This window comes from Aricia agestis, chromosome 16 (genome assembly GCF_905147365.1).
Source record: "Aricia agestis chromosome 16, ilAriAges1.1, whole genome shotgun sequence".
Taxonomy (NCBI): domain Eukaryota; kingdom Metazoa; phylum Arthropoda; class Insecta; order Lepidoptera; family Lycaenidae; genus Aricia; species Aricia agestis.
The window spans coordinates 12,003,312-12,105,491 of NC_056421.1; the positions used below are offsets into that span (position 1 = coordinate 12,003,312).

Below are 102,180 nucleotides of genomic sequence, written 5' to 3' on the forward strand. Positions count from 1 at the left end.
CACTTGGTTCGCAAATTTACAGAGGGTATAGGTTTGATCCCAGATGGAGGCACTTTCAGATCTCAAATACAAAATACGTATGCTCGTACGGTGAAGGAAAACATCGTCAGAAAACATCAACCAACCCCACACATGGTTGGTCCCAGACTTACTGACCTGTTCATTCCTCTGGACTAGGCCGGCTGTGTTGCGAGATTCCCGTATGTGCTTGTGCAAACAGTATTTAATGAGTGGTTACTTAGCGCTCAGAAGATACTGTATTTAAATAATCCACAACGAATGCAAAGGCCTGATTTTTTTCTTCTAAACTTATTTATATTTTGTAGGCCTATAATACTCGTACTGCTGAATAAAGATTTTTTTGCACCAAATAACTTTTTCTTATTTGAGATTCGATGCGTTTGTCTAATGCTAAGTACTCACATACGATTTTGCTCGATAGTTTTACTCCAAATCGAGTAATAATTAATGTGTGGACCGCAAAACTGACAGCTCGAAGGCTCGCATCGAGCCGTCTTGATGGAATTAAATATATCGATTTAGAATAAAAGTATCGAGCAATGCTGAATGTGTGGACGAAGGCCCAAGTCGCGGGTTTTGCTCGACGTTATGGCTCGATTGAGCAAAACCGTATGTGAGTACTTAGCATTATACACATGTCCTCTTTTTCTAATATGATAGACAAAGAAGGGTGCTTTTGCCTTGGCAAAAAACATCGTATCGTAACTTAAGTATTTTAATCTTTAGCTATTTAAAATATGAACAATACCCACTTCTATTAAATAGACAACAAGTCTGAGAAGTTTGCCATCTAATTTTGAGTGTAAAAAGTTTATGTATATGAAACTTGTTAGACGGATTTGTCCGAAGTTAATTCTGGCGCGAATTTTATGTTCCATTTAACACCCTCAAGTTTTATTATAATCTGCACTCGTAAACTGTGGATTAGACCAGTAATTCCCAAAGTTGTCTAAGTGGACCCCCAGGCTCCAGGCGTGACTCGACGGGGTTGGGCCCGACAAGGGGGTCCACATTTGTAAATGGGGGTCCGTGAAAATTAATTTGGTTTGCAGTGAAGAACTAAAATGTTGGCTTGATTTCTCTTATCAGAAAGCATAGGCAGGTAATATAATTTGTTAAGAAGCAAAGCGACTGTTACTTAAAATAATAGCAAGTTTCATTGATTAGTATTGTACCTACCTAAATTTTAAAATTAGTGGTCTAAGAAACAAAGGAGTTTGGGAACCTCTGGTTTAGACGCTGTGGGTGAAGGCATTATCATATCATATATTATATATCTTAAGTTTTGATACAAAGAAAAGGTCAGAATAATCTTTAATAGCCTCAACCGGAAAACATAGATGAATCACATCATAATATTTAGGACCTTTATAAGTTAGGATATTATGTTGAATCACCAAGATTCAGAAGTAGCCTAACAAAGAGCTATAGATAATAATAATAATAATACAATATCTATAGACGCTTCACCCCACGTCAGTCTGGCCCCGTGCTAAGTACCTGAAGGACTTGTGTTACGGGTACCAGACAACGGAAATATATTTAATTCTTTTATACGATACATATATTTAAGATTTTTATTATATGATACACATATTTAATACACGTCCATAACCCAGGAACTTTGAAAAACTTTTTGTTCTGTCGGCGGGATTCGAATTCGCGACCCCCGGCTTGAGCTACCAACAGCCCACCAACTGAGCCACAGAGGTCGACAACAGATCACCGGCAATCGTAGTTATCGTTTATATTGGTCCATCATGAGCCAACTGGAGGATCATTTCAGTTTTTTGTTTTTTATACTCAAAAAGCACGTATTCAATTTGGTACCGTATTCACTAGAAACAAGGTTGATTTTTAAGCCTCTATTTATATTAATGTAAATAGCACCAAACTGAATATCTTTACTATTATTACGGAGGCCTCTGAAGGCAATAAATTATAATCGATACATTTGATAGCGACACCTCAAGCGATAACTGAAACATCCGACATTCTGCCCTTTGTATCGCGTTTCCTATATACGTGTATATATTTACATAGTGGGATTTCGTAACTTTGTACATATTATTTTATGTATTCTACGCTATATAAACTACGGCATATTATTATTTTTACATAAAACAATTTGATGATAGTAAAGGCTTAAAAAAACGATTGCCTGTAAAGTCGGTTTACTGACGATAGTTGAACGTGACAACGTGCCTCTTTGTCGCTCGTTCAGCGCTCTCGCTTGCACTTAAAGCCTTAAATGGAACGCCTCAGAGCGAGGTGACGCCGCATAAGTTATGTTTTTTCGTGCGGGCAGCCGGATCGTATATAAGCACCGTAGCACACGCGTAGGCTAGTCGTAGGCGCGTAGATGCACCGTAGCACACACATAGAATAGTCGTAGGCGCGTAGATGCACCGTAGCACAAACGTAGACTAGTCGTAGGCGCGTAGATGCAGCGTAGCACACACGTAGACTAGTCATAAGCGCGTAAATGCACCGTAGCACACGCGTAGGCTAGTCGTAGGCGCGTAGATGCACCGTAGCACACACGTAGACTAGTCGTAGGCGCGTAGATGCACCGTAGCACACGCGTAGGCTAGTCGTAGGCGCGTAGATGCACCGTAGCACACACGTAGACTAGTTGTAGGCGCGTAGATGCACCGTAGCACACACGTAGACTAGTCGTAGGCGCGTAGATGCACCGTAGCACAAACGTAGACTAGTCGTAGGCGCGTAGATGCACCGTAGCACACACGTAGACTAGTCGTAGGCGCGTAGATGCACCGTAGCACACACGTAGACTAGTCGTAGGTGCGTAGATGCACCGTAGCACACACGTAGACTAGTCGTAGGCGCGTAGATGCACCGTAGCACACACGTAGACTGGTCGTAGGTGCGTAGATGCACCGACGTAGCACACGTGTAGGCTAGTCTGAAGGGGGTGACAGACGTGCGAGTAAGTACGCGGACTTATGACTCGACGATCTTAATCGCCTGTGTGTCAGCAAAGAGCCGCGAGACGCGGGCCGCGAGCCGGTAGCCGCGAGCCTGGGGGCATGGCAATCCAGTGTGAGCGATTCTCGTGTGTCACCGACGCGAGCCGAGTAAGTTCGCGAACTTAAAACCCGCGTTATTTAAGTTCGTACGTCTATCAGGCACTTAAGGCGCCTAGCTGCACCGTAGCATAGACGTAGACAATTCGTAGGCGCGTAGATGAGCCGTAGCACACAATAATATTATTATGTAGGCTATAGCTTGATCGCTGTAAAGTCAATCCTCGTAGCATACTCGTAGCATACTAAATGTATGCTACGAGTATGCTACGAAGGTCGACTTTACAGCGGTCAAGCTTTTGTCGTAGGCACGTAGACGAGCCGTAGCACACACGTAGGCTAGTCGTAGGTGCGTAGATGTGCCGTAGCACACACTTAGGGTAGTTGTAGGCCGATCCCGCGGCCCGCCCAAGGCGCATAGTGGAGTACCGCCGAGTTTTGAGTGGGTAGGGGCTGCATCCACCACTATCTTCGGACGCAGTAGAGACCCACATACTTGCGGATAGGACCCCCATCTCCCGCAAGATGCTTAAAAGCATTTTCTCGGCGCAAAAAAAAAATCAACCCGCTGACTGATAACACATTCGACTCCTCATACTTTTTATCTATGCTCCATAGAGCAAAGTTACTGCGTCATAATCTCACTAAAATCGCTAATTTCAACTAGAAACTGCAGTGGCGTGAGTGTGAAGGCGTGTTAGCAGCGCATTAGCCTTACCGCCGTACAGCACGCCATACGCTGCAACACGGTATAACACGCTACAACACGCGGGGGGCACTGGAAGAGGTATGAGATATGGAAGGACGAAAGGTCGTTGCCATTTTAATGTCATAATTTATATATTTTTATGACTTACTAAATGGTTAACGTCGCGTTGTTTTGCCAAATACGTCTTATATTATCAAATCTTATATCTTTAAACGAGCAATTATTGTATTACATCTTAATATGTCTAATCATTTTCTTTAAATACTGTTTTATTAAACGAATAGGCGTAGCTGAAGCCACTTTTAAACTGTCGATCCATTGAGGTCTGCAGGTCGTTGGTCGTCGTTAGGGGCCGTCCATTAATCATGTGATCTTTTTTTAGCATTTTAACCCCCCTTCCTCTTGGTAATACGTAGTGAGGTGGAAAAACCAGACACGATAGCTTATCTATTGTTATCGCAGCCGCATGTGGCCGCTTGAGTGTTGAAGCACTACCTTCCCTCCCCTCCCTAACATCAAGTACCTATATTAATGACAGCCCCTTAAACAAGTATTATGATTGTCAACAAAACTACATTGACAATGTTACTTTAGAGGCCAGCTAGAGTTAGCTGTATATGCATTATTATATTTAATAATATATTTATATGTAAATAGACTATATTATTATCTTTATCTGTGTATATATAAAACTCAAAGGTGACTGACTGATATGGTGATCTATCAACGCACAGCCCAAACCACTGGACGGATCGGGCTGAAATTTGGCATGCAGGTAGATGTTATGACGTGGGCATCCGCTAAGAAAGGATTTTGATAAATTCCAACCCCAAGGGGTTCAAACAGGGAATGAAAGTTTGTATATAATAATACTTCTTTACGCGAGCGAAGCCGCGGGCAAAAGATCGTATATATATAAAACTCAAAGGTGACTAACTGATATGGTGATCTATCAACGCACAGCCCAAACCACTAGACCGATCGGGTTGAAATTTGGCATGCAGTTAGATATTATGACGTAGGCATCCGCTAAGAAAGGATTTTGATCTTTTCTATCTCCAAGGGGTTAAAATACGGGAGGAGAGTTTGTATATAATAATACTTCTTAACGCGAGCGAAGCCGCCGGCAAAAGCTCGTTTAATAATATATTTAAATGTAAATAGACTATATTATCCACTATGCAAATTATAGCTCTTCCGTGATACACAATCCATGTTAGGACACAGTAGCTACCGCATGCAGGTACCATACGGATCTTAGACCACGTTATTGTGATTGGAATTGCTATTTTAATGAAAGGTTTTTTGCTAAATCGTGCCATTGATATAACATAATATTATAATGCTAAATTCTAGATGAAATATAATATCGCAAAGAACACTCAAAACATGACCAAGATACTAAAAATATTTCGCACTATTGAGTAAAATGACGTGATATATACATTTTTGGGAGACACAAAAAAGTATAAAACGTCCTTCGAGTTTTGAGTTTTAAGCAGCTATTGCATAGCGTTTATTTCAGCTTTGAGTGTGGCGACCGAATCAAGAAATTCCGTAACGAAAAAAATCTAACAACTCCCACTCCGGTATTCCAGACCTACCGACTTTCAAGAAGAGAGCGTATTCCCTCTTAAAAGGCCGGCAACGCACCTGCACCCCACGGAAGTTGATTCCCATCAGGTGACTCGTTTGCTCATATGCCCCCTTATTTCATAAAAAAAAACGGTACCGGTTACGTGTGAAGTGGTGAAGACAGGATTTACATGAAAATTTAGGCTACATCTAGTATCAAACGTCGAGGGCTGACCGAAATCGGTGTCGGAAATTGGCCCTATTTGTTAACTGATTGTGCGCTACTAGGGACGCGGGAGCCCGCGATTGATGACGTCATCAGTGACGATCACCGATTGTGGACGCGAAAGTTACACAGTTTTGTAGAAACGTATGGTCCTATAGAACTATACTTTTTTTCATGGGGAAAAACGCATCCCCGGCGATTGGTGATATCGGCCGGGGTATGTGGGACTCCTGTAGTCTACCCACTAAAGCCCGTTGGTGCTCCTTGAGGCAAAGGGTACGATAGAACCTACTGCAACTCTACCAGAATAAATCCATACTTACTTAATATTTTAAGTGCAATAGTGTGTCGTAATATACATAACTAGATGACGCCCACAAATCCGTTGCGCCAAAATTTGTTTATCGCGTGGGAACCGTACACTTTTCCGGGATTAAAAGTATCCTATGTCCTTTCCCAGGACTCAAAGAATCTCCATGTCAAATTTCATCAAAATCAGTTCAGCGGTTCGGGCGTAAAGAGGTAACAGACAGACAGACACAAATTCGCATTTATAATATTAGTATGGATGACCGACGCAAGATAAAATCACTACTTGATTTAAAAAGACGGGCATAGAAAAGACATTAAAGTTGTAGTTAAAGTTAATTATAAGGGACATTAGTATTGCCGTTTATGTCCTAGTAATTATGAGTCCGAGGGGAAATGAGTGTTTCATTGCCTAGACGTTTAGTCATTTAGTGCTTGATACGTGATCTAGATTCTAGTCGTTTAGACTAAATACAGACGTGGCTTTGTATTTAGAAAATAGTCTTAATGCATCTGTTTTTCTACGTCTACTATTATAGTCTACGTTAGTAATACGATAAAGAGTATCAGACTTTTTAATTATTAGGGGGCAAACGAGCAAACGGGTCATCTGATGGAAAGCAACTACCGTCGCCCATGGACACACGCAACATCAGAAGAGCTACAGGTGCGTTGCCGGCCTTTTAAGAGGGAATACGCTCTCTTGAAGGTTTGCAGGTCTTATAGGTCCGGAAATACTGCTGGTGACAGTTCGTTCCAGAGTTTTACAGTACGCGCAGAAAGCTACGCGAAAAACGCACGATCGAAGACTGCCACTCATCAAGGTGTTGGGCATGGTATATTTTTCGTGTGGATCGATGGCGAAAAGTTGCAGGTGGTATGATTCCGAACAATTCCTCAGAGCACTCCCCGTGATACAACCAATAGAGGATACAGTTTTTTTAATGAAGTACGGGGGCAAACGAGCAAACGGGTCACCTGATGGAAAGCAACTTCCGTCACCCATAGACACTCACAGCATCAAAAAAGCGGTAGGTGCGTTGCCGGCATTTTAAGAGGGAATAGAGTAACCAATGAGACATTTTCAAATCTCAAGTACGTAATAGCTCCTTTTTTGGTTGCTCTCAGACGTATTGACTTGTTCATTCCTCTGGACTACGATGACAATTTTGCAAGAATGCTATAATATGCGCTTGGGCTACCCTACGAACATTTAAAATCTTGTCCCAGGCACTACAGTATTTCAAGAGTGGTTACTTTGCAACTTCAGGCAAACTCCTAAGTCCTAACTAAGTTAAAATTAAGTAATCTTTAAAGTTCTAAAATAGGGCTATTATGACGTAGTGTCTGTATAATAAAAAATAGGATCGCTTTAAAAATATATTTTAGTTCAGCCTACTTTTAGGTAAACCTTAAGATGGCATTCTGATCTTTGCCGCAAGCCGCCACGACCAAAATATTCAAACGAAATGCCTCTTTATGACCTTGACTTTAATTTTTGGAACGAAGTTCCATATCGCGCGCTCGGCGTAAAGGGGGCTAGACAGAACGATATTTGACCTCGACACTTTTTTATTAGTACCTGCATTGTAGGGACAGAGGGCGTTGATAGTATTCTTGTGCGTCAACTAAATGGCGTTTTTTGAGAATAAACAGCGACGCGTTGTTAGTATTCCTGTAGCGCTAGCACGGCGACCAGCGGAAATGCGAAAGTATGGACAAACTGAGGAAATAAACCTAAGGTGCCGTTCCGATCTTTTTTCGTTCCGAAGAATTCAATTAAAATGCCAGTTTATGACACACTATAGTTTATGTCATAATGTAGGATATTATTTGAATTTTTAGAACTATAGTCTGTCATAAAGTGGCTTTTTAATTTAATTATTCGGAATTAAAAAAGATCGGAACGGCACCTTAAGTTTATCTCCACAGTTTGTGTCTATAGTCTGTCATAAAGTGGCATTTAAATTGAATTTTTCGGAACAAAAAAAAATCGGAACGGCACTTTAGGTTTATTTCCACAGTTTGTCCATACTTTCGTATTTCCGCTGGTCGCCGTGCTAGCGCTACTGGGCGTCAATAGACGGTGTTTTTTTTTATATTTTTTGAATGTATAATTTTATAATAAATATATATAGGTTTTTTGAACAGAAGAAATAACTTCGTTCCATTCGGGTGTCCCTTGACACCTCTCAAGTTTTTTATCAACACTGGTCTAGCGAACCATGCCGTCGCTGCTTTATTAGCTGCTTAGAGCAAAATGAAACCTATAGCCTAGTTCATAAAGCGGCTTTTTATTTGACTTTTTGTCGGTTGCGATCGCTTGCGGTAAACATCGAAAAGCACCTTTAGATTTTGTCTAAACCTAATTCAAGCAAATCACAATATTACATAATTTTTTACGACCGTACTTTGTTGCCGATTTATTAGGACCATTAAAATATTTTTTATGCGCCGCTCAACTAGCATTTTAGTGTTTATGAACATGGAATACAGCATGAAATACGATCAATAAAATTTTGTAAATGCTTTACAGGGTGCTGTACGTTTTTTGCCTTTGAAATTTGAAGTTTATGATGCGTCTAGTGATGTGATCGGTACGGTTTTGGGTTGAAATATCGTATGTGACATAATATTGTATATGAACCCAATAGAGGATCAAAGAGCGACTTTAACACCTCCATCATGGGTATCGCAGACACAATAGATTTTCAATTGTAACATGTCCTCAACTACAATTAAAAAAAAAAACGTTTTTTTTTTTTTTTTTAATTGTAAGGTTGTGAAGACCATGCTTCATTGACCATGTGATATTTTATAACCTCTCTTCGAAGTTCGACACGTCATATGACAGAATATAATTCTTATGACTAATTATTATTGTTTTAGAATTCAGACCGTAATATTATCTTTTTTTATATTCTTATTGTTAATTTTGCATGCCCACAGAGGCCTATGTGTTGAACTTGATATAAAATATTTTAAGACCTATTATTGTAACACACATATGCAAAAATAAATGAATTTGAATTTGAATTTGAATTTGAACTGATTTTAGAGCATATTTTTAAAAAATTGGTAACTTTTTCGTACAGTAAAAATGATGAAGTTTTAGACATTTTCAATTTCTAAGCTAACTTTGGAGCCACCTATGTCGTTGTAGTTTAGTATTTTAATGTTTTCTAGGCGAAAACCTTTTAATTGGCGCTTTCACCGCAGAGATGTGGATGGTTGACAAAAAAAACTACTAAGTATTGATTCACTCATATGAGGTAAAAATAATGTTTAATTTTAATTCATCTGGGTTGTCATCAGATTAACTGTTGAGTTATTTTATTCGCTTACTTCTTATGATCATTATTATTATATCGTAATCATATCAGCTTGTAACGGTAAAATTTTGTTCATATAATTTTGGAGCAATCTATATCAAAATATAAAGGTATTCACGACTGTGGATGTTTTCAAAATTACACCCCTAAGTGTCCAAACACACTAGGTCGAAAATACGCGGCCGAATGATTACGCCAGCAATGCGCTACGCATACAATATAACGTGACGTAATTTCGACATGCTGTGTCATCAGCAATTTAAAATATATTGCGGGCGTTATAACGCCGCCGGCCGCTTATTTTCGGTCTAGTGTGATTAGACACTCAGGGGTGAGTTTGAAAACATTAAATAAATGGTAAACCAGGGACAAAATAATTGCTCCCCTGCAGGCGTAGCATCGTCACCATAGAAACGGTTTCTTTCTACGGAAAAATAGACAAAATGACAGTTAGATAAGACAAAGTGACAGTAAGACAATGGAAATCCGCCATTTTGTCGATAAAATCTGTCAGTATGTCGATTCTTTTCCATGTCTACTGTTGTTATGCTAGCCCTGCAGGAGTCTTAAGACACGCGGGCTAAGCCGACGTGATAAAACCAGTTTCAAATAAAAAATAAAAAATTATTTCTCTGCAGACCACAGAAAACTACACATTCCCCTTCTGACGCTACCGACGTTATCCGTGGTAACATTTTCATTATTTTAATGTAAACTCCGCAACTAAGGACGTGAGTACTGTAATGCCGCATTGTCACGAACTCAAATCTTGTCCTAATTATAAATTAAGGGGCCCAAATGAGCAGCCTAAACTTTAATGTAAGGACTTGTTGGCCTTGTACACTTGTGGGCTTTTAGGAGTATATTATGTAATTAAGGGCCCTTAATCTTGGGTCATGCGGGATAGCATTGATTTACACTATGATTGCGAATTTATTAAAATGGTATTTACAAATTTTCCATTCAAGCAAAGCAGCAAAACGTGAAAATCGGCCTAGCTTGAGTTGTATTTGGGCACGACGGCCCTACCATTTACTGATATCGAGCAAAAAATAGCGCAGAGAAAAGAGCGTTACAAAGAACGTAGAAACTTTCAAATCTTCCTCTTTTTGACAAGTATATGGACAACAAACAAGCTACTATAACTAATGATGACAATGTATACTTGTTATCGAAACATAGTTACCGAAATACAAGTCCAAACATCCATTAGAAGTAAAACAAATCATTTACCGTGTAACTCGTCCAAGTTTAAAACCACTCCGAGATTCCAATCTCCATTAAGTCGGAGGTATACCTGAGGTATACAGGTAGGTAAGGTAGCGGCTACACTCAAACTTGAGCAGCGCTCACATAACAAAGCTCCCTAATGAGATCTTGACTCGTTAGCTTCGTCTTATAAGGCTTCGACTGCACGATGCGATTGAAGCGTTTAATTTCGCACTCTGAGTAAAAGTTCAGTCTGTAAATTTGTAATACCACTTTAAATAATATACATCACGTATTATTAATGTCAAAATACAAAAGCATAACAGCTTAAGTTTAAAATAGTTTTATAAATAATATTTTAATATTTGTGTGTGATACAATTTACCTAGTACGGCTATATACTTGCAGTAAAACAATTTAACATCCGCCTGCAAAATAAACGTCACCAAAAATATAACATAACAATAATACGTACGTATTTTTCCTAACTTCGTTCTTGCAAAATACAATATCGTTTAAATTTTAAGCGATAAAGTGTTTTTTATTTTATTTTACTATGCGTCCTGTCTGTCCTCTAGATTTCATCACATTCAATGCAAACAAAGAAATCTCTACCTACTATTATCAATCAAGGTTCTTTTCAACGTTAAGCTTAAGTTAAAGCCGGCTTAATCTTTATGGTGTATGGCCTTCATAAAATAAAGGATTAAAAAAAAATCTGTAAGTAAGTAATAAGTATGCAAAATTTTCAAAAGCCGCACCGTGCGAACAGCGCTTACACAATCCGCAGCAAGGTTAACAATGAAACTTCACCAATTCTGATGTGAAGTGCTAACATAGCTTTTTAAACTAGCAATTTGTTGAGTTCGCTCGCTTGTACAGTTAATGATTGTTAATTGTTTCATTTTATACGTTAAATATAAGCTTTTGAGCGGAAATAATTAGCCTCTGTTGTATAACATTTCAAAATTAAAAGCAGTTAATTTTTCGTGATTTCGTTTTCGCATTGTTGACGTGGTAAATATATTTTGTACAATGTTAAAAAACATATTTGTATAATATAACTGTTTAGACTTTTAGACGGATATATTTAGATAATATCACTATAATTATTATAATTAAATATTGCTGCCTGCAGCTGTGGTAAGCATATGTGGTACATCCCCTTCTTACTTAACTATTTTCCTTCCTTATATATATTTATTATTAATAGTTTGATCACTAATTATTTATTTGTCAACGTCCTCAATGTATAAAAATAGGTTTTCACCAAAATAAATGCACTATTTGACTGAGTAAAATGGACTTTTTTAAAGGAAATAAGCGCAAGTTGAGCTCTGTCGCTCAGATGTTTAAAATTAATTAAAAATAAATAAGCTGGTAAAGAGATGTCACCGTTATAGAAGGATAGAAAGATGTCAAAAGTAAGGATAGGCTACATTTTCTTACTTAGACCTATATAATTTGTTGTGCGTTGCTTAAAGCTTAAGACAAGCTTTGATGTCATGTACTTAAGTCATAGAATAGGACGCATAAAAACGTTCGCTCCTGGTTTTGCATAAACATTACATATTCTGCTGCCTTAAGCGCCAGTGTGACATCCTGCAATAATTTGCAAAATACTCAAATTGCAAAGCATTATAAATTTTTAGCGCACACAAAATAAAGTCCAGGTATAGTTATTTCTAATTAGTTAAATTTTACGGAGAAGTGAGCTCCACTTTTGGTACGCTGAAATCGATTACCAATTTTGGCCCCAATGGGGCATTCGTACTGTAGACAATTACACAAATATCATCTGCCTTTAGCAATTCATAAGTATATACTCTGTCGGTTATTTTCAACTCGTTCGACGCTACGTCCAGTCTTTTACCGGAATATATAATTTGTTATTTTTAATGGTCCTGCTTTATGGATTAATTTTCCATTTGAGCCAGATTTTCGTTTACGGATAAGTTTAAAGAAATACCGTGTACATTTTAATTCGAATTCTGATTTTAAAACATGTGCGTGCAGGTAAATTATTTTATGGCTCATCTAGTTTGCAAACATTGTTTGGTAATGACTCATTGTCTAATTACTCCATTACTTGGAATTTGGGATCTGTTTTGTCATTTAGCGCTAGCGAATGCTTCGAAAACGCTAAAACACAAATAAGCATATAGATTGCAATTCAAATTTTCCCTTCGTACTTTTACTCTCTGTAGATAAGGCATATTTAAAAAAAAAACGACATCTATAATAGTTACTTGTAATTGCATCAGATGCTACAAAAAATCAACTTCATCTGCTGACCAAAAAAAAAGTGCCTGTAGCTCTAAAAGGCGCAAAAATCGCAGTTAAGTGTCTATGACAAAAATGTACGACAAGAGTCCCTCTATAAGCTGTGCTATGATTTATGTTGAATACGTTTAAATCTTGGAAGAAAATGACAAAATTATGATTTTGTCTATACAAAAAATTGTTCATATTTTTTTTCTCTGTAGATAGGCATATTTGAAAAAAACAACTTCTATAAAAGTTGCTTGTAATTGCATCAGATGCTACAAATAAATCAGCTTCATCCGCTGACCAAAAAATAAATAAAGTGCCTGTAACTCTAAAAGGCGCAAAAATCGCAGTTGAGTATCTATGACAAAAATGTACGACAAGAGTCCCTCTATAACCTGTGCTATGTGTGATTTATTTTGAATACGTTTGAATCTTGGAATAAAATGACGAAATTATGATTTCGTCCATACAAAAAATAATTAATTATTTTTTATCTCTGTAGATACGGTATGTTTGAAAAAGACGACATCTATAAAAGTGACTTGTAATTGCATCAGCTGTCTACAAAAAAAAAATCAGCCTGATCCGTTGACCTTCGTTCCGAAAATTCTTAATGTCCCATTTATTTTACTTTGGGACCAGTGTGCGCCGGGATTTTATCTGTGGCCCGCGTGATGATAGACCATTTTGAAATTAACACCTACCGGCAAAATAATGTAAAGTCGTCGTGAAAGACGTGAAATCCACTTTTAAATCGTTAATTTTGAAGAACGTTATTTTTTAACCCTAAAAAAATTTTGTTGCGGCCCGTGACACCAAGACCAAGACATGTTTGTGGCCCGTATGAAAAACAGGTCGGGGACCACGACTCTAGCTGATATTGAATCAATCCAGTCATTATCAACCTTTTGATAAACTTGAAAAACTTCAAAGGCATTATAGGCGTGTGCGAGCAAAAAATTGGCCAATTAGAGGAGCGAAATTCCTCGAAACAGAATGGATGAGAGAAAGAGATTTTTTTCTTGACGATCAAGACCGGATAATTAAAAGCATCCCTCTCATCGACAGTCACAGAATCCCACTTCTATCGAAGTCTATTGTACAATATTCCGAATTATTCTACCTCGAAACCTCTAAAAATAAACCTTAAGACTTCACCTTAACGATCGTGCCAGCGACGCCCGAAGCGAATATTTATATTTTCCAAATAAAATCTCAAGTTCCACAAATTCTTTGCGTAATTAAAAGTATTCTTTTGGTTTTTGTTCGGGATTTACGTAGAAATTGTTGCATAAATTTATTTTTATCTATGGATTTTTAACGCCTATGCTGAATTTTCGTTGACGTGGCAGTTTCTCTAGAAGGGAAATTAATGATTTTAATGACAATTGACAACCAAAGCCGGCCGTATACAATATACATACGTCGTATACGTTTTCCGTTTTCGATTCTTTAATTTGTAATTACGATTTGGAATTCCGTGAGACTAGCTCAAACGTTCATTTTTTAATACGCAAACACAACAGCTTGGACTTAAAACGTACGGAATTCGTTCCGTTCGGAAAAAAGCGAACGTGTTAGTGCCTAAACTCTAAACACACCATGCCGAAGGTACACGGCCGAAGATCCGTGGCCGATATAACGTTCCGTCGCATTCGGCTGATATGACACACGATAAGAGCCGATATTACGCGGCAGAAATTCTGTTCCGTAACTTTGTCCGAGTATTCAGTGTCTCAAACGCCGCCGAATTGACGCCGAAAAAAAAACATTGCCACTGAATCGCTGCCGAACTTACGCTCGACCGAAGTTCGGCTGTACGCTATAACGCGACGTAATTTCGGTATGGTGTGTCACCGGTCATTTAAAATGCAGGCGTAATCTTGCCGAACTTCGCCATGGTGTGTTTAGACACGTCTTAATGTATTTTCTACTGATTCGATTCGGATTTCCGAATACGGAAAACTAATTCGGGAATCGACTACGGAAAATGTGTGTATACGGCCAGCCTTCAAAGGAAAAATATAAGTGAAACCTATATAGGAATGGTAATATCCCACGACAAGTGATTGGCGGCTGATGTTATCAGCCACACTGATATTACCATAATATTATATAGGTATTAGGTACTTAAAACATGCCTGGGAGATCAGAGAATACTGTTCCGATTCCAAATAAAATGTCAATTGAGGACTGAGGGTTGATTCAGACGTAGATGCTTTTCTAATTTTATATGGATTTGACAGATTCGCAAGACGTCTCACGCAGTTGAAATCTGTCAAATCGATACAAATTTATGCCGCGCTGCGCCTCGCCTCGTCGCGTTGCGGTCTGAACTGACCCTTAGGCTATAGTTTTCATTTTGCTATACGCCACTACAAAGCACCGGCGGCAAGGATCGTATATGTCATAAAGTTGGATTTTATTTAATTTTTTCGTCAGTCGCGGTTGCTTGCCGCGTCGAAGCAGGATCGAAAAGTCACCTTAACGCACGGTTGTTTCAATATTTGACTAAAAAGCGTTTTCTCCCTAAAAAAATCTAGACATTATTTCTTCCTCATAACAGCCATTTAATTTAATTAGAGATCGCCCAATGGATAATCGACCTTAGTTTCAACGACATTAAGACTAATACTCTATATTTTGTAATTTTTTTTAATTCTTGTCTCTGGGACTCAGCTGATCTCAGACTGGCCGTGTAAGCAGTGTCTAGATGCGCTTCAATAAAAAAAAACTATAATCCATTTTCAATTTGTCACCTTGTTGTCTTCTTATGTCAATGTTGTCAACAGACTTCAACCATAAATAAAAGAGTATAAATCGTATGTATAGGCTTGTCACTCCAAAATCTGTCATTTTTCCTAGTGTGTGTGTTGTAGTGTGTGTAATGTTTTATTTTTTAAAAAAATGTATGATAAAAACATAATTTCAAAATAATATAAGCTCGATGTACTCCTTCACCATATAAACTATAACTGTGCAAAGTTTCATTCACCTACGTTTCCCCATTTTTCGTCAAAAGGGATACAAAGTTTTTGGCTCACGTATTAATATACAGGGTGTAACAAAAACAAGTGATAATACTTTAGGGTGTGTACATGTTCCTTGTAGAGAGTTCACTGTGAAAGTAGCAGCTCTGAAAGACGAACATTTTTTTTCACTTTTGTATGTGGAAACTCGTGACGCTCGGGCCCTTGCCCATACAAAAGTGAAAAAAAATGTTCGTCTTTTAGAGCTGCTACTTTCACAGTGAACTCTCTACAAGGAACATGTACACACCCTTAAGTATTATCACTAGTTTTTGTTACACACTGTATAGATTAAGCGTTCGAAACCGTGTTCCTAACTAAAATCATGACGAGAACGGTCAACGCGCGATGATATTTAAAATTTAAGTGTACAAAGTTGCAACGGACGGATCGGGCGAGCGGCAGGCGAAATCTCCTTATTCTAGTAAGCAGCTTAGGGGTAAGTCTTTGACAATCGAGTGCGAGATTGGGGACTGAATTTAAATTTTATCAGATGCCGTACGAAGCTCTTTGAGAACTTAGGTTTTAAAATGGCGTAATGGACGCCAAGTTATGTTATGAAGAAGGTTGATATTTCGAAAAACTTAAGCCTCAGCCTTGCCTGAATTACAATGGCAAAAAAACAAAAACGGGATGTGACATGTTACAGCTCTACAAATCTTTGTTGATGCAAAACCTAACTAACGCCATCTAGGAAATGTAAGTTAAGGGTCAATTCAAACCGCAACGCGACGCGTACGGCGTAAATTCGTTTTTTAATTTGTATGGATTTGTCATATTTGCAAGACGTCTCACGCAATTGAAATCTGTCAATTTAGTACAAAAGAAATGCATCTACGCGTCGCGTTGCGGTCTAAATTGACCCTAAGAGACAGCTATTTTCCACCCAAACATATATTAATATATAAAAAATATACTAAGTCGATTGAATTTGAAATGTTTTTAGTTTCTTAACAAGTTACCAATATTAACAAAATACCATGCCAAATTCGTTTATAGCGCAACATTTTTCCGGGATTAAAAGTATTTTTTTATCCTTTCCCCGGACCCAAAGTATTAGCATTGTTTCAGCGTTTGGGTCGTGAAGAGGTAACAGACTGTAAAACTGCCTTTCGTATTTATAATATTAGTATAGATTAAGGAACATCCAATTCGGTCGTCCGGATAGGTTAGCGGTAACAGCACAAGTAGCATAATATTAAAAAGCTTACTTTATAGCTTGCATAAAAATGGCTCCTGTTATAAGTATTTGCATATTGGCGCGATACTGGGAAGGGAATTACGCTGCGAAATGAAAAATTTTTACTGCACACGAAATATTTTTCATTTTTTTCGTAATTTCATTTCGCGGATATTAGTGTATGAGGAAAATATGATTTTCGGCTTGGATGATTAATAGGGCGCTTTAAACAATATAGTCTAAATTTTGTCAGCATTTTCGGAAGATATGCAACCGTACATTTTAGAAAAATTAAAACTCTCCTTTGTCCTTTCGCGACAAACAAATAAACTGAAATATAGGCATACGTATAGTAGAGAATATCAGTATTAATATTGTATTGAGTTTTATTTGATTTTAATATTTTTTAAACCTACAGTGTCTTAGATACACTAACGATAAATACACACCACTATGTACTTATCCTAACCAAATCACCTAACCTAACCAAATCACGGAAATAATTCCACAGCATCCGATTTCCGACATCGAATCGATGAATTACATTCCACTACTACTTAGAGCTTACAGAATCGGATTATTTACTTGTTATAATCCCAGTTTCGGTGACGGTAGCCGGTTTCATTGAAACGAGGCCTTTGTTATTTAATGGCCCGTATCTGGGACCTCTTGTTCCCCCTTCAAAGAGAAGGGAAAATTGTTGACATTGTTTTATTTGTTACATTGGTATTCATTTTTATACGTGGGAGAGCCATGCTTCGGCACGAATGGGCCGGCTCGACCGGATAAATACCACGTTTTCACAGAAAACCGGCGTGAAACAGCGCTTGCGCTGTGTTTCGCCGAGTGAGTGAGTTTACCGGAGGCCCAATCCCCTAACCCCTACCCTATTCCCTTCGCTACCCTCAACTATTCCCTTCCCTTCCCTACCCTCCCCTATTACCCTATTCCCTCTTAAAAGGTCGGCAACGCACTTGCAGCTCTTCTGATGCTGCGAGTGTCCATGGGCGACGGAAGTTGTTTTCCATCAGGTGACCCGTTTGCTCGTTTGCCCCCTTATTTCATAAAAAAAATAAAAATATATTTACTTTTATTTTAAAACTATTCTTTATCTTACAATTTTTAATAATTTGTGAATTTTTTTGTTTCTACATTATATATTTTATTTCGTTTAACAATTCCAAGTTGCTCTACTTTTGTGTCTATGTAACATTTTTCATCATAATATTATATTTTTAACAGTTTTGTACTTGTCTATATTTCTTTTTAGGGTTCCGTAGCCAAATGGCAAAAAACGGAACCCTTATAGATTCGTCATGTCTGTCTGTCTGTCTGTCTGTCCGTCCATATGTCACTGCCACTTTCCTCCGAAACTATAAGAGCTATACTATTGAAAATTGGTAAGTAGTCTGTAAGCCGCAATAAGATTTTGATAAGTACAAAAATGGAAAAAATATTAAAAATTTTAGGAGTCCCCATAGGTACAACTGCAACAAAAAAAAATTTTTTTTCATCTGATCTATACGTGTGGGGTATCTATGGATAGGTCTTCAAAAATCATATTGAGGCTTCTCATGTCATTTCTAACTTGAATAGTTTGCGAGAGAGACTGTTCCAAAGTGCTGTCAATGTGTGTCCCCGCCCCCCCCCCTCTAACTTCTAAAGTAGGGGCATGATAAGTCTAAAAATAATATATGATGTACATTTTTTTTTATGAAATAAGGGGGAAAACGAGCAAACGGGGGAAAACGAGCAAACGGTTGCTTTCCATCAGGTGATGGAAAGCAACTTCCGTCGCCCATGGACACTCGCAGCATCAGAAGAGCTGCAGGTGCGTTGCCGGCCTTTTAAGAGGGAATAGGGTAATAGGGGAGGGTAGGGGAGGGAAGGGAAGGGAGTAGGGGAGGGTAGGGAAGGGAATAAGGTTGGGGATTGGGCCTCCGGTAAACTCACTCACTCGGCGAAACACAGCGCAAGCGCTGCTTCATGCCCGTTTTCTGTGAGAACGTGGTATTTCTCCGGTCGAGCCGGCCCATTCGTGCCGAAGTATGGATCTCCCACGTATGAAAGCGTATAAATCATATTATGATTTAAATCTTAAATGAATATTTTCGAAGATATTACAGATTTAAAAATTGCAGGACGTAGCTTTTGCGGCAATAGGTACCGACCAATGCGGGCCACGGGTAGTAATGAATATAAATTAATTATTTGTCAAAACTACTGAATCGATTTATAATACCTTATAGACTAACATACATACAATTATACTAAAAACTAACACTAACACTAAAACACTAAACACGTATTGTCTGCGACGTGGGGCGCGACGTGACGTTATAGTTAGGAAGTCGTCCTCGGAACCTCCTGTAGACGACTCCAATCGGCCAGAACTCCTCCTTCTCGAAGGAGGAGCACCCAGAGACATGTCTCTGGGTCCGGCTGTAAGGATTTAACGACAACTATTGCTTAATTCATGTTGAATATGAGGTCAGCGGAAGTCTATTTGAAAATAAAATGACTATTCCTCATAACTCGGGGTTAGTCAGTTACTTTATAGAATACTTACATAATATGTAATACTTATACCTAGGCCCAACACACACTAGCAACTTTATTCAAGATGTTCAAGGAATGAGTTTAAAAAACTTTAAACCGAATACGTAACAAAATATTGACAACAAGAGCCTACGGTATACGCTGCAACATTATTAGGTTAAGGGTTGCACTAGAGGCGTGGTTAAAGTTAAAGTTATGGTCAAAGTTATGGTTATAGTTAAGGCTAACTTTAACTTTAACCTTAATTTTTACCACAGAATTTGACAGATGACAGCTGGTCCGACAAGGCTTGAAATGAACGTGGGCGGGGGCGCTGCTGATAAAGAAGAACTGTCAAAAATGGCGTTCTTGTATGATGACAGCGTTAGTTCCTTTTTTCGCCACGTGCATCTAAAGCCTTGTCGAGCTCAAGGTAATGGTTAAATATGGCGTCCATTTTTTACTTTAACCAAAGATTTGACATTTTGCATTATAGTTATAGTTAAAGTTATAGTTAAAGATAATTGGTGCAACCCAACCTTACCTTATAATATGTTAAATTTTTCAGTAGTTTAGCCATTACGAGGCCACATACATACATAGACTGCTAAAATCATTATTTCATAATTTTTTCGGGTTCGTAATCGATGAGCAATATACAGTTGACATATTATTATGCTAAAGCGCCTACAAAAATTTATCAGGCAAATGTACCAAAACAAGAGTTTGACTTTTGCACGAAAAATCCTACCAGCAATGATTTCGTTGACATTTCTAATGATTGAGATTAGGTATTGGATTAACACAATAATTCTGCATAAGGCGTCTGAAATAAATATAATTTACAAAATTTTCCCGCAACGTCGTTGCGCCAAAAACCGTACATTTTTTTGGGATAAAATTAACCTATGTCCTTTTTTCCCAAATTTCAGCAAAATGTGAAGACGTAACTGACAGACATATACACTTTCGCATTCAATATAATATTATAAGTATGGATGCTAGAGCCAATGGTAAATTAATGTAATAAAATATTCCCGTTTATGTTTTAACGTACTATATCACTACTATCCATAAATTGAATAGAATTATTTTAATATTGTCAGTAATAATTTAAATACGTTACTCGGAATCGACCATTATATTGAAATACATTGAATATTGAAATAAAATTAAGTAATAAAACCTGATGAAAATTTTTAATGAAATAATCGGCTTATTGACGTTAAAATTTTAATGTAATTATGGATTTGACATTCGCTTCTCACTCGGTTTTCGGTTAAAATTATTTATAAAGACTGCGCACAAGTTTAAAATCTCGTGTTGGAAGGCTTACCAAGTAGTTAGTTACTGGTGTGTCTGCTCGCTTTTTACCCAACCATGATTCGTCTATTTTCGTAACACCTTAACCTGGCGGTAGCGGTCATTAACCCCCTGTCATAAAACCCGTCATAATATTATTATAAATTAAATTAGCTGACCCGGTAATCGTTGTTTTGCCATATAAATTATTTTTAATAATGCGAACAACCCTTACTACTTAGGGGTATGAAAAATAGATATTGGCCGATTCTCAGACCTACTCAATATGCTCACAAAATTTCATGAGAATCGGTTAAGCCGTTTCGGAGGAGTACGGGAACGAACATTGTGACACGAGAATTTTTTATACATATAAGATGTGTGTGTACAAGCTGTGATTGACATTAAAGTGACCTTTTTATACATGGGGAACCACCAGTGGTTGTCACATTGAAGTGACCTAGATGTTTCTAGTCTAAGGGAGATATCGTATTTTCCATATGTACACGCTTAGAATTCATTATGCAATACATATACAGGGTGCAATTAAACCTTCCTGGCAATTTTTTCCAGGGCTTAGGTATCATTAGGAGAGTCCATTTAACCAAAAAAAATTGGGTGTTATATTTTTTTTAAATAAGAATATAGAGGCCTAGTTACTGAGCTTAAGCCTCTGAGCCAAATCCACTTCATCACATCTGCTTATAACCTTCAAGTTGATCGCAGATAACAAGGGAAAAAAAATGTTATTACATATTTTATCCCATTTAAAATCGTTGCTCACCCCACCAAAGTGACCTAAAAATAAAAATTGCGCCTTCCCCTTTCATTTTTTCCAGCAACCTTTCAGATTTACACGTTATATTATGTAAGTATTACATCTAAATATCTGATTTACATATTTTATTTCTATCTTAAAACCTTTACAATATTATAATACTGGCTGGCACTAAGCTAATGCTATATTCAAAAATTCTGTCTGTAAAGCATTTTAGTTTGACTAAGGAGATTAAACAAATCTTATTCTTGTTACTTTACAGTAATTATGAGTTAACACTATTAAGTCAATCAAAATCTAATCTTATTAGTGTCTTAGTTTAGTTAACAATGTCTAATATTTTCAAGAAAATGCGAACACGAATATAATGGAAAAGATTAAATTTATTTTTTTTCTATGTAGGCTGGATTGGTACTGGAATTAATGTAAACGGAACTGGAATGCACTTGAATTTTGTGATTCCAGATTTGAATAATGTAAACAGGCCATTCTTGACACTTCAATTTGGAATCGTGTCTCGCATTATTTGTTCATATACTTCCTCTCCTACGCTGCGCCGGCGGCCTAATGTACCTACGAATTCTCGATCATGTCACGTGTCCCGTCACCCATCTTAAAAAGTGCGTCCGCGCGAACGAGTGTAGTGACCACTACACCTCGAGATCACAAGCAAGCTATCGTGTCAAATGTCGTGTCAGAGTGACATGTGGAAGATATTTCGTGAGTCGTGACATATGACAGCTGTTTGACACGATAAACCTGACGGCCACATAGCGCCATACAACCATCATTCGGGCGGGCGCATATAATTCGAGCCTAAAAGAACAACGAAGAACTCTTCACTTAAAAAGTGACACAAAATATTCCGCCTACAGTGTGCTCTACCGCTAAAATCTCTTTGTGGCCTCAACAATGTTACGGGCTGTGAATCTTAAGAAGCAAACAACAGGCGGGCCGCGGACTGATGAAATTTCACAAAGGCACATGCCTCCCGTTTACAAAAGAGTTCCGCGATGTTTGCCTCATACTTCATTTAAAAGGAATTATTTGTGTCGATAGACTTCTTAGTTTTTTTTTTCTTTATTGGAACAAAAAACAGTTACATGCTATAATCTTAAAGTAAGTACAATTACATAAATAATAAAGTTCATCATTGTGTCATAGTGCTGTAAATTGTAAATGCTGAAAAAGAATATTATACGGTGAACATGACTAGTGATTGGACAGTACTAGTTATTGGACATAATAGTTGTTGGCTGCTTCAAAAATTACATGTTTTTCTATAAAAACAGGCAGTTTTTAAAGCAACCTTTATAAATTTTGAGTTCTGTCCAATCACTAGTTTTTTTACCCTATATAAGTAGCTAAAAGTGTAAACCCTAAGAACCTGATTATCTAACCTAAGTGTATTTACCACTTTTCGAGCAATTAAACCTACGAATAATAACATTTATTATTCGTAGAAATAAACGAATTCAATTGAAGTGTCAAATATCTATAAGTTATAACATAAAAAAATACATGTGGCACTCGGGGACTGCCGCGGTAAAGCTATTGCAATTAGCAGCTAGTCTGCACGCATACGTCTAATCGCACGCTCACAATCACCGCGCCGAAGTCTGTCGTACCTGAACTACGTTCGACGAGTGTTAGGTTTATCTTCGTTACGGATTTTCTTGATTCAGTCGTCGCGCTCGAAGCTATGTAATATAATAGTTAAAAAATGAATTCCTGTGTGTAGACGCTAATCTCGAGAACGACAGGACCTATTTAGGCTATTTTGCTAATAATTTTTTAGGGTTCCGTATTTTTATTGTGTTTGCCAATATCGGAGGATCCTTGTTACAGGGAGGAAAATTTCAAAAATTACGTGGAAAATTAGAAAATTTAAGAATTCCGATCCATTCGATTCTATTCTAGTTCCATTCCATGACCCATGACCATTGAAAACTTTTAGTTCCGTCGGCGGGATTCGAATCTTGGCCTACCACGCTCTCAACCTCTGAACCATAAACGTAGTCGTCGTCAAGGATTTATTTTGTGAAAGGAATAATTTAGTCTCTTGATTATGCCTACCTCGACGAATAAGTAACAAATACGGAATATTTTATTTTGCGTCGTTTAAGTCTGCCCGGCCAAAATTGGACACATTTCTTTGAATAAGTAACAAAAGGGCTGGTTTTACATATTGTACAATGTACACTGCGAACACGTGGAAAATCATCATCATCTAATTAATGACATCCCAATCTAATCCAAAATAGCAAATCCCATCTAATCCAAAGCACCACCTCCGTGGTTCAGTGGTTTAGAACGTAGCGCTTAACTCGAAAGTCGTGGGTTCTATTCTCACGTTGGAAACATTTTGTTTCCAAGTTTGGTTAAGACAATCGTCGGATCCATTCGTCGGATGGGCATGTAAAAAGTCGGTTCTGCTCCTGATCTCTCGCCAGTCGTGGCGGTCGTCCATCCCACTGGGTTATGACTTATGAGAGTGAAAGGAATAGAGAGTGCTCTTGTATACTGCGCAGTGCGCACACACTTGGGCACTATAAAATTACTCCTACGTACCTGGCTTGGTTTCACCGTCACCAAAACAGGTGTGGGAGTTATTATTATTATTAAAGTACTACCAGGGAAGTTGATTCGTAGGCGGGTGGGGGACCTACTTAATTTGGTCACTTTATATCGAACCCAGTCAGATCACGACCAATATAAAATTGACATAGCCCGGCCAAATCACGTGGGTGCGGTCCCGTTCCAATCCAGCTACAGAAGTAATTATAATGCCCATGTGTGTGCTCAGTACACATAAGCTCGAGTGTTTTTGTGTACTGGATTACAAGAGCAAAGGAAGAGGTACCTATAGCCCAGTGGGATAGATGACCGACACGAATGGCGAGAGATCAGGCGCAGGACCGACTTTTTACAAGCCCATCCGACGCATGGATTATTATCTTACTTGTCAGACAATCAGGCTGATCAGCGGGGCTAAAATGGTCACATATAGCAATTCCTCTCAATCAATTCAGGAAATGAATTGTCAAACTGACAAATGTCAAATCAGTACAAAAATACAGAAATGAATTGCAAGCAGAGTTGCATTTTGCGATTTCAGAAAAAATAATCATATTATGATTCATATCATCATTCTTCAAAGCGACCATTTTAGCCCTGCAGCCTGTATAGTCCTAAGCTTACTGGAAACAGTAAGCTTAGGACTAATAGAATAATAGTCCTAATGCTTATTGGAAACAACATCTTTCCAACGCGAGAACCACCGAGTCACGAGCCACGCTGTAAACTACTGGACCGCGAAGGCATATTTTTTTTTTTTATCGATAAAGTTTTAAAGCAGATTTTCTTCTAATCCTTTTGAAACTTTTCTAACTATTTATTCAATTTATTGTTTAACATAAACCGATTTGTTTCACATGACTTAGGATAATTTATGATCATTAGGAAACGGGCATAATGGTGAAGAAATTTTTTATTAGGGTTTCATTTTCTACCGATATTGGTCTAGCGACCCATGCCGCTGCTTTGTAGTGGCGTACAGCAAAATAAAACCTATAGAGTATGTCATAAAGTTGCATTTTACTTGAATTTTTGTCGATCGCGATCGCTTGCGGCAAGGATTAGAAAGCCACATTAAGTTGGATATTATAGTACCAACATAACATTGGCGGATATGTTGTGATCTCGCGGTGTAGCGGCCAAACCGCTCGTTCGCGCGGACGCATATAAATCGAGCCTAAGGGTCAAATCAGACCGCAACTTGACGCGTAGATGCATCTCTAGGGCAGCTGTGTTCAAACCAAACTGACTGTCAGCCGCCGAAAGTGAGCGAACGTTACGCAGTTTATTGTTTTTCCATTAATATTCGCTTTTTCGTTTACACCTTACCGACAATACGTTATTACGCTAGACGTAGGCGCGGACATTCGGCGGCCGATTAATATAGCACGTCACTACACTCCGTGGACGCTGATGGCTACGTAGCTACGTCAGCTATAGCGTATAGTCAGCATACTGTGAACGAAAAATACCGTTTATTTTCATGTTTACACTGGGGCTCACAGTGAGCCTGCTCACATTCTGCGGCTTTCAGTCAGATTTGCAAATTGACAGATTTGCGAATCTGTCAAATCCATACAAATTTAGAAATGCATCTACGCGTCGCATCGCGGTCTGATTTAACCATATCACAAACACAACAGGTGCATCGCACCGTTGTAAAAGGTCTCTTACATCCCTAACTCCAACCTGAATAGTTTTCGTGTTTAATCTTATCCAAACTTAGTAATTAACAGTGTCGGTCGCGTCTGCTAACTTGTTAAGCTGAAAATTTAATGTTCTAATCTAACTATTAATATAAAACATAAACTTTTGTGACTTGTTAATTTCGACAAATAGTGAAAGAGGTTCTGATATTTGTTGCCGGCGACACGAATGGAGCGATCTGGAGCATTTATTGGGGCAACATGGGGCAATTTTAATAAATTGCGGCGATACGAATTGACGAATATCCGATGGGCTCGTGTATGACAGTATTGCCTAGTAACTAGTTGCTGATTGTTGCTGCTTGTTGCCGAAAATTGCTTGCTGTAGTCGTGACGTCAAAGTTGACGAGAGTGGAGCAATTTTAGTTGCCCGTATAAGCGTCCCTTTAGAAATTGTAAAGTAACGGAGTATTGCAATAATTTTCTTCCCTAACCTAAACAAAGCAGGAGATGGCACAAAATTGCAATGACAGAAACTCAAAGAACTAAAGATAACTTCTTTAAGTTAATCAGACCTAAGCCCTACGGTAACTTCTCAAGTCTTTTTTTTATGAAATAAGGGGGCAAACGAGCAAACGGGTCACCTGATGGAAAGCAACTTCCGTCGCCCATGGACACTCGCAGCATCAGAAGAGCTGCAAGTGCGTTGCCGGTCTTTTAAGAGGGAAAAGGGTAATAGGGGAGGGTAGGGAAGGGAAGGGAATAGGGGAGGGTAGGGAGAGGAATAGGGTAGGGGATTGGGCCTCCGGTAAACTCACTCACTCGGCGAAACACAGGCTTTCTGTGAGAACGTGGTATTTCTCCGGTCGAGCCGGCCCATTCGTGCCGAAGCATGGCTCTCCCACGTATTTGGCGGGATGGCTCAAGACCGGGACAAACTCATATATAAGAGGTCCAAGCCCAATTTAGGTCTGAGGGCCACCGTGGTAACTAAGCATGGTTTTTAAAAATTGTGTAAATATTCGTTTGTAAAAATTGTGGCTGCCGACAGGCGGGCTTAGCGAAGTAGTTAGTGTAATCCACAGACATATATCAAGATGGATACCGCATGTCGCTCCATTTGTATGATAATGCCACTTTTTCCCTACCTACAGCTGTACCTGGTACCGATGATAAAAAAACGTGTCCATTAATCAAGGCCAACTTTTCTATTTGAATTTCTACAGCTCAATACGGCACTTTTAGGCATTTAGGCATTTTTTAAATTCTGATTCACATCCGATTCCGATAGCAGACTAAAGAAAAGACTTTCGAAAGACGAGCATTGCTCGTCGTTTGGGAACGCGATATGGCACGCGAAGTACATATACATGCGGTACCTATCTTGCTCTATGTCTGTGGTTTAATCCGTCAGAGGGATTTGACGGCAGGCTGATAGCTACGTAAAAATATATTTTAAAATACCTCGATTCTGCTGTTTACATTGATATAGCTTTGATCCAGTCCCGATCGACAATCGATATCGATTAACAAATTTTTGAACTTTTGATCAATTCACAGTAGTTTTTGATCAACTTTAGATAGGTTTGTCGACGGCAGCCGACTACAGTCTCGAAAAATGTACGGCTACTATGTATGGAACGGCTATGCATGGAAAAATGTAAGCTACCACGGGATAAACAAGTGTAGGCTCAACATAGCAACATTTGGGCTCTATTTATGATGTGCGTCCGCACGAACGAGCGATTTGGCCGCTACAACGCGAGGTGACAATCAATAGTGTGTAACGAATTATTTAAATAGCGGCACGGTCGCACTGTCATTTACTTACAATTATGATCAGTCTATCCGCCAAACCGCGCGTTCCGGCGGACGCATGTAAATGGAACCTTTGTTCAATGTAAATACATTGCTCCCAAAGTGATAATGCGCATAGACATTTTCGTAATTTTTCGGCAACGGTCGTATTTCCCGAGCGTCGGAAGACGTCGCGTCGCGGGTTTTAAACTTAACTTTAAGAAAAACAGCGCTTTGCAGCGACGTAGAAGCGCTTGACGTTGATTGGACGTTACCATGGTAACGCCGCGATGGCTTCCCGGTGAGTAAGCGACAGCGGACAGCCACCGGCTATATAATAATACGAGTATGATATTTACTTCTATTTCCTATGAACAAGGTGCAAATTCAAGTTTCATAGATTCGGGTGTGTCCGTGATTACGACAATTAGCTAAGATCTCCATGCGCATCATTAATTTGGGAGTTCTGTAGATTATTATCATAGCACCCTACGAATAATAAAAACTAAGAAAACGTAACTCTCATACTTCAACCGTTTTTAATTTGTATTCGGATCACATTTTGTACACTCATGGATAAATTTTTTGACACAGTTACTCATATATGCATATGCATATTTGATTGCGCAAATATGCAATGCATAAAACTTGGTGTCTATTTATTATCTACACTCCATAAGATGCTTACGTAATTTTGTTTTAAGCGCACCTATATTTAATTTTATATCATGTCTCAGTATATCTATTTTATTAAATAATTTAGACATGCATATGCATATTTGATTGCGCAAATATGCAATGCATAAAACTTGGTGTCTATTTATTATCTACACTCCATAAGATGCTTACGTAATTTTGTTTTAAGCGCACCTATATTTAATTTTATATCATGTCTCAGTATATCTATTTTATTAAATAATTTAGACCTCCTTAGTTTTTATTATTCGTAGATAGCACCATAAACATTCTACTAAGTAGGTTTCCTTTACGCTAACAAAATGAGTCCGCACTTTCCCTAAACTGATTTCCACCTAGAACAATGTGTCTCGAAGGACCAATCTCCCTTGTGACGTCACGGCCCAGACTGTGACGTCACAGCTAACCACATAATAACGATATTGGCTAGATAATTACGCGGTTTTATAGAAAATAGTATAGAATTTAGATTGTAGATTATTAGTTAGTTAGTAACTAATTTTCTATAATAATACGTGTGATAACTTATTTTTTAATTTGTTTTTTAACGATTTCCAACATAATATTTTAAGGTGACTGCTTTAATATTAAAATATGTTATAGTTTATGTATTAATTGATGAAGTATAGGAAATTTTTTTCTTCAACTTTTCCTAGAATAGAGGTACATAATATTATATTTTGCACGTGTTCATTAACAAAGTCTTAGCTGGGGATATTGACTACTTTATCGAATATCTAATAATCTGTCAGGAATTTTTCAACGCTATAAATATGGAAGAATGATAGGTTATTTTATAGTCTCTAATAAAAATAAAACTTTACCTAGATTTGTTTGTTCCAGAAAAAAAATCATAGCCATAAAAAATCTGTATGCCAACAAGTCATCATTTTGTTTAAATTATAAAACAGAACAAGTATTTAGTTTATATGAGGCAAAATCTTTAAAAAACAATTTCATTACTTATATCATACAATAATCTTGATGTCCCTATATAATTTGGGAAGCCAGTGGAAGCTTTACTTATTATGTATAGACAGACAAATTAGTCGTCGAAATAGTAGGCAATTATCGAATCAAAAGTGCTTTGACAGAGGTAATTTCTAGAAATTAATTAATATGCGAATTGCAATGGAAATGTGATTAGAAATTATTGGCTCGGCGAAATCGAACTCGAACTAATGAAAATTAGAGGGAAAACTACAAAAAAAACTAATAAAAAATTGAGAGGTGTCAAGGGGCATCCGAATGGAACGAAGATATTTCTTACTAGCTGGTGCCCGCAACTTCGTCCGCGTCAGAATAGTAGGTAAATTTGTAGCAAATTTTATGATCTTTCATTATGTACCGACCTTTTTTTCTCTACAACGCACCGTTTTAGCGATATGAGCAAAAAACTAAAAATATTAAAACTTGAGCCACCGAGGTCGTCAAATAATATGTAGCCTATGTGTTGACCCGACCTCTCAGTAATATTCGTGCAAAATTTGAAGTAAATCCATCCAGTACTTTCTGAGTTTATCCCGGACATACATACAGACAAACAGACAAACAGACAAAAATTCTAAAAGCTATATTTTTGGCTTCCATATCGATTGTACGAGATCACGTCCCAAGTATTATTTTTCAAAATTATTCAATGTACAGAATTGAGTCTCCTACGATTTTATTATATGTATAGACTATAGATGTTTAAAAACTCTGTACATATATATATATACACTCAAAAAAATATTTAAAAAAACGCCATCTATTAACGCCCAGGAATACTAACAACGCGTCGCTGTTTATTCTCAAAAAAAAAAACGCCATCTAGTTGACGCACAGAATACTATCAACGCCCTATGCCCCTACCATGCAGGTACTAATAAAAAAGTGCCGTTACAACATTTTCGGTCTAGCAAGCTGCAAGGCGCAACGCGCGATAAGGAACTTCGTTCCAAAACTAATAAAATTATTTACTTTGAAACTATTATTATGTTCACCCATTTTAAACTCCGATAAAAACGGATAAACATACACGCACCCACTGTCTGTGGGTGCGTGTATGTTTATCCGTGGCGTCATAGCTTCTCAACGAATAAGCCGATTTTGATCTAGTTTTTTTTTTTGAAGGTTTTTAAAGAGTATCCTTAGCAAAAGCTCACCACATCATATTAGAAAATTTCGAAATGTTTTGTAATTTCTTAATTTTATTTATACGTTAGTTTATAACTTTGTAAGTTAATCAGTTCATCAGTAAAATTTAGGTGTTATATTATAATAAATTTTACACTGAAAGCAGTGTAGCATGTAGACGAAATTATTGTAAAACCTATTGTTACTTTAACTTTAAAGTAACAATCGGTTTTACAATAATTTCGTTAAAGAGACAATAGTTAAAGTACTTACTTTAACTATTTTCTCTGACATACCTTTATCGAAGGTATAATGTATGTACTATGAAGAAAAGTTTAAAGCTGCAAAGCTTTCAACAGCCGAAGCTTATAAAATGAACCTAAAATATATTACGAATCCCATAAGTAGTCAATTTTAAGTCCAGTTAAGCTCTCCGCAAAAGTGTAAATCACTTTTCGAACTTAGTTACGCAAAAATGGTCCTTAATAGAGTAATAATAGATACATTAGCGACGAATTTTAGCACGCATTACCTCAAGAAGAGGGAAAATTAAAATATCCGCAGAGTCAGCGGTCCAAAACCATTTGAAATAATTAGGTTTCACACTACAGTTTGTCATTGTCGCCTGGCGCAAATGAAAATATTGTGGGATATTCTAGAGAGAAAATTGCTCGGAGTAATGTAAAAAGTGTGTACTGTAACGTTCGAGAAGATTTTACGTTGATTAAAATAAGGGACGAATTTTTAAATTACGTTATTCAGTTAGGAATAGTTTCGTTACATGTAACGGCCGAAGATTTTGACAGTTTGTATGAGGCTTATGTCAAAATCTTCATATTTTCATTGCGGTAAAGTCATCTTTATATACCTACGTCTTTAACTACGGAAGTATGACTGAAAAACGTAATTTGCATGTTTTAATTATGGTTATATTTCAGTTGCTCATGCAGCATGCTGTCAATATGTTTTGATTAATTATTCTTGATTGACGATAAGAAAATCATACATTAACAGAAGCTGACATGAAGTTTAGGTGTTTTTTCACATAAGATCTTTTTTACAACTGACTGAGTATATTAAAAGTATTTCTCTACACTTTGCACTTTGCACAATGATGGTTTATCAACATCGATCACGGTCATTAATAGAAGAATATACACGTTTGAATTAATTATAACATAACTTATATTGGATTTATATTGAATACATTTTATTTCATTTTTAATGTACAAATGTTTAAAATTTAATATAATATTTTTTCGTATTTTTAACACGCTTTTATTAACTTGGGCTGTATGTATGTAACGGAACATTTTATGTATGTATGTATGTATCTCTAGTATTCCAATTAATTCGGAACATTGCATACAATACAATAGTTTATTAATTTTTTTTTGAAATAAATAAAAGTAATTGTAGGTTCTATGTATATTATATTCTAAGGTTATAGGTTATCTATATTCTATACATATAATAAAACGACAAATTTTTCATCACGTGACCTGTGTCCGGTCCGCGACCAATGGTTGTCCTTCCCTGGCTAGTAATTGGAGCAGTAATGGCCGAAGAAGTGATAAATGCGGACGACGTACTTTTAATGAAGACAAATTGCAACTTTGAGCGGTCCCCATAATGGCACACTTAATTCTTTTTCGCATCAAAAATTTGCGGATTACCGAATATTAGATTAATCGCTTTATTACTGCACTTTAAACTTCAAACTAATACAATAGATGGCGCCCGGAACTTCATTGCGATTTGCGCCAAAATTCTTTTATCGCACAGGAACCGTACAAACGTTCGGTTTAGCGGTTTAAGATGAAGAGGTAATAAACAGATAGACAGACACACAACACACTTTCGCATTTATAATATTTAATAGCTCCCACACCGGTATCGGTGACGGTGGCCGGTTTCATTGAAACCATGCCAGCTACGTACTAAGCACTCTCTATTCCTTTACTCTCATAACCCAGTGGGACGGAAGACCGACACGACTGGCGAGAGATCAGGCGCAGGACCGACTTTTTACATGCCCATCCGACGCAATGATCATCTTACTTGTCAGACAATCCGGTGATCAGCCTGCATTGTCCTAACCAAACTTGGAAATAACATGTTTCCAATGCGGGTGTCGAGCCCACTACCTCCGAGTCGAGAGCCGCGCTCTATACCACTAGACCACGGAGGCGTTATTTATAAATATTAGTAATTAGTATGGATGGAAGTGTGGATTAAATTAGAAACCGAATTGATTTTCGGTTTAGTGTCAAAACTTGTTGAATTGCAATTTGCAATACAAGTAGGTTCCGAAACAAAACCCAGTTACTGACCAGAGTCCATGACGTCATAGTACTGTATTTAATTATATATTAATATATAATTATCTAAAGTAATATTGTAAAGGTGTGCCACAAGCGTTTTGTATTGTATTTTAATGACATCGTAACAAAGTCATTTACGTCAATGCACTGAAGTATATTTCAGAACATACCCAATACGTATAGCAAACCACCTCCATGCATACGTATGATTGCCAGTATGTTTTATTATATTATTTTGAGTATATTACATATATTATGCTATATATTTGGGACAAAACAAAACAAAAATTAACAGGAGTATGAGGAAAAAACCTATATCACACAAACTTCTCCCCCAAAAGTTTCAAGGTTGTAATGTTTATAGTATCAATAGCAATTTAACAATAATTATAACAATAACTATGATCACAACAATACTATAAATGATATCTCCATTTAGTATTAAACTCATTTCTGCCGCCCCGTTTCATTACAGTACATTCGACAAATTATAGGGCGCTGTTTTAAAAACTGAAGGAACTATGAGAGATTTTTTTCGTTTTCCGTCTTTGCAGAACGAATAACTAGACCTATAACAATCCTAAATATCAGCAATTTTTCTTCTTTAAATAAGATGTTTTAAACTAAACTGCTTTTTGAAGCAGCTGGTGGCAGCATGAAAATGGTCGCTTTGAAGAATCATGATATGAATCATAATATGATTCATTTTTCTAAAATCGCAAAATGCAACTCTGCTTGCAATTCATTCTGTATTTTGTACTGATTTGACATTTGTCAGTTTGACAGTTTTGACAATTCATTTGCTGAATTGATTGAGAGGAATTGCTAAATGTGACCATTTTAGCCCCGCGGTACCTATCTTGTATCATTTCTCTGTTTTTGTTGTTCACTGTAAATAAATTAAGAAATAAATAAATAAAACAGAGGGATAAAGACAAGGTAAGAAGAAGGCAAAAAACTGCCACGGGATTAAGTATTTAATTGGGTTTTAAAAGTCTTTTTTAATTTCTCTCTTACCGACAATCGATAATAATCGCTTACGATATATCGTTACGATCTAACGCTACCGATTTTATTTCACTACCACTTAAATTAGAGAGCGCAGTGAAATTTTTATTAAGTTCATCGGGGGATGTTTATAAATTTAAATGTCGTTTTGAATGGGAATTGCCCATTCATGCAAAATGGTGCGAGTCGTGTTTAAAACCACAACCTAATTTCATACAGTAGAGTAACTTAGCTCGTTCTTAAAACAAAACTACACACAGACCAGCAAGTCTAAAATGGCGAAATTGATATATATTATCTTATAATGTTTTAAGAGCTTATTGGACAACAATTTTGAAATATTCGAAATATTTTTTTGAAATATATTATATTAATAGTGTTTTTATGCCATTTAAAATTTTTGTGTCTTATGTGTGTTTGAAACGTCGTCAATTAGTTATCATAAATTACTTTTAGCATCTATTACAATTCAGGTTATATTTTAATATATATAACGGCGTGCGCGATTAACTTGTCTATTGGCAGCTTATTTTGAGATAAGTTTCATAATGTATGTTTTCTGTTGGAGCGGCCAGTACCGGATGGGGTTTTGAGTGACGCTGTCTAACTGACGATGGACATTTTGATAGGTGACAACCATCATCTGAAAAATGCCCAGATTGTTAAGAATGTCGGGAAGTACGGTGGATGCTCCCAAACCCATCGGCTCAAAATCTGACGATATCTGGTTAATCAAAGCTTTATTTCAGCACCTAATGTACGCCCACAACCATGGAGTATGAATGCAATGTTATTCCACAGTCGTTGAATCAGTTCCTAATACCGCTCGACGATCCGATATATATTAAGATGGTCTACTGTTATTTTTACTGTAATAAAAACTGAATAAATGAAAAATTTCATTATTGAGAATATTGATACGTTTTCTCTTACGTACTCGTATGGCGTGCCCATAGCTTATTCACGTAAGAGCTGCTAAACTTAAATGTTACTAGTAAACAATCCTAAATCGTGATATCTGATTTTCTAAGATCCGCGTGACAGGTACACACGATACACACGTATGCAGCCTGTAACTTTCCGAAATAAAACCCAAGACGTCATTTTTTATCCGATCCCAGAATAATTTGGTATGCTAATGGTTAGACAAATGTGACATAATATGTCACATTTGTATAAACTGTGGCATAATATACTTCAAAAATAATCAACAGTATGCCATGGATTCTAGACGTCATCAGCGCTGGCCAGTATACTGTGTCATATTTCGGAACACACCCAGCATAATTGCTACGGGTGTGTTCCTAAATATATCAAAGCATGATACAAGAAAGATTCTATATTATACTCTTTCTTGTCGCTATATTATGTCGTGTAAAACAATTGTCGTATGTCACGATTTACAAAACCCTTATTTCAAAAACATTTAAATGCAGATTAACTTTAAAAGTTAATTTTAAAACACAAGACGATATGAAACCAGCGAGGCGTATGAGCCTATAATTAAAACGGCGGTTATTGTGATGCATACAAATTGTGTTCGTAATTACATTTTCGGTGTAAAACAATTTAAATATTGCTCAAGTTCCAAAATAAGCTTTCCAAAAATTGCGTACTTGATTAACCTTTTTTAACGTAAAAAAGGCATGTTTTATGCCACTTTTTTACTTTTCAACTTAGTATAACAAATTATTAATCTAAAATTTAAATAATGTTATCCTTTTCCTTATTAATATAAAATCCGTTGTCCTGAATAACATGCAAGTAGAATCAACGTACAGTTTAAACCACTGAGCGTAGAGACATTAATTTTTTTTAAATTTGTCTCCCAAGGGGGTGAAAAGGGGGGGTAAAGCTAATATGGGGCAACACGATTCCTTAGTCCGATCTGATCTAAAATTTTCATTTGCATGTCATGCTTGCGCACGAGCTCAATTAATTAATATTGTATTAAGGATGTAATTATTTATACTATTTTATATTTATAATAATTTATGCGAAATAATTTTCTATTCAAAAATATTCAAAGCCGTGAAGTTAATTTCAAGTTTTCACTTCTACCGGCACTCCCGGAGTGTTGTCACTTTTGTTTCCGATCAGATCAAAATGAGTGTAAACGAAAAAACTTGAACCTTAATCAGTCGTATAACCAATAGAGCCATCATAACTCGGCGCGCGCGCCGGTCCTTACTGTCAGTTAATTCGAAACTACTGTTTGCAGTAGTCGTGTGTATATTGTATACTATACCTGTGGAGAACTATATTCCTGTGTATAATAGTGTATACTTTATTGATGTGCAGTGTCTGTGACCGTTACAATGAGGATTCTAATGTGTCTATTATTCGGTAATGCATTATTTTTATCAATCAAGCGTATCTGTTTAGGATTATTTTACCTCAAACAGAGCTTTATGGCTATGACATAGAGATTACTTTCCAATCAAAGTAGACAAAATAGAAGTAAAAGAAAAAGGCCGACACAATCGAATTTTTGTAGAGCTTGGAAGGAAAGTAAGCTAAAAAAGTCCTCGTAACTCCTGTAAGTGCTAAAAAACTTAATCGGAATCAAAGGCCAAAATGTGTTGGATTTTTAAAAAAATCATATTATTATTGTACTTATATTTAAAAAAGAATTATTCTATATTATTTTAAATTAAAAATGATTTTATTATTTGCATAGATATCTAGGTTCTGAATTGTTTATTTTATTAAGATTAACTTTTATCTTTAAGGTTATTTGGTCAACATCACAAACATGAAACATAAGCAAATTTTATAAGTTTATCAAATACTTAAATTGAATAATTTATTTTGGTTGATTTATCATCATCATGATCTATGCCACAGAATACATATTAGTTTAACATGTATGCTGACTTCAGCCGGTCAGTTACAAATAATCGGCCAAGTGCGAGTCGGACTCGCGCACGAAGGGTTCCGTACCAATCGTACCAACGAGAAAAATTAGGACGACATTTGTGTTTTTTTTAATGGGAGAGTTTTTAATTTTACATTTATATATTAAAACATACTTAAACTAAACAGTAAACATAAAACTAAGGATTGTGTGAAAAATTCAAGTACTGTACCTACCTGTTGCTATTATTGATATAGGGCAAAGAGGCCAAAAAGTTTATTGTATTGGAGCCCAACTTAAATATAAATTTTATTTTGTTTTTAGTATTTGTTGTTATAGCGGCAACATATATACACAATCTGTGAAAATTTCAACTCCCTAGCTATTACCGTTCTTGAGTTACAGTTACCTGGTAACATACAGACGGACAGACGGACAGACAACGAAGTCTTAGTAACACGTGGGAGAGCCAATCTTCGGCATGAATGGGCCGGCTCGACCGAAGAAATACCACGTCCTCACAGAAAACCGGAGTGAAACAGCGCTTGCGCTGTGTTTTGCCGAGTGAGCTTACCGGAGGCCCAATCCCCTACCCTATTCCCTTCCCTACCTTCCCCTATTCCCTTCCCTTTCCTTCTCTACCCTCCCCTATTACATCTTAAAAGGCCGGCAACGCACTTGCAGCTCTTCTGATGCTGCGAGTGTCCATGGGCGACGGAAGTTGCTTTCCATCAGGTGACCCGTTTGCTCGTTTGCCCCCTTATTTCATAAAAAATAAGTTTTCACCCTTTTGGTTACGGAACCCTCAAAATAACTTTTACAGCTTGGCAAAATTGAGTCTGGTGCGATGACAGCTGGAACTGAAAGCTTTTATTTATGGAAAAATCAGTAGTTGGCAAGTGGCAACACTAGTAGGTACATTTTGTAGCAAAAGTGCATTCAAGCGTAGCACACGGTTACCTATAATAAAAGAAAAGCGCTCTTTTTTGCCAAGCTATTCCTGAGAAATAAAGCTGTATTGAGATTGTGTTTTTAATAAAATATCATATTAAAATACCTTGCATTATTTCTTATATAACACAGTCAAATTAACTAGACGCATGGTGATGACGTCATTACGAAGCTTGCATATACATTCCAGTGGTGCGTCAGGTTAATGTGACCGTGTTGTACTGTATGTGTTTTAAATTGTAATTTTCCATCTTTTTAGTAAAAGATGGCCCCGTGCGAGTTTCTTACGCCGGTTCTTCTCGCCGGGTTAGTTCCCGAACCGGTGGTAGGCACCGTAGTATCAACGTTCGGTAAAGTTTTTGTAAAAAAATCACTCCGAATAAAAATATTTTTGATTAGATAAAAACTATATTTTGACGATTATAAGATCAATAATCATACAAGACAACCTTCAGAAAGTCCTTTTTGCGGACATCGTAATGAATTAATGTTCTTTATTAATTCCATTCAAAGCCATAAAACCTAATTCAAAACTGTTTTGTGTAATGTCATTTTTATGACCGCCATCATTGCAATTGTGTCCCAACTCCCATAGTAATATGGCGTAATTGACTTCAATTGGGCATAATTAAAGACATCTGCAATGTTGGCAATCACAAAATGGCCGTTAAACAGTCGTTTGCATTTTCCTAACACCGGCCAAGTGTGAGTCGGGCGCAGGATTCTGAAAAATATAGAAAGACCGGGGCTAGATATAAACAAGCAGCGAAAATATACAGGATGTACCAAAAGTACCTAAGTGATAATAGGGTGTGTATAAAATAACTGAGATGATATTGTTCGAAGTGTAAAACACATTATAAAATAAGTATGTACATTGTACATTCATTGACCATACAAAAATTTAAACAAACTAGCGGTACTACGGAACCCTATATTGCGCGTGGCCCGACGCGCACTTGTCCGGTTTATTATTTATTAGTACTTAGTTAGAACTATAACACATCGTAATTCGTAGATAATTCTATTGTGATCTCAATCCTAATGTGGCCCCGTGCGAGTTTCTTACGCCGGTTCTTCTCGGCGGGGTAGTTCCCGAACCGGTGGTAGGCCTCATGTAGACACGACGTTCTATAAGTGTTAACTTTGTTAACCTACTTAGAAATAAATATTTTTCATTTCATTTCATTTTCATTTAATTTCATTTCATTTCATAATATTTGATATATTATGAATATCGGGTAGTCCGTTTTACAGTAGGACAGACAGACTACGAGTATACTGTACTCGGCGAAACATGGCGGTAACGGTCACTGCCTCCCTGTCAAAAACTTGTCATTTTCTATACAGGGTGTAACAAAAACAAGTGATAATACTTTAGGGTGTGTACGTGTTCCTTGTAGAGAGTTCACTGTGAAAGTGGCAGCGCTGAAAGACCAATTTTTTTTTTCACTTTTGTATGGGGAAACTCGTGACGCTCAGGCCCTTGCCCATACAAAAGTGAAAAAAAAATTTCGTCTTTCAGCGCTGCTACTTTCACAGTGAACTCTCTATAAGGAACACGTACACACCCTAAAGTATTATCACTTATTTTTGTTACACCTTGTATAAACCGCGACTGACAATGAAGTGACAGTTGTTGTCAATCGCGGCTTTGTATAGAACCATAAAATTAATATACCTAGGTATATTAACTTTATGTATAGAACATAACATTATTTTTAAATAATGCTTAAGGAAGTAAGAATTTTAATATGATTTTCCGGGAATAAAATGTTATTTAGTGTCTATCTTTTCTAGTCTTATAACATAATATTATTTTGAGCACGGACAGCTAGTGCAAACGCTTATGATCTCTATTTCTTTGTAGATACTATAACGCATTTAATATTTTATCAACTAGAAATAACATATTGCTATACAGTTTATGATATGTGTTTTAAACGAGATTTATTTAAGAAATATGAATTTTTATAATACAATTTTTTTGAACACAATAATTACTTATTCGTACAGTTACTGCTCAAACACATTTAAATATGACTACTTTAATCGGGATCTTGGCAAAAATCTCCATTACATTAAAGATGATTAATGAATTAAATGACAAGACACATTCGTTAGTAAATGATTCGTATTTAGGAGGACTATTCTGCGTTGTTTTGTAGTCGTATGGGTGTCTTGTCCTAAATATTGTTTATTAAAGCATCAACCCGCGGTTCCAATTGAGCGCATTAAAGAGTTTAGGCTTTAATCGCACTAGGCGTCACAAAAACTGTTTTATAATACGTAATGGAAGTGCACAGTTTTTGTTTATTTACTACGAATATATTCTGATCTAGGTTTTAGCCAATATCCTACGAATAATAAAAACTAAGGAAAAGTAACTCCGTCAAAAACATGCTCCACAATACTTGTCGAAAATGTGTACCTTAGGTACACATTTCAATACATTTGCAATATTTAGGTGACCTTGAGCGGTATAAAGGCTGACGTTACATGACAGATCAAAAGGAACCAAATTATATGGTAATAGTATGGGAGTTACGTTTCCTTAGTTTTTATTATTCGTAGCCAATATCTTAAAAATATAAGATGTGTCTAGTATTTTTATGATAAGATATTCAGAAATTCAGAGACACGTTAATTTAATGATTGAAATCCAATTTAACGAAAAGGTTGACAGAATATGGGATTTATATTTAGGTTTTATAGGTTTCGATAAACCTTCATTAAAAGTAATTTAAATAATAAATCAATTTGATGACAGATAATGAATTATGTCAAAATCTTCATCTTATATATAAAATTCTCGTGTCACAATGTTAGGCCGCGTACTCCTCCGAAACGGCTTTACTGATTTTAACCAAATTTTATATGCATATTCAGTGGGTCTGAGAATCGGCTACTGGGTACTTATTATATTGATAAGTGCATTTGTTGAATAAATAATAGTAAATTATTACAACTCGAGACTGACGGCGACAATTGTTTGTGCGACGGGATAGCGATGGACGTTGCTATGGTGACATACTTATTTAGTCACTTCAATAAAATAATACGGGCGAAATACTTTATATGGCAAAGAAACGTTTGCCGGGACAGCTAGTTTAATTATAATAGTTAACAAATTAATATTTGTCACTGAGTGCTACAGTTAGTGCAGCAGCCAAAGATTGACAAAAATAGTGGCTTTGAGAATATTAAAGAATTTCGAGTAATTTTCTCTCTCTGTGTACCAGACCCTTATGCTCATAGTTTTGAGTCACGCAGTCACTCCATTCGTTTGTTCTTTGATCTCTAGTCTCATGTTTAATAGCAATAGCGCGCTGTAATTGTACCATAGACTACATAGATGAGCGCGGGAACTACTAACCATAAATTAATTAATTGTCTCCTAATTATGTAACAATTAATTGATTGGTGAACAAAAACTATAAAAACACTAGCTGCCTCACTCATAATGAAAGACGCTGTTCTGATAATAATGTCAAAAAGGATTATCGAACGATAAGCAAAGTTTTCTAGGTTCAAAAACATCGTCTATAAAAAAAGTTCTCAAACATACATCTTAAAGGAACTACCTATTTTATTGTATTTACATAAACAATATACTCACTCAAGTAGATATTAAAACTAATAAGATATGACGGACCCTCCGTTTGGTAATTTGTCTAATTTAGAAAATAAAATCCAACGGGGGACGCTTAAGTGGTACTCATGTTCACTTTTACGTCCTTGGAGTTTATGGAACAAAGTGATTTGGACATTTTGAAAACATTATTGACTTCCGTGGACCATTTTATTTGACGATGGCTAAGGCTTCTTCTATATTAACAAGCTTCGTTCCTTCTTCCTATGAAGGTTCCTATGAAACTACAAGTAATATTCTTATGATATTATAAACCTAAAAAGGGAAATGAAAGTCATTACATTAGTTACTCTATTTTGTTCGTAGGATTTGGTCAAACTAGTGTGTATTTTTGTTTCATTTTAGCGCCAAAAGTCAAAATTCCTAAGCCCAATTTGGAGATTTGTTGTTATGATGCTAGTCTTAATTAATTAAAATTAGCGTAATAGTTTTTAAATATAAGTATAAAGAAAACACGTCTATGGAGAGGCTACGTAATACGAACTCCCACACCAGTTTTGGTCATAGTGACCGGTTTCATTGAAAATAGGCCAGTTACGCAGGAGTAATTATACTGCCCAAGTGTGTGCGCAGTACACAAGAGCACTCTCTAGTCCTTTTACTCTCTTAACCCAGTTGGACGTACGACCGACACGACTGGCGAGAGATCAGATGCAGGACCGACATTTTACATGTCCATCCGACGCACGAATAGTCTTACTTGTCATACAATCAGGTGATCAACCTAACCAATGGAACCAATTGGAAATAACATGTTCCCAACGCGCAACGTGGGAATCAAACCCACAACCTCCGAGTCAAGTGCCACGCTCTGAACCACTGGACCACGAAGGCGTTATCCTCAATACGTAGAGGTCTACGGAAATCGTAGAATGTCTACGACTAATATGGTAAATTTAAATATTCATAATACATATACCTCTCCTTACTTTTCTATCATACAGTATTTCATTTGGAAAGTGGGATCAAATGGCCCCACCCTTAAGCGGTGTTCATACCTTCGTATTTGCATAATTAATTGTTTAATCCACTCCACAGTACGATTTACTTATGTAAATAAGTCGTTGTCGGATCAAACGAGATACTTTTGACTGCGACGAAGTTTTATGGAAGGATAATGTTTTGGCTGTCTGTATGTTTCAATACTTTCAAATCTTTCAATGTATGTTTTCTCGTAACAGCTAAAAAACTGATCCAATAAGCATAATAGTCTATACATATAATAAAATCGTAAGAAACTCAATTCTGTACATTGAATATTTTTGAAAAATAATACTTAGTACGTGATCTACAATCGATATAGAAGCCAAAAATATAGTTTTTAGAATTTTTGTCTGTTTATCTGATTGTCTTTTTTGTCTGTTTGTCTGTATGTATGTCCGGGATAAACTCAGATCAGATCAGCTGCCCCCCCCCCCCTCCTAAAATTTTTTCCTAAAAACAAAACGATGTCGCGGAGACATATTTCTCCTTTTTTAAGAACAAAGTTAAAAATTACACTAAACATACGATTTTCGAGTGTCATTTGATTTGGGGGGGAGGCGTCACCCCGGTGATATCTGTCATCAGGATAGTTAGAGAGACAGACACATGGATAGACATTCTCAGACTCTGAGTACAGAACTCTACAAAGTTATTTATACCTTTTGAGTGAGGAAGAGTTAAACGTGGGGAGGAGTTAAACGTGGGAGAGCCATGCTTCGGCACGAATGGGCCGGCTCGACCGGAGAATTACCACGTTCTCACAGAAAACCGGCGTGAAACAGCGCTTGCGCTGTGTTTCGCCGAGTGAGTGACTTTAACGGAGGCCCGATCCCCTCCCCTATTCCCTTCCCTTCCCATCCCCACCCTCCCCTATTACCCTATTCCCTCTTAATAGGCTGGCAACGCAGCTGCAGCTCTTCTGATGCTGCGAGTGTCCATGGGCGACGGAAGTTGCTTTCCATCAGGTGACCCGTTTGCTCGTTTGCCCCCTTATTTCATAAAAAAGAGGATCTCTAATAACGTGCCAACGGTGGCTAGTCTGCGCAGACCCTCATGTAAATAGACCTACAAGCCGCGTATATTTATTTCTATTGCGGATTTCGCTTAATTGTGTTAACATCAGTCAGCTGACACGGTACTGCAGAGTAACGTTCTCTTATGTAATTCGTTTATATCGATACAGTTGTAAGCGCCAGTATTACTGTATCACACACTCTGGAACGAACTGTCGCCAGAAGTATTTCCAGACCAATACGACTAGCCCTAGCATGGCCACCAGTAGAAATGCGAAAGTATAGACAAACTGTGGAGATAAACTTAAGGTGGCGTTCCGATCTTTTTTTGTTCCGAAAAATTCAATTAAAATGCCACTTTATGACAGACTCTAGTCCTAAAAATTCAAATAATATATCCTACTCTATGTCATACTGTAGTCTGTCTTATGGTGCCTTCTCACGGCGCGTATTATCGCAAGCCGCGCCGCGCCCGCTCGAGCCACGCGCCGTGTGAAGGGGTGGCTCGGGCTGGCTCGAGCAGGCGCGTTTAAGAGGACACACCAGGGGCTAAAGAAATGAAAAAAAAGTACGTGTAATAACTATAGCTGTCTCCCTTACCTCAAGCCTATACCGCAGAACGCGATAGAGACAACTGCAGAAAATCAACGATTCGTTGTCCCCCGATTCCTTCTCCAAAACTTAACCGATTTAAGTACTTTTTTCATTAAAGATTAAAGAAAGGCTTGATCTGTGTTCCTATGTTTTATTATTTTTTTTGCAAAATCTAGCCTGTGTTATGTTTGAACACAGCGGAAAATCTGGCCATTTTTTTGGGTTTTTGAACGTTCATATCTTATTTAATAATTAAATTATGAAAAAAAAGAAAACATAGGGACATTGTATTAGTTAATGGCCGTAGACATTCAGGAAAAAAATTATAACTCTACTAGCATTATCCAGGGAGGAAACAGGGGACAACGTTTGTATGGAAAAAAGGGCGGTGTGGACTCCTCTTAATATCACGCGCTAGCTCGAGCCACGCGCCCTAAGGAAGTGTGTGGTGGTGGCGTGGTTGCGTTCTCACGGCGCGTGCTACCACGAGCCGCGCCGCGCCTGCTCGAGCCACGCGCCGTGTGAAGGGGTGGCGCGGCGTGGCTCGTGCAGGCGCGTCCCGATCCGATTAAAGTCGGTAACTTCAAAGGCGCGGCTTGAGCAAACAGGCGAGCACAAGGCACCCTTTCTTACGGCGCGTTCTATCACAAGCCGCGCCACGCTGACAAACATTCAAGTAAAATTAAACTTTAATAACACAATAATAGATATCATTTTGTTCTAATTCACTTCGTTAAATAAGTAAATTTTAATGAAATGCAACTTTATTCATAAGGCAACTAGGTTGCATTTCAATCTATGCCGCTAATTTTATTAAATTAAGTGTAATTCATTTATTTGATAACAGATGCCGCTGCTTGGCGGCTACATTGCGCTAGCTAGCACGAAGATTTTTATTATAGGTGATTAACTAATATGAAATTATTTTCACTTACACTCATTCTTGGTGTTGTTATTTATCACGCCAGAGGGATTTAAGTCCCAGGGTGGGATACCCTGGGGGCTGGGACTAAATTCCTATGGTGTGTATTGGTCCTCAAATACTGGTGGCAGTTCATTCCTGAGTTTTACAGTGCATGGCAGGATGTTACGCAAAAAATGCACGGTGGAAGACTGCCACTCATCAAGGTGATGAGGATTGATGATGGTATGTTTTTCGCGTGGAATGATGACGAAAGCTTGCAGGATGTACGATTCCGAACAATAATAATTGCTCAAAACCTTCCTAGTTCCCCGTGATGCTATACTACTTTTATAATTCATAATAATAATTATTATTATGTTTCCACTCGTACTGGTGGAAGAATGACGCTTCTGTTCGAGCACAACATTAAGTGCTCGCTCGTAATAGCTGGCTCGGCGCGGCGCGGCTTGTGATATCACACGCCATGAGAAGCCAGCTTTATAGTGGCCTTTTATTGAATTTTTGTCAGTCGCGATTGGCCGCGGTAAAGATCGGAACGGCACCTTTAGTTTATGTCCACAGTTTGTCTATACTTTCGCATTTCTACTGGTGGCCGTGCTAGGGCTAGTGCAAAGCTTCAAGAAGATAGCGTATTCCTTCTTAGAGGGCCGGCAACACACCTGTAGGTCATCAGCTTAATGTTGCGAGTGTTCATGGGCGACGGTACTTGCTTTCCATCAGCACCCGTAGCATGGCTACAGTAGAAATACGAAAGTATATACTATAGAGTATAGACAAACAGCGGAGATAAACTGAAGGTGCCGTTTTTACCGCAGCTAGCCGCGATCGACAAAAATTCAATTAAAATACCACTTTATGACATAGACTATAGTCTAGCCGCGGTAAAGATCGGAGCGGCACCTTCAGTTTATCGCCGCTGTTTGTCTATCCTTTCGTATTTCTACTGTAGCCATGCTACGGGTGCTGGTGACCCGTTAGCTCGTTTGCACTTCTTAAGGGGGTGACAGACGTGCGAGTAAGTACGCGGACTTATGGCTCGACGATCTTAATCGCCTGTGTGTCAGCAAAGAACCGCGAGCCGCGAGCCGCGATCCTGGGGGCATGGTATCCAGTGTGAGCGATTCTCGTGTGTCACCGACGCGAGCCGAGTAAGTTCGCGAACTTAAAACCCGCGAACTTTAAGTTCGTACGTCTGTCAGGCACTTTATTTTATAAAAAAAAATCTTCCAGTATCTACCGCGAGTTACTGTGTCATTGTAAAGCAACACAGTCTATTTTGTATTTTACAATTTGTATTTGTTACGTTATCATTTATTTTAAACGATGTACGACCACGATGTCAATGGCATTCGTCTGAATCGAAAACTATTAGCAAATTATGTGAGGTTTTATAAAGTTAATTGTAGCTTATTTTATATTGTTTAAAGTTGTTACTAAATAAATATCTTTCTAAAAATGTTAACGCAGCGTATTTAACTATGCCGAATGCCATACAAATATTCGCTGTGGAAACATTTTATTGACCTACGAGTTATAAGAGTAAGCTTGCTATTGTGAACGGCGCACACACTTGGGCACTATAACTCCTGCATAGCTGGCATCAAGAAAAGCCGTCGTTGCCGAAAACACAGTGTTATGTTTAAAAGTTAAACTAAAAAGTAAGTAGTTTAACTTTTAAACAAACACTTTTAGGGGTAGACTTTTGATCTACGCCTAACGATACATAACCAGAAATTTTTGGGACCAAAATTCGGCTTTTTTTTTTTTAATGAAATAAGGGGGCAAACGAGCAAACGGGTCACCTTCCGTCGCCCATGGACACTCGCAGCATCAGAAGAGCTGCAGGTGCGTTGCCGGCCTTTGAAGAGGGAATAGGGTAATAGGGGAGGGTAGGGATGGGAAGGGAAGGGAATAGGGGAGGGTAGGAAAGGGAATAGGGTAGGGGATTGGGCCTCCGGTAAACTCACTCACTCGGCGAAACACAGCGCAAGCGCTGTTTCACGCCGGTTTTCTGTGAGAACGTGGTATTTCTCCGGTCGAGCCGGCCCATTCGTGCCGAAGCATGGCTCTCCCACGTATATAAGTTTTCATAAGTTATGTATTAATACTTTGTGTCCGACGGGACGACCGTTAATATATTATTTACGGGAGATGTGTAAGATTACATATTAATTATTTATTATAATTAATAAAGATCCCTCTTAGGATATTATGTGAATAAGTAATTTTCTACCACTTTGTTGTTAGTTATCCTTTCTCAATGCTCATCTCATACATTATTTAGATATTCAAGAACATAATATTGTGCTTTTCTATTGTGTTAACATATTCTAGACATTATTTAAATCAAAATCTATACTGATTTATCATTATTATTATTAAAAAAAGAATTGTTTAAATCATTGAACAAACTTCAAAAGTTTTTGACCGATTTTGATGAAATTTGGTACAGATATAAAGTAGACAACGGGAAGGACATAATACATTCACAGTGAACTCTTTACATATGAAAAAATATACACAGTACACACCCGGAGGTATTAATATCACTTTTTAACCGACTTCCAAAAAGGAGGAGGTTATATTTATTATGTTCGTCTGTATATATATATTTTTGTATGTTCAACCATAACTTCGCCGCTTGTGAACCGATTTTCATGATTTTTTTGTTGTTGTACAGGGTTGAATCTGAATTCGGTACCATAATCATAAAAGTGGTGATCTGATGATGGGATCCATAAGGAATTGAGGGGGACTCCTTGAAATTTGTATGGAAATATATAGTGATTTTGATTTTTTCTGAAGTATTATATGTAAATGCTACCAAAAAGTAAGATTTTGCGCCAGGTTATACCCTGGATCCGAAGGTACCGAACAGAACTTTTGAATCCTTATAGATACAGGTTCAGGGATTTCGGCGTTGTTTAAATAACTAAAAGCATAAGCCAACACATCAATTTGATTGATCATCGTCATCACAATATAATTATACCATGGGTCATCACACTAAGACCCAATTGTTGGTACTTTTCATGATATTTACATCGGAGCAGATGTTTTTGATGATTATTTCACTGTTTGTGGACCGATTTTCAAAATTCTCGTATTGTTGTATAGGATATAATCTAAATTTTGTATGACAATTACGAAAGTGGTGAGCTGATGATGGGATCTATGAGCAATCGAGGGAAATCCTTGAAATTTATGAAAACGCTCATAGTGGTTAAAATGTTGTTTCTAGTAACTTAAACATATGTTACGAATAAGAGAAATTTCATACGAAGGTGTCTCTTGGTCCAAAGGCACTGAACAGAACTCCTGAACCTTTAAAGATGAAAATTTGGAAATTGCAGCATCGCCTAGATAACTCCAAGCATTTACCACAATTTTGCTTACAGTAATATAATATGGATAGTTAATATTCGTAGTGGTTATCTACGCATAAAGCCTTGTCTTGTAGATAACTAAAAAGAGTGAAAGGCCTTTGCCCAGCAGTGGGACAGTATAGGCTAATTAAAAAAATCATAAAATAGGGTATCCAGGGCTGAAAAGCAAAATTAAGTTCCTACATTATTAACCAGCATTATACAATATGATTTTGAAAATTATTTTGTACTTTTAAAGTATATTACTATACCATTTTGGTACTACGCTTACTAAGTTGGCAATTTGATAATGATATCCATGTGTTATATAGGGAGTTCCTCAAAATTTATAAGGAAACATAATATTATAGTAATTTCGATTTAGTTAGAAGTATTCTAAGCATACGCTACCAAGTAAGATTTTGCCACGGGTATACCATGGTTCCGAAAGTGCTTAGAGAACTTCTGACTCTTTGGTTTCATTGTTGTTTTAAAAACTAAAAGCATAATAATAATATGCTACTATGTAAATTTTATTCAACGTAATTCAAGTTTAAGTACTTACAGTTAATAGATATAAAGTTAATAGATAATAGTTTCATACCTAAATCATATCTATCTACAACTGACACTTATGTATTTACCATTATATTACTACTAACTAGCTGTTGCCCGCGACTTCGTCCGCGTTAGCATAGTAGATCACATCCCAAGTATTATTTATTGTACAAAAATATTCAATGTACAGAATTGACTTTCCTACGATTTTATTATATATAGATGTTGCGTAATTTAGGAATTTCACGCAACCGTACATTTTTGCGCAAAATATAGCCTTTGTTCCTTCACATGGTCTATTCTTCATGTTTGCTAAATAACATAAAAATTGCTCCAGTAGTTCTTAAGATAATAAGCAATTTCAAATAATTTTCCTCCGTTTTTTCCACATTTTCCTCTATTTCTTTGCTTCTATTAGTTTTAGCGTAATAAAATATAGCCTGTAGCCTTTCTCGATAAATGCGCTATTTAACATTGAAAGAATTTTTCAAATCGGACCAGTAGTTCCTGAGATTAGCGCGTTCAAATAAGCCCTTTCATACAATTTCCCCCGTTTTTTCCACATTTTTCTCTATTTCTTCGCTCCTATTAATCTTAGCGTGATAAAATGTAGCCTATAGCCTTTCTCAATCAATGGGCTATCCAACAGTAAAAGAATTTTTCAAATCGGACCAGTAGTTCCTGAGATTAGCGCGTTTAAACAAACAAACAAACTCTGCAGAATTATAATATTAGTATAGACTAAAAAGAGTGAAATTATTATTTTTTAACAAAAATTAAAACCGACTTCCAAGGTAAAAACAATAAGAATAATATTAACTAAAAAGTATTAAATAATTCTTTCTCTAATAGTGCCTTTTCCAGAATTCGTCAAAATCCCAACTATTTCTGTACATATTATAGTCTTCACTGCTTTGAAGTCGGTACCAGTGCCAAATATTTCAGATATTCTGACATTGACTGAAGTCATGGTTTAATTAGCTGGTACCGACTTCAAAGTAGTGAAGACATACACAGAAGTATAGTATGTACAGAAATAGTTGGGATTTTGACGAATTCTGGAAAAGGCACTATTAGAGAAAGAATTATTTAATACTTTTTAGTTAATATTCGTATTGTTTTTACCTTGGAAGTCGGTTTTAATTTTTTGTTAATTTATGATACACTTTGTATTTTTATCCGTCTACGGCGAAGCCAAAAGGAGGCGTATAATTAATGATTTTAGCAGTCTATGTAGATTGTAGGTGCGTGGCGTCGTAGTGGCTAAATTTTAAGTTGAAAACAAATCAATTATCAATAGGTAAAAAATGGAAATGGAAAAAAGGCAAAGAGTGGTGACATAGGTTTTTAACACGCTTTAATTAACTCGGACTGTATTTTTTTTACGAAATAAGGGGGCAAACGAGCAAACGGGTCACCTGATCGAAAGCAACTTCCGTCGCCCATGGACACTCGCAGCATCAGAAGAGCTGCAGGTGCGTTGCCGGCCTTTTAAGAGGGAATAGGGTAGTAATAATAGGGAGGGTAGGGAAGGGAATAGAGGAGGGTAGGGAAGGAAATAGGGAAGGGTAGGGGATTTGGGCCTCCGATAATCTCACTCACTCGGCGAAACACAGCGAAAGCGCTGTTTCACGCCGGTTTTCTGTGAGCTCGTGGTATTTCTCCGGTCGAGCCGGCCCATTCGTGCCGAAGCATGGCTCTCCCACGTTATACATGTATGTAACTTCTTTGAGCACGACTTTTACCTATTTCCACTTTCCAGTAGATTAATTAATTCGAAACTTATGACAATGCAATAATTTGTTAAAAAAAAAGCGTGCTTTTTTATTTTTTTAAACTACTTATGTATTTTTTCATAATTTTGTGTTTTTGTAGTCGGCGGGTTATAGTATTCAAAATTTTTAATTCCCAATTTCCAGTATCCCCCGTCTTCTCCATCAACGTGGATGTCCACAGCGAGTGGAAGACCGACCTGGGTTGGGAGGTGACTTGCGCCTGGCGGACGTTGGACAATGACACCTTGCAGTCCGTGAGACTGTACAATAATGGACAACAGTTCATGATATATCGACCTGAGGTATGTTGAGCAGTGTAGATGCTGGCTTACAGCCCTGGATTTTAAATAGGCTGTAAAGGCCGCGGCCTAGGGGCGGTAGCGTTCTAGGGGGAGCGGCAGTGTCCTAGGGGGAGCGGCAGCGTCCTAGGGGGAGCGGCAGCGTCCTAGGGGGAGCGGCAGCGTCCTAGGGGGAGCGGCAGCGCCCTAGGGGGACCGGCAGTGTCCTATGTGTAGCAGCAGCTTCCTAGGGCGGTAGCAGCGTCCTAGGGGGAGCGGCAGCGTCCTAGGGGGAGCGCCAGCGTCCTAGGGGGAGCGGCAGTGTCCTATGGGTAGCAGCAGCTTCCTAGGCTGGTTTTGTACGTGAGCCGACGTATATTATATTTTATATGAGTGTAGGCCGAAATGAAATGGCCTACACTCATATAAAATATAAATCCGGCACTGTTGGCTTGTTTGAGCCGATGGTAGCTTTAAATTTATCTTCACGCGTTGCGGTCTCCGAATTTGGATAGTTATGAAAAGTCTAAAAACGCACATAGTCCTGCAATTACGTGTGATTATGATAATAATAATAATAATAATAATCATTTATTTCGGACAACACATCCATAAGTATTAGTTATTAAGTTAGTAACAATTTTTCTTAGACTAAGTTAGTAGTGTTAGTGGTAGTGTTAGTTTTGTTAGTTACAATATTTTATATTAAAAATTATGTTAGTAAGGTTAGTTGTTATGATAATCGCAAAAGTTAATTTTAAGTTCAATCTAGAATCTTAAAAATGTATTTTATGGCCATCTTAGTTTCGAGCATACAAAACGCCAAAAAGAGAGATAATTGACGATTATCTTTAACCGGTAGTCCCATCAAGCTCATCAGCATATCAGTTAGAGTCAAAGGAAACGGATGACAGCGACTCTGGACTTAAGTGGTGACTCACAAGATTATGAACTAAAAGAACTTTGGAGAGCGAAAAATAATCGCATCATATTTTGTAATGACTTCAATCGTAAACGACTATATAAAAGTGTTTGTTGTTTGTATGTTATTTTTCTTCGAGCAAGGCAGCTGAACCGATTTAAATAGAATTTTCGTTTTCGATTTTCGACGCAACGGACTTCGGGCGTCTATACAGGGTGTAACAAAACAAAGTGAAATACTTTAGGGTTTGTATGTGTTCCTTGTATGGTTTACTGTAAAAGTGGCAGCGCTAAAGAGCAATTTTTATGTGATTTTTATGGGCAAGGGCCTCAGCGACACGAATTTTCCCAGTTAACTCTATACATATTATAACTCTACCTATACGCGACCTAAAGTATTATCAATATGTTTTGTGACACTACTTGTTATCTACTAGAATTATGTTCTTTTGAAGAAATATAATGCCACGGTCCCATCTAGCTATTTAGCCGCTCCGGGCAAAAACCTTTTTGCCGCCCTTTACATACAGAAATCCATACAAGCCACTAGTTTTGTTGGGGGATAATGGGGGGAATATTTAAATTAAGTAAATATTATGTACTTAAATATTTCCACTATTGACTATCTTACCCACAGACATCCAACCTAAAGTAAGTTGGAATGTATAATTCTCAAATTTGGGTGGTGGTGGCATCCGCCCTTCATTTTTTGCCGCTCTGGACTAATGCTCGGCTCGCCCCCCCTTAAATCGGGCCCTGTTAATAATGCTCTTAACGTTCCAAAAATGAGGAGGTTTTAATATGTTTGTCTGTTTATATTTTTTCCAGAAACACGGTCCATCCCGCTCCGAAGTCTTTCGTGCGCCAGATCGTGCTATGATCATCAACTGTGAAACCACCATGGAACGTGGTAGAGCGGGTCGCTGTGTCCTCATATTGGAGCCCTACCAGCCCCCTACAGAGGAGTTCACTTATACCTGTGAGGTGTCCGGAGAGAGACCTATGTTTAGAATCGGGAAAAAAGATTATACTGTTAAGGTTTTGGGTGAGTTTAAGCTCGAATAGCCGATGACAAGATACACGGTTTGTGAAGTGTGAGGGAATTAGTTAAAGATCTGAAGGAAGTGATTCCTATGCAGTTGACGGACCTACATCCTGTAGTCGGCTTATGTCAATTCAATGTTAGCTGTGATCGTCGACAAATTACTTAGGTCCACTAGCCTAGGAATCAACTTTTCTGATACTTCTGATAGTACCTACCATCGAGGAAATTGATTCCTAGGCAGATGACAGACCAACATTATTTGGTCGAATCATGTCATTTCAATGTTAATTGTGATCTGTCTCCTGGGTTTGACATAACGCGACTGAACTACGTAGGTCCCCCATCTGCCTAGGAATCAACTTCTCTGATAGTACTAGCAGAGAAGTTGATTCACATCCAAATCGGGGACCTAAGTAGTTTGGTTGCGTTACGTCAAACCCAGCTGACAGATCACAATTAACATTGAATGGACATATTCGACCAAATAACGTTGGTCTGTCAATTGCATAGTGGCGGCTCTCGACATAGGCGAACGCGTTGGCCAACGCGTCTGCAGACGCGTTGGCCCAATGTGTAGAACGGGCGTTCGCGCGTTGGCCAACGTCTAAATACCTACGGCCAACGCGCGAACGCCCGTTCTACACATTGGGCCAACGCGTCTGCAGACGCGTTGGCCAACGCGTTCGCCTATGTCGAGAGCCGCCATATGAATCAACTTCCTCGATGGTACATACATACCCACAATTACTCACAAGTTACCTGTAATTATTTCACCTGTTGAAATTTAATAGCAACAACTTTTGTTTTGTTGCTTTTCGTCTTTGGTAGGGACATTATATCTATGCTAGTAATATTGACCGCTAACTTTTAAAGTCTGTAACGTTTAAATTCTAGTACCACCAACTCCTGCGCAACTAACGGCAACAGTACAGGCGCCCGCACATGTTACTCTCAACTGCACTTCGGCAGGTCTACCTGCGCCGGGCATACAGTGGACTGTAGGAAAAACAAAGGTAGGTAAATGATTTCTTTATACAACAAATGATAATATATTCTGCATATCGCATTTCGGCCTTCGCTGCCCAATCATGTAAAGCGTAGCTCTTGTCTTGGAGTTGGAAAAATGCTCATATTCTGGTTAGCTGTTAGGACAATGCAGGCTGAACTGATGGTTTAATTAAACTGGCCACCACCACCGAAACTGGTGGGGAATAATATGAGGAATAAATAATTTATCAGGGCGAGCGAAGCGTGCTCTAGTATATTCCACAACCTGAACATTTTGTGAATTTTTATTTAAGTATATAGATCTACATAGATGTGTTATTATCAGTCAGTCAAGATGTGACTACGCGAATGCTCACAAAGCTCGGCTTATTGTATTTCCTCAGAGCCATTCCAAAGACGAGCACGAGCAAGTGACGTGATTTTTAAAAAACTAGGAATTTACCGATTTAGCCTTAAACACAAACATAATATAATACAAAGACACAAATAAGAATTCTCTATTCCAGGTTGAAGCAGACTTCACGGAGCGCAAATGGAACGTCACATCCAAGCTTTGGGACGTGTGGTCATCCTTCTCTTACACTCGGACCGACAACTCGGCTGTCGTGTGCACGCCCGAGAATTCGGTGGTCGGTGTTCCCGCCGAGTATAATAGCACTGGACGAGTAGTTGGTAGGTGTTATATTAGCAGATTCATAGTCTACAATAACTTAGAGATATGTACTTTGAGGCCTTTGAGGCCTTTACTTTATATACATATTATAAAACAAAGTCGCTTTTTTTCCCTCATGTGACATGTCCCTTTGTTCCCTTTAATCTTTAAAACTACGCAACGGATTTTGATGATTCTTTCAGTGTTAGATAGCCCATTTATCGAGGAAGGCTATAGGCTATATTATATCACGCTAAGACTAATAGGAGCGAAGACATAGAGTTAAATGTAGAAAAAACGGTGAAAATTATTTGAAAGGGCTAACTTGAACGCGCTAATCTCAGGAACTACTGATCCGATTTGAACATTTCTATGTTATTTGGCACAGATAAGAAGTAGACCATGTGAAGGATCATAGGCTATCGATTGTAATCATTTTTTCAGTGGCTATATATTTTATACCCGTGCGACGCCGGCGTGGGTCGCTAGTACTTAATATAAAAGTTTGGTTGCAGGTGCCAGGCATACTGATTCACCATATTATTTTATATATTACTTACATAATATTACTTGTTAAAGCCCGCAACTTCGTTGCGTTAAAATTTTCCTGGATAAAAAGTATCCTATGTCCTTTCCTGGGTCTTAAAGTATCTCCATACTGAATTTCATCAAAATCGGTTCAGAAGTTTGAGCGTGAAGAGGTAACAGACAGACAGACGCACTTCGCATATTTTATAATATTAGTATGAACTATAAACACTCTAAGTGCAGGCCGTTTGCAGAGTATGCAATATAGTGGATTTCATTTTTCAGGTACACTTCTATACATAATTTGCGGTGCCTTGTCTCTACTGCTGCGGTGATCAAAAAACAACTTAACTGCTCAAAGGTAAAAGATAATAAAAGATACTTATACAGTTTGGTCGCAGAGCACAAGGAATTATTGTGATAATTTTTATAAGTGCAGCGATCGTACTGGAGCAAATTCCACGATTTCGAATTTCATTGACCAGGATGTTAATATAAAATATTTTATTGTTAATATTTTATCCTAGACTGTTATGTTACTTAAGTATAACAATGAATACTGTTCGTTAAAAATGTTTAAACCTCCCCATCTTGCAATGCAGTCACATTACAAACAATAAAACGACAAAATAATTCGTAATATCATTTTATTGTGTTTACCGAGTAGGAGCTACAATTTCTATCTATTGTTGGCACATATATTATACAGATTATACAAAAATGAACAAAGATACAAAATGATTTGCTCAAAAAACATCTGTACATAATATTGCTATGTACCATCGAGGAAATTGATTCCTAGGCAGTTGACAGACCAACGTCAATTGGTCGGATCATGTCAATTCAATGTAAGTCGTGATTTGTCGGCTGGGTTTGACGTAACTCGACCAAACTACGTAGGTCCCCCATCTGCCTAGTAATCAACTTCTCTGATAGTACCTACGATGTTATAGTTTTATTCTATTGAGCTAATTTCTTTGACATACAATTCGGACAAAATGAATTTGATAATTCAATACAATATAAATTATGTTGTAAAATCTGGTCACCGGATAAAGAGATTCGTCATTGATCTATATCTACTTGTCTCTTTTACACGCACACAAATATATTAGACTGTTGCTCGTATAATATGCGCGTGCAAGAGATAAAAATATTTAATATTTATTGTATGATTGAGATAGCAATAGGTCAATGGACGCATTTCTCTCTGTACTGCGACCGGACCATAACATCAAAAACTTCATTTACATACGTCTTTTTGTAACTCCATACTCCTAGACATTTTTCTGGCCTCTACATGACTATAAAACGTAAAAATTAAAAATATAATTAGTTTTTTAAAGCAGGTAAAAGTAGCCTTGTTAAAAAGTGTTACTAATACTTTCTTTAGCTTCTCGAAAAGTATTATCTAAAAAATTTAGGAAATATTATATTCCTGGCTTTCCTGCATCATTGACAATAATATGCAGACATCAATAAAGTTTATTATAATGCCTATATTTACCGCATTTTCTTGAGGCTAAATTAAATGATAACTTAGTCATATAGGGGCCATTTTTGGTTACATCTCTATTAGCAATAACTTAATATAATTTGTAATGTGCGCACTTAAATATAATAATCGTTAACATTTCAAGATGAACGCTTGTAAAATTATTGGACGAAATTTAAGTTCAAGGTCAATTGTTTGTTAAAAATATTATGCGATTAAAAATAAATATTACTGTGAAAGGTCTGAATGGGGTTTAAGACCCCATTACAAATAAATGACTCGACTATATTCTGTGCACAAAGTATAGTACAACAAATCATAAGATTTTCTCACCACATTGTTACGAAAACATATTATCATTCCCGAAATAAATAGAACAAAATTTAATGTCAGAACTATTCAATATTATCGTCTTATATTTTTAACAACAAAATGACCTATAAATTAACATTCATATACTAAATAATGTAAATATAATTACGTTTAAGTAAATTTTATACTTTAAGGAACATCAAATGTTTTTATTTTAAAGTTTTATGTATATTTTTAAATTCAAGTTTAATAAGAAATTAATAATTCTATACGCTTTGGTCTTTTATTTTATTAAACTATAATTACTGACATTTTCGAGCATAATTGTGCATTCTATCTCTTTCTTGCAAGAGCCTTCCAGTTGTAACAGAAAGAGACAATAAGTTTTCTAAGAATTCCGAAACACAATGCATGGGATATTATGTTCTAATTTAATGACACTAAGGTTAAATATCAATTGATATAATTGATTAAGGGCATAATTGATTAGAATTTAGATCTATTAAAACTACGTAGGATGAAAATGGATAGAAAATTTACTGAGCACAAATATTAGGATTAAGATAGGAAGCTATAAAGAACCTTAAAAATGGTTCGTAACTAAGAAAAACTTTTAAAAACATTTACTAAATACCAGGACCCAGCAAAAACATTTCAGAATTATATTTTAATCGGTTCAGTGTAAAAAAATAACAAACACAGAGACTGACACATCTAAAATATTAGCATGAAATAGTATAGCAACATCAAAAATGCGAAATAGCATTACTTTTTTAAAAGATTAAGATATTATACTATTACAATATTTATATTTGAACTCAGTACATTTTCTAGGGAGAGATGAGATAATGACGCTACATATTATTATCACAGGGTTCATAGAATCACAGATTTGAAAAATACTTGTCAAATGGTCCTCATTGAATTAAATGTGAAAACAAATTAATTGACTGCCACTTTAAAATACACAGTCATTTCATATTAAAATAAATTAAAACAAAACAGATATCACAAGCAAAAAATACCAAATAAAGTCGATTGGTTTCAATTTTCAAAAAAAGAGGTTAAAGTTTTTCAAATCTGGGATTTTACCTTTACCACAATCATTGACGCTTCCGGTATACGGCGCTTTTAAATTTCGAACTAATTCATTCACTTAAGGTAGGTAGGTAGTAGAGTAGCAAACACACAATTTGATTGGCCGAGAGCACTGTCTCGCCAGTCGCCACTTTACTCGGTATGTGTAACGAGACCTCAAGTAAGGATTAGTTCACACCAAAGATGACGCGACCTTGCACAGCCTTGTAAAGATAGGTAGTCACTAGTAATTCAAAGTACCATCAAAGAAATTGATTCATAGACAGTTGACAGACCTACGTCATTTGGTCCGATTATGTCAATTCACCCCGCGTTCCACTTGAGGTCAAAAACGATCAAAACGCTCAAAATGCCTCCTATTTTTAGCGTTTTGATCGTTTTTAACCTCAAGTGGAACGCGGGGTTAAAACGTGCAGCGGTCAAACTTGTATTGACTTGTAAAGTGAATTATGAATATATGTACTATTAACGCCTCCGTGGTCTAGTGGTATAGACTCGCGCGGCTCTTGACTCGGAGGTCGTGGGTACGATTCCCGCGTTGGAAACATCTTATTTCCAAGTTTGGTTAGGACAATGCAGGCTGATCACCTGATTGTCTGACAAGTAAGATGATCCATGCGTCGGATGGGCATGTCGGTCCTGCGCCTGATCTATAGCCGGTCGTGTCGGTCTTCGGTCCCAGTGAGAGTTGGTTATGAGAGTGAAGGAATAGAGAGTGCTCTTGTGTACTGCGCACACGCTTGGGCACTATAAAATTACTCCTGCGTAGCTGGCCTGGTTTCAATGAAACCGGCCACCGTCACCGAAACCGGTGTGGGAGTTATTATTATTATATTATGTACTATCAGAGAAGTTAATTCATAGGCAGATGCCGGGCCTACGTTATATTTTGGTCGCGTTTTGTCAAACCCAGTTGACAGATTATTTATTAATTGTATTAATTCGCGTCGCATTTTCATGTGAACTGAACCTTACAATAACTTTTAAAAAAATATTCTAGAGTTGGTGAGTCTTTATGGATACTAAAGGTATGAAATAAATGATTGCTAAAACATTGTAAAGCAGATACATATCTATAGACATAACATGTCCTTTAGAAGTGTTCAAACTTTTTTACATTTGGACATATTTTAACATTGATTCAGTCTAAAATATAAGGACTAGAAATAATATTATAAAGTTTAGGCCAACTCTTTGGCCATATTTTTAAACAAATGTTTAGAACCTCACTAAAGAGTCTAGAAATTAATTAGTCTAGAAATTAGTTAGTCTAGAAAATTCATACCAACTTCTTTCTCTCACAAATTTCATTCAAAGGGTCTTAATACTACAATTTTGTGCGTTTTTAAATGCTCGATTCTTTAACACTCATGTCAGATATTTATAACTCATAAATAATGTTTAATTAACACATAATAATATACTTTCAATACCCGTAATTATATTTTAGATACGTATTTTACGTTCTTATTTTCTGGACTTATTACTTCTTTAAAGTATTTAAAATGAACTATGATATTTAAAATACAGAATAAATAGTTTCATATTTGTATAATAATTGTAATCAATTTAATTTATTGTGTAATACCAAAACATTTCATTGTTATACAATTTTCGTATAATAATCACAAATTTAGGTATAAATATACAATATTTTAATTTTGAATTAATCTGTAAATTAACGCAGTATTTTTGAAAGTGAATACTTTTTGCAATTTGATTTTAATTTGATAAAAATAATAAGCGTAGTAATAATATAAGTACAGTAAAATAACGATGTGCATATTAAAGCTTGGCGGAATGTAAATAATCTTATTCAAGATCATTATAGTAAAATTTTGTTTTGGTTTTGTCCTAACATACCTTCTTCTTCTACAAAAAAAGCAACTTATAATAAGGTTTGCTTGTTTTTGCCTGGCATATTAGAATAATTCTCACAGCACAAACAAATACAGCAGACCCCGTAAAGTTATACTCTGTATAATTAGCTTTGTTAGGAGGCTATCTCTCTAAAAGCCAAAGAAACTATATAAAATTTGGCTAAGAAGTGACAAAACCAAAAGTAAATTCCACAACTCGTTCGAAATGAACATACAAAGCAAATTCTCTTGTTTACAATCCTAAATCTTTATACACACAGGGTGCCACAAATGTGTAAACAACCTGTGTAGCCTTTATAATTTCAAATAGGAAGCATCCATAAAATATTTATATCCCAAAATCATTCATCGAATCTCTTACGAATCGTTTCTCTTTCATTTTATACATTCTATTCTCTCACAAACCATACATCCAATATTTTACTAAATTTCATTTATTTACCTACGCCCTTACTAATAAAAATAATTGAGTTGCCTGCTACGAATAATAAAAACTAAGGAAACGTAACTCCCATACTGCAACCGTTTTAAATTTGGCTCCTTTTCGAAAACTAAAATATGACAATTCAGATTTCCGCCAAGGTCGTATCCCAGGTAACGTATCATAATATTGCGCGCCGGACGACAGCCTGCGCGGTTGTTGTCATTGTCATAGTTATGAAACAAATAATTGTCAAAAGCGGATAGTATCATGCAGTATACACCAAGCACATCTACTATCACGAAGAAACGAGCACATAATTATTATTTTAAAATCAAACATTTTCCTCTGATACTTAAGACATCGATAATAATTATAATATACATGTGTAATAATTATGAACAAACCTTGTTACGACTCGGGCGAATCTAAAACTGTCCGAGCACCAAGAGAAGAGGTTTTCAGATTACAAAAATCTATGTGCTAAATTATTACAGAATTGAAATAAAAAACTTACGTAAATTTTGTACAGTTTATAACTCACAATTAATATAATATTTTAATAACAGTAAGCAGTTTTTTATTTTTGTTCATTTACAATAATATTAAAGGAAATACTTATTTGTTTTTGTCGATTGAACGTAATTTTTCGATTTAAGATTTTGATACGTGGGAGAGCCATGCTTCGGCATGAATAGGCCGGCTCGACCGGAGAAATACTACGTTCTCACAGAAAACCGGCGTGAAACAGCACTTGCGCTGTGTTTCGCCGAGTGAGTGAGTTTACCGGAGGCCCAATCCCCTACCCTAATTATTCCATCAGGTGATCCGTTTGCTCGTTTGCCCCTTTATTTCATAAAAAAAAATATTACATTATGTTTTTTTTGTTTTGTTGTTAAAAAATCCGTAGCAAGAAATATGAGGATACCCATATCATATTATAACGCATTTAGTATAATGTCAGCCAGACCCTAAAATTTTGTTTATAATTAAATTGTTACATCTTGCATAACACTGTCCATGGCGACTTTGTAAAAATTTTGTAATTATTATATTATTTTTTTATTATTGCACTTTTAAATAGAATGACATGTAAATTTAATAAGACAAACACAAAGAGACCAGCTTAATTTTATGCATATACCCTAGCCAACTTAAATGAACCACCTTTTTTCGGTCGACCAAAATACAAGAAATTTAAGCATAATTTTAAACAATTCACTTACAGACTAAAGGTTATTCCTGTATTAAAAGTCGTATCTGTATGACTTCTACACCATTGCATTTAGGCATTTTAACAACAAAAATATTGTAAAAAGCTACGTAAAAAGTAAGTAAACAAACCCAATGAGTTTCTAAAATACTAGAGTAGCAATGTCTTACAAAAGATTCTCAGAAATGCGTAACCACTTTTTTGTTCAAAAGACAATGTCAAGTCATATATTCGTTATGTCATTATGTATGTGAGATATGCCTGCAGGCATCTTCGAAGTGGCAACGCGTTGCTACCGTAAACTTCCAATCTAGTTACGTTAGTAACATAGAATATCATTGAACAAACAAATTGTAAAATGAGTTTGACAAAATTGTCATGTCAACCTGGTTGAATGTCACTCGAGTAACACACGAAAAATGTGTACCGAACACATGCATAAATAATAAATATGCATGTATTCGGGTCACATTTTGTAGCCTTTTGGTGCACTTTTTTTGACGGAGTTACTCTTCCTTAGTTTTTATTATTCGTAGGTTGCCTGTCTTTGTCTGGCCATTGAAAAATCTTCATTACCAAGAGGGCTATTCTGTATTTCATTTTAAATCTTTACAAAGTTGGCACTCTCGACATTTTGATTCTGATATGGCTCTACAAAATGGCGGATATCTTTCCTTACATTAACTAGGCCCTGTATCTTATAAATGCTTCCTTTTCCATCCTTGCAGTCTTCCTGTATTGCCTAAATATATTTAACAGCTTTCAGATATTATTATTAAAATGATATAAATAATTGAAATTTTCCGTAGTTTCCTACTATTATACTAGAGAATCACAAATGACTAGCATATTTAATTCTAGAAACATCGATTAAGAAATCAGTCGATTGACTTAGATGTTAAGAGGTTACATGGACACTGGAAAATAACAGTAAAGTGCAAAAAATCCTTGAATTACAGAGAAAATTTGTATAAAAATAATTATTAATGAAAACCAGTTTGTAAAATAGATTAATTAGGTACATATTCATTTAGTTTTTTTTATTACAGCAAAGAAAATATTTGGTAATATGTACCAGCTTATTGACGTGTTTTTGTTGGAAAGGAATACAATATTTTCCAATACCCATGAAAACCCTCAAGAAGATAAAGACCAGAAAAACTTAACGACTCAAGCGCCATCTACATATTCATACAGTACGTTTCGTACAAATACTCTTAATCGTACAAGTACGTTGGTATTCACTTAATACATGTATTTTTGACAATTACGACGCCATTTTGACTATATTCACCATAATGTTATGCTTTTATTACCAGCAAAATCCCGATATAGTATTCTGGTCTCTATTCTCTTACGCATAAGTGTGAATGTTACGTATTCACGGCGCGGTTTGCAGCCAAGCGCGTAGCCCTTTGGCTCTCTCGGCAACGCTGTCGTTTTCAGCTGTTACTGGTTCGGGCTGAAACATATATAAAATATATATATTTTTACATTGTGATACAACAGGGCAAAATAATACATATGGATCAAAGTATATTTGTAATATAGGTAACTCTTGTTGGCTTTAAACTGTGCTATATACGAATTGATATATCGTATGTCGTACGTATATAAAAGTAGGCGGGTGAAAAAGACTAATCACGGACAATTTTATTGAAAAACTATTGATAAGTGCTAGAGTTCGAAGGATTTGGAGAGAAAGACCTGCTGACTCTTTCGAAGACTTTAATCACTAGCTATCACTAGTCTAACACAAAGCACTAGGTCCAAACATTAAGCACTCACAATGTTCTAGCATCCCAGCCTGTCCGGTACTGTGTGGCCGTAACACTATTTAGACTTTGAACCGAAGATATTTTGGCTGGCTATGGCATAAATCAAAAGTAACGCTGTATTCCAAAGCTGCTTAATATTGGCATGTATTTAAATCAATATCTATATATTCCCTTTTCTCGATCAAAATATTTGAAACTTTCACCAAAAATGACTTGCATACTAATTATGCACCCTAAATAAAGCGAATTCAGCATACTATTTAAAGTTATTTGCGAAACTGTTTTACTGAACGAATAACTATTATTAATCTAACAATTCCTTAGTTCAACAAACATACTACAACTTTTTAAAGGAAAACCATCACCTAAATTACTTTTAGGAACATCATTTATTCTAAATAAAACCCAATTTAATATGTTATGTTCATATAATTAAGAACACATAAAAATCATCAAGTGCTAACTTAACATGGACTAAACTTTGGCACAGTGAATGGTAACTCAGTTTATAAACAATAATAATAAACAATCGGCAAAGAGCGAGTCGGATTCGCGCACAAAGGGTTCCTTATCGATATATTATTGCAAAATAATTAAGCCTCCGGCTTAGGAATTGCACTCTAGGGGTTGACAAGCTACTAAAGAAAAAAAACAACTGGCTTCAATTATGAGGCGGGAGCTACGCTGCGCTACGCTCCCGCCTTAGCCATCTAACCTAACCCAATCAAGTCGTATTGGGCCAACATTGTAATTAATTATTTAAGAATCATTAATAAATTTATTAACCCATACAATTACAATACAGTAGTGAATTTTGATAATTTTTCTTAATTTTTATCAAGAAACCTTGAATGGGGATTGTCCATTTTTTTTAAATTTTGCTCATTACAAAAACATTCGAGGAATAAGGTCAGTGATCGTTTTTCTGTATATAAACGAAAAAAATACCCATTAGTTACTTATATTTTTGAACAAATATGTTTAACCTTAGTTTGACCTTCAATGGCGTTAAATTAGCAATAAATTCGACCAACATTACGTTTCGAACTTTTGGTAAGCTTCTCGTATCAGCTTTCACATAATGAGGACTTGCATTTGACGAGCCAGCCATTATAAATAAGATTAAAAGGAAATTTAAAACACTGCAGAGGTCAATTAGCCGCCGATGATGACGTCAGAGCGAAACTTTAAAAAATTATTGAGAAAAAACTAGCCAATGAATTTCAAAATTATTTAATTTATATTCTTAAAATACCCTATTTTAACGAAAAAAAATATAAAAAGTACATGTGATTTTTTTTGGACAATGCCCATTATATAGTTTTGGAATGATAAAATCTTTCACCATATCTCATCATAATTACCAAAAATCTTTGTCGCTAACACAGAAATAGATCAAGATATATCTGTGGTCGCTAAAGAGTAAAGAGCGAGCGCAAAGGAGTGAGTGCGGCGTTAGATGAGGAGGCCCCAACATGTTTTTCAGTAAAACAGAGAAACAAAAAGAAAATAAAGTTAGGTTAAAAATATTTTAGTTGCATGATTTGTCAATTTGTAGACTTGTTTTGATAATAGAAATTGATTTTATTGTGGTGCACCTTTCGATGTCGTTTTTACAAATTCCGTTGTAAGATTGTCTAATTTAGAGTGCAAGTTAGTATTTTTGATAAACAATTTAAATTTTAGTTTTACAAATTATATATCCGTTGCATGAACCATATTTTTGGTGTGAATTCGGTTATAAAGGTCGTCTCGTTTTGTATGATGTTTAAGTTTTTTTTGAAGGACATGTTCAGTTAATCAATTGTCTTTTTTTTTTATCAGCATTAGGTTTTCTGGTATGCATTCAGTTAATTAGCGGAGTTAAGGTAGTGTGCTGAAAAATTATTCTGATGTGCATTTAATAATATCCCCTTAATATTTAGACACTCAACAGTCAATCAACAGATCAAGTCGTACAATTGATCAAATGAAATTGTAAATTGTAAAACTTGTCTAATTTGAAATGACGCGACTATGAAAATTTTTGTACTGTGAATACGAAGGAGGGGCGCGTCATTTCAAGTTAGACAAGCCCTAATAACATGTCAAGTTCTTTGGTTATCTTTATTTTCACGTCTTTCTGCGTTAACTTGAGTATAATACTCACCGCGGACATGGTCAGTCTGGTGTGCGATGTGGTGGGCATGTTGCACGAGCTGGTCTCCGGAGACGCTGAAAAATTTACACAAAAAGCTTTTCAATCTACGAATCTTTGATTATATACTACACTAGATAGAACCTAAGCTGCGCGATTCCGTCGAAAAAATAGTGCCCAACTACTGGACACAACGCCGCGATTCGCCCGTCAGTGCTATTTGTGACATCACTGAATACGCACACCACACGCTTGATAAAAGTTGTTAAAAAAGTGATTGAAAATGGCGATTTGCGCCACAGAAATTACAGAGGACGGTTAAAAACGAATAATAAAGTCACCTATCATCGTTAAATAGTCATCGTTAAGTAATTCTTACTTGACTTTTTTTTTATTTATTGTGGGAGCTGGAAACAAGTCCTTTGCTCCAGAAAAAATACAATGTTTAAGACGTCAAATTAAATTTAAAAAAAATTTAATGTACTCCTTCTTTCTTCTTATTGAGCACTATTTACACAACAAAAAAAACTATATACAATTTTTACAGTTTTTCCATCGTTGAACATATATATCGGTATAAACATTTGAAGAAATCGTAATTGGATAGTAAATCTTCTGGGCGGCGGGGTACACTTGTCTTTGTCTTTACAAATATTATCTATTTCAGAGCAGAGTAAAATTCGGTCTAGACCTAGCGCTTTGCAATCAAAGATTATATGTTTGAGGTCACCGTCGTTTTCTAAGCATTTGGGGCATTTCGCATCTTCCAATATTCTTAATTTATAGAGGTGGGAGGGGACCATGCAGTGTCCAAATCTCATTCTTGTTATTACTGATGTGAATTTCCTTGATTCAGACTGTACAGTGTTATACCATGGGATTGAAAAATCTTTCTTTGTCACTGTACCATTTACCCTTATTAACATTTACTATATTCCAGATTCTTTTCCATAGCTCAAACATTTCATCTTTGACAGTCAAAAAGAGGTCTGTAAATGGCACTTTTATGATGTCCTTATGGTCCTCGTCTGGTGGTCCTCTAGAAGCTGTATCTGCCCTCTCATTCCCAGCAATTCCTCTGTGGGAGGGAACCCATAGAAATTCAATATTAATGTTATTACTGACTAATTCATGTAGAATGTTTTTGATCTTAAAAATTAAATAATTACTTTTGAAACTTAAATTACTATTATCTAGAGCTACTAACACACTTTTACTATCTGATATTATAAGAAAATTATTTACATATGACGAAGTTTTTATACTCGTATATTGTAATGCCACATATACAGCATAACATTCGGCTGTGTAGATAGAGCACATATTACTGATTATAAAACATTTAGTAACATCCAGAAATTCATCATAATAAGCCGATTTAACCTCATCTATAGTTTTCGACCCATCTGTATAGATTTTGTAAGTCTGTTTTCTTTTCTATAAAACTGAGAAAGTCGGTCTTACCATAGATGTCTCCAGTTGTTACCAAATATTTTTTCTCTATAGAACCTTCAAAGTTGTTATAAATTGGCCATAGATCACTAGAATAAATGTCATTTGTCATATTTAAAACCAACTGTAACAAAGTCGGCATCTGAGGCAAAATCCTTGTAGAAATAATTTGTGACGTTATTACAGAAGAATCTATTATACTAGTTATTTCCTCAGATACTTTAAGTTTTCTTACAGGAAGTAAGGACTTAATTGCAATCATCTTAACAAAGTATTTCTTAGCTAACATGAGTCGTCTCAAGAATAAAGGAGGAATATAAGTTTCAACTTCCATTTAGTTTATAGGGGTGGATTTCATCGCACCAGTTATAATGCGCAGTGCTTGATTTTGAATGATATCCAACTTTTTTAGAAGACTAGCGCTAGCATATATAGTCTATAGCTAGCATATATGCTAAGCAACTATAGTCAAAGTGGCTCCTAACTAAACTTTTATATAACATTGAGAGAATTTTTGGATCAGCACCCCAAAAAACTCCTGCTAATCATCTCAATATGTTGGGTCGCTGGTAAGCTTTATTACATATATAATCTATATGTTTATTAAATTTGAGTTTATTATCTAAAACTATACCTAGAAACTTATGTTCATTTACTTGTGAGATGATTTCATTATTACATTTAACTTGAACATTCCATTGACTTTTACCAAAAGTCATAACTGAACTTTTTGAAGAATTAATATTTAGTTTTAGTTTGTTATTATAAAAATTTAACAGTTGCGTAAGAGCTAAATTAATATTACAATTGGCCGAGCGTAGTAGACGATTAATACAATAGATTACTATATCATCAGCATATTGAAGTACATTTACACCTAATACTTTTACATATTTACAAATTTGTGATGTATATAAATTATACAGGATTGGAGATAATACGCTCCTTGCATTAAGCCTTTATGTGCAAATCTTGGACCATATAGTATATCATTAAATTTCACATAGACAAGACGATGATTCAAAAATCTATATATCCAATTTAAAAACCTACCAGGAATGCCCAATTCACTTAAAACCTTAATAAGTACAGACAAATTAACATTATCATATGCTCCTTGCACATCTAAAAATACACAAATTGCTGTGTAAGTAATCTAATAAATGTAGAGCATAAATTTTGCCAACTTTTTCTCTTTTCCTCTTTTATAATCCTTTTTTTTGAGTGCATCTAATCTCTTATAATTTATATAATTTTCCATACTTAAATTTTTTCTATTTTTTTCCAAAGCTTCTCTACAATCCTTTACAGCCCTATCACAAATATCATTCCACCACGGAGCAGGTACCCTTTTTTTAATTTTTTTAGATGAATTAGTTATTATAATTTTTGGAACACATTCATTTCTTAAAGTGTTAAGTAGATCACAGAAATGATTATAACTTTCTAAAGGATTTTGTAAATTCTATTGAAAATCTTAAAATAAATCTTTAGACATATTAAAGAACTTATCCCAGTTAGCTTTTTTGAAAAGATACTTATTTACAGTTTTATTCATGTCATATTGCATAGGAGAAGTATTAAGTTTTGTAAAAGTTGGGAAGTGATAACTTCCCAACGGATCGTCACCGACATGCCATACACAATAGGGAGCCAACTCTGGACTCACTAGTGTAACATCAATTGCAGAAGTGTTATTGTTTGGTCTGCCTACTGTAGTAGCACAACCTGTATTTAAAATACATAAATTATATTCATCAATAACTTCATACAAGTCTCGTCCTCTTGTATTATTTGTTGTACAACCGAAAGCTATGTGATGGGCGTTAAAATCACCCGATATGATAATAGGTTTAGGAAGATTGTTAATTATTCTTTTTAATTTTGTTTTATTAATTTTACTTCTAGGTAGACTGTAAATGCAAAGGATTGTAATGGAACCTATACCTGTTTCTATAGTTATGGCAATAGTCTGTATATCTTGATAATTTGGAGTCTGATGTTATACATATTTTATAGAATTCCTAATAACTATTGCCACTCCTCCATGTTCGTTTAAAGCATTTTTAAAAATGAAATTATATCCAGGGAAATGAACCCAAGGACTTGCAGTTTTAAGCCATGTTTCATTCAATAAAGCTATGTTTATTTCCTTATCTAATAAAAGTGATTGAAGTAAAGGTTTTTTATTATTTATACTCTGGATGTTATGTTGTACAATATTAATACTGTCCATTACTTACTAAAGTTTTTAATGAAAGTTTCTTTAATATGTGTTGTGGTCTTAATATCATTAGAATTTCCCATACTTACAATTGTGCTTATTATGGCTTCTAAAATTTTTTGATTGCTAATAATATCCTGGGCTGATAATATCTTTTCTGGAACAATTTTTACATTTTGATGTTTGGGTTTTGTGAGAGCTGGAAAAGCTGTTAAATTATTATTGGTTATATCTGCATATGTAGAATTTTCTCTCAAAGATCTGTTTTTGTTAATTTTAGAAGCCTTAATTGGACACTCTTTTGAAATAGCCAGATGATTGCCTCCACAGTTCTTACATTTTAAAATCTCAGATGTGCATTCCTTATAATAATGATTCTCTGCGCACTTAGAACATGCTTGTTCATTAAAACAATATTTTGCAGAGTGATTAAACCGTAAACATTTGAAACATTGTAAGACAGGAGGTACATAATTATGGACTTTGAATCTCCAACCATCCAAAAAAATGCATGGTGGTAGTACAGTGCCAGATAGGTAATAGTTATAGTATTTAAAGGTAGGAATGTATTATTTTCTTTTTTCATAAACCTACGTACACCAATAATATCAAGATTACTACTTATTTTTTCAAATAACTCCCTATTGCTAATTTCTTTAGGAATGTACCTGACTACCCCAACCCTTTCCACAGAGGCAGCTGGGATATATGCTCTTAAGTTATTTTCTTGTATAAACTGGGAAGGAACGTCCCTCGTTCCTTCCTCTCCCCCACACCCATTCTTGGCTTTCTCTCTACCACTTTCTCCCCTCTCTCTCTCTCTGACCCTCCTCTCTATCTCTCTCGCACGTCGTACGTACCGGTAGCGGCGCGGCGGGCGTCTAACGCGCGCCATATGTCACGCACGTCGGCGTGAAGCGCCCGCAGTGAGCGCAGCACCGCGCCTCCCGCCGCCGCCCGCGAGCTGTCCGACGACGCGTCGCTGGTTGACGCCTCCTGAAATGTATTCAATTATATATTGTGTTTTAGATTTGTGTGGACGTAACCCAGAACGTAAAGTATATACAGGATGCAACATAGCAAAGTGATAATACTTAAAGGCGTGCATGGGGATTGGCATAAACTTATAATGCATAGACCAACAAAGAGTGCGAGAGAGAAGAAAATCCTTTATGGAATCATAACAAGATGAAAAGAGAGAGGCAGTCTAATGAAAATTGTAACAACTTTTATTTGACAGGTCGTCAAAAGTCGTCAATCGTTTTTATGCCCTTTCGATATTTCCAATATATTGTTCAATTTATTTGTTATTTTTAATAAATATTATTATATTTAAAAATGGTTACTTGTTCTGTACTTGTTTGCAGTGTAAATCATAAGAATAATCCTGAAAAATATACATTTCACAGGTAATTAATCTTCATGTCCTAATTGCTACGATGTGTTTATTTTTGCTCTATTCTGTCTTTAGCTCTCTATTTCAAATAAAATATTGTGAATCCTCCCTTTTACTTTCATATTTTGCGTAACTAAAGTTACTATTGTTCTTATATTACACAAATTTTGAAGAAAATTTTTTTATTAAATTTTTTTACATATACGCTAGTGCTTGAATCATCGATATGCTTATCGATATTTTACAAAAACATAAAACTAAAATAAAAATCATTTACCTTTATATTTATCACCTTAAAAAGGACATATTATCTTATTTGAACGATTATTTTTAAGTAATAATTATCTTTTGACATACCTAGTATAAAAGTTTCACAGATCAGTCACTTAAATCTAATACTCATTGAATGCAGCTTTCATATATAATAGACAGTTCTCTGACAGAAAAGGTATAACTGCAACTTATATTATACTTATTAATAGGACTGGCACCGACTTCAAAATTATGAAGATTGAGAACAGAAATACTGAATACAGAATAAGGATTATTTAATACTTTTTAGTTCATTTAAGTATAATATTTACTCTTTACCTTCAAATCGGTTCACAAACGGCGGAGTAATCGTTGAACATACATAAAAAATATTATATCCACAGCCGAACGTCTAACCTCCTCCTTTTTGGAAGTCGGTTAAAAATAATTGTAATAAAAAGTATTAAGGAGTGCCTCCGCCGTTTTCCGAACTCCGAATTTGCCGAAGTCACGCAATGTTTGCCGAATAGGCTGCCGGCGCCTATTCGGCAAACATCGCTTGTCAAACAGAATAATGATCAAAAACATCAGACTTGAACTAAATGACTATGAAAAGTACAAATAATAAGGTCATAATAATTGTAAGTATGCATAATTATTTGAATCCTTCGATCGGGGATTCTCGGAAATGCTATTGTATTCTATTGTTGTCGCGATCACCGGGGCTCGTATGGGGCTTGAATCTTGGATGGGTTAATGGTGGTGATGATGAAGATGCTGATAAATGTGATCAGCATAGTAGCATTTAAAGACAATATCTTTGCTTCTTTAAACAACGTTGAAACTCTCTAACATGTATAAGGAATTTGAAGTTCTGTTCAGTACCTTCGGAAGTATACCACGGAGTTTATAACTGTAGCTGTGGTGCAAAATCTTACTTTTTGGTAGCTGAAAAAAGATAGCTAAGGTAAAGCTAAGCTAAGAAAATGCATGACAAAAAACTAAAATATCCACAGCCGAACAAATAGGTACCAAACCTTCACCTTTGGAAGTCGGTAAAGTCGAATATATAAATTTAGATTATAATTATTATTTCTTTTTAAAATTTGTGTATCGACACTGGAACTAGCGCTTTACGCATTATCACCGGCTCCCATTTTGAGTGCCAGCGCCGGCAGTCGTTGTTTTATATCTCGGCTGCCGGCAGTATACTTACCGTACTTAGTTCCCATTACTGATATTTTTGGGAGCCGGCGCCGGCAGCGGAGGCACTCCCAAAAGTATTATGATATTTTATGATATGTATTTAATTTAAGAATAAAATATAATATACTATGTGTGTTGTTTACTTTCAACGTTTACTTTCAATGCAGCAATGTAAGGGCTGATTTACCAGATAGATTTTACCTGAGTAATAAATAAGTAACTTTATAATGTGTTATGTGTATATTATTTACCCCTATAAGTAAAAATCATTCCAAACGAAAATGTGTATCTACTTTTCAATTGTCACCTTTTTTGCCAATTAAAATTTATGATACCTAATTTGAAATACAAAATCTGTCAAAGTTGCATATTATTTTTTCTTATAGAAACTCAGGTTAAATAACTCGAACGGACTAAACTATCGATAGCAAAATACTATACTATCGATAGTAAAATATACATCATTAGCACACGCACACATTGACAGATCAAAAATGGTCACGCATTTTCGGGTTGTCAGGTGGTCTATACGACAGTATATTATAAGTTTATGGGGATTGGGAACTCGATAAAGAGTACGCTGTGAAAGTAGCCGCGCTTAAAGAGTATTTTTTTTACTTTTGTATGGTAATATTTATGACGCTTACCCATACAAACCACAGAAAAAAATTTGGTCTTTCAGGCTTCAGCGCTGCTACTTTAATAGTGAACTCTTTGTCTGGAACACTCACTTTAATGGCGTTAATCCCGTTTCGAGACTGCAGAATGAACATTGAACACACTGCTAATACATAGAACAAACTATGTCCATAGTAGTAGAAACTTGTAAAGAATCAGCTGTTTCAATACTTCAAATTGCCTGCAAGGTAAAGAAAAGGAGGGGAAGTAAGTTATCTTCATACAAAGGCACCGCGCGCGGCTTGTTTTTGTGCGCCATAGTATCAATGCGTAGCCACGTACGGCACACAACAAAATCTCGGCGGTACCAGCCTTATAAAACTGGCCGAGATTTTGTTGTGTGCCGTACGTGGCGACGCATTGATACTATGGCGCACACATACAAGCCGCGCGCGGTGCCTTTGTATGAAGATAACTTACTTCCCCTCCTTTTACTATGTGCAAGGTCTCGAAACGTATCAACGTGACATACGATTGAAACTAAACACATATAATACAGCTTAAATTAAATAATGTGAAATATTTTTGAAACTGACCAAAAAATCTGGAAAATAAATCAGAAACTTAGAAGATGACATCCAGATAACAAACAAAAAATCGGCCAAGTGCGAGTCGGACACGCGCACTAATAAGGGTTCCGTACCGATATAGAGCGAAATTAGGGAAAAAATGTGTTTTTTGTATGACAGCCCCACTTTGTGAAGTGTAGACCTATACTTTTTATAGAGAACACTTTGAAAAGTGTTCTCTATAAAAGTATAGGTCTACCAGAATCCGAAGGCAAAAAGTGAGAAAATAAATTGATTCTAGCAATACCGGGGTAATTGGAATAAAACATTTTGATCCTTTTTTTTCTTAAGCGGCTGATTCTGTGTGTTAAACATGCAAATATAAAAATGTATCCAATGATCAAGGATATTTTTTGAAAATCTGCTGTCAAAAATTACCATCAGATTCTGGTAGACCTATGGCTACCCCTCTGTTTTACGTGGAGGTGGGCGTTATCTAAACAAGGACAAGCTACGAAACAAAAAGGGACACCTACCAAATGTAGCTAATGCGTTTTCGATGGAAGATTACAACATCCACAAAGAGGGCAAGCTACATAACAGAAAAGTGTCATCTATAAAAAACCAAACCTCTATAATAATATAAAACTTTGAATACAAAGTGGATGGCATCATGAAATAAACAAGCTATAAAACAGAAAAGAGACATTAAAGTAGCCAAGTCTACGTTTTGGAAAGAGGATGGCGTTATTCACAGAGGCCATGCTAGAAAAGTACCATCTATTAGCCAATAGACCTGTATCAACGGCGGCGGCTGCGATTCAGCCAGACGCCGAAGCGCGCGCTCAATGTGGCGCAACCTTATCTCCTTCTCGCCGAGTAGAGCGCGCGCCCGGTGTAACGCCACCTCAAGTTCCGTTGTCTCACGCTCCTCCTGTATTATATTTTTGTTTTACTTATTCAAAAACCTCACATCGTAAAATTAAGTAGGCCTTAAAACAGTAATGATTACAAAAAACTTACATCTAAATCTCTTAAATGCAATGATTAGGGCGTGTTACGAGGGCTGCTATTTATGTATCCGGAATTAAAAAAAGAAACAAACATATATCATTTAATATGGTTTTATTGCTTTTCAAAATATTCGTCGCGATGATCGACACACTTTTGCATACGCTGGAACCAATTTTCATAGCACTTTTTCCATTCTGATTGAGGTATCTCCAAAACGTGCATTTTGAACGCATCAACAGCCTCTTCGCGGCTCGAAAAACGTTGACCACGTAATTTGTTCTTCGCGTATGGAAATAAAAAGAAATCGTTAGGTGCCAAATCAGGGCTGTACGGCGGATGACCAGTCAATTCGATCTTTTGACCCTCCAAAAACTGAGTTGTTTCAGCTGAGGTGTGACAGCTAGCATTGTCGTGATGTAATATGATTCTGCGTTGTCGGTTGTCCTTTCTTATTTCTTCAAAGACTTCTGGTAAACAAATGGTCGTATACCATTCAGAATTAACCGTTTTACGATTCTCTAATGGCACTGTAGCCACATGTCCATTAATTCCAAAAAAACAGGCGACCATTTGCTTCAAAGTACTTTTTGCACGAGTAACTTTTGTTGGTTTCGGCTCATCTTGGAACACCCACACCGTTGACTGTTGTTTAGTTTCGGGGTCATATGCATAGATCCAAGATTCATCACCTGTGTAGATATTATAAACGGCTTTTGACGTACCACGGTTGTATTTTTTTATCATTTTTTTGCACCAATCGACACGAGCCCGTTTTTGATCGATTGTCAAGTTGTGCGGAATCCAACGCGAACATATTTTTTTTACAGCCAAATGTTCGTGTAATATCTTATGTATGCTCGTCATACATAATGCCTAAGGACGCCTCTATCTCGCGATATGTAACATGACGATCACGCATTATTAGTTCCCGCACAGCATCTATATTTTGTGGGACAACAGCTGTTTTTTGGCGACCTTCTTTATTTTCATCCGTGAGCATAGACCGCCCACGATTAAACTCACTGAAAAACTGTGGTTTTTGATGGTGCTTCATCTCCAAAAGTTGCGGTGAGTTGAATAAAGCACTGTTGTTGATTTAGCCCACGCCGAAAATCGTAGTAAATCATTGCACGAAAATGTTCACGCGTTAAATCCATGGCAAATGAAGACACGCAATTTTCAAAATGACGCCACAATGGAAAAATAATTGACAGTCACATGAAACAAAATGTATTCTTCAACCAAAGAGTTCTATTTTCAAATGCTGTAATTACTTTTTAAATATTGTTCTTGTAAGTGGCCAGTTCCGGATACATAAATAGCAGCCCTCGTATTATGCGATTTGGTCACGCAGTTGCGTCCGCATGTACGTACAAATGTAGTATTATTTTATGTCACAATTCATTATAGATGTCCGTTATTATATCTTCTCCCCTCTCTCTCTCTCACACACACACTACAAACCGACGGCGCCCTTGCGGCGACTACGACGCACTAGACTTGCGGCGACGGCGCGCGCTCGCCGCATCTCCTCCCGTTCTAACAGCGCACGATGTCGCACGAACTCTCTTCCCCCTCTCTCTCTCTACATACCGACGGCGCCCTATGCGGCAACAATGACGCTCTAGACTCCCACAGCGCTGTGCGGGGCCGCTTGAGCTCGGCGCGCGCTCGTCGCATCCCCTCCCGTTCTACCAGCGCACGATGTCGCACGAACTCTCTTCCCCCTCTCTCTCTCTCTCTACATACCGACGGTGCCCTATGCGGCGACAACGACGCTCTAGACTCCCGCAGCGCTGCGCGACGCCGCTTGAGCACGGCGCGCGCTCGCCGCATCCCCTCCCGTTCTACCAGCGCACGATGTTGCACGAACTCTCTTCCTCCTCTCTCTCTCTCTCTCTACATACCGACGGCGCCCTATGCGGCGACAACGACGCTCTAGACTCCCGCAGCGCTGCGCGACGCCGCTTGAGCACGGCGCGCGCTCGCCGCATCCCCTCCCGTTCTACCAGCGCACGATGTCGCACGAACTCCAATTCGGGCGTGTCCGCTTTGGCTACTGGACCTGAAACATAATGTTTTCATCCATACCTAATTTTATAAATGCAAAAGTGTGTCTATCTGTTTATCTGTCTATTGCTTCGTCACGCCCAAACCGCTGAATCTCGGAATGCACACTTTTCATTCCGGAAAAATGTACGGTTCCCGCGTGATATAAGAATTTTGGCGCATCGGAGTTGCGGGCGTCATCTAAGTTTTGAATATATAATATTATTACAAGCCTTATCGTACGAACGTATTGATCCGTACGTACTGTGGCCGCGGTATTTTACATTGGTTTGATTTTACATCTGTGACGAAGTAACCTATGTGTGAGTGGGCTCACCTAGTTCAGCGAAGGGATATCTCAAGCTGTAGGCGGGCTGGCAGGCCAGGTCGGGGAACTGGTCTTCGAGGTCGTCCAACTTCCGCAGCTGCTGGCGGAGGGACTCCAGTGGACTCGACCAGCCCTCGCCGCGCCTGGAATTATCATATTTCATTATTTTTTTGGCACGAAGTTCCTTATCGCGCGATGCGAAAGGGGACTAGATGGAAAAAATTCATACGAAAAGTTGTAACGACACTTTTGCCACAGATATACACCAAGATAGATCTTGATCTATGTCTGTGCTTTTTGCTATAGTTGTAAGCCGTGCGGTAGCGCGTGTTTCTCTCTATGTCTCTATCTCTCTCTCTCTCTGTTTCTCTCTCTCTTTTTGTTTTTGAGTGTACACAGGTTTTTTGTACGTAATAAATAATAGACTGAAACTTCGTTCCAACCGGGTGTCCCTTGACACCTCTCAAGTTTTTATTTTATCTTTGGATTGATGATTTTTCGCTTTCGAATATTTTCAATATAATTTTAATATCCTAGCAGAGCTTACGAAATAAAAAATATATAATTTATTTATATATAGCAGCTGCATTAAGCAAAAAGTGAAAAAGCGCTTGACAGATCTACTTTCAATTCAAACAACAGTCATGTTGCATCTCGCTTTGACGCTTTTTCGGGGTTTGCCTTAGCGTGGAACCTTATAAAGTAAAATAAAACGAGTTATTAGGAACCCTCGGTACGTTGGGCCATGATAGATAACCTGCAGTGACCATGATTGACATCATGATTGCGAAACTGTCTAGACGTGTACACAATTGACCAGAGGCACCTTTTAGAGAGAGAGAGAGCGGTCACGCGGTCAAGCGTTCAAGCGGTCAGTTTTGCGTCCTTTGTGTTGTATTCGTTACATATATATACTCACACATGGTATGTTTTGACCGCGTCAGAATTGCTGTGTGACTTACCGATCGAACGTAGAATGCGAACGCAGAACGTTTGAATGCGCGACCGCTCTCTATCTGAAAGGGCCCTAAGAGCAATTATCTCCAATATTCCCTTATCTGTATTTGGCTGCAGTGATCTACAGTAATATTATACACTTTATTAATTTATTTCAATGTTTCATACGACCGGTTTCGACAAAATCATCATCAGGTGATCTATCATAGTCCAACGTAGTGTTATTAGATTAGAAAAGCGTGCAAATAAAAAAACAAATGCGACTTACAAATACGTATAGTGTCACACATACTTGGGTGAGTAGTTCAAACGGGACGTCGACGCTGACTTGAGACGCGTGAAGCAACGTCGCCTGCCGTGCCCTGAAAATGATAATCACTCTATAGGCCGCACACTACTTCAAAGGTAGCAAATAATTATACAAGTTACGTGGGAGAGCCATGCTTCGGCACGAATGGGCCGGCTCGACCGGAGAAAAACCACGTTCTCACAGAAAACCGGCGTGAAACAGCGCTTGCGCTGTGTTTCGCCGAGTGAGTGAGTTTACCGGAGGCCCAGACCCCTACCCTATTCCCTTCCCTACCCTCCCCTTCCCTTCCTTCCCCTATTACCCTATTCCCTCTTAAAAGGCCGGCAATGCACTTGCAGCTCTTATGATGCTGCGAGTGTCCATGGGCGACGGAAGTTGCTTTTCATCAGGTGACCCGCCTGCTCGTTTGCCCCCTTATTTCATATTAAAAAAAAAACGTTTCTTTGCCATATAAAGTATTTCGCCCGTATTATTTTATAGTAGTGACTAAATAAGTATGTCACCACGGCAACGTCCATCGCTATCCCGTCGCACAAACAATGGTCGCCGTCAGTCTCGAGTTGTAATAATAATAATAATAATCATTTATTGCAGGCAATAAACCCATATAAAATATCTAAAATCCTAATCATTTACTATTATTTATTTAACATAATATGCACTTATCAATATAATAAGTACCCAGTAGCCGATTCTCAGACCCACTGAATATCCAATATAAAATTTGGTTAAAATCAGTAAAGCCTGTCGGAGGAGTACGCGGCCTAACATTGTGACACGAGAATTTTATATATAAGATTATACAAGACGAAAAACAAGTGTTACAAAAATAAATTGAATAATACGACGTGGTATGATTTAGAATGGTTCCCTGTACATGTCAAGAAGGGGTGATTTTTTTAAATAGGTTTCATAATAATGGTATTTTAATCAAAAAGATAAAACCGAATTCAAAATTGTACGAAATTGAGAACTAAAAATCTCGAAAACTACTGCACCGATTTTGATGAAACTTGCAGTATTCCCTAAGTTTAACCATAGCTAGTATAACCAAAAAAGAATTAATAAAAAGAAATAAGAATAGATAACCTCCTTTTTTTCAAGTCAGTTTAAAAGATATTGCATACTCGCTCAATTGGCTCCCAATCAAGCTGTAAATGGCAAAACAATTTGCCGATCTTATATATTTCTTACCATTTATAGCGTCTTTCGGTTTCTCGTCAGCAGTGGTTGCGTCAGACGAATCTTGGCAATCAGTTGTTGTTCCTGAAAACATATTATTATTGTAACAGAAATGCTGCCTCGAGCTTCGTGGCATCGGTGTGCTAACAGGAGTAAGAAAATAAAAATCCCGAGCCCCTAACCAACACGTTTCCTTTAGCTCTTCTTTAAAGATCGCGATAAAAATTAATATAATAATATATAATATCTATGGACGCTTCACACCACGTCAGTCTGGCCCGGTGCTAAGTACCTGAAGGACTTGTGTTACGGGTACCAGACAACGAAAATGTATGTAATATCATAGAGAAAGTATACATACTTTTTATAATATACATATATTTAAGATTTTTATTATGAGATACACATATTTATTCCACATCCATGACCCAGGAACATCTAAAACTTTTTGCTCCGTCGGCGGAACTCGAACCCAAAAACCCCGGCTTCAGCGCAGACAACACGCTCAACCACTGAGCCACAGAGGTCGTCATTATATTGAAGTTTTTCATGTCATTCGGATGTCATGTCAACTCCGTACATTTTTGATGGGCGATTCTACAAAGAAGCTATATAGAAAACGTGTTGACTAGCCCTTTGGCCAAAGTCTCTGGTTTTTATGTATAAGAAAGGTGTGAAAGTCCATACCTTCTCCTCTATGTCTATGTCTGCGCGGCGGCTCTCTAAACGCGACGGCCGTGCGCCGGCGCTCGCGACCGTGCGACGAATCCGATTGCAGCGTCTGAAATAACACAAAACGGTAAAACCCTGGAACGAACTGTCATCAGCAGTATTTCCGGAGTTATACGACCTGCAAACCTTCAAGAGAGCGATAAATATTCTCTTAAAAGGCCGGCAACGCACCTGCAGCTCGTCTAATGTTGCAAGTGTCCATCGGCTATTCGGCTTGAAGCTAAGGTGTTCTAAGCTAAGGTTGTATGTATTGAAGTACATTTCCTTCAAGACTTCACTGTTTTATGCGTGTTAAATATGTCCTTACTCCTTAGGGGGTATGGATTTTAGTAAATTATAACTAATTTCAAAAACGTGTTTGTTTTAAAAGCCAGTCCAGACGGCGCGTTGCGTCAGCGTTGCCTCGTTTTACATACAAATAACCAAGGTGTTCACACGGCGCACTGCGTCGTCGCAACGCACACATGACGGACAGCAGCCCCCGAGCGGGAGGGGGTGTTGACGTTAAGACTGCTTCGTAATAATAATAGCTCCCACACCAGTTTCAGTGACGGTGGCCGGTTTCATTGAAACCAGGCCAGCTACGCAGAAGTAATTTTATGGTGCCCAAGTGTGTGCGCAGTAAACAAGAGCACTCTCTATTCCTTTACTCTCATAACCCAGTGGGACGGAAGACCGTTGTAACATGTTTCCATTGCGGGAATCGAACCCACGACCTCCGAGTCAAGAGCCGCGCTATGTACCACTAGACGACGGAGGCGTTTTAATAACGCTGCGATGACGCAGCGGGCAGCGCGTGGCTGGCAATGCATCTAACGGCAGCGTTGCGTCGACGCAACGCTGACGCAACGCGCCGTGTGGACAGGCTCTTAGCATATTAACCTTTATCGCGGTTGGTGAAAACAGGCATGACTTTTCTACTTTACGAAATATTCTAGTCTTCTACAATATTATTTAATATAGATATTATGTGCCAGTTAGCATCCAAACTTACATTATCCCTCCTCTTCCAATCTTCATTATTGTTATCTAAGGATTTGGGCGCGTTGTCCGAATATGATGTTTCGTTATCATTAGATTTGACCGTCAAGTTGTTGTTAGTTCTCTTCGGTTCGGCTTCTATGACCACACTCACTGAAGTCTCGTTCAATTCCTTGCATCTGTAATAACATGACTTTACACAGAAACTGTACATTTGTAGGGATAAATTTAACAAACTAACCCGAGTCCCGACTACTCAAAATATATTATGTTACCTGGCTCTTTATAATGAGAGGCGAGAGCAGTATAAATTACATGTTACTTCCAATTATTTTGTACTATAGCGGTTTATGATGATATGGGTGACACATAAAAATTGACAATAATAGGGAAGTTACCTAAAAAAAATAACCGATAATTTAAAAATATCGAATCACTTCGTAAAGGAATTGTAACGAAATTATCGATTTCGTACTGACGTTTCAGAGTGGCGCCGGCGATTTAAAATGGCCGCCCTTTTTATCGATTTGATTTCGATTCAACAGTGTCAATCTCTATTGGCATGAGTTCCGTTTCATGCATCTGACATATTTTCGTTCTCTGATCTGAAATATTTTCGTAACAATAATTTTATACTCCTATTTCACAGTTAATAATATAATTTTATATTAATAAGTTAGCATTTAGCAACTTTTCATTTTTATTCATTTACAATTATAGGAAACATTTGTTTTTGTAGATGGAATATAATTTATTGCATTTTGTTTTTTTTTTTTGTTTTCTTGTAAAAAAAACCGTAGCAAGGAATATGAAAACTGTCACCCATATCATCTTAAAACGCACAAACTATAGATTTTCACAGAAGTTGCTGTGCCGAAATTCATTTACCACGCGAAAATGTGCCCTTTTTAATTAAAAATATTCATGGTCCATTATCGAGATAAAGTTATCTTCATATAAAATGTTATTACAATCGGTTCAGCAGATCAAACGTACAGATGTAACAGTCTCTTCCACATTTTATAATACAAGTTTAATTAAATATGCATTATTTATCAGTAACAATCATTTTAAAGATTTGTCTTAGGAAGGTGTTAATTGATAAATTTAAGGTAAATATTACTGATTTATGTTGGTATGTAAGCATAATATCCTCACCTGCAAGTGATGCGGCAATGTATTTGTTTAGGATATTATTTTAATTAATTGTTAATCATAGTTATAAGTTTCGATGGGGCTGGCATGCCATGTATGGCAAAAGCGCTATATTTCAATAAAGATATAAAAAAAAAAGATTTACCTTTCCAATGACTGGTTAGCTTTATGTGAATTGGACTTTTCAGTTTCAGATCCCGTCGTCATACTCATCTCACGACGCTTATTACGCCTCTCTATAGATATCTGTAATTCATACGAAAAATGTGAGTGTTTAAATCAATCAAATATGTATTTAAATGTAGATATAGTTCTTGCAATCTATGAGCGCGCGGCGCCCTTAGTAGTGTTGGTGAACATATCTATACACGCGTTCATGGCTCGCTCGCTACTGACTGCTCCGTTAGGTACGCACACTAACGAAAATGTCTATTCGTATTTACAACTACAAATAAAGGCTACGCGCGCTCGTAGATTGCAAGAACTATAACAATACAATTTGTTTACCTCCTTACTAAGGCTTAATGTGAAAGCAGCCTAATAAAAGATCCATAAAGTCCACACTGTGTATTTTTTTTTATGAAATAAGGGAGCAAACGAGCAAACGGGTCACCTGACGGAAAGCAACTTCCGTCGCCCATGGACACTCGCAGCATCAGAAGAGCTGCAGATTCGTTGCCGGCCTTTTAAGAGGGAATAGGGTAATAGGGGAGGGTAGGGAAGGGAATAGGGTAGGGGATTTGGCCTCCGGTAAACTCACTCACTCGGCGAAACACAGCGCAAGCGCTGTTTCACGCCGGTTTTATGTGAGAACGTGGTATTTCTCCGGTCGAGCCGGCCCACGTTTACGACATTATCAATCAAGGACAAAACATCTGCATTTACAGACCAGAATTTTTTTATATTAATAATAGCCTAATGCGTTAGCCGCTCGACAAAAACGGAAATCTAAGGTGCAGTGTTCGATTTCCAACTAAGGCCCGTCTAAATAGTCAGTACTCAAGATGCATCTCGCTCTCAAGACACCGTTTAGGCTCTGTGATTTGTTGGCTGTCAAAATTTGGACCAATCACAGAGCCGAACCGCGTCTTGAGACCGGGTTGCATCTAAAATACTGACTATTTATAACGGCCTAAGATTCCAGACCATTCATTTTTGCCAAGCGATCTTAAACTCGTGCGCAGCCTATACCTCACTCGTAACATTACCTTGAAATCATGCTTCAATCGCGCGTACTTCTCCTTCAAACATCGATACTTGTCAGCCAACGCGCGGTCTTGTTCTATGACGGGGCGACGCGAACGCAACTCTTCTAAATGGCACGCTTGTTGAGCACGCAAACGCTCCACCTGATTTTAAACAGATTAAATCACATATCGTCGCTTAGGCTGAAGTCTCGAAACCATCGGGCAGAGGGCCGGGAGCGGCACGGCACGAGACTAATAACATTTCCCTGCTCAATACCCTGACCACTTCCCTACCCACTACCCTGCCCAACAGGGCTGAATATAAACGCATTGTAACGATGATTGATAATGATGACGTATATCGAAAAAATGTATTCAAAGGCAGTTGACGGAACAATACGTCATTTGGTCGGATTATGTCAATTCAATGTAAGCTGTGATCTGTCGACCAGGTTTGACGTGACGCGACCAAACTACGTAGGTCCGCCCTCTGCCTATGAATCAACTTCTCTTATAGTAGCACCGACATAGTATAAGGAGGGGAAGTAAGTTGACTTCATACAAACGCACCGCGCGCGGCTTGTATGTAGGTTCGCGCGTCACGTCAATTTTTCCCTATTTTCGCTCTATAACGGTACAGGACCCTTCGTGCGCGAGTCCAACTCGCACTTGGCTAAAAGGAAAACCATTGTTGAACTTTATTGACTAATAAGAGATAACGTGTTATTTATTTCGAGAATTGGGACGGAGATAACCTACTTCCCCTAGTTAGACTATGGCACCAACCTCGGCCCTGTAGTCGTGTCGCAGGTCAGACACGCGCGCGGCGTGCTCGGCCCGCAGCGCGTCGAGCGCGGCGCGGTTGTCGTCCGCCAGGCGCGCGCGCTCGCGGCTCAGCGCCGCACTCAATTGCGACCTCAGCTCTGATATAGCGCGTTCGTTGTCTGGAATATTACGATAGATAGCATTGCAGACATTGCAGTCTAACTATAAGGCTTCCCCCACATTAGGCGTGCACGTTCCTCCGGAGTGTGAGAGAGAGAACACCGCGTGCGCGTCGCAAGCGCGTCGCTCATACAACCGAGGAACGCCTAAAAGCGACCAAGAAACACGAAGATGTAAGTCTAACGGAGTCAATTTTTATAAAATCATCTAGTGACAACTAAATCAAATCTACATACCGATTTCTAATTCTTCTCGCATTTCGTTCAGTTGCCTATTCAAATCCTCTCTCAGTTTGTTCATATTCTTCTTATGTTGATTCTCTGCTGCTTCTACGTCGTTATTGTATTTTTCTTCTAGCTCTTTTAGTTTATCGCTCAAGCCTTGCTGATGTTTTCTTTCCGTTGTTGCAATTGCCTAAAAATGGTTGTTATTAATAAACTTCTAATACTTATTGTAACTTGATAACTGAGTTCTGTCAGCTGTGTGAATCAACTCCTATGATGGCATTTGGCAATAAAAGCAAACATACAACGAAATTATTTAATTAATTATAATTAACTATATTTTATTTGCTCAAGTTTTTTTAACGACAAAATAATGGTCTACAAATAGCAACCGGCAACCGCTGAACCGATTTTGCTGAAATTTGGTACGTAGCATATACTTTGAGCCCCGGGAAAGGACACAGGATACTTTTTATCCCAGAAAATGTAGGGTTCCCGCGCAATAAACGAACATTGGCGTAACGGAGTTGCGGGCGTTATCTAGTTTGTAATAATAGATTTGATTCCTAAGGGCCTGTTTCACCACTTCCTGATAACTGCCGAATAGGCTATCCACCACTTAACTTGACAGATAGAAGTATGGAGAATCTGTCAAAAAAGCTATGAATAGCCTATTCGCCACTTTATCAGAAAGTAGTGAAACAGGCCCTAAAACAACTAACTTACCTCCTCAATCTCACGCCTATGTCTCTCCGCTTGTTCGTTCAGTCTCATTCTTTTCTCTCTCAAAAATTTCTCTTCAGCCTCTTGTATCTCTTCCTGTAGTTCCGCTCTCATTTTTCTCTCTTTCGCTGTCCACTCCACTCTTATTATCTCTAACTCCTTCTGCATTGATAACTCCAATCTTCTTCTTTCGTCTGTTTTGGTTCTCTCTATCAACTCCCTAGCTCCCATATCTGGTATGAGTGGAGATTTGGGTTTGGGCGTTTCATCTTGGGTCTCAAATTGGTACACCACTACTACATTGTCCGAACTAGATTTACCCTGAGACAAAATGACTCCGTCTAGTCTTGGGCTAGTCAAACTTTTTCCTAGGCTTGACGCTGAGTCTGATTTTAATGGGCTGACTGATTTTAACGGTTTGAATGTTGAAAGTGGACTCGACCAATTCTTTATAAATTCCAGCTTTGGTGATCTTTCGGAACCCAAACTGGGAGTCGGAGAGAGTTTAAATTGCTTCGGATCTCGGGGTAATTCTATGCTATTAGATCTACCTGTACTCTTTTCATCGTCTCTATTCTTAGATTCGTCTGAGTCGGAATGTTTAGTTATTAGATTTAGCTTAGGAACTTTTATTTGAGGTATTGGAATGTCTTTTGGTTTTGCGTCTGTTACTTTTGTATCGTCTGTATTATCGATTTTATCTTCATTGTTATCGTCTTTATTTTCGTTCGATGTATCCAAATCGTTTAGATCCAAGTTAGCGAATTCTCTGTCAGGCGAATCTATGGAGGTTTCTGATTCTATACTTTCCATTAGGTTAATAGATATTTTGTTTTGTGGAGGTATCATTGGTGATCTGAAACATATTATTGTTACATCAATTCTCATTTACCTAATACATGATTAAGAATTGATGATAGGCAGAAGACGGACCTACGTAATTTAGTTGCATTATGTGAAACCCAGCCGACAGATTACAAAAAAAGGACATTGACTTGTCGACACAACCCAACTATATAACGTAGGTTCGCTATTTACCTATGAATCAATTACTCAGTTCTTTACACAGGCTTGATTTTAGATCATCTTTTGTAACGATCTAAAAAAAATTTTAATTTTATACTACTAATTTGAATAGCATTAGTACTTAATGCTATTCAAATTAGTAACAATAAACAGCTAGTAACAATAAGCTTGTAATGATCTAGATTCTAGAACAACGAGTTGTTCGTTGTTCTAGTTCGTCGCTTGTTCAATACAGCAAGTATTGGGTCTATTGTCTGTGGTGTCTATGGTGTCTAAGTGAAATCTTAAGTAGTACAATAGATTTGTTTATTCAGTTTTTTTTATTCAAATCATAAATAATATTCGGCCGGGTCATAGCCGCTCGCGCCTATCGGCCTAAATTGCCACGTAAGTACGTCATACAAAAAAAAAAAACTTGCATGATTCGATAGTACTACTATAGTCTATAGGTATAAAATCGTTCTGCTGCGGGAAAACAACCACTAAAATGTCAACCCACCTAGGTCTATTCTCCTTTTCTACGGGTTCGGTGAGGGTGACCGCCGGTTCGCCCGCTCGGCGGACGATGTCGGATATCTTGCTGAAGGATTTCTGAAAGAGGTCCGGCTTGATGTAGTCACCCGGTGGAGGCTTGACAAGCCGACGTCGGGGTGATGTTCGATCATCTGTAATGCCGAAAAAAAAATCCATACTTCCATACTAATACATATTATAAATACGAAAGTGTGTCTGTCTGTCTATCCGTCTGTCTGTCTGTCTGCCTGTCCGTCTGTCTGTCTGTTACTTCTTCACGCCAAAAGCGCTCTATTGACTTTGCTGAAATTTGGTATGGAGTTACTATTTGAAGTCTCGGAAAAGGATACTTTTTATCCCGAAAAAATGTACGGTTACCGCGCGATAAACGAATTTTGACGCACCGGAGTCGTGGTCAATCATCCAGTTAAAGTATATGTCAAACAATACTTTTCGGGCCAGGTTCCCTCAGAACACTTTTTTCTATCGAATCTATATAAAGGTGCTCCCTCACCGGGAGCATTCGCTTGTAATACAGAGAGGAGAACCGAGCATTACGATGCGCACCTTGTAATGATACAATGTGTAATATCTTGATATTACTTGTAACATCAATGCTATATCCTTTTTGAGGCAGACCGTATTAGTTAAAGTATATTGTCTAGCTATTGACAAATTGCTTGACGTAAATAGTATTAGTAAGGTGGTAAGGGCGAAGCCAAACGAGCGTAATTTGTGAGTCGTAGGCCGCAGATTTTTTTTCATACAATTCACGACTCACAAAATTACGCTCGTGTGAATCAAACAGGACTTTTCTATGAAACTGAATGCAGCAGAATTCTGCCTGGCAGAAATTCTGCGACTCACAACTCACAAATTACGCTCGTTTGGCTTCGCCCTAAGACTATGAGAATGTAACTCACAAAACAAATCTTACCCAAAGTATCCCCCGGTAAAGTTTTCAACTCTCTCGGACTATCCAGGAACCGTGGTGGGAGCGGAGGCCTGCCCACCAGTGGGGATAGAATGGGGTTCTGCGTATGGGCTATGGAGGAAATTTGTGTGATGGGGGATAATGGGTTCGGGACTGGGGATGGGATAGTCGAAGCTACCGCGCTTATTATGGAGTGGGCTTCGTTTTGTTCTGATGAACTGTTGGAGCCTGGGCTTATGGTCGGATCTGGTAAGTTCTCTAGCTTGAATCTGGAAAGAATACCAAGTAATGTACGTGAATATAAATATTAAATTGAGAAGAACATTTTTACAAGATTTGTACTATCAGAGAAGTTGATTCATAGACAGATGGCGGACTTGCGTGTTTTGGTCATTGGTTGACATAATCCTACCAAATGACGTAGGTCCATCAACTGCTTATAATAATAATAATAATAATAATCCACTGTCTAATATCTTAAATTCTACAGACGCTGGGTATCGCTTGCACTATAACGACATACATAGAAAAACTGAAACTATAAACCATTTAATGTATATGGATGACATAAAAATCTATGCGGACAATGAGGTTGACCTATACAGACTGACTGAACTAACTGAACAATTTACGAATGATATTAAGATGAATTTTGGGATAGACAAGACTAAAATAAATTCTATAAAATCAGGACGTCCGTTTCAACATATTTTTACACTTCAATCCGGTGAATATATAGAGCCCCTTGATGAGGGAGAAACGTATAAATATCTAGGATTTAATCAATCTCACCAAATAGAACACAAGAATACGAAAAATAATCTACGACAAAAATTTCAACATCGTCTCAATGCAATCCTAAAATCAAACTTATATGCCCGAAATACCATTAAAGCAATAAATACCTTCGCAATTCCAATACTTACTTATTCTTTCGGCATAGTAAACTGGAATAAATCAGAACTAATAAATATACAAAGAAAAATCAACACGACGATGACTAAGTTCCGCAAGCACCATCCGAGATCATGTGTACAGAGATTAACATTACCCCGAAAAGACGGTGGAAGAGGTCTTATCGATGTAACTAATCTTTATAACAGACAAATATTAAATCTAAGACAATATTTTTTCTGTAAGGCTGAACTCTCTACACTCCATAAAGCCATAGTTAAAACTGACAAAAAATTTACCCCTCTTAATTTAAAAGACTCTCAAAATGACCGACATAAAGTAGTAGATGACAAAACCAAACTCGCCGAATGGGCCAAAAAGTCTCTCCATGGAAGACATCTGCACGACTTATGCCAGACAAATGTCGATAAGGAAGCGTCGAACGCGTGGCTGAGTCGTGGAGATCTCTTCCCAGAGACTGAAGGGTTCATGATAGCCATACAGGACCAAACAATAGAGACCAGAAACTACCAGAGACACATCACTAAAACTCGAACCACTGACAGTTGCAGAAAGTGCCAAAGTTGCCCGGAAACCATACAGCATATTACTGGAGCATGTAAAACAATAGTACAGACTGACTACAAGCATCGGCATGACCAAGTTGCTGGTATAATACATCAGAGACTTGCTAAGAAAAGACACTTCATAACTGACATTGAACCTTACTACAAATACAAACCTGAAAATGTCCTGGATAACGCCTCTACCAAACTATATTTTGACCGAACCATACTGACTGACAGAACTACACACTACAATAGACCTGACATAACCTTAGTGGATAAAATTAACAAAACTGCATACCTGATTGATATAGCTGTACCGAACACACACAATTTACAAAGTACAATAGCCGAGAAACTTACTAAATATATAGAACTCAAGGATGAAATAGCCCGCCTCTGGAATCTGCAAAAAGTAACTATAGTTCCCATAGTCCTATCGACCACAGGTGTCATCCCTAAACAACTACATAACTCTCTAAATACCCTCCAATTACCCCTAAACTTAGTATATTTATTGCAAAAAGCAGTAATCTTAAATACTTGCCGCATTGTAAGAAAATTCTTACAGACTGATGATGAAGCTACTACTCTACATACATCTCAATCAAACCTATATACTCATACATCATACAATATGTTAGAAACCGATCATACCAACCCTCAGCATCATACCAACAGCTAAACACAAATCACTTACCTGGTGTGTACTTGGCTTCGGCCCGTACATATCAGTTTACCGGTGAAAGCCGAGAAAATCAAAATATAATAATAATAATAATAATAATAAAAAATCCTTTATTGAAGAATTCCACAAAAAAACTTAATCTAATTACCCGCCAAACCACATTGCGGTTTGTCGGCGGGCTTCACGCTCTTTACTTTCTACAACTAATATGTTTAATTCTAATATTGTAACTAAAATTAGGTGACCTTAAAGCAGCCAAGTAAGTACCCTGAGAATACAGCCCAACAAACAATAATTATTATTGACATACTTATTTGATAAAGTACACTGTACTGAACAAGTTTTACATTATAAATTATCATTCATGAAAGCCCCTTATATTATGTACTTATATAATGTGTAACTAATATGATAATGAGCTATTATGAATCAATTTCTTCGACCGTGCGTAATATTTGAAATAAAATAAGACTTTTAAATGACATACTTATAACACCATATACTTAATATTCAAATCTGACTGTCTCTAACTTCAGCACTCTTTTTTTTTGCACCGATGTAGGTGAAATTTTACATGACTCTAAATATCAAAAGCGGTCTTTATTTTAATAAAGTTATCAAAGATACTGTTATTTAATCTTCTATCTAAGAGCCAGTCTAAACGGCGCGTTGCGTCATCGCAGCGTTATTACGAAGCAGTGTTAACGTCAACACCCCCTCCCGCTTGGTGTTGGGTTATTGTGTTGGGTTCATGTCGTGGGTTGCGCGCCGTGTGAACACAAGGCTATTTGTATGTAAAACTACGCAACGGCAGCGCTGCGTCAACGCAACGCTGACGCAACGCGCCGTGTGGACTGACTCTAACTTAATTTGTAAACTTACCTTACACTCTTCTTATCATCTTCAAAACTGGACGCCTGTTTCGTTTTCCCAGTCAGCATACTGTCAATTCTCCTCTGTATGGATTCCGAAGTTTTCTCACTCTTAGTCACCGAATCTAGAGGAAGGGACTTATCTGTATCCGGACTGGGTAGGTTTGAACGAGATATCTTGAGAAACATGTTGCCTTTGCCTGAAATAAGTCAGTAAAATTAAATCAGTGGCAAACGAACATTATAATTGGTAGATCGCAAATTCGCAATCATTGGTGAGAGTGACACTATGCCTCCTACAATACTATCAAGTAATTTCGAAGTTTTACGTATACAGGGTGTAAAAAAGTAAGTGAATATACTGTGAAAGTATTATCACTCAAGTTCATTGTGAAAGTGCAGCGCTGAAAGATCAAAAAAAATTCGCTTTTGTATGGGGAAACTCGTTACGCTCAGGCGTTAGCCCATACAAAAGTGAAAAAAAATTGCTCTTTCAGCGCTGCTACTTTTCAGTGAACTCCATATAAGAGACAAATACACACCCTAAGGTATTATCACTTAGTTTTGTTACACCCTGTTATATATTTAGGGCTCATAAGACTTTAGCACAAAACTAGGTCATAAAAATATTGACTTACCAGAAAACGGCAATCCCTTATCATACTTATTAGCTGTAATGAGAGGAGCAAAATTTTCCTCTTCCGGACTCTGAACATGCATTTTGAGGTCAATAATCTCCGACTGCTGTTTAAACAGTGTTTTAGGTCTTTCAAACGTTCTATGCAGTATATCTTTATCTGATGCATTCCTTACTAGCGGCTTCGGACCTTCGGTTGCCCTTCTTAGAGGCGATATTCGCATATCAATGAGCTTTTTGTCTATTCTTGAGATGGGTGGTTTTCCCAATGGTGCCAATTTTCTGACGGTCTGGTTTCTGTCTGACGGTTGTTGCTCACTGTCTATAGTTAGGTCTTCATCATCGCTTTCAACTTTGGTTTCGGCTCTCTCTAGATTCTTTGTATATTCTTCGGATGTAAGCAATTCCTAAAAGAGAAATATAATATGTATTTTTTTTTTTATGAAATAAGGGGGCAAACGAGCAAACGGGTCACCTGATGGAAAGCAAATTCCGTCGCCCATGGACACTCGCAGCATCAGAAGAGCTGCAGGTGCGTTGCCGGCCTTTTAAGAGGTAATAGGGAAGAGTAGGGATGGGAAGGGAAGGGAATAGAGGAGGATAGGGAAGGGAATAGGGTAGGGGATTGGGCGTCCGGTAAACTCACTCACTCGGCGAAACACAGCGCAAGCGCTGTTTCACGACGGTTTTCTGTGAGAACATGGTATTTCTCCGGTTGAGCCGGTCCATTCGTGCCGAAGCATGGCTCTCCCATGTATGTTAATAATTATAATAAATGAAAACCTCTATCATCTAAATATTAAAGAGGTTTTAATTTATTATAGTTAAAGTTTATCGTCATTATCACTTTATAGATTCAAAAGTTTTGCATTGTGTCAGTCAGTGTTCGCATTATTACTGCTTGTTTCTCACACCAAAGAACATAAAAAGTGTCCCCACATTCTCATGCAATTTTATTCGCGAATGTTACGACTACATAGGTATTATGCTACCATATACCTGCACAGAAGCACAAGTATCATCCTGCATGGAGGCATCTCTGGCTTTTTTCACTAGCTCCCTGTATATGTGATCTAGGGGGTGTTCCCATTGTGTTTTCTTTGTATCCTCATTGTAGTAGTAATGGGCTTGTAGCTTTTCGTCGAAGCTGTAAATGAAATTTCAGTTTAAAACTATTAAAAACGATTACTATATTATGTCTTCCCAGAACGAACATACATATTTGTTCATCGCACGAGACCCACACACAAGAAAGAAATGTAATTACTTTAAAGTAACATTTCGATAAAAATTGATCATAAATGTGAAAAGGTGCCCGACTGTCTGTCTGTCTATCTGTTACCTCTTCACGCCAAAACCGCTGATCCGATTAGTTATGCTGAAATTTGTTATTTCCCGGGACTCAAAGTATCTTCATTTACTTAAGATACTTTTTATCCACGAAAAATGTACGGTTCTCGCGCGATGAAAATTTTCGGCGCAACGGAGTAACAGGCGTCATCTAGCCACTAATAGGGACCGTTTACACTCAGCCAGTGCCGCAAATATTTCCCTGATTACTTCTGCGGAAATAACGACGCTCGACGCGAGTGAGTGTTTACACTAAAGCGCTTATTCCACTTGTCCTATTTAGAAGTCCTAGCTAGGATCCTACATAGGAGACCAATTAGAACTTAGAAGCTTCTTAGGGGGGTATTACATTATCATTTATATTGGATCATTTCTATGATCATATATAGGATCCAATATATATGATCATTTGATCATATCTGCGTATTACATTATCATATTTCATTGACCCTATTTTACGTCATATGTGCTTTCAATAGCCAATGGAGACCTGACAGGTCAGCGTTAGCGCTCTATTATATATATAGCGCGAATACCTGTATTGACGTCAGGGTTACTAGATCTCAGAGATTTCGATTTTTCAAAAGACATCGTCATTTTTAATATGGCTTGTTTTTTGTTATTTCAGCAAGATTATCCAAGTATATAATTAGAAAAAATTAGTCTTCTCATAGGCTTAGCTGTTGGCTCAACGAAAATAAAAATAAATAAAAGGCGAAAAAGATGGTTGAAGGAATTTTTGCTCCACGAAAAAATTATAAATTATGAACTTTCTGAACTACTTGGTACCAGCAGACTTAAGAAATTACCTACGAATGGATTCCAGATCTTATAACATGATATAAATTGACTTTAATACAGATTTAGGGATATTAGATTATCATATATATTGGATCCGAGATCATTGAGTCAATGATATTGGATAATGTAATATAGACATATGATTCATTTCTTCCTTGATCATAGATTTTTGACATTTGCTGAGAGATTGGATCCAATACGGTCATAGAAATAGGTGTTGCCAGTTATTTAGTATAAAAAAGAGTTTTTAATTTCTTGTTCGTTAATATGTTTCAAATAATGTAATGTAATTATTTTTCTAATTCGACGCCCCCACCGAATAATCGGACAATCGTAAAAATGAAAATGTTCAGGAGAGCCGAAAAACTGATTTTTGTTAATAATTCCGTCAAAAAAAAAGCATCAAAGACTTTTTTTATACATCAAATGAAAGCTAATTTTTTGCCTATTTTGCTATCTTAACAATATTTAATTACCACCGAAGGTTTTTTTTAAATAAAGCAAAACGCAACTTATCGTTCTGGAGTATGTCAAGCTCTGATCATTATTGTCTATCGCATGATTATTCGGGTAATTTTGCGCTTCGACTGCAATAAAATGCACATATAATATCTCATTGCAATATTATTCGGGGAAATTGTTTGGGATAAGAATATTGGTAAACACCTATCACTTTACTATTCGGTGATTAAAAAAGATTGTATACTTTATAATTATAGTCATTGTCTTTAATTCCAATGATTTTCTACTATAGGTAAAATAAAAATAATATGTATTTTTGTTTAAATACATTCATTATTTGATGACATAAATGAAATTCTTGAAATCGAAACAGCTCTAGGTTCAAAAAAATACAATCTGGAGACTGGCTCTATCATTTTAATAGTACTTATAATCATTGCAGTTAAATAAATTTTAATTATAACCATCATCGCCACCAGAGTTGGTGTCACAATAGTCAATATCGTATTATGTTCTAATAAAATGAATGATAATGGCAGGAAATTGCTTTAGAGTTTGGGCAGTCTTCCGAGAGCATCGTAGGCCTTTCTTATATTACGGTGCTTTAATCGTCGACTTCTATCTATATCGTAATACAGTTCAATGTTATCAGGATCAAAACTATGTTAAAAACTTCTCAAGTTACAATACAATATTCACACAACACATCATAACAGCATAACTTATAGTAGCTAGCAGTCGCATTCCTAATTAAATACTGAATTGGGTCCCATTAGGACCTGCAGGACAACTTTCACGAATAATGTTTGACTTTATGACAGCTGCCTGCAGGCGTGAAATTGTAACAAGTATGTCACGACAGTTTTAAGAACTTCTTAGGAGTCTTTGCGAAAGAAGAAAATATCTAAATACGTTCTCGTTATTTTGTAACAGATCTCGCTGCTTATCGGTTATAATTATCGGTTTATTTTGTAGCAAGTATTGGCCATACATCTTTGTTTGAAGAAAACCCGCATGTGGATTGCACAAAAATCAAAACAGATTATGATTATATTATATCCTGAAAACTGAAGAAGACGGATTCGTACAATAACCGTAAAGTATAAAATAAAAATATGAGCAATCTACATAATTTAACGAATGTTAGGAAGGACTTTACCACGTCTTGATGTCTTCCAAAACGACCGCTGGTCGTTTTTACGTCTATGATGACTTAAGACATCTAAAAAAACTAGCCAGAGACAGTCAGACATTCTTATTTATTTTAATGAAGAAAGTCTGACTATTCCTGACTCTTGGGTACTGTGTAAACCTCTGCGATGACGGATCTAATGCTGGTCTGAGGTGAGTGAACCGAGATGATCACCGCGATATGATGGTCGTCCGACTCAGATTCTACAAGTTGTCCAAAATAAAACCCAACCAATATGCCTTTATGCCCCAAAGGTGCACCGAAGACGCCCTCTATAGGTTAGTGAACCACATCAGAAAGCAGAGAGAGAAGGACTAAATTTCTGTTGTAGTATCGCTGGACACAGAGGGGACCTTCGACAATGCTTGGTGGCCAGCTGGTTCGGTTAGCTGAAGTTAGGTGTCTGGGGAATCTGAGGCGGGTGATCAACGGTTACCTGAGTGGAAGGAGTGTGAAAGTGAGATGTGCAGGAATGGAAGTATGTAGTAGGCAGCAATGTATTTACCCGAATAACCATGCAATAGTCGTTTATCGTCAAATCGTTTTGACATATTTTTTCGCAATAGCCTATTGCCCAGTTTTTGGTATAAAATACAATTTTAAGTATTGTTATGGAATACACAAATAATTTTTTATATCTTTGTAAATATCCACAGAAAAAATCTGAAAAAAAATCACATGATGTATTTTGACTTGTAGATGCCAAAAATCGCATAACAGCAAAAACCCCACAATAGCACATTGTCTGATTATTCGGTGGGGGCGTCGAATGAGGGATTTTCATTTATATTTTTTAATTTTAAAGGATAGCCGTGGTCGTATGCCACCTACTTCCATATCCCTATAAACTGTTTTCTTGTTTCGTACTTTTTAGAGCGTGTTTTAGTTTTTTTAACTTTATTTTTATTTCAATTATTTTGGGGCTAAGATTCACTCGATCTTAAACTATCCAACTCCTCAAAATATGATCGAGGATCATGAGGATGTTTTACAATTTATTTAGTTCTGATTCACTACCTGTTGCCCGCGACTTAGTCCGCGTTAGCATAGTATAATAATTTTAAAGCAGATGGACGACGCGATAACACTTCCACGGGGGGGGGGGGGGGGGGGGGTTTGCCCCCCCGCCCTCCCCCCACCCCCCCCCCCAAGTTCCGGCCCAAGCCCAAGCCCTCCATATTGGTAATTAAATGATAGTCAAAAAGTGTATGTTTAGTTTAGGGTATAATATTTTTACTTTTAATAATTTATTACTTTGTTCCTAAAAGAGGAGAATTGAAACTCAACAATAACGACGCGATAACACTTCCACAAGGGAGGGGTGTTTGGCCCAAGCCCTCCATATAGGTAAGTAATGAAATGATAGTCAAAAAGTGTAATGTTTAGTTTAGGGTACAATAATTTCACTTTTAATTTATAACTTCATTCCTAAAAGAGGAGAATGAAAACTCAACAATAACGACGCGATAACACTTCCAGGAGGGGGGGGGGGGGGTTTGGGGGCGCAGCCCCTCCAATTTCCAGCTGAAGGCCCAGCCCGCCATATAGGTAATTAAATGATAGTCGAAAAGTGTATGTTTAGTTTAGGGTAGCAGCCCCCCCCCAAGTTCTGGCCGAGTGCCAAGCATGTGGAGGACATGATAATTAATTAAATAATTTAATTAATTATCATGTCCTCCACATGCTTGGCACGCGGACGCGACAACATTTCCAGGTGGGGTAGGTTTGGTACAGGCCAGAGGCCAAGCCCACCTACACCATTTTGATATAAGCAACATTTACCATTTACCTCCGACCCCCCCCCCCCCTCTTCTACTCCCCCCCCCCCCTTCCACCACCACCTATTCCCATCCCCCCCTCCGATCCCGATTTTATTATAATATGTATTTGTATAGATATTGTATTGAAGTGATTTATGAATTCTTGCAATTATCAGGTGATTGCTGGTAAGCCCGTGAGAAATTGCTAATAATGTTTACATATTTGAAATGTGCTAATAAGCTCTTTCTTTTGATACCCCACACGATATTGTCAGGATAAATATTTTTTTTTGTTGTTTACTTTCAGTCCCCTAGATGGTGCTACAGTCAATTTAACGTGATGTCATGTAGCCTATAACCAGCGGACAGTCAAGAGGCTTCTAACCACACCTCATTTGTCCAAATGCGTTTAGTAGTTTTAAAGTTACGAGGGAACAGATGAAAATCCATACCCACATACATACATACATACATACATACATACATACATACAGGCCAAAATCATAACCCTCCTTTTTGCTTCGCCGTAGTCGGGTAAAAACAATAATAACACTCTTTAAATAATATGAACTAAAAAGTATTAAATAATTTTTCCTATCTAATAGTGCCTTTTTCCGAATTTGGCTAAAACTCAACTATTTCTGTACTCAATCTTCATAATTTTGAAGTTGGTGCCAGTTAAAAAAGTTTCAAATATTCTGGCAGACTGAAGATTCAGCTAAGTATATCTGGTACCGACTTCAAAATGATGAAGATTGAGTACAGAAATAGTTGAGTTTTAGCCGAATTCGGAAAAAGGCACTATTAGATAGGAAAAATTATTTAATACTTTTTAGTTCATATTATTTAAAGGATGTTATTATTGTTTTTACCTTGGAAGTCGGTTTTTTGAAGTCGGTTACAAAAATAGAACACTTACTAAGCTTTCCACGGAGCCGGTAAAGCTTGCATGAGTCCATCCCGAGCGAGGGGCAGAAGATGGCTCTCACTGTCAGGATCAATGCCGAGCTGGCACGCATATTCTGATATTTCTGTTAAAACAAAAGTAATATCAAAATCTGTCTATTCTTTAACAAGCTTAAAGACTTAAGACATTATTTGTTAGTGAAACATTCTCAGCTCTCACTCACTCTGGGAAACAAAGGGATATAATATTATGATAGTAAGAAAATATAAAACAGAAAAGACCTGATTTTAGTAAAATAAGTAAGTACAACATAATATTTTGGTATTATTGTAAAAGCATTGAAAATAAAATATATTGGCTTATAGTTCTATTTATTATTATATTGTATATAATATGTATTATTACAATGTGTGCTGACAACAGTGTCTGAGATTTTAATGTCATGATATATTAGGGCATTTTTTATCAACAAATTGGCTCTTAAATTTTTTTTGTTGTAAAATAGCAGCCTTTTTTTTGTTGAGCTCTTATACTAATTTGACCTATGGTACCACTTCTCATGTAAATATCCTACGAACATAAAAAAGGTCTCATTATTTGATAGCTAAACACATATATAAAACTACAATTGCACAGACATAATGTTTTAATTTTTGTGGAAAACAGAAAAATAAAAATTTATAAAAAATACAAAAAGTTATTTTTTATGTTGAAAAGATAGAGGAAATTTCTAGCTAAAAGAAGTTCCTAAACTTCTTTGCTCCTAGTCAGATAGTTTAGAAATTATAACCCTTTTCATTGTTTGTTCATATTTACAGAGGCAGTAGGAAAAATGCTAAATTCTAGGAAATGAAAGGGTCTGGTCAGGGTGCTACCATATGTGCAATGTGTCCAATGCACAGCGTCACGGGCGCCATCCTCTAGGGGCGCCAAATTGCCATCTTTAGGGGCGCCAAAACCAAGGTCCCAAAAAATTTGCCTAAAGGGGCGCCAAAATCCTTTTTTGCACACAGGCGCCAGTAGCCCTTACGGGGGCCCTGGGTCTGGTAACAATTATTGTAATCCCTTTGGGTATGTAACAATTGTGAAAACGAGAAATAATTAATTGCACATTTTTTCTTATTATTGTTGTCTCTTTAAAAACATCATTCAGTTTACACTTTACTTACATGGTTCTCAGCTGCTAAGACCAAACTTATTTTTGTCAAATATTAATAAATATTATCACAAATAATATATTTTTTCTTACCTTCTGCAGAGGGTTGACTGTTTTCATCAAATATTTCTCGACAAACCACGACTGAGGGAGAACTCATGATTAGGTATATCTTTTTTCAGTTCATTTTTAATTAAAACATAGATTGATTATAGCCAATTGTTTTTTCACATTTCTGCTTATCCCTGCCATTGTATTTAATCAATTAATGATAAATTATTACAAGTTATTTTCGATTTACGTACAGTATTTTACATTAAAAATCATTATTAAAAATTACATGAACCAAACCTATAGAAAACCAAATTCCTCTTCTTTGACAACTGACAGTAGGGTTTGAGAGTTGATATTTTTAAATTTTAATGGCGATATGGATTATGGGGTGAAATCATTAAAAAAGTAAAGCCAGAAAATACTACTACATGCTACAAAGTAGAGAAATTAAAAAATGGCAACATCGTAGTGTCATCCCTTTTTTCTTAGATTGATTTGAAAGGGATGGCACTACGATGTTCATCATCATCATATCAGACTATAGTCGTCCACTGCTGGACATAGGCCTCTCTCAATGAACGCCAAGATGACCGATCTCCTGCTACTCGCATCCAACATGGGCCTGCAACTAAGCGGAGATCGTCGTCCCACCTAGTTGGAAGTCGATCTACACCCCGATTTCCCAGCCTTGGTCTGCATTCCAGAGTAAGTTTACTCCAGCGATCGTCTGTTCTTCGAGCTACGTGACCAGCCCAGTTCCACTTCAGCGTACTGATTCTCTGCACTATGTCGGTGACTTTAGTTATTTGATGAATTGTTTCATTTCGAAGCTTATCCGCCAAAGAAACTCCGAGCATAGCGCGTTCCATAGCACGCTGAGCGACGGAAAACTTACGAGCTAGCCCTGCTGTAAAAGGCCAGGTTTCCGCCCCGTAGGTCATAACGGGAAGCACGCATTGATCGAAGACTTTCGTCTTCAAGCTCTGCGGAATATGCGACGTGAGAATGTAAAAAAATAAAACGGAAACGAAAAGTAAAACGGTACGGCGCCGCACCGTGTCACGGTGCCGCGTACGGTGCGTCCCTATTCAGTCGATATTTGCGCTCGAACGAGTGCTTGTCTGGATAATGAATATGGATCGCGAAAAAATTATTCTCTTGTTGTTACTAAGACGAAGATTGAAAAAGAATCATTAAATATTTTTTGAAGTCGGTTAAAAAGAAACCGAGGAAATTTTATCTATTATTTCTTAACCCCCACAAAAAAGAGGGGTGTTATAAGTTTGACGTGTTTGTCTGTCTGTCTGTCTGTCTGTTTGTCTGTGTGTGTATCTGTCCGTGGCATCGTAGCGTCCAAACGGGTGGACCGATTTTGATCTAGTTTGTTTTTGTTTGAAAGCTGGCATGATCGAGAGTGTTCTTAGCTATAACTCATCATCATCAGCCAGCTCAGTGCTGGACAATCAGGGTTTATCTGGTTCATGAAAGGCCGTTAGCAACTTGTAGTCGTTTGATGGGTTTTATATTTCATTCTAGTTGTGATTATACAATATACGTATACACATAATAATGGAAAGTTTACCTGGTGTTGCAGCATCACCTGGTAATCGATAGGATATCCAACTCCTCGCCAACTTAGAGCAGAGGTTTCGTGTTTGGGCTCATTTTGATTACGACAAACAGTAAGAAGTAGATAAATACTAAATATTTACATGTTGCTACTGCAGCATCACCTGGATTCTATAGGAACCGAACTTCGTATGAACCCAAGGTGGAGGTTTCATATTTGGGCTCATATTAACGGCATCATCGAAAAGGACATTGATAAATGGTAATCATGAGAATATGATTCTGTTGATAGGAATTAATATTCTGCACTATAACTAGGTACTTGTACTATTATCTATTCTGTGCTATAACCAACACAAGTTTAAAAAGTATGAAATAAAATTAAATTAAGAAATTTAAAAAAAACCCCCGCCAAACAAGGACCGCTAATGTAGATGTTTGATTTCACATAACAAGTTTAAGGATCAATTCACAGCGAACTGAATCGAGATAATCAGCGACTTGGCGGTTGTAGGTTGTACTTTACGTAGCGGTCTCCCGACACACCTTGACAACAATTATGGACTAAAATATTACTTTACACAAGTTACGAATTATTTGAACTTGAAGGCAGTAAATATTATTTCATTACTTTTTAAAGTTGTTTGGCGGGGGTTTTTTTTTAAATTTCTTAATTTAATTTTACTATAGATAAAATTTCCTCGGTATACATGACAATATTTGCATTACGCGACTTTGATGTGTATTTTCATATTATGCCTCGTTTAAGTTTGAACACAAATTTTGTTCGGAAGTTTCACCAGAATAGGGGCGCGCGGTGCACCGTACACGGCACCGTGTCACGGTGCGGCGCCGTACCGTATCACGGTGGCGGCGTCGTGCCGTAGCACGGTGGCGGCGCCGTGCCGTGTCTGATGGGGACGCAGCCTAACAGACAGACACAAACACACTTTTGCATTTGTAATATTTTTACGAATATAAATTTGGTTTTGGTAGACTTAAACATTTTAAACAGCCCAGTTTTAGGGCATCTAGATACAAATAACGGAGTGGTATCATTGGTTTTCTATTTGGTTACATGATCGAGATTTACCCCAGTAATATTACCACCGATCCTAAGTAAAAAAATAATGATAGCAGTTCTCGGAATTACCTCCAAGAACAATGCAGTCAGGTTTTTCAATAAAACAAATAACTTTAACAAAACTATTTATTCACAGGAAATATATGCCATCAATATCTATATCTATAAAACTCAAAGGTGACTGACTTATTGACATAGTGATCTATCAACGCACAGCCCAAACCACTGGACGGATCGGGCTGAAATTTGGCATGCAGGTAGATGTTATGACGTAGGCATCCGCTAAGAAAGGATTTTGATAAATTCCAACCCCAAGGGGTTCAAATAGGGGATGAAAGTTTGTATATAATAATACTTCTTAACGCGAGCGAAGCCGCGGGCAAAAGCTCGTAATTAATAATAATTTACATGCGGCGCGCCCCTCAAGCTGCCCCTCCACTCCCCCCCTCGGCGACGCGACGCGCGACGCCCTTGCTAATACCGTATGTACTTCAATTCAGCAATGTAAATAAAAAAAGTACTTTCTACAAAACATCCTAACATACAATACATTTTTAAACAAATAAAACAATAATTTACTGAATAGATTAACAGCTATGTCTCCACCTCTAATAACAGGTGCCTTACCACAGTATAGCAATATTTAGGGATATGTCATATTGCTATACTGTGACCTTACTCCCGAAACTGATATCGATTTCGATTTGCGATTTCAACTGTTTTTTGACACTTTAGCCATCTAAAATATGTCTAAAAAATGTCAAAAAACCGTTGAAATCGAAAATCGAAATCGATATCAGTTTCTGGATTTTTCGTCAAAAGGGATACAAAGTTTTTCGCTTGCGTATTAATATATAGATATTAAAAAACATAAAATTAAATGATATTGGGAATACTTTACGAATACCTAAACGTTGGTTTGCTGGAACGAAGTTCCTTATGGCGCATTCGGCGTTGCGAGGCTAGACGGAACGCTACTTGACCTCGACATTTTTATTAGTACTTAGGGGCAGGGGGCGTTAATAGTATTTCTGTGCGTCAACTAGATGGCGTTTTTTTGGAACGAATTTCCTTATTTT

At 37.2% G+C, this 102,180-nt stretch overlaps 2 protein-coding genes and 1 long non-coding RNA gene across 5 annotated transcripts; 1 reads left to right on the plus strand and 2 right to left on the minus strand.

Moving 5' to 3' along the window:
- The first annotated feature begins 35,906 nt into the window (after window positions 1–35,906).
- On the plus strand, window positions 35,907–55,438 carry LOC121734647. The gene is made up of 6 exons (XM_042125239.1): window positions 35,907–36,038; window positions 50,511–50,668; window positions 52,394–52,610; window positions 53,505–53,623; window positions 54,125–54,290; window positions 55,084–55,438. Exons 1-6 carry the CDS (start codon window positions 36,011–36,013, stop codon window positions 55,131–55,133), a joined length of 738 nt encoding a protein of 245 aa, XP_041981173.1. The 5' UTR covers window positions 35,907–36,010; the 3' UTR covers window positions 55,134–55,438.
- On the minus strand, window positions 55,429–57,784 carry LOC121734648. The gene is made up of 2 exons (XR_006036775.1): window positions 55,738–57,784; window positions 55,429–55,570 (listed from the first exon to the last, which is right to left on the minus strand). It is a non-coding gene; the product is annotated as an uncharacterized LOC121734648 (long non-coding RNA).
- A 4,452-nt stretch (window positions 57,785–62,236) lies between these two features.
- Window positions 62,237–98,661, minus strand: LOC121734646. Of its 3 annotated transcripts, XM_042125236.1 has the most exons (22): window positions 98,488–98,661; window positions 97,251–97,362; window positions 91,766–91,913; window positions 90,768–91,173; window positions 90,140–90,329; window positions 87,113–87,378; window positions 86,162–86,327; window positions 84,640–85,492; window positions 83,926–84,103; window positions 83,531–83,688; window positions 82,766–82,906; window positions 81,703–81,803; window positions 80,416–80,581; window positions 79,377–79,470; window positions 78,702–78,773; window positions 77,490–77,559; window positions 76,250–76,383; window positions 75,771–75,928; window positions 73,646–73,783; window positions 69,669–69,804; window positions 65,145–65,209; window positions 62,237–62,679 (listed from the first exon to the last, which is right to left on the minus strand). In XM_042125236.1, the coding sequence occupies exons 1-22, from the start codon at window positions 98,552–98,554 to the stop codon at window positions 62,599–62,601; spliced, it is 3,900 nt and encodes a 1,299-aa protein (XP_041981170.1). In that variant the 5' UTR covers window positions 98,555–98,661; the 3' UTR covers window positions 62,237–62,598. The 3 variants fall into 3 exon arrangements, with proteins under 3 accessions (XP_041981170.1, XP_041981171.1, XP_041981172.1); XM_042125237.1 differs by lacking the exon at window positions 73,646–73,783; XM_042125238.1 differs by lacking the exons at window positions 62,237–62,679; window positions 65,145–65,209; window positions 69,669–69,804; window positions 73,646–73,783; window positions 75,771–75,928 and having other exon boundaries at window positions 76,284–76,383; window positions 77,466–77,559.
- Window positions 98,662–102,180: the final 3,519 nt, after the last annotated feature.

Excerpts from the sequence above, each read along its gene's own strand:
- LOC121734647 (XM_042125239.1), top strand. The coding sequence starts at position 36,011 with ATGAGGATTCTAATGTGTCTATTATTCG. Across the intron at positions 36,039-50,510 it reads TCTAATGTGTCTATTATTCG|TATCCCCCGTCTTCTCCATC; the intron begins GTAATGCATTAT and ends CCCAATTTCCAG. Across the intron at positions 53,624-54,124 it reads GGACTGTAGGAAAAACAAAG|GTTGAAGCAGACTTCACGGA; the intron begins GTAGGTAAATGA and ends TCTCTATTCCAG.
- LOC121734646 (XM_042125236.1), bottom strand. The coding sequence starts at position 98,554 with ATGAGTTCTCCCTCAGTCGTGGTTTGTCGAGAAATATTTGATGAAAAC. Across the intron at positions 85,493-86,161 it reads GAAAAGGAGAATAGACCTAG|ATCACCAATGATACCTCCAC; the intron begins GTGGGTTGACAT and ends AATATGTTTCAG. Across the intron at positions 76,384-77,489 it reads CGTTTGAACTACTCACCCAA|GCGCGGCGAGGGCTGGTCGA; the intron begins GTATGTGTGACA and ends TGATAATTCCAG.